Source organism: Natrix helvetica (genome assembly GCF_964273705.1).
Source record: "Natrix helvetica genome assembly, chromosome: 1".
NCBI lineage: Eukaryota > Metazoa > Chordata > Lepidosauria > Squamata > Natricidae > Natrix > Natrix helvetica.
Window position 1 is genome coordinate 18,927,840 of NC_138548.1, and position 121,896 is coordinate 19,049,735.

The 121,896-nt window shown below is 42.6% G+C and overlaps 2 protein-coding genes and 1 long non-coding RNA gene across 4 annotated transcripts; 2 read left to right on the forward strand and 1 right to left on the reverse strand.

Annotated features, from left to right (window-relative positions):
• Window positions 1–28,737: 28,737 nt before the first annotated feature.
• PLPPR3 (phospholipid phosphatase related 3) lies at window positions 28,738–47,069 on the forward strand (the record flags this gene model as incomplete). The annotated part of the gene is made up of 7 exons (XM_081958847.1): window positions 28,738–28,812; window positions 29,288–29,473; window positions 32,836–32,965; window positions 33,906–34,101; window positions 36,118–36,175; window positions 43,328–43,501; window positions 45,379–47,069. 7 exons carry the CDS (start codon window positions 28,738–28,740, stop codon window positions 46,684–46,686), a joined length of 2,127 nt encoding a protein of 708 aa, XP_081814973.1. The 3' UTR covers window positions 46,687–47,069.
• Window positions 47,070–71,212: 24,143 nt separating this feature from the next.
• PTBP1 (polypyrimidine tract binding protein 1) lies at window positions 71,213–108,881 on the reverse strand. Of its 2 annotated transcripts, XM_081938815.1 has the most exons (15): window positions 108,754–108,881; window positions 102,646–102,676; window positions 95,261–95,336; window positions 90,802–90,974; window positions 90,482–90,628; window positions 88,735–88,905; window positions 87,437–87,547; window positions 86,557–86,731; window positions 84,852–84,929; window positions 83,226–83,374; window positions 79,694–79,727; window positions 79,153–79,245; window positions 76,698–76,914; window positions 75,548–75,625; window positions 71,213–74,584 (listed from the first exon to the last, which is right to left on the reverse strand). In XM_081938815.1, exons 1-15 carry the CDS (start codon window positions 108,759–108,761, stop codon window positions 74,452–74,454), a joined length of 1,674 nt encoding a protein of 557 aa, XP_081794941.1. In that variant the 5' UTR covers window positions 108,762–108,881; the 3' UTR covers window positions 71,213–74,451. The 2 variants fall into 2 exon arrangements, with proteins under 2 accessions (XP_081794941.1, XP_081794942.1); XM_081938816.1 differs by lacking the exon at window positions 95,261–95,336 and having other exon boundaries at window positions 108,754–108,856.
• Window positions 108,882–108,996: 115 nt separating this feature from the next.
• Window positions 108,997–116,749, forward strand: LOC309384924. Its single transcript, XR_014174130.1, has 3 exons — window positions 108,997–109,114; window positions 114,851–115,087; window positions 116,676–116,749. It is a non-coding gene; the product is annotated as an uncharacterized lncRNA (long non-coding RNA).
• Window positions 116,750–121,896: the final 5,147 nt, after the last annotated feature.

The window sequence follows — 121,896 nt, forward strand, 5'->3', positions numbered from 1 at the left end:
GTGTCTCAGAGAAGAGGGGATTAACCAGGGGTGGGTTCCTGCCAATTCTAACCTCTTCTATAGAAGAGGTTCCACAAATCTACAGTGCCGTTTAGAACCGGTTCCAGCTCCCTCCCCCCTGCCCGTCCGCACATCATCAAGATGAAGAGCGAGAGGAGGAATTCCGGGAGTTGAAGTCTCCCAGGCTTAAAGTTACCAAGGTTGGAGACCCCTGGGGCTTTTTTTCTAAAGCGTTAGGGGTGCAAGGGTCTTGCAACTTGACAGCTTTAAGACTTGCTTGCTTCAAATGCCAGAGTTTCTGAGCTAACATTTTGGTTGCTAAGCAAGAGCGTTGTTAAGTGAGTTTCACCACATTTTACAAGTTGGCCACTCCCACCCAGTCACATGGATGGGTGGCAAGCCACTCCCACAAAGCAGGCCACACCTACAGAAGAGGTTCTAAAAATATTTGAAACCCACCACTGGGATTAACCTATTCTCCAAAGCACCAGAGGGCAGGACAAGAACTAATGGGTGGAAGTTTGTTCCAGCTTCGAAGTAAGGAGAAATTTCCTGACAATTAATGAGTAGAATACTTGCCTCTTGAGGTTGTGGGTGCTCCATCACTGGAGATTTTTTTAAAAAATAGATAGGACTACCATTTGACTGGTATAGTATGTCTCCTGCCTTGAAAAGGGGATTATAGAAGACCTCCAAGGTCCCTTCCAGCCCTATAATTCTATGTTCTATGTTCTATATTTAAACCCAAGACTCTGTTTGATATCCTGTGTGGTTATCAAACAAAGTCTAGGTTGAAACTTCTCATTACTATATGGAAATGTGTGGACAGAAAATTCATGCTTGCCCCAAATCACTCACCCACAATATACACAATACAGAATCCATGGGGTTGCTGGTACCTTCAAAATCTAGGGTGCCACTTCTAGAAATAGCCAGTGGTATTTTGCTGTTCTGATCCCCCTATTCAGTTGCCATGGCGACTGAATATACCTGGATATGCAAAAACACCTTGATTATAAAGGCAATGGCTCTTGGAAAATGTCTTGATCCTGAAGCTAAGCAGGATTGGGGCTTGTTGGCAATTGTATGGGAGACCTAGCCTGGTAAGTCATACACCACCAGAAGAAGATGATGGCAAGCCACTTCCACATTGTTGTCATGAAAGCTACACACACCTGCCTATTAGGAGTCAAACTTGAGATGAAAATGAATGTTATGGTCTCAAAAACAGCCTTTCGCAACTTGATGGATGCCACTGCAGAACCTCCCGGTAGAGAGAAATTATTTAATAATACTGGAAACTATCAGTGGGAGTTCTCTGACAATCAGCTTAAAAAAAAACCTGAACATGATAACAAATCTAAGAATTGTAAAAACAACAGAAAACCAAAGAGAAACCAAGAAGTCTGTCGGTTGGAGGGAAAAGGTAAGAGGTTTTGTAGACTGCTTCTACACATAGGGTTTTTAATTTACGTACCCTTCTCCTTTCCAGCCTACAGAAAAAGACTTCTCCATAAATTTTACTTATCTGAAATTCTTTGGTTGTGTGGGAGCTTGTCCAAATGATTCATTCCTGCCTGGGTGTTGAAACCTGACAATAACCAAGGCAATGCTTGTAGATAGAACAAAGATAAATTAAAATGAAATAAGTTGTTGTGTAATATTGTAAACTTTAGAGGGTTTGAAACACAGAACCAAGTACTGATAGATATATCCAGAATAATTTATTAATGGAGGTTTATATTTCATGGTTAGAAGTGTAATTCAACTTTAATTCCAATTGAAATGTACATGTTCAGTTAGAAATTGCAGCATTAGATAAAATTCAACATTCAGTTTCTATAAACCAATTTGTTTTTTAAACCTGGCAAGTTTAACTGTGAGGAAATGGTTGGAGAATTCTGAGAGTTGAAATCTAAAGTTGCATCTAAAGCATCTTAAAGTTGCTAACTTGGAAAACATTGTTCTATAAGGTGAAAGTTATGTGTTTAAATTTTGGTGCTAAACAATGAATTTTCAACATGAACCAGTGGTGAAATTCAATTTTTTTTAACTACTGGTTCTGTGGGCGTGGCTTGGTGGGCGTGGCAGGGGAAGGATACTGCAAAATCTCCATTCCCACCCCACTCTGGGGCAAGCCAGAAGTGGTATTTGCCAGTTCTCCGAACTACTCAAAATTTCCACTACTGGTTCTCCAGAACCTGTCAGAACCTGCTGAATTTCATCCCTGCTATGAACCCAACATTTTATAGACAATAGGTAGTATTCACCTAAATAATATTTAGGAAATTGGATAAGTATGATGGAATTGTAGCTTCTACAATAGCAGACCTCCATGCCTTCTGACAATCTGCCAGATGGCTTGATAGAAAAGCAATGATCAGCAGATGGACTCAGAAAAACTGTTTTGTCATTATGAGAAATGTTTAGGAAATACCGTCTTTGTTTCCTTTAACTCTTTAATGTTTGTATTTGATTGGGATTTTTTTTGTACAGAAATCAATAAAAAAACAAAATGGATTTAAGGATTCCTACAGGGTAATTATTGTTAGTCCAATATTAAAATCAATTTTTAAACCAAAGTTACACTTATATTTTAAAATATTTTAATGGTTCTGTCAATAGAATTGAATTTTCTTTTAAAGGAGGGGAATGAGGAATGTATTAGCTTTTTGAATGGCAGGCCAAAGACCATATCCCAAAAGTATGTATGTAAGAGGCAGTGGTGGGTTTCAAAAATGTTTGGAACCTACTCTGTGGGTGTGGCCTGCTTTGTGGGAGTGGCTTGCTGGCCATGTGACTAGGTGGGAATGGCTTGCCAGCCATGTGACTGGGTGGGAATGGCTTGCCAGCTATGTGACTGGGTGGGAGTGGCTTGCCGGCCATGTGACCAGGTGGGAGTGACTTGCCGGCCATGTGACAGGGTGGGAGTGGCCAAGTTGATATCGGCATTCCCAGTCAAGATCGAGGTATAAATTACACAGAAAAGAAAGAGGCATCCATACACCTGAATTTAACTTCAAAGCAGTGGCAACAACTTAAATTCATTAAATAATAATGTTTATTAGGGCTGTGCACTGTTTTTGAATATATAGGAATGTAAAGCCCACAGCATCTACTTGGTACTTTTTAAAGCAGCGGCACCTTTTTCCTGGATTCATGAAATATCTACTTTAAAGAGTTGTGGGTGGAGTACTATATTTACAGTCTTGTATTCTCTTCAGTATTTTGTTTGGAACAGAATCCAAAGTACCATGCAGTCCTAGCATTTGTACTAAAGCTAGGCAAGTTATTTTACAGGGCTCTGAGAACTCCTCCAGATGTGGTCAATGAAGCAGATGTTCCAAAGTACTCCCACAACTTTCCAATGCTTTGAAATCCCACCAAATGATTTATACAGGCTTATTTCATACTTTCTTCTATATGGCTATCAGGGTGGTTTTACATATGGTTCACAGGTGGTATATTTTCCAAGTACTTAGAGGGCCAAGAACTGCCTTTCCTAGATTGCAGCTTTAGCTTCCTTGAATGTTAATAAACCTTCAGGCCATTCAAATACAGACTAGCTCTGATCCTGGAAGCATATCACATGCTTTATATATTAATATCATATTCAATGTAATCATTATTGCTAAAAAAAACAGGCAGCAGTTAGAGTAGTTTGTAAGAAAACGTGGGCAATAAACAAAAAGTTGATTCACCTCCACCAACCCTATTTTAGCTTGTTTCTGTCTTATCTAATATTTTCCTGCAATTCTTCCATAATTCAGACTACTTAAAGGAGTTCTACATAATGATACTTTTAAAATAAGTTTAATGTCCAACAAATTTCCTATTTATTAATATAAACAGTTTCTGGCCTGTTGCTTTAAAAAATAAATTCATATATATTTCCCCAATAAAAAAGAACAGTATATTGGAGTACTGAAAAACTCAGCCAAATGGGAAAATCCAAAGAAAGAAATATTGGACTTCCTGCTAAGAAGTAACAATTTATATATAGTATGTGTTGGAAGAAATGTCCTTCTGGGTTCGGCTCCAAGTGGGGAAAAAGACACTGGAGACATGGAGGCTGCTTGGAAAGATGGTTTTAATGGTGGACAGGACCACATGGCCTGAGCCCTGAACAGAAAAGGTGATCACATGCTTCAATGTTGGTGGAGAAGAGAAGAGAAGGGAAGAGAAGGAGAAGAGCAGACAAGAAGGGCTGAAGAAGGGCTTGCAGGGATTTTTATAATCTGTTCTGCCCCACCTCTCTGTTTCCTGTTCCTGTGTAAGAAGTGTGTTCTGATTGGTTGTCAGACTCCCATGGGCCCGTGCAAGGGCAACCCTCTAGGCTGTTTTGAATCCAGGTTTGATTGAGTTTAGATGCCATGTGGTCAGTTGAGTAAAGGCTTATTATCCTGCCTTAATCCCATCACAGCTGAAGAGGAGAACTCTTTATTATGTAAAGTGGACTAGCTTGGCCTTCTTAATGGCCCATTGACAAAGTGGGGATGGGCTGGAAGCCGCAGGAATTTATTTTGTGTTTAAAATGTGTTTCTCCCTTTTTTCACATCCAGGAAAATATTCTGCCTTATCAATATTTCCTAGGATATTTCATTTTTCTGGGAGAGGGCTAGGTGATAACTTCCTACAATCCCTCCTTTTTTTTTTCAAAAAAATGTGAGTGGAACACACATGTTTTTGACAAAAGATAAAATTGGTCAGATCAGGGAAACTTAATTTTTCTGATGGAAAAGCATTGAAAGAGACAGCAGAAGGATCCCTTCAGTGGCTCCCAGAGAGCTTTCAACCATGAAGGTCTTAGCAACCAGGGCACAATTTCTGGAAAGAAATTTACAATATCCAATTTACCATGCCAATTAATTAATTTCAGATGTTTGATATCACTTTCTGTGAGCTTCCAGGTTACAAGCAAGCAGAAGTCCCAAAAAAACCTTCACAGCCATGGTTCTGCCTTTTAAAGAAGTACAGGCTGCCCATTTCCAAGGGATTTCTTTAACCTGCCCTAGCTTCTATTTTAGTGAGGCCAAATTGAGTTTAGCTAGTGTGCAATACAAGCTATTTAGTATTTTTTTAAAAGTTACACACAATGAGCCCAGGGACTCCTATCAGAGACCACCAGTGCAACATGTCCTGCTTTACTGGGCAACTGGGCAGCATCACTTATTTTTGAGTCACAGGGTTTGAGTTTTGAAAATCCTTTCTGCTACTCTTCAAGTGGGGGAATTGCCTGAGGGGAACTGACCCTCCCCCATGGGATTAAAAGGGAGATATCACTGTTTAGGCTTTTGTGCAAAGACAAAAATCAACCTAGGAAATGCTTTGTGGAGTTAAGTCAAGGAGATAGTTTCAATCTAATTCTGAATGGAGCCTCTCTCTCTCCCTCTCTCTTTGTGTGTGTGTGTGTGTGTGTGCGTGTGTAGCTGCTTCTACAATACAGAAAATACAGACATTTTGGAGAAAATTTCCCTCCCACCAGCCAGAAATCTAAGGTGTTCAGAACTTGCTGTGCTAGCCATTCTCAAATACAATTCTTACATGAATACATTAAACTGATTACAATATAAATGAGACAGGAAAGAAGACCTTACAATTTCTGTGAAGGAGGCAAAGAAACAAAACTTTTTTCAAACAATTTTCACCCTCCCCCGTAGTTTTACAGCTATCTTCTGGGAATTGAACAGTCTTTTGGTCTTTACTTCATCTCAGAGTCCTTTTTCATGTCTGCTGGATGGTACTAGGCTTGGCTTGCTGGTAAGAGTGGTCAGTCAGTCTTGGCAGTCTGTCCCAGGCTTGGCTAAGTTTTTTTCCTCATGTCAGGTTTTATCAGGAGGCAATCACCAGCAGCAAATTGGAGAGTTATGGTTTGAGCTAGCAGTCCTTTGTTTCCATTCTGTCCAAGTGTGGAAATCCAAACATTATTTCAGGAGGCAGACGATGTAAATTTCATGGAACATGACATTCCCACTGCCTGTATGATTGAAACACTTTTGCAGTAAGATGAGTAAATTTCCAAGAGGGACAACAACTTGTGTTGCAAACAAACAAACAAATAAAATGTCATAGGGTAGAGCACCTTGACTCATAAACATTTAAAAATGCACTCAGGTGTAAAAGAGGGAGGGAAGAAAAACAGCTTTAAAAAAAAATTGCAATTAAAAAAAAGGTACTTTGAGTCAACACTCCAAAATGTCAAATTTCATTCAGATGGAAGCAAATTCTCATTAAGTATGTTAAAACATTTACAAATGTAAGCAAAATATCTCAAAATCATTCCTTTTTATAGGTTTAATTAAGCATTTTAAACCTCAAAAATTTCCAGAAGAAAAAAAAAAATCAAAATTGTATTCAGAGCAAAGAAATGTAACTGCATAATTTTTATATGCAGATGAAAGATCACAATAGTGAAAGGTAAGCGGAGCAGATCACCCATTTACTCCAAATTTCTCAGAAGAGAGGGGGGGGAAAGTGGTTAAACTGAGGAGAAAAAATTTCAGCCTTTAATGACCCAAAAGGAAAGAGGGAAAGAAGGAGGGGGGAATGCCCAGAGGCATTCACAGGTATCACTGGGGCATTTCATACACACACTCATGGTAAAAAATGAGCAGACACTCATTCTCCCCGCCTTTCCTACTTCCCTCCAAAGAATGACCCAGAAGGAAGAGTGGGGGGGAGGGGGAATTCACACAGGCAATCACGTGGATCTCTGGATCCATTCACTTATCACTCCCTGGGGCACGGGGGACATATACTCACATTCATACTGCAATCAGACCTTCATGCTTGCTCATGCCAAACAATCATAGGTATTTCAGGAAGCTTTTTTTTTTCACAAGCCACCAAGCTTCATTTTCTTTTATTAGAGGATCTCACCTTCCCTCCAGGTTTGGAAATGATAACACACATGCATACACACACATACCATTAAACAACCTTGTAACTGACTGCTTCTTTATATGAAAGGGAATCAAACTACATTCATACCAACTTTACCATCAACATACTCACATTTGCACTGCAATCATTAATTTCACATACAAAAATCCCATTTCATTCTTTCTTCATGCAAGGCAGTTATTACAATTACTTCAGGGAGCTGTACATAAGCCAATGAGCTCCATTTTCTATTATTAAAGGATCTCAACTTCCCTCCAGGTCTGGAAATGATCACGCACTAGATTGTTAATGCCTGTCTCTGCCCTGGGGTGTTCGTTTCTAATTTGGACCTGCCAGCTGACGCTGGCTAATTTTTAAAGATCCAAATTCTATCTTGATATCCCAGCACGCGCTGGCATTTTTAAATATCAAGATGTATAGAAACAATGTACAGAGATGTTTGTCCACACATTGTTTGCATTCAGCCAGGGTTCTAGGTTGGCTCTCCCAGCACATGCTGGCATATTTTTAAAGATCCAAGATGTATGGAGACTTTCATTAACACATCATTTGCATCTGGGTGGGGCCCTTGATTCATCTGATGGTGGCCAGAAAATCAGCAAATTTGTTGACAAAATCTAAATCAAAACTGCCTTCTGGAGGCCAGGTTTTTACTTTAGGACTAATAGAGTAGGTTGGTCAGAAAAATGTGCAGAGGGTTTTTACTCAGGTTGAAGGCAAACCTTTAGTAGGAATTTCCTTCATTTCATACATGCACACACAAGGCAACACTCTCCTCCTCCCCCCAAAAGGGAAAAAAAATCTATACTCACCTGAAGAGTACAATCTTCTAGGGCTGAAAGACATGAGAACAAGGTTCCCTCCCCCACAGAAAAGGCATTGTTGGAGGATTAGAGGTAAGGGAGGGGCGGGGGGGTAGATAGCTTGCAGGCAGAGTTTGAAAAATAAAAGCATCAGTTACTCAGCAGATAAACAGATATTATGGGGATATCACAGATGAGAAATGGGGTATGGATTCACATGCTCCAGGAAAGAAATGAACAGGTAAAATCATTTAGTCACACAATAAATGCAAGGATGAAACTTTTCTTGCAAACATTTCCTGGGTTGTTACTTTAAGGTATAGGCAAGGAAGGAAGGAAAAAAAATCTTTACTCTGTTTCTGCTGGCCAAAACAGACACAAAGTAAAGACCCTTCCCAGTTTCAGTTAGTTTTCTAGGCCCAACAAACTGAGCAAAGGCAATTTCTGCCAGTTTACTCCTTTCTTTCTTTGAACACTTTAAAATTCTTGTCTTTTGGATTGGAGACATCTTAGTTACAATTACCTTGAGGGTGCACAAAGACTTAGACATACACACACAGAGACAAAGAGGGAAAAACAAAATCATTCCCACCATGAATTTCAGTTAAATTGGGGAAGGCACAAATCTTAAGAAACAAAAACCACGTGGTTATATAGAAGACAGAGAAAGAGACAGACTAGAGGGAAAAAAAAGAAACCCCACCATTTTCTTTTAAGTACCTTTTCAGCCAAATTAGTTTTTCCTGTATCATCTTTCAGCAAAGCCCATTTTCTACAATCTGCTCTTTTTTTCTTCATTCCGGCCAGGACGGGCATTTGCTTTTCGTCCCAGGCCCCCAACAACTCCCCTAGGGGGGTTTCCATGGCTACCCTCAAGCTACCGCTTCCCATGATCCCGTTTAGATGTGGGTTCACTTCGTCCTAGCCGGGTTTGCCACTTCGTATTTCCCCGCTTTACTTTCGCGTCCTTAGAGGACCTTTCGCGCCCTTTTGAAGGGACTTTCTCTGTTTGCCCTTCGGAGGGTCTTATTGGTGCCCTTCGGAGGGACTTTTCTGGGGGTGCCCTTCGGAGGGACTTTTGACGCGTTCCTCACCGCGGGAACCTTCTCTCGATTCGCGCCCTTTCACGCAGGGACTTTTCTTACAGTTTCAAGTCTTGGGGAAAGAGACCCGGAGGACCAGCCGCACAGTGACCCAGGAGGGGTGCTGTCGGAGCGGGTATGCGTACCTCCCTTTTTCTCACTAACTTTCTTATGGGCTTTAGCTTTTTTCTCTCACAGGACAAAAACAGCAGCAACAACAAAAAATAAAAAATCCATTCACTTTTCCATCCATTTTCACACACACTAGTCACACACAGGCAGGCATACACACATTTCCCATGCTTTAAAATTAAATTTTAGAGAATTTAGAGGTACTCACCTTCTTTCCAGGCAGCCTTTGAGCTCAAACTCAAAACCCCTTTAAAGCCTAGATCCAAATGGCTAAGGCCAAGATAAAGTCCACCCACAGACTCAATGGGGTCTGTGCCGGCATGGGAGGCTTACCTGGGCCATATCCATTTGTTAGGCTAGCTTGGAGTCCCATCTGGGGGGTGCCAATTGTTGGAAGAAATGTCCTTCTGGGTTCGGCTCCAAGTGGGGAAAAAGACACTGGAGACATGGAGGCTGCTTGGAAAGATGGTTTTAATGGTGGACAGGACCACATGGCCTGAGTCCTGAACAGAAAAGGTGATCACATGCTTCAATGTTGGTGGAGAAGAGAAGAGAAGGGAAGAGAAGGAGAAGAGCAGACAAGAAGGGCTGAAGAAGGGCTTGCAGGGATTTTTATAATCTGTTCTGCCCCACCTCTCTGTTTCCTGTTCCTGTGTAAGAAGTGTATTCTGATTGGTTGTCAGACTCCCATGGGCCCGTGCAAGGGCAACCCTCTAGGCTGTTTTGAATCCAGGTTTGATTGAGTTTAGATGCCATGTGGTCAGTTGAGTAAAGGCTTATTATCCTGCCTTAATCCCATCACAGCTGAAGAGGAGAACTCTTTATTATGTAAAGTGGACTAGCTTGGCCTTCTTAATGGCCCATTGACAAAGTGGGGATGGGCTGGAAGCCGCAGGAATTTATTTTGTGTTTAAAATGTGTTTCTCCCTTTTTTCACATCCAGGAAAATATTCTGCCTTATCAATATTTCCTAGGATATTTCATTTTTCTGGGAGAGGGCTAGGTGATAACTTCCTACAGTATGCACAATTCTTTTAGTTAAATTATTGCTGAACAATTTATAATAGTTGTATCAAAGTATTATTCTAAGATATTTGCCACCACTACCCTACTTCCTAGATATTCACTATTGTTTCCCCCCCCCTCAAGATTTAAGGGCATGTGAAACAGTTTTGATGAAAGTTGCATGATATGAAACTTCTCTCCTTTGAAATAAGGTTTGGTTTTAATTCGCCAATGAATCAAAAGGAATGTTTCACACTTCCTTGTTATACAGCATTTGTTTTAGCTTTCCATAGCTCTTCCCAAAACCAACCAAGAAAGATAAAACCACAGAAATCTAATACTGTTGTGCACAGCTTTGCACTAAATTATCGGTATAGTAAGCCAAAAATAGTTTAAATTATAATTAGCCCACCTGTTTCCCCCATTAACATGCAAATACATTTTTCTTGTTCAGAGATTGCATGAGAGATTTCCCAGTCCTTGCAAAATATCATACATCCACATAAAGTGAGCAGCAACTCCTCTGTGAAGTGGGAGGAGGGGGAGAGTTCAGCTTCTCTCTGCCATTTAAAGGCAGCAGCAGAGAGAATCTCAACTTTTTTCCTCTCCTTCCATTTACAGAGGAGCTGCGGCTTCCTTTATGCCCCCCGCTGCACCCTCCCTCCCAAGGGCCGAAGCGCTTGAAAGGGACAGTCAGGCTGCCACAGCTTTACTGAGAAGACATTTCTGAGAAGAGAAACTTCTCTGGTCCAGCTACACCTGAGCTGGTGGAGCGCCCGTGCGATCGGAGCAATCATGCGGCTCACCTCACTGGCTGTCTCCCTGGCAATGGGCCCGTGGTTGCGGGCACTCTACCAGCTCGGGTGCAGCCGGACCGGAGAAGTTTCTCTTCTCAGAAATGTCTTTTCAGTGGAGCTGCGGCAGCCTGCCTGTCCCTTTCAGACACTTCGACCCATGGGAGGGAGGGGGCCAAGGGGAGCATAAAGGGAGCCACAGCTCCTCTGTGAAGGGGGGAGAGAGTTCGGCTTCTCTCAGCAGCAGGGAGAATACCTACTTTTTTCCTCTCCCTCCATTCAGAGAGAAACTGCTCCTGCCCCTCTCTCTCTCTCTCTCTCACACACACACACACACACACACATGTTGCCCAGTAACCCTAACCTTTGCGCTCTTGTCCACGCTCTCCTTGGCTCCTTGCGACTGCAATAGATGTCCAGAATCGGCTTTTGGGGCTAGGATTTCCAGCCCCCGCTGCTTCTGGATGTCTATTGCTGTTGCGAGGAGCCGAGGAGAGCGCGGAGAAGAGCATGAAGGTTCTTGGCACTCCAGGAAGCCACAAAAGTGGCTGGGAGAGGCGCGCGACTTGGTTTAGCCTCCCTGGACATTGCAGCAGCAGCCCCAAGTGCGCCGATCTTGCCATTTTTTGCATCAGGGCATGCTGCAAGAGGGGGGGAGTGAAGACCTTTTCCAGCTGGCACAAAGGACTTCCCTGGACTTGCTTTAGTGAGCACGGGCCCGCACCTCCACCACCAACAATCCGGAAAAGGTCTTTATTCCCTCTCTCTTGCAGCATGCCCCGATGCAAAAAACGCCAAGGCCTTGCAAGGTCCCCGAACTTGGGCCGGCCGTGCCACGTAAGCTCCCACTGCCATCCCCACTCCCATGCTTTCTGGCGGCTCTGTGGCCCTGCGCTATAAGCAAGCCCGGGATCCTTGCAAGGCTGCAAAAGATCACCGGACTCACTTATAGTTCAGGGCCACGGCAGCCCCCCCACACACTTAGTTGCAGCTTACTTACCTCCTTGGAGTCGGCAGGCAGCAATAGAGAGCCAAACAGGAAAAAAGGTAAGTGGGTTTAGATAGGGTTCTTAGAGGCGGGCGGGGCAATTGGTGAGGTAGCCAATCAGTGAACGGTGGGCATGGCTAGGATAGTGCCGACGGGCGGGCAATGGAGCGGCTTCTGGACGGGTGGGGGCGAGCGAGCGAGCGAGTGAGTGACAGGGCCGGGGCAGGAGCTTACTTCCGGGTCCATTGACCAACCGGTTCTCCTGATCCGGTGCAAACCGGCAGAAACCCACCACTGGTAAGAGGGATGAAACTGGATCAGACCAAGAAAAAACTAATGTTAATTATATTGTGCAATTAAAAGTAATTTATTTGAATACAATTAATATGGCAGGGGTGGTACACTCATGAACATTTACTGATTTGTTTATCAAAGTTAGAAACTGCCCATCTGCCTCACAGAGTCTAAGCAGGATTGGAGTGGTGAAAACTGGATAGGAGACCATGAGGAAATCTGAGGGAAGTTGGTTAGATTGCAAGCAAAAAAAAAAAAAAATCTGGAAGAAGGGAACTATTTAACACTATTGTCAAGAAAACAAAATAAATGTGCTCTGCAATCTTCAGGTATTGAACTTGACTTGAGGACATCAAAATGTAAAAAAATAAGCAGTGCCCGACTGGACCTTTGGCCCAACTAGTCCAGTAGTCTGATCTCACAGTAACCCACCAACTGCACAATGAAGCCCAGTAATCATACTGCTATCAATAACCACTGATCCCCAGAACTTCCATGAAGGGCTTCGATCCTTTTTTAAAGCCAGCCAACCTGGTAGGGAATTTCAAAATTCAATTGCAGGTAGTCCTTGACCATTCATTTAGCAATCATTCCACATTATGGTAGTGCTGAAAAAAGTGACTTACAATTGATCCTTGCACCTATGACCATCACGGCATCTCCACAGTCATGTGATCGAAATTCGGGTACTTAGCAACCAACATGTATTTACGATGGTTGCAACGTCCTGGGATCAAGTGGTTGCCATTTGCGACTTTCCCAGCTGACTTCTGACGAGCAAAATCAATAGGAGAAGCCAGATTTGCTCAACAACTGTATTGTTCATTTAACAATTGCAGTGATTGATTGATTTGTAAAATTCATTGGCTGCCCATCTTACCACAGGGTAACTGTGGGTGGCTTACAATCTTAACAATCTTAAGCCCTAGTGGCGCAGTGGTTAAAGTGAAGTATTGTAGACTAACTCTGCCCACAGCCTGAAGTTTGACCCTGACAGGCTCAAAGTTGACCAAGCCTTTCATCCTTCAGAGGTTGATAAAATGAGGACTCAGATTGTTGGGGGCAAGATGCTGACATTTGTAAACCTCAAAAGAGTGGTGTAAAGCACTATGGAGAGGTATAGAAGTCTAAATTCCATTGCTATTGCTACAATCTTAACAAATTGCTCAACAATTGTGGCCAAAAAGGTTGAAATTCTAGTCCCAATTGTGGTCATAAGATGAGGACTACCTGTATGTGTCATATAAAAAGATATTTCCTTTTCTCTGCCCTAGTTTTTCAGGAATTCTGTATTCTTTGTTTCTAATAGAAGAAAATAGTTTCTTCTTGTCCATTTTATTTACCACATGCAGAATTCTGTACACTTTAATATTGATGCCTCTCATTTGCCTGTTTTCTAGACTAAAATGCCCCAAATATCTTTCTTTATTTTTATCTTGTCTGTTAAATACAGTTAATGTGACTACTTCCCAAGCATTTAATAACATTCTTCTACATCACCTATTTCCCTTTTTATGACCCTGTAATCCCTTGATTTGTGGTAGAGTTGGGGTGATTGGAATGAGTTGAGCATTTACTGGCCAGATGCCCTTCCTGACACCATGTGGAGTTCATGGCAGATATTTTTCTTTGCGCCCTGAGAAGGAAACAGCTGCCGCTATCTAGGATTGAATTCTCAACTTCGCAAAGTGGGAGGCAAGTGTCTTTATCACATGCTGTTCTTTCTTCTTTGTCACCTAAAAAGTTACAATTCAGAGGCAACTTTTGAGAAGGGCACACTCTTTGGAAGCCTGCAGGTGGTTCCAAGATCTTTAGCCTTCTGTCCAGAATCACCTGATAGTGAGATAGGCGGCATATAAATTAAATAAATAAAATTCCAAACTATTCTCTTTTAAATGCTTTCTGACCTGCTGCTTCTCTCCCCATTTACCATCACAGATATATTTTAAAAGATTGAGATAAAAGTACAGCACAAAAAAAAGAAGATATAAAAGCTTTTTTTCAAAATCAGAACAGATACCATAGGCTGAATAATGTTGCCTTTATTTCTGTGGTTGTTTTCATTCTCAGTGATGTAACGTAAAACAGATTTTAATTTCTTTCAAATGTGTTCTCGGTTTGTGCTTTCCCTAATTAAAAGCTGTCTGAACCATCAACTAATTGAGAAAGATGATATTTGCACCGAATCACGGGAGGAAATAGTTAGAGGAATTTCCTGACAGTGAGAACAATTAATCAATGGAAGCACTTGCTTCCTGGAATCCTGGATGCTCCATTGCTGGAGGTTTCCAAGAAAAGATTGGACCATTTGTCTGGGTTAGTAAAAGAACTCCTGGAAAGAAGGTTGGACTAGACTTTCAAGTTCCATTCCACCCTGTGATTTAATGAAAATTTATCAGCATTTGAATATGATGGTGATTTCCCCACCTATGTGCTTCTTCTTTTTTCAAGTATTAGTATTTCCACCCAGCAAATAATTGTCTTAACAAAAGGCAGGGATATGTAACATCAGACATTGGATCTTGGAAAGTTGTTTAAAAGTTGAAATGTAGCAAGAAGAACAATAATATTTCTTTTTTTAAAAAAACCAAGGTTTTTTTTTTGTTTTTTTATTACATATTTTAACTTATTTTATAAACAAAGTGTTATCCAGGTTTTTCCCCCTTTACATCTTCTGTTATGCATAGTTCATGTTACATCATATTTTCATTTCACGTTTCGGTCATCTTATTTTCTTTCCATATTTACAATACAATACAATAGCAGAGTTGGAAGGAACCTTGGAGGTCTTCTAGTCCAACCCCCTGCCTAGGCAGGAAACCCTATACCGTTTCAGACAAATGGCTATCCAACATCTTCTTAAAGATTTCCAGCATTGGAGCATTCACAACTTCTGGAGGCAAGCTGTTCCACTGATTAATTGTTCTAACTGTCAGGAAGTTTCTCCTCAGTTCTAAGTTGCTTCTCTCATTGATTAGTTTCCACCCATTGCTTCTTGTTCTACCCTCAGGTGCCTTGGAGAATAGTTTGACTCCCTCTTCTTTGTGGCAACCCCTGAGATATTGGAACACTGCTATCATGTCTCCCCTAGTCCTTCTTTCTATTAAACTAGACATACCCAGTTTCTGCAACCGTTCTTCATATGTTTTAGTCTCCAGTCCCCTAATCATCTTTGTTGCTCTTCTCTGCACTCTTTCTAGAGTCTCCACATCTTTTCTGCATCGTGGCGACCAAAACTGAATGCAGTATTACAAGTGTGGCCTTACCAAGGCATTATAAAGTGATATTAACACTTCACGTCATCTTGATTCTATCCCTCTGTTGATGCAGCCTAGAACTGTGTTGGCTTTTTTGGCAGCTGCTGCACACTGCTGGTTCACATTTAAATGGTTGTCCACTAGGACTCCAAGATCCCTCTCACAGTTACTACTGTTGAGCAAGGTACCACCTATACTGTACCTGTATATTTTTGTTGCCTAAATGTAGAACCTTACTCTTTTCACCATTGAATTTCAATTTTTTAGATTGTGCCCAATGTTCAAGTTTGTCAAGATCCTTCTGTATCTTTAGCCTATCTTCTGGAGTGTTGGCTATTTTCCAGCTTAACTTTGATTTCTTCTTAATATATAAACAATATCATTATTTGCCTCTCCAAGTCTATCAATAACATATATACTCAAATTTAATTTTATATAGTAAACATTTCACTTAGTTAATTATCCACAATTAATAGTATTAATCTATTTCCCTCACATCATGTTAGCTATATACCATTGGCTATATTTACCATATTTCATTCTATTCTACTAGTAAATCCTTTTCCTTCTTTCCTCCTTTCAATCATTTTTTCTTAGTCTCTCAGGAACTTCACTTCTCTTCTATTCTCTTTTCTCCACCTATTCGCCTAGCTTTTTCTTTTTCTGAGCATGTAAAAAAAAAATGCAATCTCTTCCCCTAAGAAAACATCACCAATCAAGGCAATCCTGCCATTCACAGGAACAAACAATGCAGGTAATCCTCAACTTATGACCACAACTAGGATCACAACTTCCATGTTTCCCCGAAAATAGGACCTACCCAGAAAAGCATCATTTAATTATTTAGGTGTCCACAAATATATAACTCCTGCAAGGCAATGTTCAGAAAGAAACTGGGCAGACTATTGTACAGAAAATGTGGAATGTGCCACCAAAGCTAATATTTTATCGCATCCATCTTTAAAGGGATTTTTCTTTTTAAATTTAATTTCCTAGTGAACTATTTTACATTTCCACATGATTTGGAGGACATTGTAAAGAAATGAAATTACTGATCCAAAATCCCTCCTTTCACCCAGTTACACTTGTGGGTTCTTTCGATGCTTTTTGACATGGAAAAAGCCTGTCAGGGCTTAGTAGGAAGGTTAGAGGAGAAACACAATCTCACATGTCTCCTTCCAAGGTCAGAGCCCTCTTCCTGCCATCACAGGCTATAATGTGACAATCTATGGCTCCTGGGTGCTGCCCCAGGACCTTTGAATGACAGCTTAAATATCATCAAAAGCATTGATTCACGGTACATTATGAGAAAACAGCTGGTTAAAATAGTATACTTTTTAAAAAAAGAATATACAGCAGACTTGCATATGAATAGAATAGAATAGAATAGAATAGAATAGAATAGAATAGAATAGAATAGAATAGAATAACAGAGTTGGAAGGGACCTTAGAGGTCTTCTAGTCCAACCCTCCTGCTTAGTCAGGAAACCCTAAACCAGACAAATGGTTATCCAACATTTTCCAGCATTGGAGCATTCACAACTTCTGGAGGCAAGTTGTTCCACTGATTAATTATTCTAACTGTCAGGAAATTTCTCCTCAGTTCTATGTTGCTTCTCTCCTTGATTAGTTTCCACCCATTGCTTCTTGTTCTACCCTCGGGTGCCTTGGAGAATAGTTTGACTCCCTCTTCTTTGTGGCAACCCCTGAGATATTGGAACACTGCTATCATGTCTCCCCTAGTCCTTCTTTCTCTTAAGCTAAACATACCCAGTTCCTGCAACCGTTCTTCATATGTTTTAGTCTCCAGTCCCCTAATCATCTTTGTTGCTCTTCTCTGCACTCTTTCTAGAATCTCCACATCTTTTTTACATTGTGGCGACCAGAACTGAATGCGGTATTCCAAGTGTGGCCTTACCAAGGCATTATAAAGTAGTATTAACACTTCACGTGATCTTGATTCTATCCCTCTGTTGATGCAGCCTAGAACTGTGTTGGCTTTTTTGGCACCTGCTGCACACTGCTGGCTCATATTTAAATGGTTGTCCACTAGGACTCCAAGATCCCTTTCACAGTTACTACTGTTGAGCAAGGTACCACCTATATTGTACCTGTGCATTTCGTTTTTGTTGCCTAAATGTAGAACCTTACTCTTTTCATCATTGAATTTCATTTTGTTAGATAGCGCCCAATATTCAAGTCACTTAAACAAGATGACATTAAATAGGACATTATGACATTAAAATAGCCCTTTCAAGAGGAGAAGTATGAAAACCTTATTAGAACAAATGTTTAAGCTAGTATGAAGGCTTAAAGAGCTCATCCTTGAGAAACCTCTGCCTCACATCACCCCACACCAGTGGTGGGTTCCTATTGGTTCAGCCAAACTGGTAGCGGTTTGGCAGCCTGGGTCGCTGGAACTGGCAGAAACCCAGGCCTGCCACACTCCTGAACCGGTTCTCTGGGCAGCGCCATAGGCTCTGCCATCTTGTTTTCTGCTTCTATGAACAATTTTTATTGTACTGCACATGTCCCTACACAGTGTGCATCAAGCAAGCATCCACAAGCAAACCAGTAGTAGTGACTGCTGGTAGCGACCCCTGTCCCGCACTCCCACCTCATTAGTTGCATTAGCAAGCTTATCAGCAGGATCTCCAAGATATTTTGGGGCAATGTTGCACAAATAAAAATGGTCCTTTATGTGACCTGACAGCACAGCATTTTGAAGAGAATAAATTAACACACACACACACCATACACTTTGGAGCGAATCAAGAAAGATGATTAAGGAGCTGGAGGCTAAGGCATACGACGAATGGTTGCGGGAACTAATCTAATGAAGAGAAGGACTGGGAATGACAGGATAGCAGCCTTCCAATGTTTGAGGGGCTGTCACAGAGAAAGGGGGCTGGGGTTTGACCTATTCTCCAAAGCACTTGAGGGCAGAACAAGAAGTAACGGATGGAAAATTATCAAAGAGAGATCCAGCCTAGAACTAAGGAGAAATTTCTTGACAGTGAAAACAATTAATCAGTGGGATGGCTTCTCTTTGGATGTTATGGCCGCTCCATCCACAGAGGTTTTTAAGAAGGAATTGGACAGTCATTTGTCTGGAATAATACAGGGTCTCCTGCTTGAGCAAGGGGTTCAACTAGATTTACCAGGGTGTCAAACTGGTGGCCCATGGGCCGGATGCGTCACACGCAGGCCACGCCCACCCCAGCTCCGTGAAGGGAAAACAACCTCACAATACATTGTGTGAGACCGCAAGTTTGACACCTGTGAACTAGAAGATTTCCAAGTTCCCTTCCAACTCTGCTATTCTGTTATAGAAGCCAGGAAGCAGTGTGAAAACGGCAAAACTTTGTGCCAGGACTTATTTCAGAGCTGTCCCATAGAAACACGTTTAGTAGTCTAGAATTAGAACTGAGGAGAAACTTCCTGACAGTTAGAACAATTAATCAGTGGAACAGCTTGCCTCCAGAAGTTGTGAATGCCCCAACACTGGAAGTCTTTAAGAAGATGTTGGATAGCCATTTGTCTGAAACGGTATAGGGTTTCCTGCCTAAGCAGGGGGTTGGACTAGAAGACCTCCAAGGTCCCTTCCAACTCTTCTATTCTATTCTATTCTATTCTATTCTCTCAGATGTAACTAATAAATGAATAACAAAATTCAGATTTGATCAGACTGAGTTGCAGGGAGATTAGCAACCTAAACTGTAATTCATGAAGTTTTATACCTTTTAATAAGATACGTTACCATGTAAAGTTGCTATCAGGCTCCCAATTTCCAGTCTAAATTAGTATGGTAATTGAACTCTTAATCTAACACAATGTTGTGATATGAGTACAAAATGTCTCAAAAATCAAACACAATTCTGGTGTGCTATTTATTAAACTTTTCTGAATTACTAGCAGCTTTGCATGCCACCACCCAGATAGGATTAATAAGAAGCTGTCTTTTTAATGGCTTTATCCACACCTTAACCTGGTTACTGAATTAACCTTTTTTTTTAAAAAAAATTACAGAATGAAATGAAAAAAAATCTTTCTTTCAGGTCTCTGAGAGCTTTTTTCAGACAAAGGGTAGGGGGACACGCTCGATCTTTGAGGGCTGAGCTGCAGATGGAACAAAACCTTTCTGAACCCTAGGCAGGATTAAGGCCCAAAATGACATTTGATGTCCCTTTGCTTCCGTTTTGAAGCCTGTCAGTAGAACATCATGGCTTTAATTACTGTTGAGGGGAATCTTCCCAAGTATGTGTAATTAATTGTATTTAATATTAGGAGACTGGAGACTAAAACATATGAAGAACGGTTGCAGGAACTGGGTATGTCTAGTTTAATGAAAAGAAGGACTAGGGGAGACATGGTAGCAGTGTTCCAATATCTCAGGGGCTGCCACAAAGAAGAGGGAGTCAAACTATTCTCCAAGCCACCTGAGGGTAGAACAAGAAGCAATGGGTGGAAACTAATCAAGGAGAGAAGCAACTTAGAACTGAGGAGAAATATCCTGACAGTTAGAACAATTAATCAGTGGAACAGCTGGCCTCCAGAAGTTGTGAATGCCCCAACACTGGAAGTCTTTAAGAAGATGTTGGATAGCTATTTGTCTGAAATGGTATAGGGTTTCTTGCCTAGGCAGGGGGTTGGACTAGAAGGCCTCCAAGGTCCCTTCCAACTCTACTATTGTATTGTATTGTATTGTATTGTATTGTATTGTATTGTATTGTATTGTATTGTATTTAATAATCCTTCTGTTCACACAAGAGCGGACAGTCAGGCAGCAGCTTTTGGACAGAGATGAGGAGGTGGCACTTACAGCTTTCAGACCAGAGATGGGTTGCTGCCGTTTCGGCCCAGTTCAACCGAACGGTAGTGGCCTGGAGCAGCTGAGGGTGAACCGGTATGGTGGCTCTTTTGGCCTGCCCACTCGTGCTCTAGATCTGTTTTTATGACAAAAGTCACATTGCGCACATGTGCAGAGTGTGCGGCACCTGCATGAGCTCCAGCAATCAGCTGGTTGGGGGGTGGATTGCGTAGGCGCGCGCAACGTGAGTCAGGCGCATGGGTGAATGTTCCACATGCACGATAAGCAAAGCGGTAGTGACGGTAAGTGCAACCCAACATTGTTTCAGAAGTCTCACAAAGCTCTGGGGTGAATGGCGAACCTACCGCAGGGACTGGTGCCACTAACCTGGCTCTTTCCTGGCCCCCATCTCCTCCTCCGCATTATATAACAGAAGGATTCAATCAAGATCAAGTGAGGTACTAATACCACTCTATAAAGCCCTAGTAAGACCACACCGAGACTACTGCACAGTCGTGAAATCTACATTTTTTTTTACCACGGTTCCATGGGCGTGGCTTGGTGGGGGAGGTCGTGTGGCTAGGTGGGCGTGGCCAACTTTTTTTCACTTTTTAAAGCATTTTTTTTCCTGCCTATTCACCTGAACAGCAGGTTCTGACCAGTTCTGGAGAACCGGTAGCAGAAATTTTGAGAACCGTAACCTCTGGCTGGAGATTTTACAGTATCCTTCCCCTGCCACGCCCACCAAGCCAAAAGATGTTGAGACTCTAGAAAAAGTGCAGAGAAGAGCAATCAGGATGTTTTGGGCACTGGAGACTAAAACATATGAAGAACGGTTGCAGGAACTGGGCATGGCTAGTCTAATGAAGAGAAGGACCAGGGGAGACAGGACAACAGTGTTCCAATATTTGAGGGGCTGCCACAGAGAGGAGGGGTCAAGCTATTTTCCAAAGCACCCGAGGGCCAGACAAGGAATAATGGATGGAAACTGACCAAGGAGAGATTCAACCTAGAAATGAGGAACTTTCTGACAGTGAGAACAATCAACCAATGGAACAGATCAGAAGTTGTGGAAGCTTCATCACAGGAGACTTTCAAGAAGAGATTGGACTGCCATTTGTCAGAAATGGTGTAGGGTCTCCTGCTTGAGCAGGGGGTTGGACTAGATGACCTACAAGGCCCCTTCCAACTCTGTTAATCTGTTATACATTCGTCATCTCCTGGGCTCTGGGGTTTCTGCACTCACTTCCAGACAAAGGACTGAACCTGGGCGGTTTAAGAAGAGACCCTTCTATTTGTGATGTTGCAAAACCCCCATCAGTACATGAGTACTGGCTATAAACTGGTATATCTAGCTGTGGGCCAGAAATACTTGAAAAACATTAGGGGACACTTGCAGCTCTCTGGGAGTCAAACAGGCTTCCCAGAGAGCTGCAAGTGTCCCCTAATGTTTCCAACTATTTCTGGTCCATGGCTAGATTTACCAATCACTGGCCAGTACTCAGGCACTTGTTGGAAGAAATACCCATCTGGTTCAGTTCCAAGCCGGGAGAAACTTGGAGGCTGGTTGGAAAGATGGTTTAATGTTGAAGCAGAACCACCAAAGCACATGGTTCTCTGGTGCAGCTGAGCACATGGAGCTGAAAGTGGGTTTTTTTTAATACCTCCTCTTGGGCTTTGCACTTGAGCTTCCTGTTCCTGTGCAAGAACAGGTATTCTATTGGCTGTTTTCAGACTCCCACAGGGCCATGTACAAATCCTTCATCTGAGCTAAGTTTGGTGGAAGTTTCTGAGGGTGATGCAATGAAGGGACGGTGGGCAATTCCTATTGTGGCTGAGGGCTAATCCTACCTTTGTTGGATCTTGAGTGAGGGTATTTGCTTATGAATAGAGCCACCTATCTCTTTATCTCTTAAGTGCTGACATCGGCTATTAAGAAAGGTAGGGGCTGCTTTCCAAGAGCATCTTTCTCCATTTCTCATCCAGGGAAATATAATGTTCTGCCTTTTTTTTAATATTTCTCAAAATACTTCATTCTTCTAGGAGAGGGGCGGGTGCTAACTTTCTACACACTGATCAGGTTGTTGTTGTTGTTGTTGTTGTTGTTGTTGTTGTTGTTGTTTTGCAATGTCAGAAATGAAAAGGTCTCAGGCTCAGAGTCCTGATAAAAGGCAGGATCGCGCCCATTCCCGTCTTCTAGCTTTGCTAATAGCTGTAGGATTAGGTGATGGAGTTTCAGGAGGATAGCTTTGCTCACTTTGGGAAGCCTCTAGATCAGGGGTGTCCAAACTTGGGGAACTTTTAAGACTTGTGGACTTCAACTCCCAGAATTCCGGCTGGTGAATTCTGGGAGTTGAAGTCCGCAAGTCTTAAAAGTTCCCAAGTTTGGGGACCCCTGATCTAGATGTTTTGAAGCCCAACTCCCTTCACCGCTGTGCTACTTGGGGATTGGTAAGAATTGCTGGCTGGCGGAGGGAAGCGTTGGAATCCAACAACTCCGGCGGGCGCTCAGTTGGAGAAGAAGCCGGGCGAGCGTCTCTCAACCTTCACCTGCTGGCGCCAGGAGTGGGCGGGGCGCCGCAAGAGCCCCGCCCCCAAGCCAAGCCCCTCCCTGTGGTGTACAGGTGTTGGGGCGGCAGCAACCCCACTCCTCCCCTTTTTTCCAATCTCCCCACCCTCCGGATTAAGGGAGCAGCAGGTGCATGGCGCCCACTACAAAACACCATCCGGACTGGTCCGCGTGGAAGGAGGCACTCTGGGTATGCTCAGATACTTCCCTCACCATCTCCCCCCCCCCGCCCCACTCCTCCCAGTCATACATAGAGGATGCCATTCCTGAATTATTATTTGTATCATCGATCATCGTTGTGGCTGTTACTACCGGCCTTACTATTATTTCCTATTTTAAGTCTGGGATTTCCCTTCTGTTCTTGCCCTCCCCTCCCTCTCCACGGGCTCATAATCCTGTGGTTGTGTTATTTTTCTACGGGAGCTCGCCATCCTACGCGAGGCTCCTTCTCTATGGAAACCAAGCGAAGTCGTACGGGCAAAGGCATGCAACGCGCGCACTCGCGCACACAACAGAGTCGTAACTCTCCACCATCACTACTACCTCCCCTCCCCCTCTGCGCCCCCCCCCCCCCACAAATCAATCCGAGTCCCCTCCCCTTCGCCCCTTTGTGCTGAACCCTGCAGCAGCTGGAGACATGCACGCACACACAGACACACACAAGCTATTTTGCTTGGCAGAGGGAAGGGCGGGTGAGAGAGCGAGCTTTCCAAGCTCCTTCTGGTGAAGGGTGGTTGGGTGGGTGGGGTGCAGGTGGCCATTCTTGGACTCCAAGTGGAGATCTCCCATCCCTTCCCTTTCACACGCTCCCCCCTGTCTCTCCCTTGGGTTGTGTGTGTGTGTGTGTGTGTGTTAAAACTGCTGGATTTGCTCTTCTCCAAAGAGAAAAGTGTGGTGGGCGAACTAACCTTTAAGGCAAGGGGGGGAAAAGCAGCCCGCTCCTTTTTTAATGAACGCCACCTCCCCAATAATTCGAGCAGAGAAAGGCATGGGGAAAATGCTACTCTGCCCCCTCCAGCAGCCAGAAAGGTGAGACGATTGGGGAAAGAGTCCAAGCCGGGGAAACACCCCCCTTCCTCCTGTTTCCCAGTTGGGGTGCATCGCAGATGTTGGGCAGGTATGTTTCATTCATTCATGCCTTCTTTCTTTCATTCATTCATTCATTCTACCTTTCCCTTCCTCTCTCTCTCTTTTCCCTTTATCCAACTGCCATTGCACATCGTTTCCCACCCTGGGTGCTCCTGGGGTTCGGCGCCTCACTTCCAGACAAAGGGCTGGACTTGATTTGGTGATGCTTCTTGGTAGCTGGGAGCACCCCAGAAAAAAAAAACACACAAACCAACGAGGCAAGCACCCCCACTTCACCATTCCATTAACCCCTAGCAACAGCCATGTTTCTGGAGGCTCAGAGCCTTTTCGGAGGATTCATTGGGAGACGCCAGAACGGAGCACGCTTCCATTTTTTCCATGCCTGTTCTATCTGGCCCCATGCTGCATTTGGGTTAATTTGGGGGGGGGGGGGGGGGAAAGAGAGAAATGATTTAAAAAGCACCCTCTTATTTCAGCGTGATGGAATGTCAAGACCATCAATCATTCATTGATCCTCTCAACCGTTGCCACTCAGAGGCAGATGAGGGGGGTGGGTGGAGGGAGGCAGGAAGAGAAGGAAGGGCATTTAACCGATGTGGGGGGAAACATCTTTGCTCTCTCTTGACCGCTTTAAAGCAGCTGCCAAAACACACACACACACACACACACACACACACACACACACACACACACATTTGGAAATTCTGTGCCTTGGAACTGGTACCTGGCCGGGATGCTTTTGCTGGCTCTTTTTTTGTTGTTGTTAAAGTTTTCCAAAAGGCACCGGACAGAGCAAATGCAAAGTAGTCCAGTGTCATCCATCAGCTGTCATGGTTAAATGGATCCTGCGTGTATAGAAGCAATATATCTGGGAGTACAGGTGGTAGGAACGGTGCACATGGCTCAGCCTTTCTTTGTCCAACGGCTCCTGTTGCAAACAAGATGTCGATATTAGAGATAAATGACTAAAATTTGAGATTCTTCCCACATCGTTCTCTTCCTGCAAAAACCACTGTTATGCATCATTTTGTAGCATGCTTAGCTTGTCTTTGCTTTGACCATAGTGGGAAATTGATAATATTTTTCAGAGCTGAGCATGGAAGGCTGAATCATGTCTACTGTCTCGTGTACCCCATAACTAAACATTGATTGAAACTCTGCTGGCTTAACATAAATAATTAAAAAGGAAATCAAGAAATCGTTGGACTGCTTTCTTGTCTCGCCAAGTTTCAACTGAGATTCGGGATGGGTAGAATCTGGTTTAATTTTTTTCTTAAAACAAGAATATGTATTCAGAGTCTTCCAATTTTCACTGCTGATTCAACATTCATTTCTGTAGAGGAATAGGAATGACCGACATCTGAATCTTTCGTATTCTATGTATATGAAGCGCATTCTTCCTAGGATGCTGTAGCCAAACTTAACTTTTAAAGGATGAATTCAAATGAAGATTTCTTCCTAAAGCTTTGGCGAGATTGCAGCTTGGGACTCAGACACATCGTTTTGGCTGCACCAGATGCTTAAAAGATCCTCCAGCTACGCAAGATGTCAGATTGGAGGATCAGAAAGATTCTCTCTGGGAAGATTGCTAGAATTGCTACTGCCGAACATAGTAGCGCGCTGTTGGCCCACCTGTTCCACTGTCAAACTATCATCATCATTCCAGACAAGTGGCATGGTGTGTGATAGGAACTGTAGTCCAACTGATCTAGGGCAAGGGTTTCCAACCTTGGCAACTTTAAGACTTGTGGACTTTAACTCCCAGAATTCTGGGAATTAAAGTCCACAAGTCTTAAAGTTGCCAAAGTTGGAGAGCCATGTTCTAGAGGACATTGTAAGTACAGGAAGTCCTTGATTACAACCACAATTAGGTGCAGAATTTCTGTTGCTAAGGAAGGGGGTTGTTGAGTGACTCGCGCCCGTGCTTATGACTTTTTCTGCCATGGTTGTTAAGTGAATCATGCGGTTGTTAAGCGAATCCAGCTCCCCGATTGGACTTCTTTGATCAAAAGTGGGCTGGGAAGGTATCCAATGGCAATCATGCGACCCGGCGATGCTGCAATGTCAAGCATAAATGCTGGTTGACAAGTGGCTGAATTTTGATCGCTGGATAATGGAGATGCTGCGATATGCAAGAACTGGTCATAAATCACTTTTTCCAGTGCCGTTATAACTCCGTATGCTCGCTAAATGAATGTTTGTAAGTTGAGGACTACCTGTAGAAAAGGGGTGTCAAACTCGATTTCATTGAGGGCCGCATCGGGGTTGTGTTTGACCTAGGGGGGGGGAGTGGAGTGGGTGTGGCCAGGGTGGGCATGGCCAGCTCGACAACACTCGTGTTGGGGGCACCTGTGGCGGCCCGAGAGTTCTGCCAGAGAAAGCAGGCTCCTGAGCTCCGTTTTCGGCTGCGACAGCCTCTTGCAACCCTCTGCCAGTGAAAACGGAGGACCCACGGGCAGCCCTCCCGAGCTCTGTTTTTTGTTGGCAGAGGCACTGCAGGCCAGCCCTTTGCTGTTTCCAGGGCGGCCCAGATCCAGTCCCTGGACCTTGAGTTTGACACCCCTGCTATAGAAGGTTGGAATAACAATCCCAAATCAGATAGGACAATGGTGATCAGACTTGGCATGCAGCCAGTTTTGTTGGTCGGTTGGACTTCTTGCTTCTTGGGGATCAGGATGGCGGAAAGGATGTGTGTGCGATAATGCACGCTCCCTTATCCTCTAATACCATATCTTCATGCCACCGCTTAACAGGAGCAAGGGGTCTTCTAATATGTAAGATGTTTATGGAATGTGCTTGGAAATCAACATTTGGGTTTTGTCCAATGAGTAGCGTTTTATGTTTCTTGTCCAATCTGCCAATGGCAAAACATGAAAACCACATGGCTTGTAGATGCAATCTATGGGTGTCAGGATTTGAAACCAGCATGGTTGGTGCTTGGAAAACTCATTTCCAAAAGCGCCTGCCCACAAGAATGTCTAGAGCAGAGGGAATCAAATAATGAGCAGAAAATGAGCAACAAAGATGATTAGGGGGCTGGAGGATAAAACATACGCAGAACAGTTTGAGCTATTGGAAATGTCTAGTTTAATGAAAAGACGGCTATGATTGCACTGTTCCAATATTTGAGGGGCTGCCGCAAAGAAGAGGAAGTCAACCTCTTGAAGGTAGGGCAAGAAGCAATGGATGGAAACTAATCAAAGAGAGAACCGGCCAGAACTAAGGATAAATTTCATAACAGTGTATACAATTAATCAGTGGAATGACTTGCCTCCAGAAGTTGTGGATACTCTAGAGGTTTTTAAGAAGACATTGGACATCCATTTGTCTGAAATGGCATAGAGTCTCCTACTTGAGCAGCAGGTTGGACTAGAAGACCTCCAAGGTCCCTTCCAACTTTGTTATTCTGTTAAAGTCAAGATGACAGCCAAATGATAGAACCTCTTCTTCCTTGTTCCTTTTATGGGCAGTCCTTGACTTATGACAGACTCCAAAAAAGGGACTTGTGACCCAGTTTCAAAGTTCTACGCTCATACCTCTTCTCCTGCAGTCATTTGACTGCACTTTGTGTGGTCAGGAACTGAGCTCCATTGTCACTGAATGTGACTTATGTTTTGTTGGAAACCAGGGTTTACTTCCAGATTCTGGCAAAAACTGCCACATGGTGAACAATGGGTTTGCTTAACGACCACAGCGTTTGCTTTATGTGGTGTTTGCTTTATGACTGTGGTATTTGCTTAATGACCACTGGAAAAAAGTTCATAAAATCGGATCTGGTCACATTGCTTGTTGTTAGTTGTGAAGTTGTGTCCAACCCATTGCGACCCCATGGACAACATTCCTCCAGTCCTTCCTGGCCTCTAGCATCCTCTGGAGTCCATTTAAACTCACGCCTACTGCTTCGGTGCCTCTATCCAGCCACCTCATTCTCTGCCATCCCCTTCTTCTTTTGCCCTCAATCCTTTCCAGCATTAGGTTCTTCTCCAGTGAGTTCTTCCTTCCTTTAGGTGGCCAAAGTATTTTAAGTTTCATCTTCAGGATCTGGCCTTCCAAAGAGCAGTTCAGGGTTGATCTCCTCTAGAACTGATTGGCTTGATTGCCTTGCAGTCCAAGGGACTCACCAGTCATCTCCAGCACCATCGTTCAAAGGCCTCAATTCTTTGGCGCTCGGCCTCTCTTGTGGTCCAACTTTCACAGCCATATATTGCAACTGGGAAAACCATAGCCTTGACTATACATACTTTTGTTGGCAGGGTGATGTCTCTGCTAGGCAGATTGATACTGTCTAGATTTGCCATGGTGACCTGCTTTACAACTATAACAAAACAACTTCCCTTGGACAACCCTGTAATCCTTAATTCAGGGTAGAGTTGGGGTGACAGGATGATGCTGAGCATTTACTGGCCAGTTGCCCTTCCTGATGCCACGTGAAGTTCACAGCAGATATTTTTTCTTTGTTCCCTGAGAGAGAAACATTTGCCACAACCTAGGATTGAACTCTCAATCTTCCAAGTGGGAGGTGAGCATCTTCACCACTAGGCCACTCTTTCCAACCATTACTTACAAACATGGGGCTTAATTATGACCATAACTCGACTACCTGTATATGTGCATCCTTTGAACAGCACCTGTAAAAAAGAGCAGGCTTTCAGGGGAAAGACGTTATCTTAACTTTATGGACATTTTCCCACCCCATAAACGCTTATCCCTGCTCCTTAGAAACTTCAAAGACATTTCCCCTTCCTCTCCCTACTTTGCAAACTGCAACAAGTGCACACACACAGCCTCTTGAGGATAAAAACGGGGGCTCTGTAGGAAGGCATTGTAGGACAGGAGGATAGTATGTTGGTTTGGGCCTTTGTAGAATCCTACTTCTGGTTCTGTCATCTCCCATTGTAGCAGTTCCTTCCTATCTATATAGCTATTTATCTTGTCTCCTAACAGAAGCTGAGCTGGGGCTTTCGCTCCCACGCCCTGCCCACCCGTTCCTATAAATCCCACTGCTGACACCATGATCTCTGCTAAGGACAAAGCAAAAGCTCCCAAAGACAGCATGACACTTCTTCCCTGCTTCTACTTTGTCGAGGTAAGGACCCCCCAAAATATTAATGGTTTCCTTATCATTAGCCGCGGTGGCGCAGTGGTTAGAGTGCAGTACTGCAAGCTACTTCAGCTGACTGCTAGCTGCAGCTTGGCAGTTCAAATCTCACTGGCTCAAAGTTGACTCAGACATCTATCCTTCCGAGGTCGGTAAAATGAGAGGCCAGATTGTTGGGGGAGATAGGCTGATTCTATAAACCGCTTAGAGAGGGCTGTAAAGCACTGTGAAGCAGTATACAAGTCTAAGTGCTAGTGCTATTACCCATTACCCCCTGCCTCAAGAACTGGAGGAAGATGGAGGATCAGGTGGCTCAAAGGTTTAAGGTGGGCATCCTAGTTTAAGGGTGAATGTTGAACCCCCCATTTCTCTTCAGCTCCCAGATGTGGTGGCTCATTAGCAGAGACTTTATTCTTCCACTCTTTGCCTTGGCTCAATCTCTTTGCTTACTTCCGGCCTCCAGTTGCCCATCGTCGCTTCCTCCATCGTGACTCTCTACTTCCTGGAGCTGACCGACCTCTTCAGGCCAGCCAAGGTGGGCTTCCAGTGTTACGACCGAGCCCTTTCCATGCCCTACGTGGAAAGCAATGAAGAAATGATCCCTTTGCTGATGCTGCTAAGCTTGGCGTTTGCAGCTCCTGCGGCTTCTGTGAGTATCATTTGTTTGTTTATATCCTTTCCTTTATTATTTGTATAAATAACTCAAGGTGGCGAACATGCCTAATACCCCCTCCTCATATTTTCTCAACAACAGCAACAACCCTGTGAGGTGGGTTGGAGTGAGTGAGAGAGTGTTCCAATATTTGAGGGGCTGCCACAGAGGGGAGGGGGGGTCAAGCTATTTTCCAAGGCACCCGAAGGCCAGACAAGGAATAATGGATGGAAACTGACCAAGGAGTGATTCAACCTAGAAACAAAGAGGAACTTTCTGACAGTGAGAACAATCAACCAATGGAACAGAAGTTGCCTTCATCACTGGAGGCTTCTGAGAAGAGACTGGACTGCCATCTGTCAGAAATAGTGTAGGGCAGTGATGGCGAACCTATGGCATACGTGCCACAAGTGGCACGCGGAGCTACGTGTCAGGGCACGCGAGGCACTGCCCTGTTAGCTGGCGAGCGCGCATGCGCGCGCTGGCCAGCTGAGTTCACCTTTTTAAAAGCCATTTTTCGCCCTCCCCAGGCTCCAGAGGCTTTATAGGAGCCTGGGGAGGGCGAAAAGAGCCTCCCCCGCCCTCTCAGAGGGCCTCTGGAGGCGTCAGGGAAGCCTCCGGATGGTCCCTGACGCCTTTGGAGCGCTTGCTCGGAGAGTGGTTTTAAGCGTTCCGAAGGCTTCAGGGACCATCCGGAGGCTTCCCTGACGCCTTCGGAGCGCTTAAAACGACCCTCCGAGCAACCCGGAAGTCACTTTTGAGCGTTCCGAAGGCTTCAGGGAAGCCTCCGGACGGTCCCTGAAGCCTCCGGAGGGCCTCCGGGGGGGCGGGGGAGGCTCTTTTTGCCCTCCCCAGGCTCCTATAAAGCCTCTGGAGCCTGGGGAGGGCGAAAAAAGCATGTAAAAATGGGGTGGTCGCGCATTGTGCGCGCATGCGCACTGGGGTCGCGCATTGCATTATGGGTGCGGCACACCCGCACATGACCCCCCTGAGCTCCCCCCACTTGTGGCATGCAAGCCAAAAAAGGTTCGCCATCGCTGGTGTAGGGTCTCCTGCTTGGTGGGGGGGAGGGACCAGATGACCTACGGGGTCCCTTCCAACTCTGTTAATCTGAAAGAATCTGTAAGGGTGAGTGGTCCAAGGTTACCCAGCCAGCTTTGAAGCATAACTCTGTAGAGCTCACAATCTCCTGGGGATTGGCTCAAAGTCGCGCAACCAGTTTTCACATCTAAGTCTAGAACACGCAGTCTAGCTAGCTTGGCTTCTAGCTATCACCTTAGCCATTACACCAAACTGGTTCTTGTGCCATGGTACATTTCTCTCCTCCTCTTTTATGTATTGGATTTGTAACCTGGTTTTATCTTGTACAACTCAAGATAGTATACATAATGCTGTCTCTTCTTGTTTTTTTTAACAACTACAATGCAGGGTGGGTTAGGTTGAGAGGGTGGGACTAGTCCAAAAGCCCCAGTTGACTTCCATGCCTCAGGGACAGCGATGGGCTGCACATTTCCTTACCACCAGTTTGCCCTGTGTGTGTTTTCCACCCATGCGCCTGGCCTCAAACATGTGCCTAAATAGGATGGCATAGAGCCAGAACGGCAGAGTGGGAGTGGGCCCACCCACAATTTCCACTACCGGTTCAGGTGAACCTGTCTGAACTGGCTGAATGCCACCTCTGCTCAGGGAGCAGTAGAACTCATAGTACCCTGCTTTTAGTGTAGCACAGTATTGCTCAACCTTGTCAATTTTAAGATGTGTAATAGAATTAAGATCCCGTGAAGTGTTAATACCACTTTATAATGCCTTGGTAAGGCCACACGGAATCCTGCATTCAGTTCTGGTCGTCATGATGTAGAAAAGATGTGGAAAATCTGGAAAGAGTGCAGAGAAGAGCAACCAAGAGGATTAGGAGACTGGAGGCTAAAACATATGAAGAACGGTTGCAGGAACTGGGTATGTCTAGTTTAATAGAAAGAAGGACTAGGGGAGACATGATAACAGTGTTCCAATATCTCAGGGGTTGCCACAAAGAAGAGGGAGTCAAGCTATTCTCCAAGGCACCTGAGGGTAGAACAAGAAGCAATGGGTGGAAACTAATCAAGGAGAGAAGCAACTTAGAACTGAGGAGAAATTTCCTGTCAGTTAGAACAATTAATCAGTGGAGTAACTTGCCTCCAGAAGTTGTGAAAGCCCCAACACTGGAAGTCTTTAAGAAGATGTTGGATATCCATTTGTCTAAAACGCTATAGGGTTCCCTGCCTAGGCAGGGATTGGACTAGAAGACCTCCACGGTCCTTTCAACTTTGCTATTGTATTGTATAGTCTAGGCACCTTAACCTGGCTCTCGGTTCAGACATTTCATCCTGTTTGCTGATCGGAAAACTCATATCCAAAATGGCAAGTTCTCTGGGGTGACTACAGTAGAGGAAGGGATTCAAAATGGTGTCTGATCCTTTGTGATCAAAGTCTCACTCTCTCTCCTTGAAGAAGCCCAAATCATTAACAGCTGTCTTTCTCCCCACTTTCCCCCAATACAGTTCCCTCAGGAACACAAAGCAATCTTCTCCAACAGCGACCATCCACATGGTTTGGGACTACAATTCCTAGTCACCATCTGGGCGTTAAAGACCCAAGGCATCTGGTAGAGAGCTGGTTGGAGGAAGGTGACATATGGATTCTGCTGGATCGATTCCCAAACCCCATTAATCCCACCGTTTCCAACAGTGACTGGCAAATGCTCACTATATGAGCTTGAAAGCAGGAGTCCTCTGCTTAGTTTTTCTGTCTGATTTGGCCCTCCCGAGTTGGATTGCTGGTCAGAAAGTCCATTTGGTCCACCAGGAGAAGCTCCCAGGCAGATCCTAAAGACCAGAAATGAGGATTGTGCACAGTGGTGAGTTCTGGATCCCGTTCCAACCGGTGTGGTTGGAACGGGCCCGGCGTCACCTCCATGGATATGCCTGCGACGCCTCCGCAACGCTCCAGCTGCTCGGTGGAGCGTCGCACAAGCGCCACACGCGCCATGCCCTTGCACGGAAGCGCCAAAGGCTTAAAGGACAGATAAGGAGCTCTGGCGGGCGGGCGGGCCCTCCGGAGCACCGTACCAGAACAGTACCCGGTGCTCTGGGCAGGCTCCGCTACGCCCGTACCAGGGCGTACCGCCCACAACCAACCACTGGTTGTGCAGCAGTTAAATAGTTAATGGGATTGAGAGCATCCATGGGACCATCGAATTCTTGATTGCTGACTGGAGAATTCTGGGAGTTAAAGTCCATCCTCAAATAGAGAGAGAGAGTCCAAGGCAGGCAGGTTGGAAGGAAGGATCTGGCTTCTGACGCTGCTGCTTTGCTTGGCAGATCATGGTGGGCGAAGGCATCGTGTATTGCTTGCAGTCAAAGATGAAGGGCCGTAGCAATACTGAAGGCAGCATAAATGCCGGCGGTTGCAATTTCAACTCTTTTCTCCGCAGGACGGTCCGGTTTGTCGGTAAGCCTATTTCCACCCTTCCTCTTTTGGCAATCAAATGTCCTAACGATGCCACAACCACACCGTTGAAGCTGGCATCTTGACTTTTTTTCACCACCCCAGGGTCTCTAGTTTAATAAAACTTAAACCTAGGCCAGGAGTGTCAAACTCAATTCCATTGAGGGCCGCATCAGGGTTGGGTTTGACCTCGTTGGGGGGGGGGGGGAGGGCGTAGCTGGGGTGAATGTGGCCAACTCGATATCACTCGTGTCAGGGACGCCTATGGTGGCCCAAGTACTCAGCCAGCAAAAACGGGCTGGTGAACTCCGTTTTCAGCTGCGACGGCCTCCTGCAACCCTCGGCCAGCAAAAACAGAACTCGGGTGGGCTGCTTTTTTGCTGGCAGAGGCACTGCGGGCTGGTCCTTTGTTGTTTCCAGGGCAGCCCTGTGGGCCGGATCTAAGCATCCCATGGGCCGGATCTGGGCCATGGGCCTTGAGTTTGACTCCCCTGTTCTAGTGTCTTGCCCTGTTGGTGTTGGCGATCTTGGAGGTTCTGTGATTGGGCTGTTTGCTTCTTTGATTGGGGTATTATTTATTTCTTGATTGCTAGTTTGATGTTAATTTTGGTGTTACTCTACGCCAGGGATGTCCAAACTTGGGAACTTTAAGACTTGTGGACTTCAACTCCCAGAATTTCCCAGCCAGCATGACTGGCTAGGGAATTCTGGGAGTTGAAATCCACAAATCTTAAAGTTCCCAAGTTCGGACACCCCTGCTCTACGCTTATCTAGATGCTAATTGCTGGTGGAGGAGATATGTTGGTCTTTTTGTTCCCATTTTTTAGCTTGTTGATTGTCTCTTTTGCACATTATGTATCAAGGACCCGTCCTTACTCTTGTCCTTTCATTCATTCTACAACTCCCAGGCCCTAACCTGATCTGAATTTGCTCCCCCCTTCAGGTGTTCACGTGTTTGGCCTCTGTGCCACAGCGCTGGTGACCGATGTCATCCAATTAGCCACAGGATACCACGCCCCTTTCTTCTTGACCGTCTGTAAGCCCAACTATACTCTTTTGGCTATCACCTGTGAGTCCAACCCTTACATCACTCAAGATATCTGCTCAGGTCAAGACCAGCATGCTATTCTCTCAGCCAGGTGAGTCCACCTACCTTTGTTTTACAACTGCTATGGAAACCAGCTTTTGCTGTCATGTGTAGACTGGTTATTTCTAATTAAAAGTTGTTATAACTTCGGTCTATATTCCACCCAGAGTCACTCTGGATAGCATGGTGGGCAGCATATAAATTTAATAAATAAATACATGTCATTCATTCAAGCTTACCTCAGTTGATTACTTACTATCATAACAATATTGTCAACCACAGTTTCTTAGAAAATGTGCGTCAATTTTTGGGGAGAATTTGACAGTTATTTGAAAATTTACTGTTAGAATTGTATTCTGCTTCTTTCTTGTCATTTTTTGTCATTGTCTTAGGTGCTAAGATATTAAAAATAAATGTTATTGCCCCTAGTTAGGATTTCTTTCCTAAATAAACATTTTTGCAGCAGGACACTAGTGTATATAGTCCCTTGTACAGGTAGTCCTCAACTTACAACCACAAAAGAGCCCAAAAATTATGTTGTTAAGTGAGACATTTGTTAAGTGAGATTCACCCTATTTTATGCCTCAGTTGTTAAGTGAAGCACTGCAGTTGACAAGTTAGTAACCCAGTTGCTAAGTGACTGGCTTCCTCCTTCACTTTGCTAGCCAGAAGATTGCAAAAAATAAGCACATGATCTCTGCAATTGTCATAAATATAAATCAGTTGCCAAGCATCTGAATTTTGATCACATGTTGATCACATGTTCATGGGGATGCTGCAAAGGTCATAACTGTGAAAACAGTCATAAGTCACTTTTTACAATGCTGTTGTAACTTTAAATGGTCACTAAACGAACTGTTGTAAGTTGAGGACATACTAGTTTCTGCTTCCATAGTTGATAATTATTATTATGATTGAGCACCAGGAAGCACAATAATAATCTATTTTGCTACCTTTAGATTTACTGTCTCATTCTGCTGTACTTATAAAGTTGGGACATGTAGGTAGATTGTACTTGTTTTCTCCTTTGCTTTTAACTTCCCGCTTAATGACTGGCATTAATAGCCATGGTGGTGCAGTGGTTAGAGTGCAGTACTGCAGGCTACTTCTGCTGACTGCCTGTAATTTGGCAGTTCCAATCTCACCAGGCTCAAGGTTGACTCAGCCTTCCATCCTTCCAAGGTGGGTAAAATGAGGACCCAAATTGTTTGGGTCTATAGGCTGACTCTGTAAAACCGCTTAGAGAGGGCTGTAGTTTAGTACTTTTGGAGGTCCCCAACATTCTTGCCTGTGATGCTTTCAAAGGGCTCCATTTTATACCAGGGAAAAATCACTGCATTTTGATCAGTTGTTTAGAATTTGTATTTTTCAAACAGAGGAACGGGAAATTTAAGAGGTGGCATAGTGATTAGAGTGCAGTATTGCAGGCTACTTCTGCTGACTGCCGGCTGACTGCAATTTGGCAGCTCCAATCTCGCCAGGCTCAAGGTTGACTCAGCCTTCCATCCTTCCAAGGTGGGTAAAATGAGGACCCAGATTGTTTGGGTCTATAGGCTGACTCTGTAAAACCGCTTAGAGACGGCTGTAAAGCACTGTGAAGCGGTATATAAGTCTAAGTGCTATTGCTATTGCTATGTCCTGGGCTTAGGACAACAACAGGAACTGCCTGAATTTCTGTTGCTAAGTGTTGCAGTCATATGACATTGTATAAAGATGACTGCATCACTTAGAGACGATCCCAGTCCCAATTGCCATCGTAACTCAAGGACTACCTGAATGGGTTTAACATTGCTAGTTTTTACATGAGTCCGTATATATTCTGTGAATGTGTCAGTTTTAATTTTTAACACGATAAGAGTCATTAAATATAACCCAACAAAGGCTTTTTAAGAGTCCACCGTAATTTTTGAAATTGGGAAGGGGTCTGGAGAGCAGAAAGTTTTAAGAAATGCCTAAGTGCTTCTTCCTAAGTGCAGTTGTGGTTGAACTCGTCAAAGTGTTGTGAAATTAAGGTCTCCTGACTGCAGATGGATCATGGATGTTTGTATCATTTCTTTCTCCCTTCCAGGAAAACGTTCCCTTCTCAGCATGCCACCCTGTCTGCATTTGCTGCCGTCTACATATCCGTGAGTTTTACTTGTTAATGTCAATACCGGAAAAAATCAGGCTCATTAAGAATTCTGTCTGTCGTAGAATAGAGAAGTGCTATTTAAGACCGACAAAGCCTCCAATAGCCAAGGTGCAATTATGTTTTTAATGCAACAGAAAGAGAAGATTAAAGACATACTGGGGCTTAATCATTTTAACTGCAATGAACTGTAATTACATTTAAACCTAATGAAATGAAATTTCATTTTTTCCCCTTTGATACTGCAAACAGAATGCTTCCCTTTGCCCCTGCCCCAGCATGTCACTGAAAACAAAATCAAAATCACCCCAAAATCAATATTCAGGTGATCCTGAGAGCACAGATAAACCTCCGAGTGGCCTCAATGACTCTCAGAAAGAGTGCTAACGTCCAGATGACTGCAAAGAATGTAAATCCTCCCATTCTCTGCCATTTAGTCAGAACTGAAGGAGCTTCTTGGATGAGAAGCGAAACGTTGTAGGTCTCAGAAATCCATCACAGCAGGTGTCCAAAATGTCTGTGTCCCTTACGCAGAGTTTATGTGGCTTTTATACAGTTTCAACAAGCAAAGCAAGAGCATAGGCAGCAACAGCATCTTATTGGTACATTCTCCTTGTCAATCTCTTAATACCATCCCAGCCAGGGTTGAATCTCACATAACACAACAGTTCCTGGCTCTGCTAATTAGGTGAGCTCATAGACAGTTGAGGTAATCGGTTACTAAGATATGGCAGTTTGCTGCACATGTCTGTACACAACTTTTGTATAACCTCTACATTCAAGGAAAAACAAAGGAAGTCCTGTTGCCTTTTGAAAAAAGCATTTTTGGACCACCTGTTGTGGCTCGCCAGCGACCAGCGGAGCTGGCGCCAGATTCGGACAGTGGGGAGTTTGGGGAGGAACATGGGCCACTCCTGGAGTCTGGGGAAGGCTCTGATGAGGGCTCTGTGTCAGAGGCAGAGAGGGTTTCAGGGCTGTATGCCAGTTACCAGCTGCCTTCAGAGTCAGGCATCAGTGAGGCAGATGAACAGCTGGAGCCTGTTCCCAGTGTGCACATGCACAGAGTTGTCAGACGAAGGGAACAGCTAAAGAGCAGGGCTCAACTTGGAAGTAAGGCCATAGGTGGATGATGTGTGGCCCCTCCCAGAGGAAATAAAAGTGGAGCGAAAGGGGAGTGGAGTTTGCAGGAGACAATTAGTTCGCTTAATTGGTTGTGGCTCTCCAAGACTCCTTGCCAAGTTTTGGCAATATTGGCCTGGCAACTCCCCAAGCCAGATAAGGTCTGTGACTGTAAATCCTCCCTTGAAAGACTTTGTTGGATGTGAACGAGAAGAATTCACAGTAAATTAATAAAAGGGTTTTTTTTAAATAAAAATATGTATTATTATTTTTAATTTTCAAAACAAACACAACATATCCTTCTTTACATACTGTAGAAAGTGTATCAGTTGGTTACAAAAAGGCTTTCGTGCATCTCTTTCACAGTCAACAAACATAATTCATATTAACTCAAGTATTTTAACTCAGATATTTATACATGTTACCGTCATCATACCTCCATTTTCATTTGACTATAATTGTTTAAACGTCCTTCATCATAAAATATACCAAGATTTAATACATAACCACATACTGGCATTTCATTTACTATTTCTAAAATCTTCCAATAACACTGAATTCTTATGTCCTATTCTAGCTAAACATCCATAATATTTAATAACAAAATTTTCTAATCCTCCTTTCCAAATCACTGTTTACAATTTGCACCCAGTTTCCTTATGTTGTACCCATACCTGTATATATGTTGTTATCATTATCCCTCCTTTATTTAACTATATCCTGCATCATAACATTTCCCCCCTAATAATCAAGACTTAACTATATCTAACTTAGTTCTTTTTTATTAACCAGCTGGTGAGGAATTTTTACCATTTTAAAAGAGACTGCCTAGAAAAAACTTAAATTAATTTAAAATGGAGAACAGAAGAAATAAGCGGCGGAATTAAATTTGGAATGGTTTTGGACAGTAGGTTATCTTATTTTTTAAATGCTATCTTCATGGATGGAATTTATGCAAGCCTTTTAAAACGAATGGATTAAGTTGTCTTCTTCTATTTTTTTCTTTTATTATTCTTTGTAACCTATAGACTAAAATTCTCCTCTTTCATTACTGTGGGTGTTCTTCTAACTCATTCAAGAATCAGATTTTTTTAAAACTTGAAATACAAAAAAGATACAAAAAGAAACAAAGAAAATTGCAACAATAACCTGCTACTCGGAGGCTGGAGGTTTGTGTATTGGAAACAAAACACTCTTACTTTTCTCACTGATTATCCTGGCTTGGCACTCCAAGGTCTCACTGCTTGTTTATAGAGAGTGATAAGAAGAAAAGCATACAGATGTCCCTTTGAAGTATATCTTTAACCAGAGAAAGGTGAAAATAAAACGTTATTGTGAATCTATGCTCAATCTTGTTAAAACCTCCCAAGCTAGAGCAGCAGTGTTTGTTAGCTGGAGATAATGACACAATTTCAACAGCAGAAAGAAATTTTAAGTCTGCAAAAGATATTCTCAGAAATACAGAAATTATCAAACACATATGAGAGGATAGAGAAGAAGTTGGAAGACTAGAGCATCTAACAGCAAAATATGATGAAGAAGTTGGAGATGTTTATCAAATGGAAAAAGTGGTGGTTAAAATCCTAAAAACCGAAGAGGAAAATGAATATAAAGAAATTAAAATTGCTGATATTTATGGTGATTGGTTTGTCTCTGAAAATGGAGAGTGGAATACTGAAAGAGGAATTAAATGGAGGGGAAATCTACCCCAGATGGCAAGATACAGAAGAAGAGAAAACAAAAGAATTTATGGATTTAAAGAGAGAAATTTTATTAGCAATATCATTGATAACACTACCGACAATCAAAGATAAGCCGATTAAGGAAACAGAAGAAGGGCATCAAAATTACATGAGAAATTTTATAAGCAAAGAGTTGCTAAGAGGAGTCCATACAAAGCTGATTAAGGAGATGATCAGAGGACTGACACCACAAATGGCAGAAGATATGAGACTGTTTTGCTACTGGAAAGATACAGGTTGAGAGATGGAAGAGTATAATTTAAAACTAGTTAAACTTAGTGAAATTTAGTGACAATAGATACAAATAAATAATTGATAATGATAATAACGTATACAATGTGTAGTGTTATGGTAAGTAATAATTGAATATGAATATTGAATGGTACCCATGAAAGGAAGATTAGAAACCCTTTTGGATTGTATATAAAGATTAATACAAAAGGTTTTTTTTTTTTGTTGGGACAAGGAGTTTGCTTCATGCTGTTGGGAAGCCTCGATCAGAACATAACTGTGTCCCAGATGACTGAGAATCTCTATAGAAAAAAATCACCCCAGAAAAACTTCCACAGACCTAGTTTGATCTTGAGTTCAGGGCTGAGCATCCAACTATATTTCCCAATAGCAAAAATGGGAGAGGGGAAGGGGCTGAAACCCACCTGTTTGAGGTTTTACAGGAATCTGCAGGATGCCAATTTGAAAAAGTCCTTTTGAAAGAGAAAGTATTAGAGCTTTCATAGTTTGTTAATTGATGTCTTCATATAATCAACACCAATTAATCCAACATTCGTCCTGATATAGTCAATTTCATTCTTCTGTTATAACAACAACAGCAGTGACGTGCGGTGAGGTTTATGGCTGGTGAGGCTGGTGACATCATCAGGAAGGCGGGGAACGAGACCACGTGTGCTGGAGGCTGAGGCTGCCTCAGCCTCCAGCACACGTGATCCCATTCCCCGCCTTCCTGAGCGCGCTCCGCCGGCTTGCGCTCCGCAGTCCCCAACAGCAGCTGCTTTTCAGTGCTTTTCTGAGCATCTGGCGTTTAGGACATCCAGCTATCTACCTAAATGCCAGACGCACAGAAAAGCACTGAAAAGCACTTCGCCTCCAAGCCACTTCATCTTGATGACGTTGCCGCAGCGGCTGGGAGCAGCTGGACCTCCAGAGCGGTGCCGAGGCGGCCCGGGCGGACGAAAGAGCGAGCGAGCGAGCGATGGAGGATCAGGCAGCCTGATCCTCGTTTGCTCGCCCGCTGGACTGCCTAGGCGCCACTAACCCCGTCCATCCCGGGAGCTGCGGCGACATCATCAAGACGAAGTCCAGTGGAGGCAGAAATGTTGTCGGTGCTCCCGGACTTCGTCTCGATGATGAAACCACAAAAGCAACTGGGGAACGACGAGAACCTTCCTGCCTCTGCTGGACTTCGCGTGCTCCTTGCGACTGCAATATACGTCCAGAAGCGGTTTTTGTGGCTAATGGGGTTTGGGCTTCCAGCCCAACAGCCCCTACCACTTCTGGACGTCTATTGCAGTCACGAGGAGTGCGCAAAGTACAGCGGAGGCAGGAAGGTTATTGGCGCTTCCGAGAACCCTCCTGCCTCCGCCGGTTGCCCATCTGGCACCGCCCCATGCACGCACCTCCTCCTCCTCCTCCCTCTTCTTCCTCCCCAAAAGCTCTTCTCCTTACCGGAGCTTAGCGGGAACGTGTAAAAGGGATGGGAGGAAATATGTATTATAATTTATTATTATATATTATTTCATGATGAGAGGTGAGGCTCTGCCTCCCCTGCCTCCCCTGACCGCACGTCCCTGAACAACAGCAACAACAATAATAATGTGGGCATTGATAAAATCACATTCAGTCAATTGCAAAAGGCAGTTTTATTCAGAGCAGCTCACGTTCTGCAAGGATACTTTTAACACCATCAGACAGCAACATCTGCCTATCCCAGATACTTGGGAAGGATTCTATAGATGAATTAAACATGCTAAATCTAGTCTAAACATCTGGCTGACAAAGTGCGACAAATGATAATAATTTATTAAGTTTATATGCCATCTGACTCTCAGAAACTCAGTTTCTCAGTTATCTCTCTCTGCCCAAAGGGGGGAGGGAAAGGGGGAGAAAGAAGAGGAGATTATTGACGGGAAAGTGGATAAAGATAAAACCTAGGAATGGCTTACAACTGGAGTTGAAAAGAAACTGAAGGAGCAAGCTATTCAAACTAATGGTGTCAAGGCTAGATCTGAAAAACACACCAAACGATTCAAAGTTCTGATTGTGCAAAGAAGCAGAAAAAATAATACTCAACTCATGCAAGAAGGTAGCACAAACTGACCACAATCAACTAGATAACAGTGTTGCCAAAATGATTCACTTGGACAGAAAAACTCTTATATGCCAGTAATGAAAAATTGGTAGGAACATATAGTTGGAAAAGTAGTAAATAAATGAGCAGGTTTGTGGAATTTCCAAATAGCAATAGCAGACTTATATACTGCTTCATACTGCTTCTCTAAGCCAGGGGTGTCAAACTGGTGGCCTGTGGGCCGGATGCGTCATGCACAGGCCACACCCACCCCAGCTCCACGAAGGGAAAAAAAACATCACAAGACCACAATGACGCTGCGAGTTTGAGTTTGACACCCGTGCTCTAAATGGTTTACAAAGTCAGCCTATTGCCCCCTACAACCTGGGTCCTTATTTTACTGACCTTGGAAGGCTGAGTCAACCTCATGATTTAACTGTGGTTGAAAAGAAGAAAATGTGAATAATTGATGTGGCAAAACCAGCGGATAGTAGGATAGAAAACAAAGAATTGGAGAAGATCGTGAAATCAAAGGTGAAAAATTATGGTGTAAACCAGCAGCTATCAACACACTTTTGGGGACCATACCCAAAAACCTTAGATAATACTTAGATCTGGGCATTGACAAAACTTCCATCTGTCAATTACAAAAGCCGTTCTGCTTGGATCTGCAGATATACTACACCAATACATTAGGACAGTCTAGGTCCATGATGGCGAACCTATGGCACGCGGGCCAGAGGTGGCATGCAGCGCCGTCTCTGTCGGCACGCAAGCCGTCACCTCAGTTCTGTTCTGTGCGCACCTCCCACCAGCCACCTTATCTTCGAGTCTCTGCCGCACATTTGCAGAGGGCAGAGCATGTGCAGGGGAGCGCATGTACGTGCATGGCAGGGCACGGGGCACACACATGCATGGGGAAGGGCACATGCGGGGGGAGGGGTACAGGTAGAGCGAATGCAGCACGCATGCATAGGAAGCAGGGCACATGCACGTGTGTGTGTGTACGTGCACTGCATTTTGGGGGTTTGTGCATGCATGCATGCATTCATGCACACCAGTGGTGGGTTGCAGGCTGTACGCCCTGATACGGGCATATCGCTGCCTGCCGGGAGCACTGGGTACCGTTCCGGTACTGTGCTCCGGAGGGCCCACCTACCCACCCGAGCTCCTTACCTGTATTTGAGCTCTTCGGCACTTCTGCTCATGCTCCCGGAGCGCACGGCACCTGCGCGACGCTCTGCTGAGCAGCTGGAGCGTCACGGAGGTAAGGATGCATGCGAGGGCTGTGCGCGTGGTGCGCTCATGCATGCGGGGGACGCCAGGCCCATTACACCGTACCGGTTGCAACGGGATCCGGAACCCAGCATTGATGCACAGCCATGGACGCTTTGGGCCCTCGGTCCAGAAAAGTTTAGCCATCACAGGCCTAGGGGTTTTGGGGGGGGGTTGTCTATCCATCCATCCTGCGACATCCTTGATTCTCAGGAAGAATGTGATGCGAATGAAGGCCAACACCAGCTAAAGTATTGGCAGCTGTGACTTCATATTGTTGTGAAAAGATCATAATTGATTCTATGCTGCTCAGTGTCTCTGTGTGATTGGGCTCCACTTAGCAAAGCTGCAACCTCTCAATCACAATCCAGCAGGAAGTTCCAGATAATAAGCGATTGGGTGGCTATGTCATGTGTCCACAGCGGAATACGTAGATGCCGTTAGGGAAAGAAGGGAAGAGATGCTGCTAGGAGAACAATTAGACAAGAAAAGCAGGAGCCCACAAATTGCTCAACGGTCAAAGAAAGGAAGAAACCTCCCCCTTCCCCAATTGGGTCTATCGTTTAAAAGTGGCAGGTGGGAAATTTGCATTTTCAGACTTGCAAGAATCTCTTCGTGTAGCCTTACAATAAGGTAGAAGTAGCTCATCTAGGGGTGTTTCCTGTCCGGTTTACCCTAGAAAGCTGACCGTCTCCGTTATCATCCACAGATGTATTTCAACTCCATAATCTCAGACAGCACAAAGCTCCTCAAGCCAATCTTGGTGTTTGGTTTCGCCATCGCAGCTGGCATCTGTGGCTTGACGCAGATCACCCAGTACCGCAGCCACCCTATTGATGTTTACGTGGGCTTCTTGATTGGTTCCGGCATTGCTGCTTACTTGGTAAGTGCCTGTCTTTCCAAGTGCCGTGGGAGGAAGGGGCAGGGAGCAGGAGGGCACCTATTTGCTAAAAGTAGTACACAAAGAAAAGAATAGAACAGAACAGAACAACAGAATAGAACAGAATAATAACTATTACCACTTCGAATGTGCATTAATTGGCATACATTCGGATGAAATTTTGGTGCATACAGCTCTCAAAGGGTCACCACCTCCAATATGCACTACATAAACATGACAAATAAATAAATAAATGATACAAAATTATGCCTATACCCACATATATTACATGGCACAGAGAAACAACACAGTCTAGTTAGGATGTACACATTTACATGGCGAGAAAAGCAAATCTTGCGAGTTTACCAGATGGATGGCATAGGGAAGAAAGCTGTTACCGAATCTGGTAGTCCTGCTAGAAATACTTCGAAACCTCCTGCCAGAGGGGAGCAACAGAAACAAGACCATGACACGTGTGTGTGCGTGTGCGTGTGTGTCTAACAATGATTTGAGCTCTAAGCACATAGCGCTTATAAACAGTATCCTGAATGGCAGGAAGCGAGCTTCCTTTAATCTTGGCTGTCCTTACTACTCTCTGTATGGGCTTTCTATCTGAGGCACTGCTGCCACCAAACAACAATGCAGTTTGTTAAAATGCTCTCGACTCGTACCTGTCTGTCATAAAGTGCAGTCACATGACTTCAGGGTGCTTCAAAGGGTAGTAAATGAGAGCCAAGTGCCCCAAATGGGAGGATTTTAAAACTTCAAAACCAGGTCATAAGTAGCTTTTTCTGAAACTGTCATAACTTTAGGTTACCAGAGGACTATCTGAATCCAGCCATTAGATCTCTCTTTTGTCCCATATAATTAAGTGATATAATGTCAGACAGGAAAGACCAGGGTCCATAAGTGAAGGTCCAATTCAACTGATTTATTGCTAAAAAGCACAGGAATCTTCTCAACTCATGGTTAGCACCTGCTTGGAGTTAGATAAGGGTCCATGGAATTCAAGGAGAGTTAGACTGCTTAGGGAGTCTAGGCTAATCCCTCTCTTAACTCTCCCCTAGACTCTCCTCCTATATACGGTGTTGTGGCCCGTTGGTTGCCAGTAGAGCTAGCTACAGTCAAACGAGGAGGAAGTGAAGGAATAGCCTGGGCCAGCTTCGGAGCCTTTGGAAGGCTCTGATAAGGAAACAGCATCAGAGACAGAAGCAGAGCTGGGGCCTTCCATCCTCTCCGCAGGTGGAGAGGCCGCTGTCTTCGGGGCCTGAGCTGAGTGAGGGGGAGGAACAGATGGGGCCCATTCCATATGCGCGTATTGCAGAGAGGAAAAGAGAGGAGGGCAAAGGAAAACAATAAGCCAGCTCTCAGGGAGAGGCAGACGTAGACGATAGCCAGCCCCTTCCTGGCTGGGAAATAAATAGGAGGGGTTTGGGAGTGGCCGGTTGTTGCAGACAACTATTCGTTTCTAGTATACAGCAAGCAATTCAGATTTCTTGGCTAAACCCAGGCTTGTTCGGACTAATTACCGTATTTTTCGGAGTATAAGATGTTCCGAAGTATAAGACACCTCCACATTTTTACCCTCATTTGGGGGGGGGGAGTTCATCTTATACTTCAAAAAATACGGTACATTTGATTTGTTTGTTTGTTTATCCATGTGAATAAAAGACTGTTATTGCCCGGTTATAAAAAGGGGTTTGTTTTATTCATGAGTGAAGGTCTTATCACTACTTGCGAAGGCTGGGTCAGAACATATAGTCCCAGAGAGCTATACCAAATAAGTTTTAGTTATGTAAAATAGGGAACAGGACAATGTCTATTTCCATCCATCTCTGAGCTTTTTCAGATCTTTACCCCATGTTCCTTGCTACACACAGGCCTATCACGCAGTGGGCAACTTCCGGGCACCAATAGAAAAGGCTCCCTCTCACCCTCCTGCCAAGGACGCTCTCCGAGCCCTGACTCAACGTGGGCATGACTCCGTTTATCACCAGAATAAGTCGGTCAGCACCGATGAGCTCAACCCCCAGACCCGGCTGGAAGGGATGAACCGGCAAGTGCCACGCGAGAAGAACTCGCTGGGGAGCTTGAAGCGGGCAAGTGTTGACGTGGACCTTTTGGCACCCCGGAGCCCTATGGGCAAAGAAAACATGGTGACCTTCAGCAACACATTACCACGGGTCAGCACCCCCTCAATGGATGACCCTGCTCGCCGCCATATGACCATTCACGTCCCGGTGGACGCCTCCCGATCTAAACAGCTGATCACTGAATGGAAACAGAAATCAGTGGAAGGCCGTGGAATGACCTTGGCAGAAGAGGTGGCCAGGCGGGTTGCCTCCGATTCCTTGGCTGGAGAAGAGGAGGATCATATCCCGCCTTCCTTGTACCCCACTGTCCAGGCTCGGACGGCTGAGCGTGCCTCTATGGGTCCTCGGGTCCTCATCCAGCCAAGACCCAGGGCCACTCAACTGGTCCACATCCCTGAGGAAAGTCAAGCGAACGCCGGTGCTAATATTTCACCCAAAAGCAGCTCGGCTGTGAGGGCCAAGTGGATGATGATGGCTGAGAAGGGGGCCGCCCAACGGGTGGCCAACCCACCGCGCCTCATGCAGGTGATTGCCATGTCCAAGCAGCCCGGGATGGTATCGGTGACACCCAAGCATTCAGAGACATCTTCGTCCTCCACCAGCTCTGACTCCTCCCAGTACTGCTCTCCATCGGAAAGAGACAGCTCTAGCGTGGTTACCATTGATGCTCATGCCCCTCACCACCCAGTCGTACATCTGTCTTCTGGAAATGGCCCTTGGGAATGGAAGGCCACCCAGAAAGCTTCGGATAGCCAAGATGCTTATGAGCTCAATGAGATGAGCAAAGATTACCATGGGTTCCGGCCTGCCAAAAGCGCCGGAGTCTCACCAGGTTCCTCTGTCAGCGACATTGAACAGGAGGAGGCCCGTTACGGCAGCGTGGCCACCATCAATGTCTCAGTGGGTCTGGGAGGGAGTGCATCGTTGATTTCAGCAGAAACCAGCCCTGGGGAAAGCCTTCTAGGGGCCTCCAGCCGGGAATCCACGCTGCGGAGAAAACCGGCTAGCTTAACGGTGATAGACAAGGACGGGCAAGTAGAAGAGACGGAAAACTATTATAAGAAGATGCAAGCCAACCGGGGGTATAAGGAATAATCCCATCACCTACCTCTGGTCACTGCTACCTTGGACCAAACTATGATTAAAATTGTGACATTTTTTCAAACAAGCGTTGAATTTCAGATGGTGGGACTCCATCATGATTATATTCAAAAACCAAGGTCAAACCATCTGTTTTATCTGGTACTACAGTAATTCAAAGGACTGAATGAATATACATTAACAATAACGGTAAAGTAGACGGTCTTCCAAATGGCTCAAACGTCTAAGATTCACATGGAAGACATTGATAAACAGAGGAGGTTTGGATCAGGTCAGCCTTTGGGATTATTTTACCTTCTACTAGGAATGGATACTGTTGAAGAATTCTTGGCTGGATTTTCCAGAGGACTTAAACAAACAAAGAACACAAAATGTGGGTGGTATTAAAATAATCACAGCTTATTCATAACTAGCGATGGTAATGATAATAAGAGTGAGAAGGTGAGAATGGAACAATCCAGTCTGGATTTATTTGGGGTATCCTCCTGAGCAGTGCCAGTTGGATATAACCCAGCCTTTCTCAACCTGATGCCTTTCAGAATAGTTGGATTTCCAAACCTGTCCTTTGGTTCAGCCCTTGTTTGGGAAGCCTGAGGTCAAATTCCCCCTGCTCCCCCACCCCCAGGAATCTGTATGTGTGTGGGGGGGGGAGGTTGTAATACTAAAGATGGGGTGAAGTTTTACAAAGAGGTGGGAGAATGTACCTCTGAAAGTTCAATCTTCTGAGATGTTTTGGAGCAGTGTTTCTCAAAGCTGGAGACTTGAGTTAGGTGGACTTCAATTTCCAGAATTCCCCATCTTTGAATAGATGGGGAACATAGGTGGATTTCAACCCCCATGAATTCTGGGAGTTGAAATCATACCTTTTTAAACAATAAATACATATATTGATTTTTTTTTAAAGGCACAATAATAAAAGACAATACGGACTAAACCCAGAAAGAAAAAATAATAACAAACAGAATAAGAAGTAGAAAAGAAGAAAAAAAAGGAAAGAGGAAAAAATAAGAAAAAGAGAAAATATTTTAAAAAGTGATTGTTCATCACATGTACAAACTTAGTAAATCTTCACCTCTTGTAAGGTATATGCAAGTATCTCTTCTTTCCACAGCCGATCCCTTACTCATATTCAAATTCATACATTATTAACATTTCAGTCCTAGCAACAACCAAAAGTTCATAAAGGGTTCCCATAATTTTATAGAAAAATGTCTTAGTTTAACGTTGGTCAAACCAACCAACTTTGTATTCCTTTGCTTGCAGCAATGTTGAATTCATTCAGATGTTGTCATCTCTCTTTTCCCATCTCAAAGGCTCCTTTGGAGCTTTAGCAAACCTCTCTTGTAAAACCAGTAAGGACCTTTTGGCATATCATTTGTATTTATTTACGCAATATCTGAATGAATTCAGGTTTGCTAGAAGTAAAAAGTAGGTTTCTTTGACCAGGATTAAAATAAGACCTATATTTTCACTTTTACTGTCATCTCCATCTTATAATCCATATCCAATATTTCCTGGAGTAATTCAAATGTCATACAATTTTCTGCCATTTGTCTTCGTGACGACCTATGCCTGTCTCCGAGGGCTCAAACTTGGAGGAAACTGCTATAACAATAGCAGTAGCACTTAGGCTTATATACCGTTTCACAGTGATTTACAGCCCTCTCTAAGCAGTTTACAGAGTCAGCATATTGCCCCAACCATCTGCGTTCTCATTTTACCAACCTCAGAAGGATGGAAGGATGAAATCAACCTTGATATCCTGCAGTCTTCTTAGGAGAAGGAGCCATCTGGAGTATAAGTGAACAATCTCCTGTCCTCTCCATGTCTATAGAGGTTCTATGAGGCCAGTCTACCCACTATTCTCCCAGTCATGGCTGCAATGTCATCTCCACTTGCTTGGAGACATGCTAGCTGACCATTCCTCACACAGAAGTCAAAGTCTACGCATCTTGCCAAGTTTGAGAAACACTGCTTTAGACAGAGAGATTTTTTCCCCATTCCAGACTGAACTGGATATCTGTAAATATCAAAAGTGCTTGAAAGTGAAGAGAGAAGAGGATGGAAGTAAAACAGAAAGTTGTCACAAGCATTTTGGAGAATGTAATTTGGCTGTATTTGTCCTTCTGTCATGAACACAAGAAAAGGACATATACCAGGCAGTGGAAATAGACAACTTTAAGAATATTGCCCATCACCATCAAAAGTATTTTCTGAAGCCTACTGAGCTTACAATACAATATCTGCTTAACTTCAAAGAACCACAGAGAAACGTGTAAAACCTTTTGGGACAGAAGGAAATATTCACAAGATTCAGTATCCATTTTAGGATCATTCCTCCATCCCATAGCACCTGAGTTTTCAAAAGATGTTAAATATAATCATAGAGTTTACATATTTAACTTGAGGTATAACTGTCAAGAGCAATGTTTCTCAACCGTGGCAACATGAAGATAGGAGGGCTTCCAACTCCCAGAATTCTCCACGTTGGCTGGAGAATTCTGGGAGTTGAAGTCCACTTATCCTCATGTTGAAAAGTTTGAGAGACACTGGTCAAGAGGCTGAATTCTTTGCACAAAGCCTGACAGGCACTTAAACTGAAGGATTCAATGCCCCTGATGTCAATCAAGTTAGAAATATAAACTCTGTTGGACGGCTGTGAAAGGCCTCTATATCCTTGAAGAAGCATTTCTCAAAAATGATAGTTATTTCACAGAATTTAGCGGGGGAAGTTTGGATCTTTCTTCCTGCATCTTCATCATTTTGAGGATGGAGTGAGGAACATGATCAGAGTTTCTTCAAAGCAGGGACAGAAACAATATAAAGCAGCAGTTGTCCAATACCTAAAAATCTGTCCCCTAGACTCTAGGGCCATGATGGTGAGCCTATGGCATGCGTGCCAGAGGTGGCACGCAGAGCCCTCTCTGTGAGCAAGTGTGCCATCACCCCAGCTCAGCCAGCTGATCATTGGATTTCCGAAGCATTCATGTGCGTCAGTCAGCTGATCATTGGGCTTCCGAGGCACGCATGAGCATCAGCCAGCTGATCATTGGGTTTCCGAGGCACGCAGGCCTGCCGGCTAGCTGGTCATCAGGTTTCCAGGGCTCTGGCGTGTGCACTTTCCAGTTTGGGCACTCTGTGCCTAAAAGGTTCACCATCACCGCTGTAGGGCAATCCTTTATTCCATTGTTTTGAGGGCAGGATGAAAACTAATGAGTGGATATCAATTAAAATATTAAGAGAAACTTCCTAACAGTAGGAAATGCTCAGCAGCAGAACTGCCTGTATTTACAAGGCGAGGACAGTTTTCTTGCAGGAAGTATTTCATGGAAAGTGCCCCTTGTTAGAGCGAAATGAATTTATTCATGCAAAACACTGAATAGAATTTTGGGTCCCCACTTTCTGTATTTAATGCATTTGAAGGATCTAACCACATTCAAACCATATGTGAAATGCGGGCTTATTGCAGTGTTAGCAAGATGTTGAAATAGTCTCTCACAAAGAACCACTTTTGAGAGTGGCTTGCAATCCCAGAACCACAACTGGATGTGGAAAGATGGTGCCCTGATATCTAGATACACCTAGCAGGATTCATCTATACTGAAGGAGGGCTAGTGGGAGTCAGAGGGGTTTTCCCTGCCTAATCACTCTCTTTCAGATATGGGTCTTCTGTTTTTCATGAGACGCACTAGAAGAGTTGAACCAAACCAAGATCCAAGATGGCCGCTTCTATCTTCCTGAGGATTTTGTTCATGTTTTCCATATGTGTGATGATGCCTTGAGGGAATTCCGTTTATCTCCATAGCAACTGTGACAGGGGAAGGTTCTTTTAAGGGAATGTTGGCATGAATCAAAGGGTTTATCTAGAAGGAGGGCATATATATGACCATATAATGGTATGGTTTGGTGGGTGGGTTTGGGGGCAATAAGCCTTCCATTGAGGACATGAGAATGCTTAGATAGTGGTGTTCGTTAGTGAAAGGGGAAGCATGAGGAAACAAGGTTGAGTTAGAAATTCATGGTGTTTTCGGGTTTCACCAATACAAATCCTTGCTTTCTCCATGCCGGGGATGTATTAAGATATTACAAAAGCCAGTTGTAAGCCAGATACCTAAAAGCTGTCAATGATTTAAATATGTTTGGAACCCTGTTATTTCAATTAAAATTTGTAACTATGATTCCCCTCCAAAGTTGTATGTGTGTACTTGGGCACTGGAAAACAGAATAAAGAACCCACGCAATGTCTGTTGATCTTGGTTTAAGAAGGATCTGGCCAATGCAGACGTGGCAATGGCTGGAAGTTTGAGGACCAGTTGTAAGTCCTTTCAGTGCCACCATAACTTTGAACAGTTGCTGAATAGATGGTCGCAATTTGAGGACTCCCTGTAGATATCAGGTAAGATCAGGACAACAGTCCTGCTCATCACAAAATATGTGGAGACTCTAGAAAGAATGCAGAGAAGAGCAACAAAGATGATGAGGGGACTGGAGACTAAAACATATGAAGAACGGTTGCAGGAACTGGGTATGTCTAGTTTAATGAAAAGAAGGACTAGGGGAGACATGATAGCAGTCTTCCAATATCTCAGGGGTTGCCACAAAGAAGAGGGAGTCAAGCTATTATCCAAAGCACCTGAGGGCAGGACAAGAAGCAATGGGTGGAAACTAATCAAGGAGAGAAGCAACTTAGAACTGAGGAGAAACTTCCTGACAGAACAATTCATCAGTGGAACAGCTTGCCTCCATAAGTTGTGAATGCCCCAACACTGGAAGTCTTTAAGAAGATGTTGGATAGCCATTTGTCTGAAACAATATAGGGTTTCCTGCCTAGGCAAGGGGTTGGACTGGAGGACCTCCAAGATCCCTTCCAACTCTGCTATTGTATTGTATTGTATTGTATTGTATTGTATTGTATTGTATTGTATTGTATTGTATTGTATCAAAGTGAGAACAAACCTAGAGCTAAGGAGAGATTTCCTGACAGTCAGAACAATTAATCAGTGGAACGATTTGCTACCACAAGTTGCTGGTGCTCCAACACTGGAAGTTTTTAAGAAGAGATTGGACAACCATTTGTCTGAAATGATACAGGGTCTCCTGCTTGGGCAGAGGGTTGGACTAGAAGACCTCTTAAGACCTCCCTTCCAACTCTTCAGCTGGAAAAAAAAATCAATCCCCCCCCCCCAGCTCTATTGTAATCTTTCTCAACCTTCGCAGAAGGAACAGAAAGCAAGATGCTATTCTGGCTGGGGAATTCAGGGAGTTGAAGTCCATCCATGTTAAAGTTGCCCAAGGTTGAAAATCACTGCTCTGTAGCATCTTATTTTTTGTTCCTTGCTCCAGGCTTTGTTGCTGCTATTACCAGCCCTTTATTGGCGGCTTCTTTGCAGTCCACTTGACTTGCCAGATGGTGATGGAATACATATTCCCCCCTTTGGAAATATCATCAGAAGTGAAAATGCTAAGACCTAGCTGGAGCTTAGTAGGATGCACTGCTGTGCAGTTATACTCACCTGACTAATCATTAGGGTGGGGGAAGAGAAGGATGCTATGTAGTCCCACTGGATCTGACAGACAATGTCAGCACCGACACTGCAGCTGGTTCCCTCCACCACCAATCTTGGCGTCTGCTATTTCTGTCTCTGGCGGGTTTTTTTTTATGAGAGATGTCAGGCTTTGGGACTTGAAACGGGCGCCCAGTATCCATAATGAAACAAGTAAGGAAACAAGGCCAAGTGTCATACTCATAACCAGTAAGAGTACTCTTAATTCTGAAAAATGGAGTTGAGTGGTTTTTTTCTTGGTTACTGATGGAGGCTGCCCTGACACCAAGTGATCTTTTTGGGTAGCATAACGCAGAGGTGTTTTTTTTTTTCAAACTTCCATGTTTAAAAAGTGCCCAAAACTTCTGCTCAAGAGGCAAAGTTCTAATTGTAGAAATAAGGCTTGCATTCATCCTGATGAACCCAGTCAAATTCTGCAGGAATTCTGCAGTAGATGGAGCAGATCTAGTTGCAGCCATTCCTATTTTGATGCACCAGGAAAGCTCTTTTGCTGTTCTGCAGTATCTTCATCACAACATGAGTGATGAATTCTATCATCCCTATTATAGAGAGCTTGTAGAATTGACCGTCCTGGTGAAAGCAGATGAATTCTTGGATAGAGACAAAGGATATCCAACACAATGGCCAGAGACATATAAATTTTCGGGGGGGGGGGGTCTGATCTGCTTTGGAAGCAATGGACTCACTCAACCTAGGCCTCAGGCTGACTTGTTGTACTCCTCAGGCAGCATCCGGAGCCTCCAGAGTCTGACATCAGCGAGGCAGAAGAACAGGAGGAACCTGCTCCCAGGGCACGCATGTGCGGAGCTGCTAGAAGGCAAGAACAGTTAAGACAAAAGGGATGACTTGGGAGTAAGGCTTGGAGATGATTGGCCCCTCCCATAAGACATAAAGGAGGAGCAAAGGCACATGAGCCTTTGCAGGAAACAACTTTGTTCATTCTGGTCAATTTATATTCTGAAGTTCCGTTTTGACTCAGTGCTCCATGTGGCCTTGCAAAGCTAATTGCCAATTACCATATTTTTGGTGTATAAGAAACACCTTTTTCCCTCAAAAAAGAGGCTGAAAATCTAGGTACATCTTATACACTGAATACAGCATTTGTTTGCCTCCTGAAACCCTGCCCCTTCACCAAAATGGGCGTGCATAGCTTGTAGGAAGCTTTCAGAGAGCTCCTGGGGGCTGGGGAGGGCAGAAATGAGCAAAAAATGGGCTGTTTTTTGCTCAATTTTGCCCCACCAGACCCCAGGAGCACTCTATAAGCTTCGTAATGCCCCCCCCCTTTAAAAAAAACGGGCCCATTTTCATGAAAAATGGGCCATTTTTGGGAGGTTTCCAGAGTGCAAAAAAATTTTTTTATGTGCTTCTTCAAAATCTTGGTGCGTCTTATACTCTGAAAAAATACAGGAGGTATTTGGCAGCATTTCAAGGGAGATAAAGGTGGGTGCTTATCAGCCTTATCCCGAAGGACTGTGGCAGACTTCTGTCAGACTCTTTACAAACTATTTGTGACTCATTACAGGCTGTGAATGAACTTAATTCACAGCCGTTGAAATAAAAAGAGGGTTTTGGGGAATAAGAGTGTGCTTTTTACTTTATCAGGAAGCCTAGGTCAGAACACTGAGCTAGCTATCCCATTTATTACTTACTTCTTTATAAAATTTATAAGCTGCCCCTCTTACCTCAAAATAACGCAATTGAAAAATCCTATCACACAGAAATTTTGATTTATTTTTTATCCTGTCTTTATTTTTATAAATAACTCAAGGTGATGAACATACATAATACCTTTTTCTCCTCCTATTCCCACCACAACATCAACCCTGTGAGATGGGTTAGGCTGAGAGGGAGTGACTGGCCGAAGGTCAATTTTCGTGCCTAAGGTGGGACTAGAATTCAGTCCCCTAGTGATTGGCCTAAAGTCACCTAGGCCAGTGGTCGGCAAGCCGCGGCTCGCAAGCCACAAGCGGCTCTTTACACATTTTAATGCGGCTCTTCTGTGTGCCGGATTATTATCCTCCCTAATCATTGTGGATCGAAAAGAAAAAAGGGAAAGGGGCGCTTGTTTTGAAGCGCCCGCTCCCCTCCCTCCTCTCGGGCACTTCAAAACAAGCGCCCCTTTCCCTTTTTTCTTTTCGACCCACAATGATTAGGGAGGATCCTGAAGTCGGGCGGGGACCAGCAAAAATCTAACCGGGGAGCCGGGCAGTAGCAAATTAGCCAATCATGCGAGGAAAGCGAGGTCTGACCGGGTGGGCAGCGAAACTCCAGGGCTCTCTGTTCTAATTCCCCGTGAAAACTGTTGCCTCTGAAGCGTTTGCTCTACTGTTTGAACCTTTAAGCTGGGTTGAAAAGAAAAAAGGGAAAGGGACGCTTAAAGGTTCAAACAGTAGAGCAAACGCTTCAGAGGCAACAGTTTTCACGGGGAATTAGAACAGAGAGCCCTGGAGTTTCGCTGCCCACCCGGTCAGACCTCGCTTTCCTCGCATGATTGGCTAATTTGCTACTGCCCGGCTCCCCGGTTAGATTTTTGCTGGGGGGGGGGAAGCTCCTTGGCCTCCGTCTCTTTTTCTCCCTCCTCGCTTCTTGGGGCTCCACCAATGGGGGAGCAAGGCCCAGCACCGGGCTTTGGGCTAACACAGGGGTCTGCAAAGTTGGCTGTTTTAAGACTGGTGGACTTCAATTCTCAGAATTCTGGGAATTGAAGTCCACCAGTCTTAAGAGCCAATTTTGCAGATCCCTGGGCTAATATGATTGATGCCCTTGGTGGACTTCAATTCTCAGAATTCTGGGAGTTGAAGTCCACAAGTCTTCAAGCTGTCAGGTTTGAAGACCCCTGGGGTTTTTTTTTCCTAAAGGGTTAGGGATGCAAGGATCTTGTAACTTGACAGCTTTAAGACTTGCGTGCTTCAAATGCCAGAGTTTATTGAAACTAAAAACAGTGTACCATCCTATGTATTTTCGGTTTTAAAAATGTGGCTCTCAAAATAAATTTCAATCGTGGTTTTGGCGAGATTTGGCTCAGTTGAAAAAAAAGGTTGCCCACCACTGACCTAGGCAGTTTTCATGCCTAAGGCAAAAGTTGGACTAGAAGTCAAAAGTCTCCTGGTGATAGGCCCAAGACACCCAGCTGGCTTCCATGACTAAAGCAGAACTAGAACTCACAGTCTCTTGGTTTCTAGCCTGGTGCCTTAACCACTGGACCAAACTGCCTCATGTAAATCACAGAGATGCTTCAAGTAAACCTCAAGTGTGAAGAATCATGTTGGTGTAGGGTCGTGATTGCGAACCTATAGCACGCATGGCACACGGAGCAATTTCTGAGGGCACGCGAGCCGTTGCCCCGTCAGCTCCACCTGCGCCTGTTGACCAGCTGGTCTTAATTTTTGGCCCTTTTTCGCCCTCCCCAAAACCACCTGAAGCTTCCGGAGGGAGAAAAATGGCTCAATGGGCAACCTGGAAGGCCGTCCCCGAACTTCCAGTTTGCGTGTTGGGCTGTTTTTCACTCTCCCCAAGCTTATAGAAAGCCTCTGGAGCCTGGGGAGGGCGAAAAACGGACCGGAAGTCAGGAAACGGGGCAGTTTCTGGCCTCCGGAGGGCAGGGGAGGCAGTTTGCGCCCTCCCCAGGCTCCAAGAAAGCAGCGCGAGCATGTGAGGGGCAGCCGGGGGGTGGGTGGGAATCACATGCACATGCGCCGGGGGGGGCACGGTGTGGAGAATTAAATTATGGGGGTGGGCACCTGAGCGTGAAAAAGCGCATGCTTTTGGCACCTGGGGCGAAAAAGGTTTGCCATCACTGGTGTAGGGTGACAAAAAATGTCAGGAAGCCACACTAGCATCTCTCCCAACTAACACATTTTATTAAAAAGCTCACACCAAGTCTCCAATGTTGAGGTCTGCAGCTCACAAGAGCTTATGCCTTTTAATAAAATGTTAATCGGAAATAGTGCCACCCGTCTCTTGTGTTTGGTTCACTCTCAAGAGGAATGTCTTCTAACGTATTCCGTAATTACCGTATTTGTCAAATTATTTCGCAAGGCAAATGCTTGGGATTAATTGCTTCATATCCAAGTAGATGAAAACTGGAGTTCTGTTAACACCTGTGACCTGTGAAGCTGCATTCACTCACAACTGAATGATATACTTAACAACTACTCTGATTTGCATCAACAAGCACCGCAAAAATGTCGTAAAATCAGGCACCACTTACTTAACAACTACCCTGCTTAACAATGGAAATTCTGGTCCCCATTATGGTCGTAAGTTGAGGACTGCCTGTACACTGGGCAACTCACAAGCTAAGTTACATCAGTTTGGTGGATAATTATATGTTCCTCTAACCCTCCCTTTCCTGTTTCCGTAGTGACTAACAAGCAGCCAGCTTGCACTGCTTCCTATTTACTCAAGGGTTGCAGAGACATAAATATGTACTCGGCAATGTTTTCTCCCTACACACAGAGACCACAAAAGCTACTTCCAGCCCAGCCCTAAAGAGCACGATTGTTTCTTAAGCATCAGTTGGAATATTAGTGTAACTTCTTCTTACACTAATGCAGCCTTCCCCATTTATCTCGTTGTTGGTTTTATAACTTTGTGACAGGGTACATCTAGTTTTGGGGTGGTGCAGTGGCTAAGACACTGTGCTTGTGGACCGGAAAGCTAGTAGCCCAGGTTTGAGACCCAGGATGAGCTCCCTTCCTCGCCTCGGCTCCTGCTAACCTAGCAATTCAAAAATGTGTAAGTGCAAGTAAATAAATAGGTACCACTTTGGTGGTAAGATAACAGCCTTCTGTGATGTCATGCTGGCCACATGGCTGTGGAAATGTTTTTGCACAGTGCTTGCTCAATGGCCTTGAAATGGAGATGCGCACGTCCCCACTACAGTTGGCAACAACTAGCAGAGTAGAATCTGCAGGGTCCTCTACCATTTTTACATCTCGATTTGGACTAGCAGCTGGTCTTTTTGGATTGGGCATCTCTGCAAAACCAAGAATGAGCTTCTAATAAAGCAGGTTGGGATGAGGTGAGAAAAGGTGCATTTGATTTAAGCTGTTGGAAACAGGTGTACTATGCACATTTCAAAGCATCTCCCCCCCCCTTAAATAGGAAGCATTCCATTGTTCTCAACATCTAATAAATGTCTGATATTTCAAAAATTTAAACACGGCTGGGTTTGTGTGCATGTGCACGCCTGAATACATATGTACACATTTATGGTAGAAACCCAATGCAAATGTTACATGATTCATGATATTAAGATATTTTAAAACTTAAAAGCTGCAAAGGGCAGATAATTCACTTGCATGCTACAACACAGATGAGTCCAGAAATTTTGTTGTTACCTGTTTTGTTTAGAGGTGAGAAATCGTAGCGATCCTTTGGAAAGTGACGAGTTAAAAACATCTGTACATCCTCTTCCAGCCTACATATTCACTAATATTGTACATGGCAGATCAAACGTTGGATTATGGTTGAGTTCATATGCAGGTAGTCCTCGATTTACTGTTTGTTTAGCGACCGTTTTGAAGTTACAATGACACTGAAACAACTGATATGACTGTTTTTCAAATGACAGTTGCAGCATCCTCATCGTCATGTGATCAAAATTCGGATCAAAATTAGGTCAAATAGACCAACAATCAGAATTATTCTTATTCAGCATACTTCCGGGGAAATACAATAAAGGAATTATGTATTTAATGTTACACATAGTAACAGCGGTTAGAATCACATATGCACAAAACTGGAAAAACGGAAGTATACCCACAGATGAAATGATAATAAAGAAAATATTAGAATGTGCCAAAATGGACAGGCTAATGATGGAACTTGAAGATAAGGGAGAAACAGAATACTACTCAATATGGGACTTATGGTACAATTGGCTAGACAGCAGATGCAGAGCTTAGAAAATTAATAATGAAAGAAGTTTAACAAACTAGAAACAAATACAGTTATAAAGAATATATATCGCAAGTAATATTATCGGATTGTACATAACTGTAAATCGAAATGTATAGAGTGATAAATATAGAGAGTGTTACGTTATAACCATAGAAATAATACAATACAATAGCAGAGTTGGAAGGGACCTTGGAGGTCTTCTAGTCTAACCCCCTGCCTAGGCAGGAAACCCTATACCGTTTCAGACAAATGGCTATCCAACATCTTCTTAAAGACTTCCAGTGTTGGGGCATTCACAGCTTCTGGAGGCAAGCTGTTCCACTGATTAATTGTTCTAACTGTCAGGAAATTTCTCCTCAGTTCTAAGTTGCTTCTCTCCTTGATTAGTTTCCACCCATTGCTTCTTGTTCTACCCTCAGGTGCTTTGGAAAATAGTCCCTCTTCTTTGTGGCAACCTCTGAGATATTGGAAACACTGCTATCATGTCTCTCCCCTAGTCCTTCTTTTCATTGAACTAGACATACCCAGTTCCTGCAACTGTTCTTCATGTGTTTTAGCCTCCAGCTCCCTAATCATCAATGGATATAATTATGATGTACACTATTATGTATTTAAAGAGACTATACAATATTAAGAGAGAAAATGGTTGTGATTAGGTTGGTCGTAATCATGTATATTTAAAAAGGATATGATATAACCAGTCAACTCCTGTTGCAAAATTGAAACTGTGATGTAGAATAAAGGAAAATGTACGATAAAAATATTATTTAAAAAAATTAGGATACTTGGCAACTGGCTCATGTTTATGACGGTCGTAGTGTCCCGAGGTTATGTGATCTTCTGATTAGTAAAGTCAATGGGGAAGCCAGATTCACTTAACAACCATTTTACTAACTTAACAGTTACTAACATCTTTAACTGAACCTGGCCTCCCCATCTTCTGAACCACTTTGCTGGTCAGGTCGCAAAAGGTCGCCACATGACCCCAGGACACTACGATGGTCATAAACATGAGCCAGATGCCAAACATCTGAATTTTGACCACATGACCATGGAGATGCTGCAAAGGTCATACATGTGAAAAACAGTCATGTCGCTTTTTTCAGTGCTGTTGTAGCGGTCACAAAATGAACTGTTGTAAGCCGAGGACTATCTGCACTAAGCCAGGAGCAACCATTACTGAACGCACTACAATTACCTCTTAAGTTTCAAGTGCGCATAGGATTGGGCCATTAATATCCGCAGACAAGGTTAGTTAAAAGGACAGTACACCATTCGTTGCTTGACTGATGACCGAGTACATCACCTCCTGGCAACTGGGATATATTTGAATACTTTTAAAGGTCCTGCAAATGTTATGCCACAGTTGAACATGGCTGTGAGACATTGATTGTTCTCAGACCGAGGCATAGGCAGGGCAAAACTGGCTTGCAACATGAGGCTGGTCTTCATTGCAAAGCTTCAAGTTTGCAAAGCTGCCGTTTGCTGATCAAATCACATCTTCTTACCCGGTTTCCCTGAAAATAAGACCTCCCCGGATAATAAGCCCAACCAGGCTTTTGAGCGCATGCGCTAAAATAAGACCTCCCCCCAAAATAAGCCCTCCCTGAAAATATTGCAACACAGCAGCGGCCATGAGGTGATCTCGCTTGCCGCCTCCTACACCTCAAAAATAATAAGCCCTCCCTGAAAATATTGCAACACAGCAGCGGCCATGAGGTGATCTCGCTTGCCGCCTCCTACACCCCAAAAATAATAAGCCCTCCCTGAAAATATTGCAACACAGCAGCGGCCATGAGGTGATCTCGCCTGCCGCCTCCTACACCTCAAAAATAATAAGACCTCCCTGAAAATATGGCCAAGTGCTTATTTCGGGGGGGGTCAAAAGAAAATACCATATTTTTTGGAGTATAAGACCCCCCAAAAGAGTGTGGAAATGTTGACGCGTGTTATACAATGAATACAGCTATTTTGGCCCCCCAAAGCCCCGCCCCCACATCCTATTTTTGGAAAAATGGGTGGAAAATGGCCCATTTTTTGCAAAAACTGGTGTGTTTGCCTTCCCCCACCCCCCAGAAGTACTCTGCAGGCTTCATCAGGGCTAGGGGAAGGGGAAAATGTCCTTGTTTTGGTGGAAAACGGGCCATTTTTCACAAAAACTGTATTTTTTTGCCTTCCCCCACCCCACAGAAGCACTCTGCAGGCTTCAGCAGGGCTGGGGGAAGGGGAAAATGCCCGTTGTGGTGAAAAATGGGGGCGTTTTTGCCTTCCCCCAGCCCTGCTGAAGCCTGCAGAGTGCTCCTGGGGGCCAGGGAGGACAAAAGCTTTTTGTTCTTACTTACCTCTTCGAAATCTTGGTGCGTCTTATAATCCGAAAAATATGGTAAGTCGCTGTTTTATTTTCGGGGAAACACGGTACCTCTCTGGACATCCCCCCCCAACCAAACCAATTGTGTCAGGAATATACTATGGCTTAACAAGCTCGGCTGACTTTTATGAGAAGGAACCACTGTAGCGAAACGATCTTGAGCAGAAGCCCAAAATATAAGTCCCTTCCCCTCTTTTTTTAGGTTTTAAAAAGGACTCTGCTGTTGCACTGTATTAGTATTTAGGTTTTCTTGTACTTGAGACAAGGGACATTGTGGATTGGTGAGTGAGACAGCATGGAGAAAAAAAGAATTTTGGTCCAGCTTCTCTGAGGGCAAGGAAACATTTTAATCTGAACGGTGGGTGGAGAATGGCACACAGAAGCAAGCCAAAAACAGGGCACCAGAAGCAAGAAGAAAGAAAGAAATTCAAGAGATGATGCAGAATTACTTTGCTTCGATTCCCCACCAAGTCATTCCTATTTCACTTATGTTTCTCTTGGGGAAAAAAATGAAAGGACAATCTTAAAAGACTCAACTCTTTAGAATCGGCAAGAGATAAAAAGGATGCAAAAAAAAGGTAATGACCAATTTGTAGCAGAGCTCCTTTGTGGAACAAATATTTTTTTTTTCTTGAAGAGCACTCTAATTAAACCTCTTTCAAATGAGGAAATGTGGGGCCTTCTGGACAGGTTACTCCCTCTTATGACATTACCTAGTGCACAAGTGGGTAGCCCACATACCCTATCACAAGGCACTTGTCAAGTGCCGGGGAAAATGAGGAAATTCAGACCGTTCAAGAGTATCAAGATTTATTGCAAGCTTAAGATCTCTACAATAATCTGAACTATTAACGGTCAAGGGCAATTAGTGGGAGTTAAGAATAGAAAGGAATTCTAGATCTCTTGTGGGTGCGCAGGGACTCATGACTGATGACACGTCTTACCCCTCCCTCTGGATGAGTCTGGTCATCTCCTACAGCAGGGGTCACCAATCTTCCGGACATCAGGGACCACTAATATGATCTGACTAATGACCGGCTGGGTGGGCGTGGCTAGGTGGTCATGTGACTGGGTGGGTGTGGCCAACTTGATGTCACTCACATCAAGGGGTGCCTCACCAGCCTCTATGCGCCCCTCCCCTCCCCTGCTCGCCCGGGCTCCTTAGGGCCCCAACAGGAAGCAGTTGTTGGAGCTAAGCAGCCACCATAAGAAAGAGTTGGCAAAACAGCTGGCTCAGTTCAAATTCTGACCAAGGAGGCTCAGCAGAAGCACCTCACTGAGGACTAGGAGTATAGGCTTTCCAAGCAGAGGGAAGACCTGCGGGAGTGCAAGATTAGGTACCGGCGCCTGGAGGTGCAACAGGCCAGTTCCAGGTCACGATGCAGTCCCACTGGAACAAGACCCTCCAGTTCTTCGCCATCAGCAGCACTTACCTTCAGCCTTCGCCCAAAACCCCGCACCAGGAGGCTGAAGCAGACCCCAAGTCGGAATTTCTGCCCCCCTCCAATTCACACACAAAGACCCAGAAGGGAGAGACTCTCTGCAGCAACACAAACGTTCATTGCACGTATCCGGCCCAGGGGCCGTAGTTGAAGGACCCCTGGTTTAGTGCAATATAAAAAATGCAAATAATTTTTCTGTGGACCACCAAGATTTTCTCACGGACCACCAGTTGGTGACCGCTGCCCTACAGTACTACCACTAATAATGAACTACAGTTCGTGTAACATCTTTTGGCCAGCATTAATTTTTCTATGGGCCCTAAGAATTAGATGTACCATCTAATCAAGCTCTCCAAGCCATACCTGCCTTTGAAGGGACTTTGTGCGCATTTCAGACATGGTGCCATATTAGGAGAGGACAAGTAGGCTTGCAATGCCTTTCCATATTGGGTGCCCATCCTCTGCGACATGAGAGAACTTAGCCCTCCTCCAATTGAAGCAGACAGCTTCAAAGTCTAACCTGCTAAAGTACATCACAAAAATATTCTGGCAGGAAGAGGCAGAGGGAAGCATAAAATATGCAGGGAGGCAAATCCCCTTCCATTTCAAAGACACCCAAAGGATATCCGCATAATCCTTTTCCATGTGACACCTTTTAGTGCACAAAAAGCCCATGCCTGGCTTATTAATTTGCAAAGACATTTTCTTTTCCTGAATATTCTTGCAAGAGGAACTTTCCCCACCCCCCACCCCGCTCCCTAGATGTAGAAGAATTTGACAAAGCCATAATTGCTCTATTTATCCAAGATGAGCCAGTTCGGCGCTGGTGGGACAGAGTCAGCGAAGGGGGGCCTCATCTGTTACAAAACATGCCCAGGGATAGGGGAGGGGGTCTCCCTGGAACTGCTCAGTGTGGGAATCCAGAGAGGCTGGGTGGAGGGACCAGGTTGTCATGGAAAAGTTAGGGGGGAAAAAGTTAAGCCAAATAGGGGAAGCAGCCGGGCTGCCCATAGGTCAAAAACAAGCCAGTTGTGAAATTTGATGTTCCTCTTTTGCTCGAGTGTGACAGATGCCACCTGTTAAGGGAGGGGGAGGGAAATAGAAAGGGAGGGTTTAGTCCAAGGGGCACACGGTCTCAGGTCACATGCCCCGTTTGACACTGCGATGATTCTCACAGCTCAGTGGGATGATTTATGGGGCTGCCCTAGCTCCCTTACTGACATTGCTGTCACCATAGCAACATCTCTCCCCCCCCCCATCCCCAGTTCTGGGCATCTCTTCCCACCGCCGTCGATAATAGCCAGACATGCTCCGCGTTTTCCCAAGGGAAAGGTTTTCCTGGTGGTCCATTCTGGTAGGGAAAAATCACATTAAATGCCAACTCTTCCAAAGGGGAGCTGTTTTCCAGTGATTTTCAAGGCCTGAGAAGTCAAAGCCATTTTACAACTGCAAACATGATCGGTGCTTGGTAAAATGTGCGGTGCACAGGGGGGAGGAGACCCCCCCAATTAAAAAACAGAGCATTTGTCTCAGGGGTTGTTGATATGTAGCAGGGAGAAAAGTCAACCTATTTTTTTCCCCTTGTCTATGGAAGCTTGCAGGAAGCATCATCACGAGGCAGGAGCAGAATTTTACCCCCAACATTAATAAATTGCCAACTGTTGTGGTAGGCATGTAGGTGCACTGAGTTTAACACACCTACTTCTGTGAAGCTTTTATATTCTCCAAACTTTTGTAATATTATCTCTGTATTCCATATGGCAAGGTATATACAGCCTGTCTTTCTGTTTTTAATCAACGTGTTACACACACACAAATATGGGGGCCAGCTGGTGTTTCTCTACTTGAACCAACACACCATTCTCAGAAATACTTTGGTGGATCTACAAAAATCTCACTATTGTACGGCCATCTCGATCAGGGATGGGCAACTAGGGCAGCTTGTATGATCTGTTTACAATCTATATACAAGTTGCAAAATTGCTATACTTGTCCACCTCTGATCTTGATGGTTCGCCAGGGAAAAGCCCAAAATAATGAACAAGTGCCTTGTAAATTATTTTAACTGTGTCTTCAGAATCTACTAACAGTCAGTTTCATTACCCAGATGGGACACACTCCTTTAAAACTTTCCCATATAAATAAAGGATTTCCTTTTTTAGGGTGTTTTGAGTTCTCCCGCCTCTTCCTCTAGATCAGTGGGTTTCTCAAACTTGGCGACTTTAAGTCCTGTGGACTTCAACTCCCAGAATCCCCCAGCCAGCATAGCTGGCTGGGGAATTCTGGGAGTTGAAGTCCACAGGACTTAAAGTCGCCAAGTTTGAGAAACACTGCTCTAGATAAAACTCTGAAAAGGTCTGGAGGCAGCTCAGTCAACACTGAAAGAGGGTGAATGCATACTAAACCACCCGAAAATAAAGATCCTGTGTTTTTCACACAGATTCGTAACCTTAATCTGATTATTTTAAACTAAACAATACAACCTGTTGTTTAAGATAAACATGTTTAAGACTTTAAAATGAGTTAATAAATGAAACAGGAATGTAAAAAAATAATGATTATGAAAAGGTTGCAGATCTTGGATTATATTACGAGACACATAACCTGTGCATGACAACGCAAAGCAGGAGACCATCAAAATAACACCCATTCAATAGCATTTCTAGAAAGAACCATTCAAATTATTGTCAAATAAGGTACATTTGGAGTTCAGCTTGTGGAAAGAGGGGAGTCAAGAATGGAAAATAGAGATAAACAACAGTTGTGGCGGGATGTAGACTTGATTTATAGGATTAACTCAGCATATGCAAGAACACACAATGTTCCAAGGGAAGTTCATGTTAAATTTCTTAGAAAGACTACAAGAGATGAGATTCTAGGAGCTCAAAGGGGAGGACCACTAATATATAAAGATAAATAACCATTCTTAAACAGATTCCAAAGAAAGTAAGAGATAAGAGGAAGAAATATTCCTCTTTGGCAAAAAAATTATATAATAAAGGGGTCTGGTTTAGGTGGTTATTACCAGAAGGCATGTTGATTTTCTGGGAGGGCAGCAGAATTAGAATCAATACAGTTGTGGAGGCGGAGGCTTTCACTAAAAAACATAGTGCTCTCCTAGATGAAATGGGGGATGGTACACAAGAGATGAGGGAGGGAGGGGCTGAGGCTCTGCCAATGGACGGGGGGGGGGGGATGCAACAACTAGAAGACTCAGATCAACATTATTGATTATTGAAACATTATTGCAATTGTTGTTACAATGTACCTTTACAGAAGTGATACAAAACAAAATGATTGAAATATACTGGTGATTTAGTGTTAAACTCAAAACTGCTAATCTTTATTCAAATGTTGATGTATTTCTATCCTTGTCTGTGAAAGTTGTGAGACTTGGGGGGGGTCTGCTCTCCCCCGCACGATGTAGCTGTCAAAAATTTTTATACCCTTTTTAACCCTTTTTTCCTGAAAAAAATGGTAAAAACCAATAAAACTTGTTTAAAAAAAAGAATGGAAAATAGCCATCCCGTTTGTCCCTTACCACTATTTAATATAAAGATGCTGCTTCTCTGTAATAAAATTGAAGGAATAGAATCCTATCAATAGCCAATAATTAACAGCTCACCACTATACATGGTAATCTGAACAACAAAGGCAAGATAGCCATTACCAGACCAAAAGAGCCTCTTGCTTAAATTTTAGCTGGCACATACATTTAGTTATTAATGGGCAGGCAGAAACAGGAACAAAATCACTGAGCAGTGCTGTTAAGGGCCCAAGTGAAGCTTTTAACTTAAGTCTTCCTTATTTTAATGTACCTTGAGATGCTTTGGGACTATCATTTCCAGAATGCCAAGTAACTAAACACCTGGAAGATGAATGAATGAATGAAATTTAATTTGTTAGCCGCACCCTCTCCAAAAGGACTCGGGGCGGCGTACAATAAAACACATGCAATATACACATATATACAATACATATACAAAGACAAATAAACACATACACATACAGTTACCTGGAGGAGGTAACACTCATAAAATATATATAAAAATACAATTAAAATAGCTATTAAAACACCCTCAGTTAAAAATTACAAAATTTAAAAAACCCGTCAGGAGCAATAGGATAAAACTATGGTTGAGCCAGGCCTGCTAATTGAAAGAGGTGGGTCTTGAGCTTTACACGGAAGGAGCGGAGGTCAGAGGTAATCCTGATATCAGGGGGGAGGTCATTCCACAGGGCTGGGCCCGCCACAGAGAAGGCTCTGCTCCTAGGCGCCGCCCCCCGACACTGTTTGGTGGACGGCACCTGGAGAAGTCCCTCTCTGTGCGAGCGAATTGGTCGCAGGGATGTATGGGGCAGGACGCGATCCCGCAGGTAGCTAGGTCCTGTGCCATGGAGCGCTTTGAAGATCGTTATCAAAACCTTGAGACGCACCCGATAGACCACAGGAAGCCAGTGCAGCTCGCGCAGGAGAGGTGTCACATGGGAGTACCTTGTACTCCCCATAATCACCCGCGCGGCCGCATTCTGGACCAACTGCAGTCTCTGAGTGCATCTCAAGGGAAGCCCCATGTAGAGAGCATTGCAGTAGTCCAGGCGAGACGTCACCAGCGCATGAGTGACTGTGCGTAAGGCATCCCGGTCCAATAGGGGGCGCAATTGGCGCACCTGGTGGAACGCCCCCCTTGCCACGGCTGTCACATGGTCGTCCATGGACAGCTGGACATCCAGGAGGACGCCCAAATTGCGCGCTCGCTCCATGGGGGCTAGCTGTACGCCCCCAATGGCCAGAGATGGAAACAACTGGTTGAACCGGGGTGCCGGAACCCACAGCCACTCCGTCTTGGAGGGGTTGAGTTTGAGTCGGTTGCCATCCATCCAGACCCGTACGGCTTCCAAGCACTTCGACGGCCTCGTTGGGGTGGTTCGGGGTGGAAATGTACAGCTGGGTATCATCAGCGTACAGATGATATCCCACCCCGAAACCATGAATGATCTCGCCCAGCGGCTTCATGTATGTGTTGAACAGGAGTGGCGAGAGGACCGACCCCTGTGGCACCCCACAAGTGAGGGGGCTTAGGGTCGACCCCTGCTCCCCTGCCAACACACGTTGCGTCCGGCCGGAGAGGTAGGAGTCGAACCACCGCAAAACGGTGCCCCGAACCCCCAACCCCTCCAGTCGGCGCAACAGGATACCATGGTCGATGGTATCAAAAGCCGCCGAGAGGTCTAATAGGACCAGGATAGAGGAACAACCCCTATCTCTGGCCCTCCAGAGATCATCCACCAACGCGACCAAGGCCCTCTCCGTGCTGTGCCCGGGTCGGAAGCCGGACTGGCGCGGGTCTAGATAATCATTTTCCTCCAGATGTCGTGGAAACTGAGAAGCTACCACACTCTCTACAACCTTCGCTAAAAAGGGAAGGTTGGAGACAGGACGATAATTGGCTAGCTCCGTTGGGTCCAGGGAAGGCTTCTTGAGTAAGGGCCTCACCACCGCCTCTTTCAAGGCGGCCAGAAGAGACCCCTCGCCCAACGAAGCGTTCACTAGGCCCAGGAGCCAGTCACATGTAACCTCCCAGGATGCCAGTACAAGCCAGGAGGGACACGGGTCTAGCAAACATGTGGTAGGTCGCAGCCGTCCACGCAATCTGTCCAAATCCTCGATGGCAACCAAGTCAAACTCCTCCCAGAGTGGTCTCTCAAGACTCGCCTCGGACGTCTCCACTAGACCACTGAAAGGGACCCATTCCTTCCGGATTTGAGCGATTTTATCCTGCAGATATTTCCCAAATTCCTCTGCCCTGCCCTGTAAAGGGGCTTCCCGCGGCCTCTGAAACAGAAGGGAGCGGGTCACCCGAACCAGGGCGGCAGGGCGGTTCTCTGCGGATGCAATGAGAGCGGCACAATATTGACGTTTGGCCGCTCTCAATGCCACAAGGCACGTCCTTAAATGGGTTCGTACCTGTGCTCGGTCAAATTCGGAACGGGAGGATCTCCAACGACTCTCTAGGCGTCTCTTGCGGCGTTTCATCACCCTTAGCTCCTCAGTAAACCAAGGGGCCAGGGTGGTTTGTTGCCGCAGGAGAGGCCGCAAAGGCGCTGTCCCATGCGATCACCAGGTCCTCTACCCGGTGGCGGGTCAGGTCTACAGGAGGTGGCCCAAGCTCTATCTGGAACTTATCTGGTTCCATCAGGCGCCTGGGGCGGAACCATCTAATATCTTCCGGCTCCACCTCCCCGTAGCAGGGGGTAGCACCAGGGAAGTCAAGCCAGAGAAGTGAGTGATCTGACCATGACAGGGGAGTGATGGTTAAATCCCCTACTCCCAGGTCACTCATCCACTGGCCAGAGACAAAAACAAGGTTCAGCGTGTGGCCTCCCTCGTGTGTCGGGCCCTGAATCAATTGAGTCAGGTCCATGGCTGTCATGGAAGCCATGAACTCCCGAACCCCCTCGGACGCTTCTCCCACCGATGGCAAGTTGAAATCCCCCATCACTAAAAGTTTGGGGGTCTCAACCGCCACCGATGCGATCAGCTCGAGGAGTTCAGGCAGGGCCGCTGATGTATAGCGAGGAGCCAGGTATACTATAAGAAGGCCCAACTGTCTCCCTGGGCCCCACCTCACGACAAGGGACTCACACCCGGATGTCTGCGGCACAGTAGACTCCCTCGGCTCTAAGTCTTCCCGAATGATAACTGCTACCCCACCGCCCCTTCCCTGGGCCCGAGGCTGGTGAAATGCTCGATAACCTGGTGGGCACATTTCCACGAGGGGTAAACCTCCCTCGTGGCCCAACCAGGTCTCCGTTATTCCTGCGAGGTCCGGCTCCCCCTCAAGAATTAGATCGTAGATGAGGGGGGCCTTATTAACAACGGACCTTGCATTGCATAACAACAGCCTCAGGCCCTGGGTCTGCAGATCCTGACCACCTAGTATGCGGGGGTTGGTACAAGCGACCGGGTGTGACCAACAACCACGGTCTCCCAACCGACTACGGGTTCTTAATCTGTCCTCGCGCCTGCCCCTCCCTACGACCGTTGGAATCAAAGAGCCCTGTATTGGAACGATAACCTCCCTCTCCTCCTCCTTTCCACTCCCTCCCCTCAAGACCACACCTGGTGACCTGGCTCTATCATCACTCCTGACCTCCACCCACCCCCAACCCTGGAACCCCTACAAATTCTTAAAAAACACTTTACTAAAAAAAACCTTAATTTACGCTTCCTCCACTTCTCTGGGTTAATAAACCCGTCCTCAAGGTGGGCCCTCGAGAGGGCTGGAGGCCAGACCTGCGAGAGAGGGGACTCTCGCAGCTGTAGTAAATCCGACTTCGTGTACATAAGAATCATAATTGAAAAGTCATAGGGGCAAGGTTAATTCGTTACAGATGCTGAGATGTATCATAGTTTGTCGTAGATATTGTCCTAACCCTGGATGGAAAGGGTAAGTTAGTGGGCTAGTCGATGGTAAAATAAATTAATGAGGTATGAAGCTGTGGCAAGAGAGTCAATACTCGATAAAGGCAGGAGGGAAAAAGTCACACCTTCAGCAAATGTCACCACAGGTAGGGAAGAATGGGACTGTCAGGTAATACGCCTTTTCTGTAGCTACGCCTGCTCTCTCGTGTCACCTGAGGTTCAGCTGACCTCAATTCTGCAACTCCACACTATTGGTGAATGGTGAATCAATTTGTATCAACGAGTTTGGAACGGTGTATTTTAAAAAAAATGTGCAGAGTTTGATCAGGGGTGCGTACATTTTTAGATAGAACTGCAAATGGATGAGTACCAATGTAGTAAGACTTTTCAGACAAATATCTTAATATCTTCTGAAGCTTTCTTTACTACTGTGTTTCCTAATTTTGGTAAATATTACCCACATATTTATTTCTTTGTGTAACAAAATTTATTTTCTAGCAAATTTATCTTGTGCATTTATTTTCCAGCAAAACCCTAAATAACATAAAAAGTAATCAGGATTAGACATATTATAGAGAGTATCCCACACTTTCAATTTCTCCATTAAGTTTCTCAATTAAAAAAGATACACCAGAAAACAATCAAAACTAAAAGGGGCAAATTATTAAAATTTAATCTTATTCTGTTCAGAGAAATGAGACTGTCTGAAGGATTTTGAAAGATTTATACCAGGCAAGCAGCAGTAAATGCAATGGGATCCCCCCCCCCCTCCAACTCTCCCAGAAATGTTGTTTTTCTCTCTCTGTTGTTGTGCCAGGCAACTGGTCAGTTTTCCCACTAAGACCCAGACTGCCCTCCCTTCTGAGCAGGCTTATCTCAAATTCCACACACATATTCAGAAGCCAAGACATGTGTAGCCAAAATTCCACCTTACAAATACCCAGAGGAAGCTGCATTTTTAATAGGATGATGTCATTTCATAAATCAAGTTAGTGTGTAAGAAATTCAGTGAGGAGATTTGGGTCTAAAAGAGCTCATTGCAGGCAATCCTTGACTAACCATAATTGACCCTACAATTTCAGTTGTTAAGCTATGATGGTCATAAAATTGGTTACCACAGAACAGTACCTGATTTTATGATCCTTTTTTTGCCAAGTGGAAGTAAACACCAGCTTCCAAACCAGGCTGCCACACTGCAGTTACATGATGCGGGGTATTGCAAAAGGCTATAAATGCAGGCTAGTTGCCAAGCACCCAAAAATTCAGTCATGTGATGTGTTTGTGTGTGTGAATACTGAAACTGGGCAGTAAGTGGCTTTAAGGAAATCCTAAGTGACAAGTTGTAAATTGAGGACTACCAGTACATGTCATCATTGGAAAGACATAATAGTTTGCTACAGGTCGCCAAAGCCATTCTTGTTACAGAGGCTTAGTTCAAATCATCTTATTGGCATTTTTGTTTTTATACTCCAAAGGAGGACCTATGTATTGACTACAGATCCCTACATCATAGGATGTAGACCAGGGGTTTCCAACCTTGGTCACTTTAAGACTTGTGGACTTCAACTCCCAGAGTTCCTCAGCCTCAGCAGCTTTGCTCCCAGGAATTCTGGGAGTTGAAGTCCACAAGTCTTAAAGTTGTCAAGGTTGGAGATCCCTGATGTAGACAATGCATACCAGTTCCAAGAGAAATATGGGAGAAAAAAGATTGCATAAAATAGGAGGCAGCTAGAGTCACATTACAGGAGGAAGGGGTGTTAAGCCAAAACAAAAATAGCACAATAATACAGGTAGGAAAATAAACAGAAGCAAAGAATACAGAAGACATTTATTGAAAGCCAAAATAAAAAGTAGTACAGATAGGCCATTGACTGCTTTCTACAATCCAAACAAGCAAATAGCTAAACACTACAGAAAAGGGTACTACGTTTTGTTATAAAATACTTTTAATTTCAATTTTTTTGCATTACATTTTTTTAAATCAGGCAATCAAATTTGTGGTGTGTTTGGTAGCCCTCCCATCCAAACCCCAATACTGAACCTTTAATAGTTGGTTATCAAAATATACAATACATTTGTTTTGCTGTAAAAACTCGAGTTCTGCCATCCCCTCATGTCTTACAACAGGTATAAAAAATTATAAATATTTACACCTTTTTTCTCATTACTCACATTTACATGCAAAAAAAAAAAGAAAAGAAAACAGAACAAAACACAGGATCAGAAAAAAAAGATGAAGCCCCTCTTCCCAATTAACTGCAATAAGATTTGTGTGCTTCTTTGAAAAAACACATAAAGAAAAATCTTAATGTTTTGCTGACTGATTCAAGTTATCAAAGAAGTCAGCAAGTAGGCTGTGTTCCGAGGACAAGAGAGGCTTATGGAACACTTAGAAAGTTAAACTTCAGACAATTCTAACCAAGGTTCTGCTAGGATCTAGTGTTATTTCTGAGTGCCACTGGTGGCTGAATCATTGTGAAGGCCTAAATCAGAGCACTTGTCCCTTTAACTTTTAATATTAAAATTTAATATTGTGAATGTCAAAAAGTATTGGCTGTGAGCTTGCAGCCATTGGGAAATTATTTTCTGTCCTCCCCGCACCTCCTTCTAATGCCCCTCTCATCCTTGTTCTGGGCATTTAGAACAGAGCTAGGTATGTAGGGAGGACTATTCCTCTACTGCCTGCAAGGGTCTCTAAATCCTCTAAAAATGGCTACTACCAATCTTGCCTGCCAGCCCAGTACTGCAGAGTAAGTAAGGGAAATAGAGGCTTTTACTCTCCATTCCCAACAACTCATTTGAAACTATGGCTTAATTGGGGCAAGTTGGCCAAGAACTCATTCAACTTTTTACACAGACACAATATTCTCCAATAGCACTGCATAAAGACATCTTAGTGGCAAACCTCTTGCTCTGGGCCAGCCTCTGGCTATCTCTATCTGTGACCGCAGAGGTTTGGAATGGAGCTGCCCTGTGCATGTGGTCAGACACCCCTCCAAGTTCTGCCATGCTGCCCTTTACCTCTTATTAGCACCCTCTTGTGTGAATCAATATTTGTGATGAAAAACTCTTAATAGGGGATTGTTTAACAGAAACTTTCTGAGATGGTACTATTAGGCCAAGAGAACAGTTGTTAAATAGCTCAAATCGGTATTATATGCTGGCAATCCAAGCAGAACCTCACTCAAAATATCACACATTCCTCCAGCATAGTTTGGTTCCCCATAATATTGGGGTGGATTTAAAAAAAAAGTTAAGACTTTCCCAAAAGCAGTGACAAAAGCACATCAACAGCTCATGTGAAACAGCAGGGAACACAAGTGACTTGAGCGACAACATCACATACATTGAAAAAAGTAACTTTGGTCCACAATTTGAGTAAGTAACCCTGATATTAAGTATAAGATTCTGGTTTGTCTTTAAAAATCTTACATGAGTTGGAACGCAATGTAAGGCAACACTGGAATACAAAGAAGGTAGATCAGCATGGAAAAGTTGGAGGCCACTTAGGATGGCATTTTAGGTGCTACTCTGAAAAAGATGTTAAGTTTATATTCTTTAAATGAAAGCATGGTTATGAAACTAAGATGACCCTTTAAACATGGATCTCCTTTTTCAAAACGAGTGACGGTCGCTACTTTAAATATTGTTCAAAGTATAACATTAATTTTCAGCCATGAAATCACCTTGATAAACTAAATTCCTGCACTAGTTTTCCAGCTTACAAACAAAAATACAAGAGTACAGGATACAAAGGTAATAGAAAAGCAAGTCAGATATATTCATACCATCTTATCTATAAAAGAAAATATACTATTGCCTTTTTATATATGAATTAATTAGAATATTTGGTCAACTGGAAAGTATTGCTAGGCAAAAACAGGATCGTATGTAAAAAAAATATAATAAAAGAAATTAAAATAAAAAGTTGAAGCTACCTACTACAAGAGGTCTTGCTGTAAGGGGTGAATCTAGGAATGGAGTTTAAATGGCATCTTAACCCTTTAAGTAAGAGCCCAAAATATATTAATCTCAAACTCAGGTTCATGGAGTTTGATACTCCAAACAGATCTGCTCTTGGATTTCAATTTATGAACTGAACTGGGATTACTTGTATTGAACAGAACCTGATGAAACTTATTGCAGACAATGAAATGTTGACGAGCAGGATAAGGAAACTTCCCTTTTCCTCCATCCCCTCATTAATCTGAGCTTCAATAGATTATTAATTAAGGATTTATGTTTAATCAGCCTTCATGGTGAGAAACATTGGGGGGAGGGGCACAGAAATTAACACCATCTGCAAGTTAAGACATTTTAGGCAGAATGTCTAGACTGCTTAACTGAGAAAGGTATCTGTCTTGTCCCCTCCTCTGTGGAAGGCAGCAACCTTCAACTTTCCCCAGTATCTACTGTTTCTTCTACCTCAGGTAAAGAAAATGTCTAAGGCACCAGAGGATAATCAATGAAAGGCTGAGGGAAAAGGCAACATTTCCACTCCCTCTCCCCTTCCCAAGGCAACTGTGTTTGGGGAATAAAAAAAAAGATGCTAAAACTAACTGCACAGTTTGGGGGTCTCTTCCAGAGCTCACGGATAAAGGCATCACTGTGAAGTTGATAAGCTGTTTGGGGGAGGTGAGGGACTCTTTTTGTTTAAGTATGGGAGAAAAGGTAAAAGACTCCCAGAGAGGCTTCCAACAAAGAATGTAAACGTTTAAGTTTGTGATTTTTTTTTCCTGGTCAAAGATTGTTATTTCATTCTCTGCAAGAAAGATTATAGCAATGTGAATTAAGAATTACTCATTGTTTTTTTTTTAAAAAACAGTAAACTGTTTTCTTCCTTAAAAAAATAAAATCTGTTTAAGGTCACTTCAGTTGCATTCTCTCTCTCTCTCTTATAAAGTGGCTTCTTTTTGTTTCTGGAATGATGGAAGTTGTCCCACCCCATGCTGGTGGTCCAGCCGTTGGGAAAAAAAAGCAAGGCTGAGCCTATTAAGAAGAGTGGTGATTTGTTTTTCAGTCAGGTCCATCTTGCTGCACGCTTTTCCAAAGCACTTAAATTGTGGATTTTGAAAAGGACACACGCAAGTGGTGGTTCTCACCAAGGTCGTGGTTATGGAGGTCGATGAGTGACTGAATGGCTTCGTCCACGGATCCCATCTGGATGAGAGCCATCTTGCGGTCTCTCCTGCCAAAAACAACTCCGGTCAGAGGAGAAAGAGGGACAAGCAATATGCATCCTAGACAAAATTCAGTTCATTTCAAACATTAGAATCTAGCATCAGCCCACTATCATGGATAGCAATCCCTTACATTCCGAAGTGAGGTGATTTCATGGAGAATTTCTTATGAAAAAATAAACTAACACTTATTTTCAAAGGCTTTAAATTAGAGAAATGCTAAAAGCCGGATACAAAATCCAAAAGATAATCCTCGACTTATGACCATAATTGGGACTGGAACGTCTGTTGTAACTCCTTGCAGTCATAAGTTGAGTCAGACCTGATTTTGTGACAATTTTTATAGCAGCCGGTTAAGGAAATCACTGTGGTCATTAAAGCAAACACAGCTTCCCTAATGGGCTTTTTAAAAAAACCTGAAAATTTGCCAAATTGTAATCACAACTGCAGGACGCTTTGATTAGTTATAAATGTGAGCCAGCTGCCAAGAGCCCAAATTGCAATCACATGACCACAGGGGAGACCAAAGCTGTTGTAACTTAGAACCAATGTTAAACAGTCGTAAGTTGAGGCTACCTATACTAATTTATATAGAACCAGTCATTCTTGAATTATTTAATCTAAGTACTCCCTTTCCCAGCTTTGAATATTATCCTGACCCCAAAAAATAAAAGGCTGCTATGGGGGAAGGAGAGGGACTCTGTTGTTTGGCACAAACATTTTGGTGGTGGTGGCAGCAGCCTCAAACTGTATCAACTCACAAATAAGCAATTATTCACAGGATATACCCAACATACTCCCAGTTTAAGACAGACTGCTCCACCTATTGCCTATAGAAAGCTAGACGTTCCCACGTAGCAAACAGAAACCTTCAGAGAAACAGGGAATCTTCAAGCATGAAGCAGAGAAGCATTCATGGAAACCACTGACTCTCCTCCTCCCTTCCTCCAGGGAAACTAAGGGCCACTTACTGGAAGAATTTGAAGCCTTTCACCATCCCACCGTTGCTTGAGAAGAGCAGCTTGAGATCATCTTCTATTATTGAAGGCCTGGAGTAGGAGGAACAATTGGGACAAATTGAACAACGGAGACTGGGATTTCAGATTCCCCCCCCTCCCCAAAATGTGGAATCCTTGCTTCATTTCAGCAAACATCAACAAGTATCATTCCAACGTCATTTATTTCTAATCACAATTCTATGACTTATAGAATCATCACTCATTAACAGAAAAAGACATCTAATTAATTTTCCCACTCTAATAGAGACCAATGGTATCAGCAATCTACATACAGACAATTTACAAGTTACCATGACCAAGGAGGAGGTATCATCCACCTTCCAGTCATATGCCAAATGCTCCAAGGCAAATCCAGAGTGCCATCACCTGGATGTGTTGAGCCTGTTCCAAGTGGGAGAAGCTCACAGGCATCATGGAGGCCATGCATTTCTGAGCTATCCTGAACTTAATTCACATTGCCTTTGAGGTGCATGACAAGCTCACATAATAAGGATTCCCAAAAACAAAAAATGCAGGGCCACTTTTTACTTAAGGTATTTAGATACTATGCTCAAAATTAAGTTTATGAGCCTGTTTTAATTAAGGAATCACTTTTCCCCCAAATAATCTGTGTGAGGGCTACAGCACTGGGCAAAGCTAGAATACGAAGTGTTAACGGCCCATTTCTTTTCTCCTTGTCTCTGAAGCGGACCTCTTTCTCCCAAACAGCAAACTATCATAGAAAGATGAGCTAATCCTTGTTGGGGACTGAACTGATTACTTATACGCTGCACCTGAAATTGTTGCTCTTGCCCCTTATCAGCCACCACTGTTTGAGCACAAAACCTCATCTGAGACTCAGTATATCTGAGATCAATGGAAGAGCAGACAAGGGAGCAGCTGAATAAATGGAGAACATGTGGGATTTTCTCTGCTGATACAAATCCATGTACCAAGTTGATATGCTCGAAGCCCTAAAAAACCATATTATATGATAAAGTCATGACATAACTGTGAGTACTGCTGGTATGAGTTGCTCTTAGACCTGAAAGCAACCCAACAAATTAGCCGAACTTCTGTTACCCTTAGGACTGCTCTCCTTGAACACAAGCAGACTACTTACGGAATATTGGAGAGGTGAAGAGTGGCAGAAGGGGGAAAGATGTTTTGAAAGTTCTTGGAACCAGGCTTCTTAAAACGATGAAGAGGGGAGTTGCCATAATCCTTGGTCAGCCCTTGGTCTTCCTGTCCTTCACGGGGCAACTGCACTGTTTGATGTTTTGACAGAGTGATGCGGATGGGCTTCCCGTGAAGCTTTTGACCATTGAGGTGGCTCATGGCTGCCAAAAATTGAGAAAAAGGAAAATAACCTATAGTAGTTTGGCTTCCAGCGCAGATTCAAATGCATTATTTAATGGAATTGTACAAACCTCTCCACCACCAGGTACAAAATTCCACTTTCAATATGGCATAGCACTTATTTTGTCAAGAAATAAAACTGTGCTGACTTAAACCTCATTGCTAAAGCCATTGCTTCAGACAATGCCAAAATCCCTTAGCTGCGCTATTCTCATAGGACAAAGAGTTCCCCAGAGTCATATATAGATACAAAACGTGAGGAATGGGTTTAATAAGAAAATACAAGTTGTCCTTGACTTATAACCATTCACTAAATATCCAAAACTACAATGGTGCTTATGATTTTTGCAGCTTCCCTAGTCACAGGATTAAAATTTAGCCCTTGGCAACTGGCCATGTATTTAAATCAGCTGCGATGTTCCAGGGTCATGTGACTGCCCTTTGTGGTCTTCCTGGCCAGCTTCTGGCAAGCAAAGTCAATAGGGGAAGCCAGATTCATTTAATAACTGCACAATTCACTTAACAACTAGTGATTTGCTTAGCAACTGTGGCAAAAAGGTCATAAAATTGAATGTGACTCATTTAACAACCAACTTGCTGAGTAACATAAATTCTGGTCCCAATTCTGGTTATAAGTTAAAGACTACTGTATTCTATCCACTATAAATGCCCCTTGGAGAAATAAATTAGTTTTAAAAAATAGCAATAAGGAATGCCATCTTCCTTTTCTGCGGCTTTCACCATATGATTCAGGGTCCTTCTGCCCCCCTCAGACCAAGAAAATAGAACATGCTGCACCTTTTTTCCTCTTCAAAAATCTTTATATATATATATATATATATATATATATATATATATATATATATATATATATATATATATATATATATATATATATATATAGGCAGTAACCTTAAGAATGATTAAGCCATCCTGAGAGCCTATGGTTGAAGAGGAGAATAAAAATGCTTTAGGTAATGAAAAAATTCTAAGTGGTATTCTCTCAAGGATAAGCAATAAGGTTCATTGTTAAATTCAGAGCTAAGTCTATTTTTCTGCCATCAAGACAAGAGGACAAATTGGTATGGATGGAACATAGCTTACGTTGTACACTGCTGTAGGCTAAAAGGATGACATGCTTCATATGTCGTTATTTGCAGTGTTAACCTGATTCTTGGGGTGGAATAATCAATAGAATTAGAATCCTAGCACAAAAACCTATTTGTGGAAGAAGGCAGAGAATCGGTTCCTACATTTCCATCAGGCAACTGAAAGTTGTGAGTTTGAAAATGTATGTTAACAAAACTAATTTCTGATGTAGACAGGTAACAGCTTTCATAATGTTCTGCAAGACGAAAAATGTATGTTACAGCTATGTATTGCCACAAGGTTTAATGATATAAAAGGTACAGAAAAACCCTGAAAAGTTTCCGCCCCGAGTCCCTTTGTGGAGAGGGAGCGGCTAACAAGTCTAATAAATACAAATACAAATACAAAAGGGAAACCTCTCAGGATTATGTTGTGCTTTTAATATGATTGACATGCAAGACTGTTGCCAGACAGATGTCAGTACACTAGATTTAATCGAAATTAATTTTCTGTGCTATTACTGCATTTCCACACTGAGGTGTTCTCTCTAACGTTTAAGGCGGTCCAGAGTAACACACACCCTTTGGACCCAGCTCAAAGCCTTTGTGCTGCCAGTGGGGGCCAGGACTGCTTTGCAAGACAAAGAAAAGGCATGGCATTTTACAGATGCACCTGACAAACAGAGTGGGGAATTGAAATATAAGATTCAAAGCACTTTCCCACTTTGGTCCTGAATACTTGCACCTCCTTAAATATGCCTGATGCACAAGACTATGTCAACCTCAAAAAACATATGCATGCCAAAACACAAGAAGACTTCAGAATTTTTTGGTCAACTAAGAAAAAAAAAACCACCACTAACCAAGAACATAATGCATTAAAGAAAAATATGCGTACAAGTGTATCCTCTCTGGGAAAAGTATGAACAAAACAGCATTTTACTTCTGAAATAGCTTGCAGAAAGCAGGATGATTAAGGAAACACAACATTTAGTTGGAGAAGCATAAAGATTTCTATGTATTATATATAAAATATATGATAATTTGCTTTTAATAAAATGAGTTTCAGCAAAAAACAATAGATTCACTTTATTCACCACACAAAAACATAATTAAGAAATGTATATTTACCCAGTTGAGATTGATTGCCATCTGCCATTTGAACCAAGGCATTCTCCTTTTTATTGAACAAAATCTTCACTCTTTGTACATCACCATATACCCCTTAGGGAAGTCAGCAAAGAAAAAAGCAGGTATTCAGAAAGAAACTTTACTTATCTCAAATTCATCCAAGACCCATTCAAACCCCCGTCTGTTTTCACTTCACTTAAAAGTTGCTTTATTCTGCTGAGGATAAATCTGATCAGAAAACTGGAGCAATTCCTTGGAGTACTGTATTTATAAGCATACGAGGGAGCACCCAACGAAATGCCAACTGCCGCCAGCAGAACTGAGACGAACCATTTCACATGCTATCTCTTTCTGACCTGCCCAACCGACATGCAAAGCAATCAAAACCATGCACAACAGGTAAAATGAAACTAAAACAGCACACATTTTGTAACTGGAGCATTCAACCAACGGCAAACCCTCCCTCAACCACACTTGCTATCCCCAAAGTAAAATCTCAAAATGAAAAAAGGTAATAAAAAAAGTGTGAATGATAACATACCGAAAAGAATAAAGAGGCATTGGGGTGTAACTCTCTTTAGAGAACAGCAGAGCAAGGCAGCGGAGGGACAGGGAAGAGGTAAGGAATCGGAGGGGAGAGTGAAGGTTGCGCAAATCGTCGACAACGAAGGAAAGGTAGAGTCCCCGCAGGAAATGGCGAAATTGGTTGATGGATGATGAAGTTTTCAAGATGGTTAATATTGAAGGGCAAGTTGGTTTCCGAAGAGCAGGAAGGTTTTTTTTTTGAGGGGGGCATTTTTATATATATGTATATATATTTGTTTCAAGCAACAACAGGAAGCAGAAGTACCGTGCAGTCAGTTGGCAAAGAAATTCCGGATCAAGGAGAAGGGGAGGAAAAAAAAAATATTGAGGGATGGGGTGGAGAGAAAAGAAAAAAGTAGCAAAAACAGGTCAGTAAATACATAAAAGAAATATGCCGTGTTCCATCAGTAAAGATTTATAGATTTCTAAAACATACAACACTTTCAACAGAAAAAAACTAGTTAATAGGTTTTTTTTTAACCTAGTGGAACACAACAATAAAAGAAGAGCACTTTACTTAAGTAAGATATAACTAAGAAGGAGAGGCAGTATTGCAACAGAGTGACTAAAGGGCATGGTGGCAAGGTTCAGGACAGTGCCAAGAACAGAGGCAGGGGCCATTTAAAGCTCCATAGAAAAACCTGCCAAGGACTCCCATCAGCTTTCTAAAGTGGAAGCGTTTACTTAGTTCTACTTCTAAATAACCCTGGGGAGGTTTTCAAGCAACAGGTGAAAAGGTTCTCTTCAATCTCAAAAGTTTCCCTCCAAAATCTGGTGGGAACTGATGATTGTGAGAAACGTTAAGCCTCATGGAGTCTCAGTTTTAAGTCTATATCCTTAAGATAATTACCACCTGCTGAAAGTTAAAACAATCTGGCTTTAAATTCAGACTAATCTGACATCAAATTTATACCAAACCGAAGAAAAATCCAGCTTTAATCTGGACCAGGGCTGGATTCTTCTTTCCCCACTGGATATTTAGGTTAAAGCTCCAGCTATGATGACGTTGCTGCCAAACTAAATCTAGCCTAATTTCTCCTTGTAGATTCTTCTACCTGAGAAATAGTGTCTCAAGAACACCCTACATACATAATAAAGTAAATGGGTGGCACAAAGGTGTCTCGAGTGGTCTTCCTAACACCCAAAGTGTGAAGCAGCATTGTGCACACTGCAAATGAGATATAACCTTGATACCCTAAAATGTCCATATACCAACAACTGACAGGCACACTTTGGTAGCACTTTAGCTTGAGATTGCAGGCAACGTTTATAAATCAAGAGTCATCAATACAAAACCCGTTAAAAGCCTGAGAATCCATACTAGTTTTCATCTCCTTAGCCACAATTGTTTGCCAGTCTCCTGTCTCTTATAGTTTCCAATCCTGGCGAAGGGGGAAGGAGGAGATGGAGAGTAAGAGTCCCTCTGGAGAATACTGCCTCTCAACTGTATGCACAGATTAAGTTTCTATAACACTGATTATACAAGCAATGAAAAATAAAAAGTTGAAGTCGTTAGTTCAGCTTCACTAGAGATATCGTAGCTTCTAGCCCAAAAGAGAAGCTGGATGAATGAGTAAAATAAACACACAAAGAGGCATGAAATCAGTTGCTCAGCAATACTCGCTTAGGCATATCTACTGAGTAAAATAGACTCTGAATTTTGATTGTAATATTTCTCAAAGAGCGCTGCAGAGTATTTTTCATACAGATTTGAGGTACTAAGATTAAGATGCAAAAAGAGATCCAATCAATTTTATAGTAACTTGTATTTTTGGTATGCTGGTCCAGTATTCAATTCCAGACATTTACTTTCCCTCTATTTTCAGAAGCACCTGGTTCAACTAGTCTTTCTCATTTTAAAGAATTTACTTACTCATTTTCTGATCTCTACAAAAGGTGTTTTTCATTAAAAATGTAGAGATATCTGAGTACTAGGATAATATAAGATAGAATATGCTTCCACTCTGTCGCAATTTGAGTTAAATCCACAGTAACTTTATTAGGAATTTCCTCCTATTATGTAACTGAACATGAAAAAGGATTGAACAAATAGTGCGCCCGATGCTACATTGCTTAGCTTCATTAATTGCTCACTCACTTCAGGAGACTCTAGCCATTAATCAGGTGCTTGAATGCTTAATTTTTATTTTGGAAAGAATAAGAAAATGCTCAGGGAGAATTGAAACATTTTATTACCGCATCCTCCTTTTACTACTGCAATTATCCAAGCCCCCTCTAGGATCTCAAATTAGGGCATTTGCTCTATAACTGATCATCCATGCCAATTTTTTCCTAGTGAAAAAGAGAGATCTGCTGTCAGAATTCTAGCAGTTCATAGGATTCCAGAGGGTCCTGGAATGAGCTGAGTATTGCTGGCAAAATCTCATGTCCTGAAAAGAAGTTACAGTGGATAGGTAAAAACAACAAAATGGATTACAAATGGTTAATTTCCTATTAATTTTCAAATGGATAATTCTTTCATCCATCCCTCTGCAGTAGAGCTTCTTACATAAGTAATGTAAGCAGAAATGTAACTTTTAAACATAGCTTTAAGCACCGGGTTCCAAGCAATAAGTTCACTGCAGAGGCAAAACCGAACGTAATTTCTACTTCTTCAGTAACCCACTTCAAAGTCCAAGTGGATCTATTGAATTACATCCTTTGTGCGAAGGATCGCTTAACATGCCTTCAAGGTCCATTTTAAGGCAGCCAAATGGTTCAATCAAAAAGGGGAGAAAGTTAAATGGAACTGAAAATGTAAAATTATTTAAGAAGTTAAGGAACAGAATAAGGCACACAACTTTAAAGAATTTTGGTAAAGGAAAATGTATCAATGCACGTCAAAGGAAATACATACTTGGCAAAAGATAAAATGAAGCTAAGCTGGCAGGGGAGGCAAAGATCAAGGCACCCATAAAGAGGACAGAATGAACACTGTCACTCCAACTGCAGGGTTTCAAAGTTACAACATGCCGGGGGGAGGGGGAGGACTACAGGATTTTTGCTGTGGTGAGGAAGACCCAAGTAGAGACAAAACCAATAGGGTAAAAAGTACCGCGGAAAATTTCGCAATGAAATGGTCTTAAAATTTTGCTTTGGGGAGTGAGAGCAGGCCAGCAAACCCTTTGGCTCACATCAAGGAAGGAGCAACGATGTCAAGCCTTCTACCCACAGCCCATCCAATATCCAAACCCAGGTGAGTGTGCCTACAGCTATTCTGGACGACAACTTCTAAGGCATACTACTGCCACCATGGTTGAGGGCAAGGTATCATAGTCCACGCCCCTTATTTGCTTTTGAATCAGCTGCTGGACTTTGATTTTAGACACTCCATTTCGGGGAGAGAGAAAAAAATTCAGCATTTGAAGCTTCAGCACAAGATTTTTGGGGGAAGGAATAGTTCAGAAAGAAGCAAGGTCAGAAATTGGAAGGAAGCAAAAAATAAATGAGATAAGTTGGATAGAAAAGATTACAAGGCTTCCACTAACCTCTGGGTTCAAATTGCTAACCAGCAGAACGGAGTTCCCTGCCCCGGTAAAGCCGGGAATAGCAAGCCGTCCTGCGGCAGCTGCGGCTGCTGCGGCTGATGGGATAGCCAAAGGAGCAAGTGCTCCATGTACATTTGGAACTGAGAGGCCTGAAAAAATTAAAAAGTATTAACCAGTAGAGAAGTCCACAGCACATTCCCTGCTACGACTTGCAGTGGAAATAAGGACCTTTGACCAACATGTTTCTTAAAATAAGTACGTTAGTGTATGCATTTTCTTTCATTCAAGGACCCAGAAACCAGATACACTTAAACATTAATGGGCTGAAGCATCTCCAGGTCTGGCATTGCTCAGGACTCTGCTCTCAGCTTCCGACAGAGGGAATAAGCCTTGTGCTTGGGCTGCATTTGGCTCTCCTTGGGTGATGTGCAAATCAGACATCTGCTTTTAAACAAGTTCTGCAAAATTTCATAGGCTTATTTAAGCAAAGTCACTGGGGGGGGGAGGGGAAGCAGGAAAGGAGATGACACACAAAGCAGTGCATTTGTACGTTTTTTTCACCAAGGCATGCTGGAAGTGCCTCATTCTTTTTTTTATCATGCAGATATTAAAACCATAAGTATGTACATTCCAGTCACTGACAAATGACATCATCTCAATACAAGCATCTAAACACGAGCTTATTTCATTGTATCAAAAGCACATAATCCTGAAGGGCACATAAAAGTCGTTTACCTCCTTAGTCCATCAGAACAAGGATATTGTGTGGGAATATGAATAGGTCTGCCTTATTTATTTTTTATAGGACCAATGGGAGGAAAAATATGTATATCTTGCAAGGATTATCACTGTCTGCTTCAAATATTCCCTTGCAAGCATTATATCCAGCAAAATTTAATAATAAAAAAATCCACCAAAAGTTATTAACAGAAATTTATTAGAATTTCTACACTGGCTCAAAGTTGACTCATCCTTCCGAGGTCGGTAAAATGAGGACCCAGATTGTTGGGGGGGAATATGCTGACTTTGTAAACCACTTGGAGGGGACTGTAAAGCGCTGTGAAGCGGTATATATAAGTGTTATTGCTAAAGGGCTAAATCTCAAATCTAAGACTTTTCAGCCTCTTCCCTTCCTATCAACTATAAAGTCAACATGCTCATGTGCTTTCCTCAAGGTAAAATACATTTTGTTCAGATAGACTGAGATGTTGCCACGGCCTAGCTATCTAGGCAAACTCTTTTTAATTTATTGCCTTTATGGTATCCATACTGTAAATCAACCTGAATGTTTTTATCTTACTAGGACAAAATGTTCCAAGCAAATGTTGAAACAAAAAGGGTATGTAATGCACATTCTCATTAGGATCTAAGCCACTACGTGTAAGTAAGAGGACTTTGGGCACATTGAAAACCCACTACTGGAACTAAGGACATGTTAATGCAATTTCCATACTGAAAAGGATCATCACAGAATATAGGAACCTTATGAGCCTGTGGTCATAGATTTTTCAAATGGTGCTGATTACTATTCCCAATCTGCTACTAACATTTAGGAGTCCAAAATAAGAGGGAGGAGGAAGGGCAATGGTACAACAAAAGTGTGAGCAAAGTTTAAAGAAACAGTACCTGCAGCTTGAGGAATTGCAAAAGCAGGAGGGAAGCCAGCTCCTGTATAAGGAGAGGCTGAAATGATCCCTGGAGCACCTACAAAATAGAAAAGATTGGTTAGTTCATTAGACATGACCAGTTATCCATACTAGGGCACGTTTTAACCAAGGTATCACTGCATCCTTCCCTCTCTCTCTCTCTCTCTCACACACACACACACATACAATCCCTATTTTGAAAAGCATACTAGTCTCACTCCCCTTAACTAACATCCTAGGAACCGTGGTGGCGCAGTGGTTAGCATGGAGTATTGCAGGCTAATTCAGCTCACTGCCAGGAATTTGATCCTTACCGACTCAAACTTCCATCCTTCTGAGGTCAGAAAAATGAGTACCTAGATTGTTGGGGGCAACATGCTGACCCTGTAAAACCACTGTTTTACAGTGAGGACTGTAAAGCGCTATGAAGTGGTATATAAGTCCGAGTGCTATTGCTATCCTCATTTGGATCAATATTTCAGACTTGTCCCTTTACAGGAAGGTGTAGGAAGACAAAGTTTAATAAACTGTCATTGCCATCAGGACAACTGGTTTCCAATACTTGTCAATTGGCAGGGTGGTTACTTCTCTGCATTGTGTAAGATTTACAAATGTTCTTAGAGGCAACTAAACTAATTTAACTGTTTTAATTGTTCAATCTGTTCATAGTTTCCTTTTGGATTGGGTATTCTGGTAACAGTTGATATAAACTATAAATAAAGCTTAATTACATTTTTCTTCACAGGTATTTGTAAAACTAGAAATGCAAGAATTTCTATGGGGAATGCCTGGAAAGCTGCATTATAAAGAGGTACATTTGACAAGTAAATTTGCCTCATAAGGAAAGAAAACCAGAAATCTCTGTAATCTTTTTTAGAGCAAAATAGAATGCTTGAACAACTTTTGACATTTTAAATCTGTAAAGTAAATTTCCACGATACAGAGCTCACTCTGCCAATTATTTCCAGTAAAGGCGTTGGCCCACTCATTTTACCTTAAACGTGCCACATGATTTTTTACTCTTCATAAACAGTTGTCTCACAGGAAATGAAGGAAATTCCCCAAAGTCTTTTCTTTCCTGATCAAGCAAGCCTCAGGTGCCTCTAGAACACCACTCAACAAATGATATATCTTTTACATCAAGGGATTTTTATGTACGTGAAGGAGAAAGACATATGGAAGGCTTAACTGTACTGGGAATCTATTTATGAAATACAATATAACTTAAAACATCTTATTTCATTTGTTGTTTACTGTTCTTAGAGATTGAACTATCTAATTGTTGGATTTGGATATTAATATTGTCACTTATTAACAAGTGGGGAAAAAAATACAGCCCTTTATTTAACAGCCACAACTGGGAATTTTAGTTGGTAAGTAATGGTCATTAAGCAAGTTATTGTGTGACTGGACCCCAATTTTATGACTTCTTTTTACAGGGGTCATCATGGTCACTAAACAGCCTATTGGAAGCTAGTTGAGAAGAAGCTACATTAGCACTTTGTGTTTGTCGTGCTGTATGTCCTTAGTAACACTGTATAACGTAGGCTGATCTGATGGTTAGGAGGAAGGAAAGATGAAGTCAAGAGTGGGCTGCCTACTTTGCGAATTAATTATTGCTAAGAAGAAATAAGAAAGATTATCCCAGATTTCCCAGTTAAAAATCTTCTTACTCGATCCCTTACCAAAAGCAGCTGCCATGGTCTGATCAAGGGAAGGTTGGTTGTCTCCAGAAGGCAGGTCTGGCCTGGTGTAGTCTCTGCTCTTATCATTGTTGTATTTTACATTGAGGCTTGTGAGTTTAGAAAAGTCAATGCGAAGGGTGCAGCAAGCATTGTAGATGTTCTGCCCATCAAGAGACTATAGGAAACCATAGTATATCTTAGTCAAGGAAGTTACTTCAGGAAAAAAATTCTATACACTCCACATCCATCCAATGTATAAAACTGAGAAATAATCTTAAGAGATGAAGTTTTAAGAGTGCCCATACAATTGTTTGCAAAGACTTGAAGGTTACATTTAGATGAACATGAGATTAAATCTCTGAGTAATGTACATTATAATGTGATACAATGCTGTAGCTAAAATCTAATCTAGAACAATCCTGTATTCCTCTGGAAAGAGTTCACAGGAGCAGACAATGTCTCAGAGGATAGAAATCAGTAGCACTTCTTGTTCTGCTTTTCCACCAATGCCTTTCCCTGCTATGTAGTTTTAGCAAGAGTTCCATCTTCCTAAAGATACTTGTGTTAAGGGATAAGTATTATTCCTTACCTGGTCAATGTAATTATATTTTTCAGATTTAAGCACTTTCAAAATTCCCATCCCAATTAACAACTTAAAACTCTATGTTTAAAACTTAGACCTAATTCATAAAACTTGCACGATCTCTTAATTTTCTAAAATTCACAATGGTTCTGGGTGACTTAGAGGTTCTCTTCTAAGTCACCCAAAATATCCCAGCCAGTACTAGTCACAATGGTTTTAGTTTGGTTCTGCTGCATAGGCTTGCTTCTTGTAATACGTTGAAGACATTATAGAAACAGAAACAAGAAAAGAACTCACCAATTTGGCATGCTGGGCACTCACAGGGTCTGCATATTGCAAGAGTGCTTGAAACTGGTTGTTCTTGGTAAATGTGATTATTTTCAGCACAGTCCCAAATTTGGAGAAAATCTGTGTTTGCACAAAATACAAGTAGTCATAAAGCAATTGCTTCCAAGCCTTTTCTGCAATTGTGAAATAGGTTGGGGAATGATGACAACTTAACACAACAGAATTGCATCACAAACTTCCTCTTCCAGAGGAAAAAGCCAAAAGATCCAAACATATAAGGAGCTACTGACAAATTCCTTGCGAGGAAGAGGTTACATTACATAAGACATCCTTGCCCAGTCTCAAGGGGCAGATCACATTTTTTGCAATTCCATCTTGAATTTAGCAACTCTAGGTGGCACTAGAGGTACAGTAAAAAGAAACCTTGTAGGTCTCTTCCCCAACATTTCCTTCCTTTTGCATGCAGTGAACCAACCACTTCTTCCAGAGCAAAGCCTGCCTGTAAACAGTTACAGAAAGAAACATGATCCCCCGTGCTTTGCTTTCTGCTAATATTTTAGAAAGACTGGATAATTTTTTTAACATGTAAGCATTATGGCCACACCGTGGTTTGGATTCAATCCACAAAAGATACATCAATACATCTGAAGATTGTTTTTTTATGTGATCTAAGCAAAAAACCTTAGCTTCTTTAAGGTATTACAAAGAGGTGCCACATTTGAGAACATTTATTTTCAAAAACATGTTCCAAGGATTAAATCCAAAGTGTTACACAGCCCTTGTGAAACAATATCTAATATATATATAGCAATGTGCACCATATTAACTGATAAGGACATAGGTACTCTTATTTACATGGGCACATGCCAAATAGTTTTATCCAAAAGGCATATCAGATTTTTCCCTAATGCACCCATTGTGAATAAAAGCTAAAATTACACATGGTAACTAGAACAATGTTCCTTAATCTGAAGGTGTCTGTAGTGCAATTCCCACTAGCCCCAATAAGCATGATAAAAACAGAAGCTAGAGTCAATTATTTGGTGGGAGAAAGAAAGGTTAGAGGACCTAGATCTAACACAAAAGCAGCTTCGACCTCAAGAATCCAATCTATTTTGTAAAGATGGAAATAAAAATCATGCCATGTAAGTAAGAATATATTGTATATGCTCTTAATCTGAGCAAATGTCAAGAAAAAAAGTGTGAGGATTAATGAAAGAAACCATAAATAGTCAGGCCTATCACAAGTTATCACAGCTAATTCTCTGCCACATGCTGGCCATTGAAAGTTGGAAGTCACATCTCACCTGATGGAGGACATCTAGAGTAACAGGATAGAAGAGGTTTTCCACAATGATCCTCAGGACTGGGCTCTGACCAGCCATGGCCATACCAGCATCTACAGCTGCAGCAGAAGCAGACAGTGCCAGATTCCCAGACTGGACAGAATTTACTGCTTGCAAGGCTGCTTGAGCACGCTATGGAAACAAAAATAATAATGTGTCAATAAAGTAGGAAATATGGGAGGGTTAGGGTGGAGGGTGGGGCAATATATATATGAATAAATTAGAAGATGGGATTAATGAAACATTGTTAGGCTAGGAGAAATTTATATTAAGAGTTATAGATGTTAAATTAGCTTAGAAAATGATCAATGTGTTATTATTAATTTAAGAGAAATTTATATAGTGTTTGTTGGGAGGAGAGGGGTTATGAGTAATCTATTTTAAGATGGGGGGAGGGGAGGGGGTAAAGTGTTTGGTATAATATTTGAATGTGAATTTTTGAGGGGGGGGTTGGGGGGGTATAGCATTTGTATGAGATTTATATTGTGTGGAGGGGGGGGGGTGAAAATGGGGAAAATTTGTTTGTACAAAACTCTTTTAATTAAAAAATAAATAAATAAAGTAGGAAATAGGGAAAAAAACACATATCCATTATCCTATACTAGCAAAGATTATTTTCTTTCAAACTCTCTCAAATATGACACTCAGTTGCTATTTTATGAAGAAAAAAATTATAGAGACGTTGTCTTGGGATTCTGCCCTTTATGAAAGGATGATGCACGGCAAATTATTAAGAAGAACCCTGGCTATCTGCTCTTCATATATGATAAAGTGTTTTTCAATGAGTGCAGATATGCAAACATAAAAAGAAACTGGAATACAGCAACAGTAGTCCTCATTTAACAATGTTCATTAGGACCAGAATTTCCATCATTAAGCAATGTAACTGTATGATGCTCTGTGACAGCAATCAAATACCCATGGTAAAGATGGCAGGTCATTAAGAGGAGAACCTCATATTGCAACTTCCTGCCAGGTGCCTTCCAACAAGCAAAGCTAACGGAGAAGCCAGCAAGACTCAGTCACAACGAATCTTTTCTTAGGTGGCTTGTAAACGGGCCAATGGGTGAACAGTGCTGTAAGTACTGCAGCATAGCACAAACATAGCCAGGCAACTATGTGTAGACTATAATGTGGGCTGAGATGTGGGTATGCACTACAGAGTACAAGATCCCTGGGATCTTATTTTGTATACCCTTGGAAGAAAAACCTATGGGAGAGGGAGCAACCTTACCTGCTAGCTTCCCCATTGATTTTGCTTGTGGGAAGTCAGCAGAGAAGGTAATCCACACAGCCACGGGATGCTGCAATCATCATAAGTGTGATGGCTGTTTAAAGGACTACCCATCAGGGTTGTCAACGACTTTAAGTACTATTCGTTCAGAGTGGTTGTTAACCAAGGACATCCTACTTGACCAGGGCTGTCAAACTGGTGGCCCGTGGGCCAGACACATCATGTGCAGGCCACGCCCACCCATGCTCCACAAAACAAAACTGTCGTGATAGAGTTTGACCCCTGGGCTCTTGACTATTATTTTACGTAATTATTCCTTCAAATTTGTTATAGCTGCCCAACTCCAATGGGCTCTATTCACATGTCCTATTGACTATTATTTGATTCCCTGTCCTTACAAATCCAAATTGTGGTATAACGTTTGAAAGTAACATTTCTAATAGAATATCTGCAATATTCTAAATTTTGACTCACTGCCTGGTTTGGAGAGTTATCTGTCTTCAGTTCTTTGTGATTAGAAAATTGGATGTAGATCTGCTGACTCCGGAGGACAGGAGCAATTGTGGTGTAGTAGCTAACCATAGTATTAGCTGCTTCTTCTGTGTTCATTTCTATAAAAGCCTGGTAAAGGATTATAAGGAACAAAACAAATTATATTGCATTTGCACAAAGATTTCTAACCACAATCTGCAAATCAATTTTTAAAAAGCTGTCTCTATTCTAATAGAGCCAAAGTTTTGGCATAGCTGAACTAAATTTTGTTTAAAAAATAAATACATCTGAAAATGGCTTACCTGATTTTTTCCTTTTAACATTAATAGGTTTGTGACCTTCCCAAAAGGCAATCCCAAGGAAATAACCTCAGCTTCTGTCACATCACTAGGTAATTTACGGATATGGATTACTCGTGATGGCACTCCTGCACTTCTGCTGTCACCTTTGAATTTTTTGCTATCATTTCCATTGGCTACAAAAAGATTACACAATAGGTAGTTTCTGATATAATCAAGACAAATAGTGCATTTATCACACACAAGATGAAAAAAAGTTGCAGTCACTTCACTGCTCCTGTTCAAGACTACTATATGACAACTTCCCTTTTAAGGAGTCCTAGCAAGCCTGATCATATTATAAACTTAATCGGCTCCAAACACTCTTCAGTTTGCTAGATTATAGCAGAAATCTACAGGACAAAGTCGCTCAAATCCGGATGGGATGGGCCCCTTTCAGTAGTTCAGTAGAGACGCCCGTGGCGAGTCTTGAGGGACCGCTTTGGGAGGAGTTTGACTCGGTTGCCATCGAGGATTTGGACAGGTTGCGTGGACGTCTGCGACCCACCACATGTTTATTGGACCCGTGTCCCTCCTGGCTTGTACTGGCATCCTGGGAGGTTACGCGCGACTGGCTCCTGGGCCTAGTGAACGCCTCGTTGGGTGAGGGGTCTCTACCGGCCGCCTTGAAAGAGGCGGTGGTGAGGCCCCTGCTCAAGAAGCCTTCCCTGGACCCAACGGACCTAGTCAATTATCGTCCAGTCTCCAACCTTCCTTTCTTAGCGAAGGTTGTAGAGAGTGTGGTGGTACAGCAGTTCCCACGTCACCTGGAGGAAAATGATTATCTAGACCCGCGCCAGTCCGGCTTCCGTCCCGGGCACAGCACCGAGACGGCCTTGGTCGCATTGGTTGATGATCTCTGGAGGACCAGAGATAGGGGTTGTTCCTCTATCCTGGTCCTATTAGATCTCTCGGCGGCGTTCGATACCATCGACCATGGTATCCTGTTGCACCGGCTAGAGGGGTTGGGAGTCAGGGGCACCGTTTTACGGTGGTTTGGCTCCTACCTCTCTGACCGGACGCAACGTGTGTTGGCAGGGGAACAGAGATCGACCCGGAGGCCACTCACATGTGGAGTGCCACAGGGATCGGTGCTCTCGCCTCTCCTGTTCAACACATACATGAAACCGCTGGGCGAGATCATCCGTGGTTTTGGGGTGGGATATCATCTGTATGCTGATGATACTCAGCTATACATTTCCACCCCGAACCACCCCAATGAGGCCGTCGAAATGATGTCCCGGTGTTTGGAGGCCGTACGGGTCTGGATGGATGGCAACCGACTAAAACTCAACCCTTCCAAGACGGAGTGGCTGTGGCTTCCGGCCTCCCGGTTCAACCAGGTGCTTCCATCTCTGGCCATCGGGGGCGTGCAACTAGCCCCCATGGAACAGGTGCGCAATTTGGGCGTCCTCCTAGATGCCCGGCTGTCCATGGATGACCATGTAACAGCCGTGGCAAGGGGGGCGTTCCATCAGGTCCGCCTGATGTGCCAATTGAGCCCCTTATTGGACCGGGATGCCCTACGCACAGTCACCCATGCGCTAGTGACGTCTCGCCTGGACTACTGCAATGCTCTCTACATGGGGCTTCCCTTGAGATGCACTCGGAGACTACAGTTGGTCCAGAACGCGGCCGCGCGGGTGATTATGGGGAGGACTAGATACTCCCCTGTAACACCTCTCCTGCGCGAGCTGCACTGGCTTCCTGTGGTCTACCGAGTGCGTTTCAAGGTTTTGATTATGATCTTTAAAGCGCTTCATGGCACAGGGTCTAGTTACATGCAGGATCGCATCCTGCCCCACACATCCCTACGACCAATTCGCTCACACAGAGAGGGACTTCTCCGGGTGCCGTCCGCCAAACAGTGTCGGGGGGCGACACCCAGGAGCAGAGCCTTCTCTGTGATGGGCCCAGCCCTGTGGAATGACCTCCCCCGTGACATCAGGATTACTTCCGATCTCCGCTCCTTCCGTGTACAGCTGAAGACCCACCTCTTTCAATTATCTGGCCTGGCTCAACCGTAATTTTTCTCACTCCTCCTGACTGTCTTTTTAAATTTTAAATTTTAATTGTACATTGGGTCTTTTACAATTGGGGTATTTTAATGGTGATTTTTAACTGTCTAAATGTTGTAATTGGTTACCTCCTCCGTGCATGTGTGTCTTTGTATTTTTGTATGTTTATGTGTTTGTACACATGTTTCTATGTTCTATATGCCCATTGTACGCCGCCCCGAGTCCTGCCTGGAAAGGGAGCGGCTAATAAATTCAAATTTATTATTATTATTATTATTATTATTAAATAAACAATCTGATGCCCACCAGTGTATCTGCATAGAACTCCCATCAATTTTTCATTTTTAAAAGCCTATACTCTATTTAAAAACTGGTATGGAACATGAAATTAACCAATACAGTAAATACATCTCTCCAAAACCACTATTTCCAAAAGTTCCCCAGGGCTTCATTATTCATAAGATTTACAGGCATCTTTTTAGAAAATAAAATGGCAGGTAGTTGTTTGACTTTGCCATAAAAAGCAAAGTCAAATTACAGTGCTACAGGATAACCTGGAGTGTAATGGAGTCATGGATATTAATCTTGCACACTCTTTAGGTTATTCTCCCCCGTGCAGCCATTTTGTCAATGTATACATCAACTCATAATAGCTATGCGATGAAAATTTGTATGATACAATTTCAAATTTCCAAATATGCACATCAGCAAAACTGTTACTTATGGAACAGACTAATTTATTCTAATAAGATTGCTTAATATAATTATATTGACATGGCGATATAAGTACAGTATATGCAAAAGTAATCTAGTGAACTTCTACTTCAGGTTTTGCTACCAGCAGTCACTGTAATAGCTTGTACACTGTAATAACCTATATACCAATAATCATAAAATTACCTTACCTTACTCATAATTTAAACCCAGATGGGAATTTCACCTCCTACATAGATTTACCTCCATGTCTGTTTGCTGTAGGGCAACTTGCAACCAACAGTAGCAATTTAAGACTGGCAGCCAATGGTGCTTTAATACTATTACAATACAGCTTAAAAACATGTTCACTAGCTAATCACCTAGCCCTAATAACAGCAATTTCATAATGCTTCCATAATCACAGTTGATCAATACAATAGCATTTTTATACTCCAACAGAGTTGGGCATGAGGCACTTAAGCATATGTTTCAATCCAAAGATATCATGATCTAGAGACAGTGAGGGCAACTTTATAATATCATTTTACTTTTAATTCACAGTCGCCTAGTTCTAGAGACTAATACCAGCAATATAAAGTACAAGGCAAGCAAACAAGCAAAAATAAGCAATTTATAACTTAATAAGCTGATCCGGAATGCAATCATGCCAGTAGTGATGGGCATGCCCCAGTATGTCCATGTTGCACCTCTACGTCACTGGTTATCAGGTGGTTTCCAAGTACAGTTCAAGGTCTGGTTATCATTTTTAAAGCCCTTCAGGATACTGCATTGGATTATTTGAAAGACCATCTACTCCCATAGTTTCTGCCTAACTAGCAAGATCAGGCAGAGTTGGTGAGCTTGATGCCATCCATCAGGAACTGGAAAGGGTGTTCTGTCATGAAACCTGCCTTCTGGAACAATATCCCTTCCCTTCCCAAAATTTCTGTAACTATCTCCCTAATTTTTCAAATGTCTTTCAAAACTTGGTCTTAGGGTAAGGAGGTTATAGAACTGTGTGTGTGCTGTGTCCGGACATGCTTTTTTTGTTCTCTACCCTTTTAAGCTGCCCAGTGTTGAGCAATCTCTTTAAATAAACAAACAAACAAACACCAGACCAGTAAATATTGACTGGCTTTGTAAAACATGGTTAAATATTCAGAAGAAAATCATTCTGCAGCAATAATTTTCTACAGAATGCCCAAAAGCTAGACTTAAGAGGGAACTCTGATGAAACAAGACTGTAGGCACAACAGTGAAGGTAAGGAGAACAAAACCAAAATAAAAACCTCCAGTACACTTCAAACAAATACTATTCAGTTGCAGACATTGGAAAATAGTCTCCATACAATGATCTTACCAGTGTGTGTGTGTGTTACATATTCAGAAAATAACCCTTTCACGAAGACAAGTCTATTTTGCAATAATTTCCTTTTTTCCTGCAAATGTCTGTTACTTGCTCTTCTAAGCTATGCAAAATATTTCATCTGCATTAATCACCTATATAAAACTTGAGACATAATTTCAGGTATCAGCACTAGGGAACTTAAGACTGCTGAAACCCTTTAATAAATGGCAGCAAAAGCTCCTTTGGAGCCAGTTGCTACTAAGTGACTGGAATATTAAGTATTCAGGTTGCCTTAGAGGTCAATTTCCCCTGGCAAGTAAATGCTAAAGAAATGTTAAATTCTTGGGGCTACCAGTGTTACCTGCAGAAGCAGAGTTGCTGCTCATGATAAAGGGTCCGTTAGTGACACAAGTAGAAAAAAGTTCGTCAGATCCCCGCTGAAAGAGAAACAGAAAGGGAAAAAAAGTAAGTTGACAGCACTTTGCTAATTTCTATTCAGGTGCTATGAAAACAAGAATAAAAAGTGGTAGAGAAACCGAGATGGGTGGAGAAAGTAAAGGGAAAGCTTGATATTCCACTCAACCCTACATATAATGGAATCAGCAACATGTTAAGAACCATACAAGCAAGGAACAGAGCAACTCCAACAGTGCCCATAACCAAGAGTAAGATTTATATTCTGAAAATATAAGAAAAGAAACAATTTATTTGAATGATTGTTTAGGCTGCAGCCTTCCTCTCTTAAAGCAAGGGAACGACAAAGAGCCATAGCTTGGCTTTGCAACATGAAGGTAAAGTCAAGATTTTCATTTCAATCCACTTTGAAACAATTTTGTTTTATTTGAGTGAAATATTAGTGAAATAGTGAGATACTACTCCCATATGAAAAAGGAAATAGATTCTTAGATGGACAGCAAACCAATTAAAGCATATGAAATTGAATTTTTTTCTCAAAATGTGTTTTTCAAAAGCAGCATCTTTTGCCCCAAAGGTGACAGAAAAATGGGAAGGCATTTATGGGGCACGGTGACTCAAGCTGCACTATAAAATTAGCAAATCACATCTACTTGCTCTATTGATATGAAGGCTAGGGGGTTAAAATCTTCAGGTGCAAATGAGTCTGGCAACATTTTTGAGTTCAAGCTTTTTCTCAGGCAGAACGCTCAGCATTATCCACCTCTTATTTTAAGAGGAATATTTAGCAGAAATTTGGACAAAGTTTGATGAAGTCAATCAGATTGGCGAGATATCTAAATTGCAGCTGAAGCTTAAAGAATACATGCTGCAGGTTTGCAAAAATAGTATTATTTCTTTAGACGGTCTTCATTTGAGAAAGCATTGTAGTTAGAAGACAGATAAGGGGAACTAGGGAAAATTCTTGACTAATAGGGTCTGCAAGTCACTAGATATATTGGAGCGTTCTAATCATAGCATCTTTGGATGAGCATATTGAATGAGTAACTCGCAGAATTCTGTCCGTCCTTACTAATTCCCATTTGCTTTCTCAGTAATAGTGATTTAGTAATGCCTACATAACCAAGCTCTTTAAAACATTGGGTTTTTAAAAAAAACATTGAAAGTCTTTTTATGTCAACCAATTTGCCCCATGTCCATAACAAACCAAAACAGATGTTTATCCAAATTGGGAGCTGAATATTATGATCTGACGAAGGTGAAAAGCACAAGGACTCTGGCAACAACTGGAGGATGTGTGTGGAAAACCAGAGTGAAGTGTGTCACATCACTTTTCATTCAGCAGGCTCAAGTTAGTTTCTTTTGCTCAGCCATCACATGTCCCAGCATGGTAATATCCTCCCCCACTCCACATACTCTGGAATCTATATTGAAAAGGTGGCTTCAGCTGCTGAAGAAAAGTAGCTTGGAATCTCCTGCAACGTGCAGGAGTTTGCAGTTAGTCATGGCAATAATAGAGGGCATTGCCAATACGTATTTTCTATTGCTGCTCAAAAAAAAAGTAGCAGTTTCCACAGATTGTAACACAAGACACTTATGAGTTTTGCCTCCATTTTACAACCTTTCTTGCCACAGTTGTTAAGTTAGTTACATTCTTATTAAAGTGACTCTAGCTTCCCCATTGATTTTGCTTGTCAGAAGGTTGCAAAGGTGATCCCATGACCCAGGGACACTGCAACTATCATAAACACATGCCAACTGCCAAACGGCCACATTTTGATTATGGCCACAGGGATGCTGCAATGGCCGTTTATGAAAAAATGTAAGTCACTCTTCTCAATGCTGTTGTAACTTGGAATGGTCACTAAACAAATGGTTGTAAGTCAAGACTATCTATATCACTAAAAGGAAAACAGAGTTAAAATAGGTTATCTTTGTTGGCTGGTGGCAGCTGAGGACAGGCAGGGAAGGTGCTGGGAAGATTGAAGGTGAGGCTAGCGGCATATGCAGCAATGAAATACTACCATTGGCTGAAAAAAAGGAAAGGAAGAGTAAGTGCTAGGAAAATTTGGGGATAGATGAGCCACCAGCCTGGGCGATGCACAAAGCAACTCAAATGAGGAAAGGTTCAGGGCACGCCAGCCTTGACCTACCACTGTCTGGATTTTGTTTTATCTGACTCCTGAAAATGATCCATGATTCAGTTCTGCCAAGCTAGGGCTGACCCCAGCAGAACTTATGGAATGCAGTGATTTGTTCCAAGTTTGAAACAAAACAATGTTTCCATTCCATGAATACCCCTAGTTATTACAGAAAAGTGCTGATTTACACATTTATTAAATGCTTGTGATAGTTTAAAACATTTCAGAACAGCTGGACAAATAAGCTACAATAGAAGCACCTGTCCATGTAGGTACCATTTATTGGCCTGAGATTACAAGTCCATATTGCAGTGAGAAAGAAAAATACTTCACATTTTAATAAAAACCTGGGCTAAATTATTTTATATAAACTTAGTATAATTTTGTTTTTAAAGCAAAAAATCAAAAGAATTCTATTATAACAGAAATGCCAACAAATCTATTAGGAATTAATTTTATGACAACTTTCCTCTTCAATTTAAGAACGCAAGAAAGCTCCTTTAACCCAACTTCATGGATACATCATGCGGTTTGCTGGGTTAAAAATACAGAAGCCATTTACTGCCTTCTTCCCACGTTTCCCCTCTCCCCCTTTACTCTCTAAGCACGTATCCTTGCCATTTCTTGGTTCCCAATTCTAGTACGAACCATGCCCAATGAAGCTGTTTTTTTAATCAGCCACATTGGCTATGAGGAACAAGATGGCTTAAGCCTTAACCACTTTTTAAACCAGAAAGGACCTCTCTTTTATTATTCAAAACTATTTTTTGCCTCAGATTTTGTTCAGCAAATTTAGAAGACAGTAGGGGTCCTTCCCCACCTCTTCAACTTTTGGTCCTGTTGGGTCCTCTGTAAAAACTGTTAATCAATTTTTGTCTATCTTTCATAAAGGTCTCATGACTGCTCAAAAGCGTAGCTCTTTTCTGCTGTATTGCCCTTACTCCTTAGTCTTCTCAGACTTCTTCCAGTTACTATAGAAACAAGTCATAAAATAAACCTCCACTCTGAATGGATCTGAAGGGTGGGGCTGTCAAATGGCTCAGAGTTCTTGAACTCAGAATAATCAAAGTTATGCAGTCTTTCTTGTCTGATAGAGAGCTCCACACCCAGGTTTACAGCTGCCAACATTTACAAGCGCATTGCACTGTAAGATTCTCATCCAAACCAAGTTTTAATGATTTTATTTCATTACAGGGAACACAGGCTCCCATGCCTATGTTTGCTTACATATTCCTGCACATTTATACAGTTAAATGTTTACTTAGTTTGTACAAATCAGACTACAAAATATTCAACAAACTATGGCAAAATAAACTGCAATAGCACAGTGTAAATTCATCTAGTCTAGTTAAGTCTCTCAGTTGAAATTTCCAGCTGTTCCACTGGATAATGTTGGAAATGGAAGCATTGTGCTGCTAGGGCCCGAACAGGATGTCTGTTTTGATATGATATAGAATAGACAAAGACAGATGTGGAGATAACTCTTATCTCACTGAACCTTTGAATCAAAAGATTGGCAGTTACAAATTAAACTATGAACATTAATTTCAGCCTCAAATTGATTCAATTATGGCAGCACCCCACCCCAAAATAACTCAAGGGAACAGCATGCCTCCAGCACAAACACTTGGCCCTGATCTAATTGTAGAAGTTCACACAATCATGTTTAGGTTATAAAGCTTGCTTCATTTAAAAATACATAATTTTTCAGGAGTATCAGAACTACTGTTGACTAGAGCAGTGGTCGGCAAGCCGCGGCTCGCGAGCCACATGTGGCTCTTTACACACTTTAATGTGGCTCTTCTGTGTGCCGGGCGCCCGCTCTCCTCCCTCCTCTCGGGCACTTCAAACCAAGCGATCCTCCTGAAGTCGGGCGGGGACGAGAAGCGAGGAGGCAGAAAAAGAAACGGAGGCTAAGGAGCTTCACCCCGCCTCCTCCCAGCAAAAATCTAACCGGGGAGCCGGGCGGGCAGTAGCAAATTAGCCGACACTGCGTGATCAGCTAATTTGCTACTGCCCGCCGGCTCCCTGATAAGATTTTTCTGGGGGGGGGGGGAAAGCTCCTTGGCCTCCGTCTCTTTTTCTCCCTCCTCGCTTCCTGGGGCTCCACCAATGGGGGAGCAAGGCCCGCCCAGCGCCAGGCTTTGGGCTAACACAGAGGTCTGCAAAGTTGGCTGTTTTAAGACTGGTGGACTTCAATTCTCAGAATTCTGGGAGTTGAAGTCCACCAGTCTTAAGAGCCAATTTTGCAGATCCCTGGGCTAATATGATTGATGCCCTTTTGGTGGACTTCAATTCTCAGAATTCTGGGAGTTGAAGTCCACAAGTCTTCAAGCTGTCAGGTTTGAAGACCCCTTGGGGTTTTTTTCCTAAAGGGTTAGGGATGCAAGGATCTTGTAACTTGACAGCTTTAAGACTTGCGTGCTTCAAATGCCAGAGTTTATTGAAACTAAAAACAGTGTACCATCCTATATATTTTCGGTTTTTAAAATGTGGCTCTCAAAATAAATTTCAATCGTGGTTTTGGCGAGATTTGGCTCAGTTGAAAAAAAAGGTTGCCCACCACATTCCTTTACTTGATACCTGTTTATCTACTCCTAGCCACTTATTGAGACAAAGACACTGTCAGGATTCCAAATAGAAACTTTTTTCTAATCCTTGTTAATCTTCAGGGATTTGAAGGCTAAATTATCAGAAAATGTGGTCCTAGCTGTTGTATTTAAAACAAGATACAGGCAGTCCTTGAGACTGGTAACTCAATGGTTAAATGAAGCAATTGCTAAGTTAAACCCCAACTATTCTTTTGATCTTTACTTTGCTTTACAGACATGTGGAGTTTGTAAATGTGAGGACTTATGCCAAAGTTATTTTTTCATCATATCTGTAAATGCAAAAGTTCACTCTCTGAAGCAACTGTGAAATGAGGACCACCTGTACCTGATTTAACATATATTGCTGATTGAAACCTATTAGAACAGCTTTCCAGAAACTGTTTTCTCCACACTGATAACCATCAATATTTCCTGCCAGAATAGTTATGATTTTCATTTTTCAGAATCTAAAAGACAAAAATATTGTCTTTCCCCCATCACCTCATTTATCATTTTAAAATTAAATAACCATTTTAAGCAAGGACAATAACTTACTTCCTACAAGAATTTCATGAATTAAAGGGTTAACGTTTGCAGAAAACTGAAGATGCATTCTCCACATGCTTTCCATATTTTCAAACTGAGAAGCATTAGTTAATATTTCTTTATGTCAACACATGTGGCTCACATATGTGATAAAGCCTGTTACAGCAAGCCCACCAAGAGCCAGCTTGTAATAGAACTGAAGATGCACATTAAGGCCTGGAATGTCTCCACTGACATTCTTGGCTTGTGGCCTGAAGCTATATTTCCTGTTTCCATGGCAAAGATCCTAGTCTCTGTACAACAGTAGGTCTATCTAGCCTAACAGAGTGAATGCTCTCTAACAAGGTCAAGGCAGAGCATAATGAAGCATATTTACAGAGCGTATACCCCTTCTGTAGTAATACACAGATATTCAAAGTCTGTTTATGTGATGAGGGCATAAATTTCATGCCAAGTCAGCAAACTATATTTTCCACAGTTAAAGCTGATATGAGGCACAACTTTATAATAATATACTTTATCAAAATCTTAAGTGAGAACCAAAGAAACATAAGACTGGGAGGTCTTCTAGTTCAATCTCCTTGCCCAAGGCAGGAGTCCTTACTCTATCTCAGATGGTTGACCAATGTTTTCTTGAAAATCTTCAGCAATGGAACACTCTGGAGGAGATCTGGTCCAATGATTGTTCAATCAGGAAATTTCTCCTTAGTTCCAGGTTGGATCGTCCTCTGAGGAGCTTCTACCCGTTGATCCTTGTCCTGCCCTTAGCTGCTTTGGAGAATAAATCAGCCCCTCTTCCTTGTGACAACTCTTCCAAGTATTGGAAGAGGGTTATCATATCATCCCTAAACCGTTTCTTCATTAGGCTAAACATATGTAGTTCCCTTAGTCAATTATTATATGGTTTAGTCTTCAGATCCCTTATCTTTGCTGTTCTTCTCCGCAATCAAAGTTGTTTATTATTTAACTTCTTGGATTTTCTATTTCACTTCTTGGATTATCAATACTGTAACAACAATAGCACTTGAATACTCCTTTTTTTGGTAAAACAAGCCTTTTAACAGCTAAAAAAAAAAAACCCAGCTGATTCAAATACAAAAAAACTGAGGGATGTCAAATATTTCAACTATTTCAGACTTCAAGCAGCCTTCAACATAACCAGTATATCATAATTTTCAAAATTAGTTCTTTTTGTGCACAATTCAGATTTTAATCACACCATCCTTCCCTTCCCGCTTATCAATTTGAATGTAATTCTGATAAAATTAATTGACTGGAAATCTTGCTGATTAGAAGATTCACATTTCATAGTAGCAACACATTAAGACTATGATGTTTCACAGCCAAGAGATGGGATGCATTCTCTGGACACCTATTTCTCATTACGTTTGCTGATATGTGTTTACTCATTGTCATTTCTATAATTAATGGTGATAAATCTAGGGCCAAAATATCCAGACTGAATAGTCATGTTTTGTTGTATTCAAAGATGTTTGACTAGTTTTTAATTAAGAACCAGCCTTTCAACAAAGACTTCTCAATAAGCATTGAGAAACCTGAAAGTTAAAAAAAATATTTCCCACAAACAGAACTGATCTAATATTTAGAATATCAAACTGAGTTACTTTCTTTGCAATAATCTATCAAAGATCTCTTGCATATCATCAAATATCCCTGAAGCATTCTAGAGTTCACACCATTCTGGCATGTTCCTCTACAATTTCACTATTACTCTGCATACACTGCAAATAATACAATATTTTCTTTTGGAATTTTTCAGTCTAGAAGATTGGATGAGAGGGGAGTTGTTTTCTAAAGAAGTCTGTGTGGTATTAGCAATCTTCCAAAGATGTCTTCATGAAACCTGTCCCCCTGGAATATAGAAACCCCCTCCCCCCAAAAGTATCACACAATATCAATGTGATTGTTACAATGGAAATCTCATTTCATTAACAAAGTCATTCAGAAACCTAAGTCTTAAAATAGCCTGGTTTTGTGAGAATGGTTTTACAACATGTAGTTGCTGAAACAATGAGAGGAATAAAAATACCTACCTTTGTTCCAACTGTTATATCTTGGACAATGCTGTAAAAAAAGAAAAAGATTACATAGTTAGCTGATTTACATTTACACATCAAAGATATGTGAAATAAAACAAAGCAGAATGAAGGTTAAAATGTGAAATTCCTAGTAGACAATGCATGTTTAAAATAGTGCTGGAACCAAAAAGTAATCAGAAATTTAATTCATAGGAAGATATATATCTCCCAGTAAGACTACTGCAGATACCACAAAAACTGCTCTTCCTAAGAATGTGATACAATTAGACTTCAGACTATATTCAAGCCAAATATACACTATTGCATATACATTTCAATATGTAAAAGCCACATGACGTTTATCTCCATATGCTTAAAACAAGTTAGAGGACAAACCGAATGAAACAAATTCTATTAAACTTGAAAAAAGGCACTCCACCCAACTCTACATAGTTCAGAGAAGTAGGCTTTTGAATATGATAATACCTCCCACATCAAATTAAGTTTTATGGCAGTACAAGGTTAATTGTTCCTGCAGACGTATAACTACATCTAAAACCTGACTGTCAAGACTAAATAACAAGGTTGCACCCTTTGTTTTAAATTTTATGCATCAAGTAAGGTGTTTTTTTTAAATCCTGGATTTAATGAACTCATCAGCCCTCACTCTGGAGCCTAAAACAGTTTCAACACATCCTATGTTCTCTCGGCAGCTAAGGCAGCCCTAAGGGAGAGGACACTGCCCCTGCATGCACATATTACACACCCCTTTCCCAGCATTAGCACTGCATAGAAGAATTTCCGTGAATAAAGCTGAAGTAGTAGTCACAAGGACGAAGAAATACATGGGAAAAGAACAAAGGCTGCATAAAAGGGTTTAAGTTCTTTCAAGAAATGTTGATTGTTCTTACTGCTCTGTTTATTTGCTTTAATCAGCTTGATACTAAACTCAGTAATATATGCTACACAATTGTTATCCCTCTACATAATCTGACAGATGTTTGATTTTCATCTCCCACAGTTGTTACTCTTATTTAGGTTAGATGGATGATGGGAATGTCCAATACACCAGGACATAAACCAGTCAGCCATTATTCAATGGTGTCTGACAAATTTAGTCTTTGCATGACTGATGAATCACATCAGAAAAACCACCAAAAACGGCAAGCTATTGCATATCATCAGTGCATTTGACTACAGCTTTTCTTGAAAAATAAGGTGTAAAGTGAGATAAGGTATAATAATGTAAAAAACAAGGCAGTGGCCCCCAACTTTTTGGCACCCGGGACTGGTTTTGTGGAGGTTTTTTCGTAGACCTGAGGGGGTGCAGTTTTGTGTGTTGCCTGCATCCACAGTGGATGCAACTTCGGTTGTCTGCCTGACCTGGTTTCTGGCATGCCACGGCCCAGGGCCAGTCCAGAGACAAAAAGTGGGGTCCCTGTATTAAGTTACCAAAATGTTTACTGTAGCAGCTTACAACTTAGCTCCAGAAGCTGCCCAGAAGATAAAAAGCCAATCTGGATTAGATACCATCTAATTTATTATGGCAAAAATTATTTTTATACTTTGAGACAATAATATTGATTGGTCTGATGGATTAGCTAAAATAAAGAATATGTAGTGCTACATGTTGGACAACCATTTGTCTAAAATGGTATTGAACATATAGTGGTATCTGTAATAATGCAATGATACCAAAATGGCGACTCTTATGCTGTGACATAATACAAATGCCATTATATAAGATGACATCATTTGCCTTTCTTGAGGTCCATGCAAACATAATGCCTGATAAATTAACTTCTATAAACTTTTTATTGTTCGAAAATCACCTTTAAACAACTTAGATAAAAACCAAAGCTTCATCTCATCTCCACATCCAGATAATAAAAGTTCCACCCATTAAAAAAAGCCTGCAGGTAAATTCTTCATTCTCATGCAAAATGTAATTTTTATTCTTCTAGGTTTTCAGAAGGAAGAAATGATGCAGTTCCCACCAAGAACATCTACAATTAACTAAAAAGAAGTGAAAACCTTTCTTGGCATAATAAAACAATTCTAAAAGGACCATAAAGCAAGAATTACAATACCCTGGCCATACTAAACTTTTTTTAAGGAAAGAAGACTGGCCAGACTTGATTCCAAAAATGGATTGAGAAAAGTTTTAGGGAACTTTTTCTGTAACTATGCTTTGCAAATGAAGAAACAAAGTACAGTACTTGTCCAATTATCCACACATAGTATCATTCAGTTTTAACTTTTGTCCAGCTTGTCAGTCACCAACAAAAACATTCTACTGTATTTAAAAACTTGACCAGGTTCACAATGCACAGATAAAAATAACAAATGCCTGATACATGAAAAGTGGGATGGATGCAGAGCAATTTCTGCAACGTGAAGATGACACTAAAATGACAAAACATATGGTATGACATCAAAACAAAAGTTCACTCCTTTATAACTGCATCTCAATATCTTGTTTGTAAGCAGAGTTTTGCAGTGATCTGCATTTTATCACTTGCCCTCTCTTCTGAAGGTTGATGACATGAGAATGTATTTCTTAAGATACAGTTCTGACCACATCCACAAAAAGGTAAAAGGCTACAACTTCAAGTATAAAATAAATGTAATAATCAAGAAAGGAGGAAATATGATTATTCTATGAAATAGCTTTAAAGACCTTGTTTAACGATATCAACAGCAAAGAAGATCACAATTTCTAAATGTATTTCAAGTCTAGATTTTGAACTCAATTACCAGTACAGAGTAAATAAAGAACAGAAGCAGAACCAGAGTATTTGCAAGAATATCAGAATAGTCTTGATGGATTAGGCCAAGGTCCATTTTAGTCCTCCTTTTATTTTACAATGTAGCCAAAGAAATATTCACATTAGGAGATGAGACATATTTCCATCCAATTGTTGTTTCCCTGAAATTTGATTTAGAAGTATGTTGCATCTAAGTTAACATGGTAACAAAGTAACATGAAGTATTAAGATTAATATCCCTTGAACAAACCGGTATAATTTATCTAATCCCCTTTCAACCATTCCAAGGCAACAACCATTATCAGGGTAATAATCATTTATCTATTCCAAATCTTTTTCCAATTAGTTATAATTTTAGAGAATAAAAAGAAAAACTTCTATGCTAGCCATGCTTTTAAAAACCTGGATCATGTTTCCACTAACTTGTTTTTCCTCTTAGCTGTATGCAAGTATTTTTTTCCTTATAGGAAACATTCAAATCCATTGATCAATCATTGTAGTTGTGTTCTATGTTTTTCCTTTTTAACAATAAGAACAAATGAGAACTAAACTTATAAAGACACTACAATGTTGACATTTTTTTATTTCAATCCCTTTGACATGGCTAGCATTAACCTTTCACAGCTGCCAGTTTTATTTATTGTGCTATCTACCATAAACCCAGTTTTACAGACAATTCATTATATGTGATTTTTTTTCTCAATGCACATTATTTTATCCTCTAAATGTTACCCTTAAATACTTAAAACTATCTCTGCCATTTGGTTGACAATTCACCAAAAAAAGACCCTTACAATAAAAATTGGTTTATATCACCCACATTATTTAGAATTATTTGTGAATTTGGGTTGATAGCTTGCTCCTATATTAAGATAATTTATGAACAAGTTAAAAAGCACCAGTCAACACTGATCCCCTTTTGCTTGCCACAATCAACACACATCTTATTTCCTTCATTCCTGCCTTCAAAACAGGCTCCTTTATCTCATGACTATTATTTACTCAAGAGCCCTTAATGAAGAACTTCATCAAAGACTTTGTGAAAATCCAAGTACAGGATATTGAAAAGTGTTGCTGACATGTTCAAATAATGGAACAAAGTTGTGACACATTCAAATATTGGAACAAAATGTATCCTTATGGAATCGATAATTCTTTTAGAAATGTTTGTTCACCATGTGTTTAGCTATTTTTTTTTCATCACTAGCAGTTTGCTTAGCCTTAGAGCTACCGAGCTTATAGTTTTCCAGGTGCCCTACAGGCCTCTTTAAAATATTCTGTTATGGGCTCAGAAATTTCATGTTTGAGTTTTTTTTTAAATTCAGTATTTGTTCATACAATTTGCTTTTGGTTTTCTGCAGCTGTTACCTGGTGGATAATGATTAGTTATTTATACCTGAGCTGGTCTTAATAGTACAAACTACCTGTATATGTGAACTTGCTTCCCTGCTTTTCTTACTTACAAGTGTTTCATTTTTAAAATGAACTATAAATTTGAAGATTTGCACTGCAGATCTGTCATATTACAAACTATCATTAATTGCTCTTAAGCCTTTTGGCTTAATGAGCAAAATTAAATTCTTTGAATAGGCAACTGCATTGAAGGGAAAAGGACCCTTCACTCAGATTAGAAAATATTTGAAACATGACAAATGAAGGCAAGGGATCTAGGATTCAAGTGTAACTTTGACTTTTAAAAGATGGGTGTCATGGAATTAAAACCAATTAGATGAAAGAACCTACTCTGAATACAGAGCATCACATCATCAGGAATTGCATTAAAACTGAACATTCAGAGGTAACTAGAAAGGCTCATTAAATTTATCTATCTCTCCATCATTTATCTTCTCCACAACTCTTACTCTTTTAGGCTAAATGGATATCCCAACTAAGTCCACCTCAAACCATTTCACAATTTCTTTAAAAAAATACCCACTCAAACGTATTTTAACTCTTCTTAGATGCCTCCAACTTTTACTGGGTCATCGGTCACTATATAAACCGCGTAAAAAGGACTATACCTTTTATTTTCTTTAGTGCACGTGTTTAAGTCTCTTCCCCTCTCCGAAATTATTTTGTCTTTTTAAGACGCAGAGAAGCAAGAGTGGAATTAGGGCGGAGGCAGAAAAGCCCTTTAGGCTAATTAATATCCGGGCGACGGAAGGCGGCCAAATGTGGGAAGGGGGCGTGGCCAGAACACGAGCACGAGGCAGCCGAACCCAGCAGGAAGTACCTTGAGAGTTATTTTTTTTAAAAAAATGGAGAAGCGAGGAAAAGGGGCGAGGACGCCCGGGCGCGTTCATATCCGGAATGTTGAGCAAGTCAAGCATTGAGGGACTTTTGAGTAAAAACCGCAGGAGATGGGAGCAAAAAATAAAAATTTATCAATCGTTTACAAGATAATAGGTATAAGAATAAACTTGAGTATGATGAAGTGAGTACGAATAAATGGGAGACAATAGGACATGCACGCTGGTGCGCTTATGCACGCGCCTTACAGACCTCTTAGGAAGGGGGTGAGGTCCATGCTAGACAGTTTTAAGATTAAAGTTATGGGGGTTTGAGGATGTAACAACAGAGTCAGGCAGTGCATTCCAGGCACTGACCACTCTGTTGCTGAAGTCATATTTTCTGCAATCTTGGATTGGAGTGGTTCACCTTTACTTTGTATCTGTTGTTTGCTCTGGCATTATTGCGGTTATTCCAACCCGGCACATCCCACGTCGAAAACTACACGAGTTTCCTCCCCAACCGAGCACATTCCTGAATTATAGAGCAACCGGAGTGGGGAGGAGGGGAGACCAGGTTGGGGGGAAAACCACGAACCATGTGCCGGAAATGGTAGGCGGAAAAGGGGTGCAGCAAGACAAGAACTCGAGGCGGAGAATATCGGGCAGCCGGATTTAGGGGACGCGCGCGGGGGGTTTGGAGGATTCGTAGAACGTCCGGGGAGCGTGCGCGCGCAGCCCGCGAGAGAGGGAAAAAAGGTGGGGGGAGAGAAACGATGGCGGCGCATAACTTTAAGGGGGGAGGGAAGGAGGGCAAATTCCGGTAGAGGGAAGAGACGGGGAGGGGGGGCTATCCTGGGACGGCTGTACGCGAATCCCCCGGGTCTCTTCAATTCTGTTCCCAGAACTCGGCCAAACTTTTTGCCATGGTGCGAGTGGCCTAGTTTCTGCCTCCCCTGCACGCCCGACACTCGCGTCCGGCGATTTCTCTCACGCCGGACGGAGAGCGACCGCTCCCTCGCCTCAGTTTATGCGACACGGTCAGGCGAGCCGTGAGCCCCTCCCGAAACAATATTACCTCACAAGTTACGCCGTCCCCGTCCCCCCGCGTCCTCGTTATCGCTTACCCGTCCATGGCACACGAAGGCAACCCGAAGGGAAGCGGAGTGCAGGCGCTGGAGTAGCAGGAGCGGATCCAACGGCTACGTGTTATATAGACTCACAAAATGGCGGCTCGGAAAGGGTCCGCCCTCGACTCCTTCCCGACGCTGAATGCTGATTGGCTGATTGGCCTGTCGCTTGGACGGGGCAGGCAACGGAACCTCGCCGTTTTGGCCCAGCGCAAGCCGACTGGGATTCCTCATTGGTGGAAACTAAGCGACGGAGGCGAAGTTGGACTCCGGCTCTGGGCTGGATTGTCCGCCGTGGGATTCGCGGGGCCCTCTTGAGCTCTGGCGATGAAGACGGAGAGCGGCCATCTTAAAAGAGGTGGGAAGGGTTGGGGATTTTTTTTTTGTTCCCTCCGCTGTTTGAACCCGGCCTGTCCCGGCCGCCATTGTGGCTACGGGCAAATGAATCCAGAGGGCGACTTGCTCTCGAGACGGCCATAGTTGGGTAGTTGGAAAGCCAGGGGTTGAAGCCTTGGCGGCTCTTTTGAAAGATGGCAAAACCATCGTCTGCCGGGGAAATCTGTTGAAAGACTTTAAAAAGTTGGCCGGGCAAGTTGAGAACAGAAAGACGGCGATTGTAGCAGAGTTTGCTAAACCCGTTGATTGTTTTTGGATCTCGTTTTTCTGCTCTTTGATAAGAATTTATAGCGCATCTACACTGCACTAATATATTTGAAACCAGCACACGTGTCTTGTCTTGATACTCCATTCTTTGATGCTCAGCCTTCCTTATGGTCCAACTTTCACAGCCATACATTGCAACTGGGAAAACTATATAGCCTTGACTATACGCACTTTTGTTGGCAGAGTGGTGGTCCATAGGGAAGCCCAAATTAAGAGACTGTGCAGTCCCAGAGAGAATGGGGAGGAGGTTCAGGATAGCCATATCTCAGGATATGTAGTTGTAGCATTAGTTTGGCAATTTTCTATCCCATAAGTGTAGGCCACTGGACTCAATTAGATTTCACTGTGTCGTCTTTGAGCCTGGAATGACAGTCTGCGCTTGACTTTGAGCACAGTGGAGCCAATTAACCTTTTTCTTAGTTGATCCTCCAGAGCAAATTCTGAGGTGAGGATATTGAACTGTTGCTGCTGGACAGGGTGTTTTGAGTCCGTGGGAACCAACTGCCATGTCTTGCCTCCAGAGAAGGGATGGGTCCTGCTACCCCCACCAAAGTTTTTTTTTCTCTCTTGTTCATCACCGTAAAAAGAAATAAAGGAATAAGTATCAGGATGAAAAGGTGCCAGGTTTCTGGTAATTACTGTGCTCCACTTATTGCCCAGATGGATGAATAAAACAGAAAATAACATTAGAAACGGGCTACCGGATCTAAGCTGCAAAAATCCAGATGACCAGTAAGTGACAAAATACAAAAAATACATAAAACAATGTTACTCTGCCATCGTGTTCAGCTGAAACATTGCAGTTGTTAGAATACTTCAAAGAGGTTCTCTTCACCGGTGCTCTTATCGGGTAAGAATTTTCACAAAAATGGTGTGATTGGATCCAAACCATCAAGGGCCAGCCATCATGTAAGACATAATACAATACAATACAATACAATACAATACAATACAATACAATACAATACAATACAATACAATACAATACAATAGCAGAGTTGGTAGGGACCTTGGAGGTCTTCTAGTCCAACCCCCTGCCTAGGCAGGAAACCCTGTACCGTTCCAGACAAATAGCTATCCAACATCTTCTTAAAGACTTCCAGTGTTGGGGCATTCACAACTTTTGGAGGCAAGCTGTTCCACTGATTAATAATTGTTCTAACTGTCAGGAAATTTCTCCTAAGTTCTAAGTTGCTTCTCTCCTTGATTAGTTTCCACCCATTGTTTCTTATTCTACCCTCAGGTGCCTTGGAAAATAGTTTGACTCCCTCTTCTTTGTGGCAACCCCTGAAATATTGGAACACTGTTATCATGTCTCCCCTATTCCTTCTTTCTATTAAACTAGACATACCCAGTTCCTGCAACCGTTCTTCATATGTTTTAGTCTCCAGTCCCCTAATCATCTTTGTTGCTCTTCTCTGCACTTTTTCTATACCTTAGCCAGTAGACCAGAAAGGGTAAAGAAAAGAATCAACCCCTTGCCCAGGACCTTCCTAACTCACTAGTTAGTTCAAGTGCCGCATTCTAAGTGTTATTCAGAACAAGGTCTTGGGACACCTCTCTTAATCAGGTGCCTTCTGGGTCTGCTTTCTTCAAGATATCAGAATAGTTGAGCAGCCATTTTTGTGACTCTTTGGGGCAAGTGATCCTCAGATCAAGGCATTTTGAGGGCCACCCATTCTGGAGAAGCCCTAGCATTAAACAAAATGGGCAAACATCAATTGGAATTTTGGCAGGTTCTTTTGTTGTCATTGAGCCCTATAATACAAGTTAAACTTTCCCATGGAATGCTTGAAATAAGGTTTATTCTCAGGAAAATGTAGATAAGATAGCAGTGCAGTATTGTTTAAAATTAACCTTAAATAGGGTAAAAAAATACAAGAGAATGAAGTCTGTAGTTCAGTTTTTTGCACCTTCATTTCAGCTGAATTGTCCTGTCTCCAGTTTGCCAGATGTCAATAAACTGTGTGTAGGAGCAAAATAACACATGCTATAATATTACTTCACAATATTGAGTTTCATTGAGGAGCGATTTCATTTCACTGCCAGTCTAACTCCCACCACTTGGGATAAAATTAAATAGCTTTTCCTCCTTAACTAGTAAATGTTTGATCAGGATCCTCTCTGCACAGTACCTAAAGCAGTATTTCTCTGCTTCAGCAATTTTAAGACATGGACTTCAGTTTCCAGAATTTCCTAGTCCGTGCATAGGCTGGAGAAGTTTGGGAGCTGAGGTCCACACATCTTAAAGTTGTTTAGGTTGAGAAACACTGACCTAAACACTAAATTTATACAAGAAATCTATATCCTGCTGTTAATGTGAATTCTGCTAAACTATTTTGCTGAAAATGGAAGAACAATTCTAGGAAATCTGTGAATAGGGGATGAAATAAACAATTGTTCCTTTGGTTCCTCTTCTTCCCATTGCTTAGTATTCAGACAGAGATTTTTTAGAAAATATGGAGGTATATGGAGGTTCTGTTTAACAAATAAAGACTGAAAACTCTGCCTGTTCCATTCATTTATCTGGTCCTAAGGTGTTAAAGGTGCTAAGCAATGCATACAACCACATATTGTGTCAACTAATTCCATAAGCAGCAAACTGCTCATTAATTTTACTGTGTAACCCTGCAATCTAGAAGGAGAAATACTTAATTTTTATTTCAGTTTAATGGACTTAAAAGCAGTTCCATTTGCAAACGTTTATATGGCATGTGTTCCACTGTTCCTAAGAGATTAAAATATAAAAATATAATATCGAAACATGTTAGGAAAACCTATAACAAACACTACTGGGAACATAATCAATTTAGCAGACAAATTTTGCTGTCCAATGCAAAAATATCACAACATTCTACTCCCAATGCCTGCTGGAAAACCACATTTTAATGCCTTTCCCGAAAATCAACACAGCAGGATTTTTCTGGAGAAATCTGTTCCATAAGGGGACTCTGCAACTGAGTTGGTTGTGATCCTTGAAGATGGCCTTCCCCGAGTGAAGGAAGATGTAGGGAGATGTATGCATAGATGTATAGATTTGTTTCATTAAATTTATTGTGGCTGGGTATTCTAGTAGCCTCTGGGCAGCTTACAAAATCCAAATACACAATTAAAACAGTTTAAAAAAATAGAAAATAGAACATGACAGCCTGGACTATAAACAACAATAACAATAAAAACATAACAGGATCCCTTTTCATATATAATATGTTAATCCCAGGCCTAGGAGTAAAAGTAACATTTTGATCATCTGTATCTCGGGATGTTGTCCCAGAGGGCAGCAGCAGCAGCAGAGAAGATATGCTTCTTGAGTCCCATAAGATGACATCCTTTAATTGAGCAGATCTGGAGCATAACCATTCTGTCTGAATGAACCCGGCAGGAAGAATCAAAGGGAGATCGGGGGTCCCTAAGATAGCCAGGCCCTATACCACGAAGAGGAGTTTTATATAACAATCAGCACCTGGAAGCCAGATAGCAGCCTCACCATGACCAATGGGTGTAGCAAGAAGTGATTCTTAACTGCTTGCACTGCTGGATTTCGAACCAGCTATAGCGTCTGAATGATCTTCAAGGGCAACCGCATGTAGAATGTATTGCAATCAATAATCTAGAAAGATCTAATTAGACAGGCAGGTAACCAAAAGGAAATTGGTAACCAGTGTCGCTCTCGAAGGAGTGTCATATGGAAAAATGGAGAGGAATACAAAATGGATATTAAAATATTTTAAGAAAAGTTACTAGATTGCACTGTGAGGAAAGGCATGTTTGTCCTAACTCACAGATTACGACAAGCTTTTTTTTAAAAAAATTGCTTGGCCCTTGTGTGTTTTGTGAATTCAGCAATTGTAAATTGTAAACAAAGGGAAATTACTTTAATCAGTAATCTCCAAACAATTCAGATAATTGTAGCTAAAATTAATGAGATCTATGAATACAGTTACTGGTAGTATGATTTCCTAGTCCTTCTCTATCTTTTCTTATTATGTGTGTGATTATTTAAAATGAAACTGTAACCAAATAGATAAATCTAAGCAAAATTCCCATGTGGATATAAAACATTTTTTCTCTCTGATCTTCCTAACCTTGCTTTTGTTTATGGGCAAATTTATCCCATTACCCTCTTCATGCATTTTCAGCACTTTCTTGCTTTCTGTATTCCTTTAGAATCTTTTGATTACTCATTTCCTTGTATTAACCATAAGAAACACCAGTCATTTCCTGCCTACCATGCTAAGGCATTTTGTTGAAACCACAAAGCCTGGATATCCGAAAGGCCTGTCCTTCCGGGTATATGTTTAAGGTCCGATTTGGTCAGCTTCCCTTGTACAGAACTGAATTTTAGATGTCAAATTCCAGCGACTGCCTCCTTACAAAAGGACACAGAGCAATCTTTGCAAAGGAGGCATTTCACCCTCACCAATGGTTAATTCTCCAGTCACAAGCAGTTGACCCGTGATCTTAAGCATACTTCCACTAAAAGCTTCATTTGGTTCAGTGGGACTTACTTCTGGGTTAAGGTTATTGTGTGAGCACTGCCTAAATGTGATTAAAATTTCATGTAATTACTCTTTAGTCATTACTTCCACATTGCAACTCTCCCACCTTCCTACAAAATAAATATGAAGGGCAGCTTGTCTTTCCTTCCCCAAAATGAATAGAAACTTCCCCTCAACCTAAAAGCGCTGTTCCACATTTTCCCCCTTAAAATATTTCAAGGTTACTCAATTCTTGCTGCTTTACTATTGAGTCTGTTGGAGAAGAGAGGAATGATAAGCTGGGTAATGGTATTCAAGAGAGGTTTGGGTATTGCAGCTTCTTAGGCTATGAGATCTACTGCTAAATAATTCAATTTCTAGATTATTTATTCATGCAGGAGAGCTCAGATGTCCTCCTTTTCTTTCATCCCTTCTGCATGTCATGGAAAGTTCCTGACAGAATATTGTAAATGGGTCCAGAAGCTGCTACTGTAAGAACAGAATAAAAGTCACCCCCTTTTTTCTGTCCCATTTTTCAGACATGAATGTCATTTTATTTGCAAATGTAGAATGGTTAAAAAGTCAAAAACTTAAAACTGGCAAAACAGTTTGTCATTGAATTGGTTACCAGTGTGCTGGTAATTTTCAAATGGATTGCATCAATACATTAAATGAGATTAAGTGAAGGATAGGGAAATAATACCAAGGTTGCATTTATTGCTATCAGTGAGAGAGCTAAGAAACCTGAAAAATCTATATGTTGTGTTCCATTTCTGATTAAACTCTTACTGTTTTCTGTGAAAATCTGTCATTTAATTAGCCAGTGTTTCAACACTACTGTATACCGTTAACAGTTTTGGCGCGCCGTGGCGGGTGGGGGAGCAATTGGAAATCTAACAGCTTTCAGGAGATTTCTGAATGTTTGTTTTTGAATTTTTTTCTTCAAATTTAAGTTGAGATGCCTATGAAGGATCAGATGCTGGAATGTATGTACAGATGAGGCCCTGGGGATCAGCAACCCACTCCCCTGCGACCCCCAGCTCCTTCTGCAGCGAGAGAGGACAGGAAGGAGCAAAGCTCTTAATTATCAAGGCAAAGAAATGAAGACAAGAGAAAATCTTTTATCAGAATTCATATTCCTCACGCTATGTCCATTCCATCCATACCTGGGTGCTATCTCCACATAGGGGGTGAGTTCTGGCAGTCACTGCTGCCGGTTCGATCGTGGGAGTGACGCATGGAAATGCACTTGATGCATGCTGCACACACATGTGCAATGCAATAAAAACTGTTCTGTGCATGCACAGAAACAAAAAAAAACAAGATGGCGCTGCCTATGGTGCCGTCTGGAAAACTGTTTCGGGGGTGTGGCAGGCCTGGGTCACTGCTGGTTCCAGCAACCCAGGCCGCCAAACCACTACCAGTTCACCTGAACCAATCCAAACTGGTAGGAACCCACCACGGCCAGGGGTGGGTTCCTGCCAGTTCTAACCTCTTCTATAGAAGAGGTTCCACAAATCTACCGTGCCATTTGGAACCGGTTCCAGCTCCCACCCCCACCCGTCCGCATCACACTTGCCCTGCCCACCGCTCAATGATTGGCTGGCTCACCAATCGCCCCACCCGCCTCTAAGAGTCCTATCTAAACCTTAAAGTCTTAAAGCTGTCAGGTTTGAACATCCCTGGGTTTTTTTTTCTAAAGGGTTAGGGGTGCAAGGGTAACTTGTAACTTGACAGCTTTAAGACTTGCATGCTTCAATGCCAGAGTTTCTGAGCCAACATTTTGGTTGCTAAGCAAGAGCGTTGTTAAGTGAGTTTCACCACATTTTACAAGTTGGCCACGCACACCCAGTGACATGACTGCCAAGCCACTCCCACTTGGTCACATGGCTGCCAAGCCACTCCTACCCGGTCACATTGCTAGCAAGCCACTCCCATAAAGCAGGCCACTCCCATAAAGCAGGCCACACCTACAGAAGAGGTTCTAAAAAATTTTGAAACCCACCACTGGTGACTTAAAACTGTGTTTACTTTTCAGAAGGAGTGGGGTCGCAGGGGAGTGCGGGTGCTGCCATGAGACAAAACTGATTGTTCTTTTATTCTGCAATAGGAAGGGGGTGGGGGGCTGACCGGTCATAGCTACACAGAAGTTAGCACCTTACGTGATAGAAAATTACTAGCCAGGATATTAGGCACAAGAATAGCTCGCTTATAAGAAACCCCCCCCTAAACCACATAACCAGCATACTTTGCAAGATACCCGTGACCTGGGGAGAAAAACAGGTGACGTGACATTTAGCTATTTAGCATAACAAACGTAAAGTTTAGGGGACTGAAATCCAAATAACTAATCAATATTATCTGCTTTGCATGCATTATTAGGGGAAGGGAAAGGGTTGAATGCAACCACTCCTTGACTATAAAAATTGCTGTAAGATTCTAATGTGGGCCCCTTGGTTAGTTTTCGAACCAGGATCCTTATATCTTGGTACCAAAATAAAAGTATAATTCTGTGTCACACTTTATGTCTGGTGACTTATCGGCTTCGACACCAAGCAAAAGCCCAGTTTTGGGGAAAATACATACTAAAAGCTTTTTTTTTCCAATTTGGCATGTTGACATCTTGCAAAGGTTTCTCTCTACCACATGTGTTCCTTAGTTTTTACATTTTGAACATCTTAACATATATTAATGCTTTCATTGCTTTATATTTTTATTACGGTACATAGCATTTGACCTGCGATCTTAATGATTTTTAACGCTGTGTTTCTTTTGCAGATGCATACCCTGACAGCCAATCCAGAAACGTTTTGAATAAACAATAAAACGTATCCCAACAGCATAAATAAAACTTGAAGAAGAATTGATTTCCAATTTCTTGTGAGAGAAGAGCGAAGAGTATCTGCCTTCCTCTGCTATACAGCTGTTTTAGAATTGATCAATTAAAAATATAGACATAGGAGCAGGCTAGATTCTTCATGACGGGGAAATCAGACGGCGTTATTAATCATGTCGTCTCTTATTTATGAGGTATTCAAAACATCTTGCTTCAAAATATTAAGATGCTGCACATTATTTTATATGGAGAGAGAGAGAGAGAGAGAGAGAGAGAGAGAGAGAGAGAGAGTGGCCGGGTTGTGGGGGAGGGAATGGATGCCTCCTGCAGCACCCTGCCAGCCAAAACAGGGCACAGTGCCCCATTTTCGGCCTGGATGGTCTCCTGCAGTGCTCTGCTGGCCAAAGGGGGCACAGGGGGGGTTGCGCAGCCCCCCGTGCCCCGTTTTGGCTGCCAGAGGCACTGCTGACCAGTGTTATTTCCAGGCCAGCTCTGTGGGCCAGATTTTGAGCACACAGGCCTTGAGTTTGACACCCCTGCATTAGATCAAGCCCATGTTTACAGCATTCCTTTGTCCTATTTCCCCTAAGAGCAGCCATCTTGTGGGATAAGTTTGGCTGTGAGAGATTATTGAGTTTTGTGGACTTAATTCCTATAGTTTCACCAGCTGTATCCTATGAAATGGTGGACTTGCCTTGTGAACTGCCTTAGGATTTATGGACACTATACATTTATGTATTCACCAGCTTACATGCCTGGGACGTCCTTCTTCCCATGGGAAAAGGGGCTGGTGACTTATACGTCATAATATTTTAACAAAGCATTTGCTAAGTCAGGAATCTGAAGCTAGGATTCTCCAGGGTTTGTGACCAAATAAACAAAGATGGGTGGAATTCATATCTTCAGGCAGCTACCCAAATGCCAACATTCATGCAGAGGCCTCCATTGTGCCCGGCGGTCCTTTTTCACCCTGTTGCTCTGATTCAGCCAAAGTTGGGCAGACACTGGGAAGCTGTCTTTAAAAAAAAAATCACAGAATGAATTGTGCATAGCATTGATGCCAATGGGCTGTAGCTCTTTTGCTTTTTATTTCCCAGTTCTGCTTGACTAATGCAGCACCATTGTGGCAAAGCAGTTTAGCAGTTTGATTGCAATTGTTGCTGTCAAGAAAACCCTCCGGTTTAGAAGAGATGCTGCTGTGGGGATGGGATGTATATATGTGTGTGTTTTCGATGATTTCAGAAGTAGTTCACCATTGCCCGCTTTGTTTTATTTTTATTTTTACTTATTTATATCCCAACTTTATTATTTTTACAAACGTATAGCAGCAAACATATCCAACACATCTTCCTCCTCCTGTTTGCTCCACAACGACAACCTTGTGAAGTGAGTTGGGCTGAGAGAGAATGACTGGCCCAAAGTCACCCAGTTGGCTTACATGGCTAAGGCAGATTAGAAATGGCTCCCTCCCTCTGTATGTGTGTGTGTGTGTGTGTGTGTGTACCAGTATGGATATTTGCATGCATATATACACATATTTTCGTTCTGAGGAAGGTCTGTGTGATTAGTAAGGGTTGACACCAGGTGGATGGCATATAATCACATCCATGCATCCCAGGATTTATGTGTGTGTTTTATTTCACACACACACACAGAGAAGTCTAGGAGAAGGTGATTTCTGGAAAACCGAAACCTGTAGGTAGACCTTGCTAAGAAGGGCTGAACATGATAAATAGGGACAAAAAGTATTATTTTGCCACATTTTAAAGAAGATTTCCCTATTAACTTTTCAGGGAGAGACAGGGAAGTTCAGAAAGAGTTTTCTTCCCCTCTGGTGATATGCACAAACCTTTTTTCTTACGCCCTCCTCCTAAAACCAGTTTTGCCCCTTACTCCGGCCTCCACTTTAGTAAATGGGTCATCTCTTGCAGCTGCATGCTTTTCATTCCACGCTATCAAGGATGAATCTATATTGAGACAAATACCCTAGCTCCATTCCTTTGCAGATTCCCCCCAATTGTTCTCTGCACTGGACTCTTTTGAAGTCTGATACATATAAATTGATTTTGCTTTCTTGCATTCTTCCACCCTTCTCCTTTTATGTTGGTGTAATGCAGTCTTACTAGCTGTGACACTTTAGCATTTCCCAGAATTTCTGTAACCTTATCCAATATTGGAAATTATAATTAACATTCAGACAACTGGAGGGCCACAGATAGTTTTCCCATAACACCACACTCCCAAAATTAGAGCCTCGAGGCCAGAGATAGCTGTATTGTGATTCTGATTGTTGTTGTGTCCTGCATTTTTTTGCCTGTTGTGTTTTAGCAATTGCTTTAAAAGATTTAAAGACAGTGTTGTTTAAATTCTCCTGGTTAGGAAGTGACTTCTTTTGCATTTTTCAGCGATGAATGTCCTGTTGTAATATGTAATAATCTCTCTGACACTGTACATGGGTTTTGCTAGGAAAATGTCCAACAGAAATTCTACTCAAGGACATTCATCCAAGAAATTTAAAATAAATGTTCAAGAACCCTGAGAACAGTTGAGAAGTAGAAAACTTTCTGAGACCTTGCAAGGCAGATTTGGAGATGCTATTCTGTACTCTGGTTGAAACATTAAATAATAGAAGTAGATGAAAAACTGTTTGCACAAGAGATCTGATTCAACCCCAAGGAAAAGGCTTTCCATAAAACAATACAATAATACAATACAATACAATAGCAGAGTTGGAAGGGACCTTGGAGGTCCTCTAGTCCAACCCCCTGCCTAGGCAGGAAACCCTATACCGTTTCAGACAAATGGCTATCCAACATCTTCTTAAAGACTTCCAGTGTTGGGGCATTCACAACTTCTGGAGGCAACTTCTGTTCCACTGATTAATTGTTCTAACTGTCAGGAAATTTCTCCTCAGTTCTAAGTTGCTTCTCTCCTTGATTAGTTGATTAGAAACAACTCTGTTATATCCAGGGACACCAACAAATTAATTTCTGTTTCAGATCCAGATCCTCTCTTAGCTTTCGTCTTCTAGACTGGAAGAAATATTTCTTCTTGAAAGCTTCATAGGGTGCGGCTTTGCAACGTAAACCTACAGACTCTGAAGTAAACAATGAAATTTGAATAGACACCAAAACTCAATTCAGTGGTGGGTTTCCATTTTTTTTACTACCAGTTTGCGTGTGCTTGTGCGCACTTGTGTGCGATGCTTCTGTGCAGAAGCGTCCAGGCTGCCGCTGCTACTACTGGTTCGCCAAATCCAGGCCGAACCGGGAACAACCCACATCTGACACAATTGTATTATTTTCTGTTGTACAGATTTTCTAACTTTAAGCTATAAACCACAGGTGGTATTCAGCAGGTTCTGACCAGCTCTGGAGAACCGGTAGCAGAAATTTTGAGTAGTTTGGAGAACCGGTAAATACCACTTCTGACTGGCTCCATCCCCATCTATTCTCTGCCTCCAGAGTCCCAGCTGTTTGGGAGGAAATGGAGATTTTACAGTATCCTTTCCCTGCCACGCTCACCAAGCCATGCCACACCCACCAAGCCACGCCCACAGAACTGGTAGTAAAAAAAGTTGAATCCCACCACTGCTATAAACATAATGGGCAGATTTCCATTGACAGATGACTTGCAAAATTTTCCAGTATTGTACTAGGGAATTAATGAAGAGGTCAGTGGGAATATTGGGAAAAAAGGAGGGAGGGAGAGGGGAAGGAAGGAAGGAAGGAAGGAAGGAAGGAAGGAAGGAAGGAAGGAAGGAAGGAAGGAAGGAAGGTTGGTTCCAAATGAGATTCACTGATGAAATGTAAGGACAAAAAGCCATTTTAAGGATGGCAAAGTATTGTAAGCTCTCCAGAGTCACTCTGGATAGTGAGGAGGGCAACATATAAATTTAATAAACAAAGCAGGTGTCGTTCTCAAAATGACTGGGAAAAGGCTGTGATGAAGTCGCATTTGTATGAGAAGTGTATGAGAAGAGCAACCTGCCAACTGGATACAGTAGCTATCTAAGTCCAGACCTTGGAGAATTGCAAGTTCAAAATTAAGTTCATACATAATTTCTTTTCTCTTTCCACTGCTGGGCATGTGGAGAGCTTTGCCTCACATCTGGCCCTCGGCCCATTACGCATCTCCACAGTGAGGGTTGCCAAGGGACTAACGTTCTTATTCACTGTTTTAGTCTAGTTTCACTCAAACCTTGGAGCAGCTCCAAATTCTCCACGACCAGTCGGTGCCTTGCCCTAGTTTCCTTATTTTCCATTACCTGCTGCCCATAGCCTTTTTTAAAAATTCCACTCCTCCCTGAGCCAGCCGCAGATCCCTTACTCTGTTTAAATGTTTTATTCTGTTTTAATTCTTGCCCTCTGTGAAGCACCACCCTTTAAATTGCAGCCTTGGTATGTTCTGCTGCTCAATCCTGCCCAAATCCCTCCATAAACGCTATTTTTGTACTCCTGCACACACTTGAAGTCTCCTGGATATTTAATCTGAAATGCTCTGCATCCCCTTTCAAGAATCCTGCCTGCTGTGCCTGCCATTTTTCACAGTGTTCCTCACAAAAGCAGTGTTGCAATGTCACACTGCAAGCTCCCCCTCCTCTTTGGGCAGGGGTCAGCAACCCGCGGCTCTGGAGCCACATGTGGCTCTTTCATCCTTCTGTTGCTGCTCCCTGCCGCCGGTCGGTGCCACAATTGTGAGAGGACCTTCCAGTTTGGGAGGTGGGGGGTGAGCACAGAGCGCCAGGAAGAGACTCTATGGCAAGGAGTGGGTTTTCCAGTTGGCTTCATAATAGGGCTTTCAGTTAGGAGAGGTGGAGGAAAAAGGACGCCACGCTAGGAGGAAACTCTATGGTGGGGGAACCGGACTTCTGATTAGCTCCGGAATTGAACGGGGGCTTCCATTTAGGATCTCTATGGCTCCCAGTGTTTTCTTTTTTGTGGGAAATGGGTCCAAATGGCTCTTTGAGTGCTTAAAGTTGCTGACGCCTGCCTTTGGGCATGTATGTGACAGCATGATACATATATGACAGGGCCAAGACTTGAATACCATGAAAACACTTCCTCTGGTCTCTCCAGAGGTGGTATTCAGCAGGTTCTGACCAGTTCTGGAGAACTAGTAGCAGAAATTGTGAGTAGTTCGGAGAACCGGTAAACACCACCT

Coding starts and splice junctions, on each gene's coding strand:
- PTBP1 (XM_081938815.1), bottom strand. Junction 90,629..90,801: donor TGTTAAAAGGAAAAAATCAG/GTAAGCCATTTT, acceptor ATCCTTTACCAG/GCTTTTATAGAAATGAACAC. Junction 79,246..79,693: donor ATGCCTCTTTATTCTTTTCG/GTATGTTATCAT, acceptor GACTTCCCTAAG/GGGTATATGGTGATGTACAA.